The following is a 122,463-nucleotide window of genomic DNA, read 5'->3' as shown; positions in this document are numbered from 1 at the left end:
TTTTCGCGACCCACGGCTTGCCGGACATCCTGGTCAGCGACAATGGCCTGTGTTTTACCAGCCATGAATTCCAGGAGTTTATGTCGGGCAATGGGATCAAGCATGTCCGGACAGCGTCGTTCAAGCCGGCCTCCAATGGCCAGGCGGAACGGGCTGTCCAAGTCATAAAGCAGGGCATGCTACGCATCCAAGGACCCTCCCTTCAGTACCGCCTATCGCGCCTCCTGCTGGCCTACAGGTCCCGGCCGCACTCGCTCACGGGAGTCCCGCCAGCGGAACTCCTCATGAATAGCACGCTCATGACGCGGCTGTCCCTTATTCACCCAGCCCTGGTAGACATTGTTGAGGGCAAGTGCCAGTCCCAAACCGAGCTCCATGATAGAGGCTCAAGGGGGAGATGTATAGAAATAGATGACCCGGTATTTGTTCTAAACCATGCTTTGGGAGCCAAATGGCTTGAGGACACTGTAATTGGCAAGGAAGGAAACAGGATCATGGTGGTCAGACTAAACAATGGGCAGATATGCCGCAAACACTTGGACCAAGTAAAGACAAGGTTCAGTGCAGACACGGAGGAACCGGAAGAAGAGCATTATGAGATAGCACCCCCATCACTGCCAGCGTACGAGCAACAAAGACAGCCCTCAGCATGCACAGGCCATGCGGCCAGCCCGGACAGGCTGGAATCACCTCAAGTGACAGAGACGCGTGCTGAGGCTCAGCCACCAGAGCCACAACTGCGATGCTCCACGAGAGAGCACCGACCACCCGATAGACTTAACCTCTGAAACTAAAAGACTTAAGTGGGGAGGTGATGTCATGTATTTCACCATCTTGCAATGACTATAAGTATGTAACTGTAACTCATGCATACTGTACCTGCACCCTTGTAATGCACACCCTGACCACAGGGAGTGAGCTCCTCACCTGGCCTTTCCGGTATAAAAGGGGAGGTCCCACCCAGGATCAGGACTCTTCAGTCCTGGAAATAATGTGAAGGTCACAGAGTGACCGTGTCTGATACATCCATGCCTCGTGTGAGTTTGTAACAAGTGCAGAGACACAACAAGATTCTAGTAACTTCGCCACAACAGATGTTCGACCAATAGTTCTCCTGCAAGAAAGAGGGAAATGTGTTAGTGAGAGTGTTGTGAGGTGTTTGGAGAATTTGGCTGTAATGGTGGAAAAGCTGACCGTGTGTGTGTGTGAGATGTGAGTTGTGGGTAAGTAGCCGCCTGAGGAAAAGAGTGTTTGAAGACCATACCCTCAAAACTGTCACCAAGCTCATGGTCAACAGGGCTGTAGGAATACCTACTCTCCTGTATGGCTCAGAGACATGGACCATGTACAGTAGACACCTCAAGTCGCTGGAGAAATATCACAAACGATGTCTCCACAAGATCCTACAAATCCCCTGGGAGGACAGACGCACCAACATTAGCGTCCTCGTCCAGGCCAACATTCCCAGCATTGAATCACTGACCACACTTGATCAACTCTGCTGGGCAGGCCACATAGTTCGCATGCCAGACACGAGACTCCCAAAGCAAGCGCTCTACTCAGAACTGCTACATGGGCAGAGGAAATGTTACAAGGACACCCTCAAAGCCTCCCTGATAAAGTGCGACATCCCTACTGACCTGGGAGTCCCTGGCCAAAGACCGCCCGAAGTGGAGTAAGTGCATCTGGGAGGGCGTTGAGCTCCTCGAGTATCGTCACTGAGAGCATACAGAAATCAAGCGCAGACAGCGGAAGGAGCGTGCGGCAAACCAGGCTCCCCGCCTACCCTTTCCTTCAACCACTGTCTGTCCCACCTGTGACAGAGACTGTGGTTCTCGTATTGGACTGTTCAGCCACCTAAGAACTCATGCTAAGAGTGGAAGCAAGTCTTCCTTGATTCAGAGGGACTGCCTATGATGATTATGGGGGGTGTAAGTGAAGTTTGAAATAGTGTGAGTGTGTGAGGAAGAGGAGAAGGATGTTTAGTGAAGTGTGGTGCAGTGATTGTAGCACAGTGCAGGGTAGTGGGGGAGGGGAGTGTAGTGAGTGCTGAGAAAGTAAGGCCAATAAAGGCCAAGATACCAGTGGCCTTCCTGATCACTTGCTGTACCTGCACACTAACCTTTTGTGTTTCATGCACAAGTACCCCCAGGTCCCGCCGAACTTGGCAATTTTTCTCCATTTAAATAATAACTTGCTCTTTGATTTTTTTCTGCCAAACTGCATAACCTCACACTTTCCAACATTCTACTCCATCTGCCAAATTTTTGCCCACTCACTTAGCCTGTCTTTGTCCTTTTGCAGATTTTTTGTGTCCTCCTTACACATTGCTTTTCCTCCCATCCTTGTATCATCAGCAAACTTGGCTACGTTACACTCGGTCCTTTCTTCCAAGTCATTAAAATAGATTTTAAATAGCTGGGGTCCCAGCACTGATCCCTGCAGCATCCCACTAGTTACTGATTGCCAACCTGAGAATGAACCATTTATCTCGACTCTCTGTTTTCTGTTCGTTAGCCAATCCTCTATCCATGCTGATATACTACCCCCAACCCCGTGAAGTTTTATTTTGTGCAGTAACCTTTTATGTGGCACCTTGTCAAATGCCATCTGAAAGTCCAAATACACCACATCCACTGGTTCCCCTTTATCCACCCTGTCCGCTGGGAAATTCTGGACTGGCTTCAAACGCAGAAACCAAATCATTGGTAATAATCTCGAGAATTAATGAATAACCAGTGGGACTGGTCTTTTGGTCTTTGGAGACAGGCCCAGAGAGAGCAGAGTTCCTCAATGATAATCTTTGCACTGTCCACACAAACCCAATCACAGGGAACTGGACAGCAGCTCGGTAAAGGAAATGGACCACTCCATCCGTACACAAGAATCCCCCATTCCCCATGTATCGTGACGGCATTCTCACACCTCAAAACAGGGTGGGGGCTCCCTCACAGTTGCTGATGATATCACCGGTTGGGTACGCCCCACGAGGTGGGAAATAGCATCAGGAAAGCTCCAGACACGGCTGGATGATGTGGGGAATGGGCAGCGCAGAAAATGACAATGCCTGCTTTACCCCAAAAGCAGCGTGAGAGGAAGAGGGTGTGAGGCTGGGCCAGAGGAAGAGGATGTGAGACTGGGCCAGAGGAAGAGGGTGTGAGGCTGGGCCAGAGGAAGAGGATGTGAGGCTGGGCCAGAGGAAGAGGATGTGAGACTGGGCCAGAGGAAGAGGATATGAGACTGGGCCAGAGGAAGAGGATGTGAGGCTGGGCCAGAGGAAGAGGATGTGAGACTGGGCCAGAGGAAGAGGATATGAGGCTGGGTGAGAGGAAGAGGATGTGAGGCTGGGCCAGAGGAAGAGGATGTAACGCTGGGCCAGAGGAAGAGGATGTGAGGCTGGGTGAGAGGAAGAGGATGTGAGGCTGGGCCAGAGGAAGAGGATGTGAGGCTGGGCCAGAGGAAGAGGATGTGAGGCTGGATGAGAGGAAGAGGATGTGAGGCTGGGCCAGAGGAAGAGGATGTGAGGCTGGGCCAGAGGAAGAGGATGTGAGGCTGGGCCAGAGGAAGAGGATGTGAGGCTGGGCCAGAGAAAGAGGATGTGAGGCTGGGCCAGAGGAAGAGGATGTGAGGCTGGGCCAGAGGAAGAGGATGTGAGGCTGGGCCAGAGGAAGAGGCTGTGAGGCTGGGCCAGAGGAAGAGGATGTGAGGCTGGGCCAGAGGAAGAGGCTGTGAGGAATGGCTGGTGTCAGACACCAATCCAGATCTGCCGACAGCAGACCTCGGCAACACTTTCCGGGCGGATGTGGCTGGGACACGCCACATGGACGGCATCACCACCAGGGCATCAGCTAATAGTGAGCCTTCTGTAGACAGGAGCCAGGAGTCAGCCACGGGACTTTGCTCACACTGTACAAAGCCTCCATCCACCCTCTCCTCCAATATGACCCTCTGGCCCGGTACACAGCGAGCGAGAGAGACACAAACTGATGAGCCAGCAATAAGGGCAGTGTGCTGCCTCTCACACTTTAGCTGCTTAAGCTGTCTGCACAACATCTGTGGCCACCAAACAATGGAAGGAAGGCTTCGGAGACTGCGGCAGAGATACCTGCACAAGGCAAGGACTAACCTGTCACTGTAACTGCAGATAGAGGAGGGAGGTCAGAACTCGCCCCCCACCCCTGTACAATTACAACACTGCACTGTCCATGGGCCTGCAGTAAGTGGCAGATCTTAGCAACCTTCAATCACAGAAAAGATTGTGTCTCAGGAGCCAACTGAATGTTATTGAAACCCAGTCACTGGTCAGAACTGACCGTCACAAACTCCAGCATTTCTGATCTCCAAAGGATGCTAAAAGGGTAATAAACCCATGCCCATCCTTAGCGAGCGCCGACTGTCATTAGTGGGAATCATTTCAATAGTTAGCAGCCCCAGTCTGCACCTGGTTTGTGCTCAGTGTCTCCGCAGAACAGCAAAGGCAATATCAGCACGTGCAGAGTGAGGGATTGAACCTGCATCCAGCTGTGGGTCCCACACCCAGTGTGAAGGGTGAACACATCCCAAACTGATCCAATGTAGAGTCCATACAGGGGAGAGATTAAAAGGAACTTTCACTGCATTAGCTGCAGCTTGATTCAACTCAATGTCGGAGAAACGAATGGGTTGTGTGTGATCCCACTCTGTAAACACCCCTCATCTCCCATCTATAGATTACACACATGCCTCCAAATGAGGAACGCACACCAGGTCCTGAGACTGCCAGAGAACCAGGCCAAAGCCTTCAGTGGGAGTGTGGCGGAAGGGAAGCAAAATAGGCTGGAAACCGGACACAGCAGGTTAGAGCCTGCACTGGGAGTTCCTGATAGGCCATGTAAAGGGTGGAGCCTCCCACTGCCCCTTACAGGGCCTGTGATGTAGAGGGGAAGGGGCAAGGGAGGTCCTGGCATCCTGAACCTCACAGAACGGTTGGGCATCTGTGGAAGCTGATCCAGCGAGAAGGGAGATGTTACCATGCTCCTGATCGATGGGAGTGAGGGAGGGTCCAACCGGGGTCATTGCTCGAACCCCTGAAGTGGAGGTTTGTGAAGTAACTTTGAGAAGGTCCAAGTCTGGAGGTTTCTAGGGGAGGCCCCAGTAACATCTCCCCAGCTCAGTTCCCCGTGTCAGTGTGGCACACAGGCACCTCCTGAGATCCACACCATGGGTGGGTTCGAGGGTTTGACTGGCAGCGGCTGACGGCCCGTGGTGAAGGAGAACCGGGGGAAGGGGGTCCGGGGGGAAGGGGTTCCGGGGGGAAGGGGGTCCGGGGGGGAAGGGGGTCCGGGGGGAAGGGGACCCAGGGGGGAACAGGGTCCGGGGGGAAGGGGACTCGGGGGAGGGAAGGGGTTCCGGAGGGAAGGGGGTCTGGGGGGGAAGGGGACCTGAGGGTGAATGGGGTCTAGGGGGAAGGGGGGCCTGGTGGGAAGGGGGTCCTGGGGGGAAGGGGACCCGAGGGGGGGTTGAGAAGGGAGCCTGGGAAGAAGGGGCCCAGGGGTGAAGGATGACTGGGGGGAAAGGGGCCCGGGGGGAGAGGGTGGAAAGGAGCCCGGGTTGGAGGGGGCCCGGAGGGGAGGGGGCCTGAGGGGGAGGGGGCCCGGGGTGGAAGTGGGCCCGGTGGAGAAGGGGGCTCGGGCAGGAAGGATGCCTGGGGGGGAAGGGGCAATGTGCCCGATACTCAGTCCGCCCACAGTTCCACCATTCCCCTGCCCGGGGGACGGCTGCTGGGAGAGAAGGGCTATCCATTCTCCATCCGGCTCATGACTCCCCTTCACAACCCCACCCCTCGTGCCCAGCATGCCTATAATGAGAGCCATACTACCACCAGGAACATCAGTGAGCAGACCATCGGCTTATTGAAGCAACAGTCTCGCTGCCTTGACCGTTTGGGAGGAGCCCTCCAGCACTTGCCAGACCAGGTGTCCCATTTCATGGTGGTTTGCTGCATTCTCCACAACTTGGCCAGCATGAGGGCGCAGCCCTTGCAACAGGGAGTGGGATCACCTCAGGAGGAGGATGAAGCAGAGGAGGGTGAGAATGAGGACGATGATGAGGAGGAAGTTGATGAGGAGGAGAAGGAACAGGAGGGAGGGAGGAGGCAGCGAGACAATCGGCCTTCTGGACAGGAGTCCGTGACCGGCACATCAGACACTGATTCACATGAATGAACCCCAGATCCCCGTAGCTCACCAGTTCCCCAGCCTGTCTCCTGAGGTATCACAGCATCCTCCTCCGCACAAAGGTGAAATGAGAGAGACTACAAAATATTCCAAACAACATCAATCAATTTATCTATAACCTTATCACACAGATCACATGAATTCTAATAACTAATGACCCTTGTGCCTGCCATAGTCGAAGCTCTCATTGTGTGCAAGGTGTGAGATATGGGTGTGAGTGTTGCTAGGCACAGATTGTTGGTGAGTGAGTGCTGGGGGTGTGGTGCATTGAGCAATGTGTGAAGCTTGTGGTACAGATGGTGGTATGTAACATTTGTTGAAGCCTTCACTCACCCTGACCAGTTGTTGTTGTAGTGCCGAGCCTGCTGCGGTTTCAGATTCCGGTTCCCCTGCTGGGAATTGTTCACTCCCTGCTGAGTTAGCTGTGATCTGCTGGTTTCTGCTGGTCCCCATCCTGCTTTGGATTCCGTCCCACTGCTGCCCAATGCCCTTTGTTCAGCGGCTTTCTGCCTTTCCTTCTCCGGGATTTATTCCCTTCCTTTCAGTTCTCTCGCCCCTTCGTGCTTTATCTTGGAGCTCGCTGCTGTGGGCATCAATGCTAAAGTCTGACAGTGCTGCACTGCACAGTTTCTGGCAGTGTCGGCCTGTCTAATGCAGGACTATCCAGTGGGGAATATAGTAACTCGTTGGCTGTAAAGCACTTTGGGACATCCGGAGGTGGGGAAAGGTGCTATATAAATGCAAGTTCTTTCTTTCACTGTACACAGTGATGCTGGCACACAGGCCAAATTGTGGTCATTCCCAGCCTTCAATCCCATTCACCCATCACCACTGAGACATTGGGACAGGCGACCAAACGCTTGGTCAAAGAGGGAGGTTTTAAGCACCATTTCAAATGTAACTCTGGCTGGTGGGGTTTCTCAGGCCTCAGGTAACCCACCAGCTAAAGTGAGGCTTGGACTGCTGGATCCAGGAGGTAAGTGTAAAGGCAATAGTCCCTGCCTCACCCACCCACTGCCATCGGAAACCTTCCCCGATTCCTCCGATTTCCCCCCCCACCACGAGGCCTCCGATTTCACCCCCCGAGGTCTCTGATTTCCCCCCTCCCTCGCTCTCCACATTTCCCTTATAATGTATGTTCACTTGTAAATAAAGGCCTTGTCAGCCATGACCGTATTGTGGATGATCAAATTGACATCATGTCATTGACGGAGACATGGTTGAGGGGTGATGAGACCTTTCCCCTCAGTGAAGTTTCCCCACCTGACTATACGTACCACCATATTCCACGGTCACACCGCCACGGTGGTGATGTAGCCCTTATATCTAAATCACACCTCGGTCTGTCTCCCTACTCCTCCGGCAACTTCTCCTCCTTTGAGCAACTCACCTTGTTCCACCTCTCACGTCTCTCTTTTAAAATCCTTATTCTGTACCGTCCACCCAAATACCACACCAATTTTCTCAATGTGATATCTTCTCTGCTCTCCTCCCTCTGCCTCTGCACCGAGCGACTTCTCATCCTCAGTGATTCCAACCTCCATCTCAACTCATCTTGCTCCCTCTCCTCTGAGTTCACTGTCCTCCTTTCCTCCCTTAATCTCTCCCTTCATGTCAACTCCCCCACCCATATACACGACCACCCCCTCGATCTTATCATCTCACGTGACCTCGCTATCCCCTCCGTAACCATCACCGATGAGGGAAACTCCGACCATTTCCTCATCTCACTCTCGACCCATTTTCCCCTTCCCGCTCTTAAACCCACTTCTTTCTGTATCCACTCCTGGGAAAAACTCTCCCTCAAGTCTCTTACCGCTGCACTTTCTAATTCCCAACTACCTGGCCTTTGGCGTACTATTCTCCAAGACATCTCTGCAGATACTGACTTACTGAATCACACCCTCTCCACCACCGTTGATGCCCTTGTCCCATTACAATCATTACACTCTCTCACCCAAGTCATTCCCCCTGCTATACCCGTCATCTCCACTCCCTTAAATCCAAGGGACGCAGACTTGAACGTCTTTGGCAAACAACTGGTCTATTCATTTATCACCAGATTTGGCAGATCATATAAAGCACCATCGGGTCCTGCTCTCCATCACTAAAACCACCCACTATTCTAACATCATCCAGGCGGCAAAAATAACACCAGTCTTCTCTTCACCACTAACCATCTCCTCAAACCACCCTCCCCTGCCTCCTCCTCCCTCACCTCCAACAATAAATGTGAGGAGCTCAGGACTTCTTTGTTAAAAGGTCAACAACATCCATTCACCTGTTTCTGCTTTCAATTCCCTCCCTCCCCCGGCCCACCGGACCGCACTCCCTCTCCCGTCCCCCGGCGCATTGGACCTCACTTCCTGTTCCCTCCCCCGGCGCATTGGACCTCACTTCCTGTCCCCTCACTGGCCAACGGGACCTCATTTCCTCTCCCCTCCCCCGGCCAACCGGACCTCACTTCCTCTCCCCTCCTCCGGCCCACCGGACCTCACTTCCTCTCCCCTCTCCCAGCCCTAACCCTAAATTTGCATATTTCTGTCCTATCTCCCCTCTTGCCCTCTCACAGGACATCTTGTCAATGAGACCGACCTCCTGCTCTCTCAACCCTATTCCTACTAAATCGCTGACTACCCAACGTTCCTTCCTGGCTCCCATGTTAGCGGATATTGTTCACGGTTCTCTCTCCTCCGGTATTGTCCTCCTTTCCTTCAAATCTGCCGTCATCACCCCTTTTCTCAAAAAACAACCCTTGACCCCTCCATGCCTGTAAACTATCACCCCATCTCCAACCTCCCTTTCCTCTCCAAAGTTCCTGAACGTGTTGCCACCTCCCAAATCCGTGATCATCTTTCCCAGAACTCCTTGTTTGAATCCCTCCAATCAGGTTTCCGCCCCTGCCACAGTACTGAAACTGCTCTTACCTCGCTCACACATCACATCCTCATTGACTGCGACAAAAGTAATCTTTCCCTCGTCTGCAGCTTTGACACAAAATTCTGCTCCAACACCTCTCCACCATCGTCCAGCTGGATGGGACGGCACTCGCCTGGTTTCATTCCGATCTTTCCAGCCGTAACCATAGAAACAAGTGCAATGGCTTCTCTTCCCGATCCCACACTGTCACCTCTGGTGTCCCCCAAGGTTCTATCCTTGGCCCCTCCTATTTCTCATCTACATGCTGCCCCTCAGTGACATCATCCGGCAACACAAGCTGAGTTTTCACATGTACGCTGATGATACCCAGCTCTACCCCTCCTCCACCTCTCTCACCCCTCCACCGTCTCTATACTATCGGACTGCTTGTCCGACATCCAGCACTGGATGAGTAGAAATTTCCTCCAATTTAATATGGGGAAGACTGAAGCCACTGCCTTTGGTTCACGTCACAAACTCCATTCCACTGATGCGACCTCTCTCCCCGACAGCTGTCTCAGGCTGACCAAATCTGATCGCAACCTCGGTCTCACGTTTGATGATGAATTGAGCTTCCTACCTCATATCCGTTCTAACACTGACTGCCCATTTCCACCTTCGTAATATCGCCCGCCTCCGCCCTTAACTCAACTTATCTGCTGCTGAAACCCTCATCCATTCCTTTATCACCTCTACACTTGACTATTCCAATGCACTCCTGGCCGGCCTCCCTCTTTCTATCCTCCATAAACTTGAGGTCTTCCAAAACTCTGCTGGCCGTGTGTGAACTCGCACCGAGGCCCACTCACCCATCTCCCCTGTGCTCGCTGACCGATATTGGCTCCCAGTTAAGTAGTGCCTCGATTTTAATATTCTCATCTTGTTTTCAAATCCCTCCTTGTCCTCGCCCCTCATTATCTCTGTAATCTCCTCCAGCCCTATAATCCCCCAGACCGCTGTGCTCCACCTATTCTGGCCTTTTGAACATCCCGATTTGAAATACTCCGCCATTGGTGGTGGTGTCACCAGCTGCCTGGGTCCTAAGCTCTGGAATTCCCTCCCTAAATATCTCCTCCTCTCCACTTCATTCCTCCTTTAAGGCTCTCCTTAAAACCCACCTCCTCAACAAAGCTTTTGGTCATCTGCCCTAACATCTCCTTATATGGCTCGCTGCTAAATTTTGTTTTCTTTGTTAACAATCCTGTGAAACGTCTTGGCAAGTTTTATTACATTAAAGGCGCTATATAAATATTTGTTGTTGTTGTTGTTGTTGATGCTCCGTCCCCGATCACTCCCCCCACACTTCCTATTTCCGGCCCCGTTCCTTTCCCCAATACTCCGCCCCGATCCTTTCACCCCCCGTCCTGCCCCGATATTCCGGCTCCAATCCTTCCACTCCCCCCGGAAACTCCGGCCCCAATACTTTCACCCCCCCCCGCCCCAACACCCTTCCAGCCCCTGACCAGACCCCATTCCCCACCCGATCCCTCCCTCCATCCTCTCTGCGGCCTAGTGCCCCAGGCCTACCCGCCCACAGCCTCTCCATCTGTCTGGCTGCCGGTGGAAAGCAGAGTTTTGAAATACAAACCAGGCCCTGCAGTTAAATGAGGCAGGGCCTGTGAGAAATCCCTTCTCCCGGGTTTCCCCATCACTTTCTAGCCCCTCCTCCTCCATATTAAAATTCCGGCCGAAGAGAAAACCCAGGAATGTCACTGCGTTTCCTCTGACCTCTTGGAAATGTTGGACATTGCCTCAACAGTAATAAGATACTTGGGTTTGGACTTCTCGTCAATCACGGTATCATTGAGGACACCAATTTACCGCAGTGTTTGTCTGTCTGTTGAGAAGCTCCGATTGCAGCGTTTCCCAAACCCTCTACAGCGAGTCACTGGACAATCGGGGACTCATCAATCAGGCCTCGAAACCAACTTTCCACAAACGTATCGTCAGCAACAAGTCCCACACTACTGAATGATTTAAAAGCTCCCCAAAGTAGGCAGCTTTGTTCCTCGCTTCTCCTGGATATATTTATTTGTTTTATCTCCCAGAGTTGTTCCAGCCTGTCCTCCCACCTTCCCCGAACGATTAACTTCATCCACCATCCCTTATTATTGATTGAAATATTAAAATAAACTCGTGGGTGTGTGAGTGAGAATCTATGTCAGCCATTAAACAACCCACCCGGGGATTGGGTAAACCCACAGCGGTACTGCCCCAGGACTATTACACAGGTCTTCCACCACCAAACAACACGTTAGCAGGTATAACAAACCCAACACATTCACGGCCCAGATACTGGGGACAAAGACACAGCTCCTCATAGAATCATAGAAAGTTACTGCACAGCAGGAGGTCATTTGGCCCATTGTGGTCTGTGCCATATCTGGGAGTTCAGGTCTCCAGGCAGGGTAAATGGAGCCTAATAGCACTTTCCAGCTCTTGGTCCGTAGCCTTTAGGTTACAGCACTTCAAGTGCACATCCCAGCACTTTTTAAATATGATGCGTGTTTCTGCCTCTACCTCAGGCAGTGAGGCCCAGACTCCCACCACCCTCTGGTTGAAAACCTTCTCCTCAATTCCCCTCTAATCCTTCTGCCAATGACTTTAAATCTATGCCCCCCTGGATATTGACCTCTCTGCTAAGGGAAATTGGTCCTTCCTTTTCACTCCTGGTCCTTCCTATTCACGATGGTGATGATTGGGACGCCTTTGTGGAGAGGCTCGAACATTTCTTCACAGCAAACGACCTGGCAGGAGACGTCCCGGCCATACTGGCTGATAAGCGCAGAGCTATCTTGCTAACCAATCGTGGGCCCACCGTCTATGGCCTCGTCAGGGACTTGCTGGCACCAGCGAAGACAACGACCAAGTCGTACAAGGAGCTCATAACCCTGATCCAGGAGCAACTCAAGCCCAAGGAGAGCATCCTCACAGCCAGACACGGTTCTATACCCACCGACTGCCTGAAGCCCAGGAAATCACCAAGTACGCCGCAGACCTCAGGAGGCTGGCGGCACCGCGCGAGTCCGGCAACCTCCTCACCGAAGCGCTACGGGACAGCTACTGTCGGCAGATACCACAGTCACACTGCAGAAGGCCATCTCTGTGAGCCAGGCATATTCACCTCGACCTGCGGCTCTAGGCAGATGACTCACCTTCAGGACTCAAACCCAGCAGATACTGTGCACAGAGCACCATTTAGAGGCTGGACTGTAGAGCGCGAACCCTTTCAGGGAAGAGAGAACAGGCCTCCGAGTCCCTTAACTCAGAGTGCGCCGAGGGGGGCTAATCAAGTAGCACCATGTTGGCGTTGCGGAGGGAATCACAGGACTCACCAGTGCCGCTTTAAAGTCTATGTATGCAAAGGCGGCAGCACAAAGGGCCACCTTCAGCGAATTTGTCAGAGAAACATGATTCACTGTGTCAATGAAGAGTCTGTAGATGGCCAGGAATCCAGCGCGGATTATGAATCGATAGGCAGAGAGACAGCGCAGCCCCACGGAGAGGTACATCGCATGTTCACCTGTACCACCGAGTGTTCCCGCTGAAGATGGAAGTCGAGATAAATGGTGTTCCTGTCTTCATGGAAGTGGACACGGGGGCGAGCCAGTTAGTGATGAAGCCTTTGAGAGGCTGAACGACCCAAGTTGGTCCCAGTTCAGGCAAAGTTGCGCACCTACACTGATGAAATCATCCCAGTCATTGGTAGTGTAGATGTAAAGGTACTCCATTATGGCGCGGTGCACAAGTTACCCCTGTGGATTGTTGCAGGTGATGGACTAATGCTGCTCGGCAGAAGGTGGATGGAGAAGATCCATTGGAAATGGGAAGACTTCATCCCTCCAGCGATCGATGTCCTATGCGCTCAGAAGCAAAGCAAGCCCTCACCTGAAGGTGGACCTGGCACCAGAGAGCAGACCAGCACGGCACCCGAGGCACAGACCGCTCAGCACGACTGCATGGAGATGATCCAGCTGAGGTGACCTGAACGCACCTTCCAGGCTCCATGGCAGGACTCCGGAGGAAAAGAATTGAATCCAGAGGTGACTTCCCAGCTTCGGAGACAGAACCCGGGGAGAAGAGGATCACTGCAGTCGACATCGTGGATGGAGGAAGATGGCGCCCAAACCACGAGGTGAAGCACTGAAGAAAAAGATGGCCGCGGTCAGACCACGAGGTGCAGCGCTGATGGAGCAACATGTGGCACCAAACGGAGAAGCGGATTGGGGTAAAGAAAGCAAGGCTCTCTGAAAGGAGGCCTGCAACCCACTGCAATTAAAGGGACAGTTCCACACACTCAAGCAATGTAATAGTAACTGTCAGTCAGAGACAAAATGTGTAACTGATCATGTAAAATGTGTAACTGATAATCTGAATTGTGCACATGCAACCAGCGAGGAAAAGTCGCGCGATTGCGATCGGAACCACAGAGTGTCCATCATAAGTAATGAAAAGTTGTGCAATGCAGGATTTCACCTGCACGCAGCCAATGCAGCGGACAGACACCCATCGGGAGCACACAGGTCCAGCAAGCTACCCAATGCTGTAGCCTGCGTCCCGGGGACCAGAGTCATGCACTATGGAGTGTGGCCACAAACAGCCGACACACACGAGCTGCAGAGCAAGTGACCTCAGCAGGGCAATGGCACCGGTATCGATACCCTGCCCCTGATCGGCTCCATCTCTCCGGCACCCGATGGCACCAACTGCCACGAGCCGGAAGGAGCAGACTGTAGCAAGGCGCAGTCCCCAGACCCCATCGCCACCAAGGCCTACCCGTAAACGAAGGGTCACCCACCACAGTTTCCCCAAAGGGGACCGGGACCAGCCAGGATCCCAAACCAAACAACGCCCAGGCCAGTGAGTCAGCAGTCCTTTGTGCACTGCTCGGCAACAGCTCCTCAGGAAGCAGCAGCGACCCTGGGCGCAAGGAGAGGACAGGGAGGTCACAGGCATCTGTGAACCGGCCCGACGCTAGGGACCACGGCAACAGTCCCGAGAGCAGGCTAGGCGAGCCAACCGGGTTCCCACTCCCAGCACTGGGCACTGAGTCACCACCAGACTGCAGGGACTCAATCCAACAGCCCTGGAACTAGTTTGTCCTCACGCACCGGTCACTGCATCAATAAGGCATCTCACCAGTCTAACGTACTTGTCTCACAACCAAACCACAAATGGAATGCAAAACCCAGTTTCCTGAACTTGAATGTATATGAATGCTGTGAGCCTCCGACATAATCTATATGTGGGGGTGGGGGAGGGGAGGGGGGAGAATGGAGTGGTCAGGGACACACGCAAACAGCAACCACCAGCACTCTACTGCACCAACCACTCACCCAAGATTGAAACGACCTGCCAAGGGTCAACCAGATTGAGCCCACATCGAGCTAAACCCAGAGCGCAATTAATGCAGAGGCAATTTGCACTAAAGGCTCAGGGGAGAGTGATGTCATGTAGGCTACATGGATACTGTTAGTACTATCACAAGGTGTGCCACCAGAGGGCACAACAGTGGGAGACTTGTAGGTTACCTGTACAGGTGTGCCTGGCCTAGTATAAAAGGCAGGCCACCAGGTGTGATCCTCATTCTGGAGTTAGCTAATAAAGGACTAAGGTCACTAGAGTTCAAGTACAACACACTGCCTCATGGAGTCATTACTAGAGCATCTAAGGACACAACATTCTCTACCCCGGTGTGGTTCAGGGCGAGGAACACTCGGGGACTGTGTTAAAGTGAATAAACCAGAGACTGAAACTCTGCTCAATGGGAGATGTTTATAGCTGCAGTTCCTGGGGCAGCCACTGGGTGGAGCACCATTCTGGGCCCACTCACTGATGTGGAACACCAGCTTCAGTCCGTGGAAGCCTTTTTATGGCGGACCCCTCGACACCTTCTCACAGACCCCCAGGGGGCCGCTCACCCCCGGTGGGGAACCCCTGCTCTAACACACGAGATTTCACGTCTGCCTTATATACTTTCAATGTCAATAGATTTCAATGTCTCCCCGCACCAAGCAGCCTCCTAAACACTCTCCCACATTCCCAGATAGGCAGACACAGTCAGCCCAGGTTCCCAGGCCCTGACCCAGAACATAAGATAACCTCAGTAGACGGAATGTCTCCTGCCCTCGGTGTACACGGATAGTTACACACACTGCCGACAAGAACAACTTTCAATCTAAAGGCCTAGTCTACTGAAAAGCCTGTGAAAAGTATTTTTCTCTCACTATGTGACCCTGAGATGACCTTCTGACCCCGTATCCACTCCATCACCAAAACCGACTACTTCCCCCTCCGTAACATCACCGTCTCCACCCTGCCTCAGCTCATCTGCTGCTGAAACCCTCATCCATCCCTTTGTTATCTCTAGACTTCAATATTCCAACACTTTCCTGCCCGGCCTCCCACCTTCGACCCTCCGTAAATTTGTGTTCATCCACAACTCTGCTACCCGTGTCCTAACTCGCACCAAGTCCCGTTCACCCATCATCATAGGCAATCCCTCGGAATCGAGGAAGATTTGCTTTCACTCTAAAAATGAGTCCTCAAGTGGCTGAACAGTCCAATACGAGAACCACAGTCCCTGTCACAGGTGGGACAGATGGTCGTTGTAAGGGGGTGATCTCTATGAGGGGGTCACGTTCCCTTCTGACCAACTTGAGTGGTTTGAATCGCTCCCACTCCTCTGGGTTCTAGACTCTGGATTTATTTCGGGGGGTGTGACAAAAGTGCAAAGGACACTGGTTTGGTGCAAACTAACTTTGTTTTTATTACAGTCAAGGAAATACAGGCTTATTATTCGAGTAAGAGAATACAAGGCCAAACTTACAATCACTCTAATAAAGGACAATACAAGGAAAGGTACAAGCTCAAAATTATATACACTCTAATAAAGAACCATACACTACACATTCAAAGGGGGTTACAGTAAAATTACACCTCCCACCTCCCAATACCTAATTCTAGCTAGGTTGGACTCCAGGGCAGGCATGGACTATACTTACCAATCCTTTTGACAGTTAACGGTAGATCGCGATTTCGGGGTTCGCTGGATTCGGTAGGGTCTGCTTGTCATACCCCGAATGTCGGAGAAGACTTCTTGCTGCGCAATCCTCAGTTGGGTTGAGTCCGCTGATGCGGTAAGATGTGTTTTGGATCTATGGGGTATGTACCTGGTTTTCTTCGTTAGAAATAGGTTTCTACAGTCTTTTAGGTAATGTTTTACCCGTTGGTAGGTCAGGATTAGATTGTAGAGTGGAAACTTTCCGATTCTTCACTTTTTCCCGTTAGAGTTTTGTTCGAGTTTGGTTGATCGCGGTGGTTTTTCGTTGATACCACGTTGACTGTGATCGGTTGCTGCCGCGATGGGGATGTTCTTCCTTCCTTCAGGACTTCAGGACTTCGAGGCTGGAGAAGTTAGTTTACAACTGTCGCATTGGTCTCTCTCCTTGTCTTGATGACAACAACTTGGTCTCGGTTGTATAGCGAAGTGTGTCATCTGAGGTAGTAGCAGCCTAGTAGCTACCTAGCAACCTAACCTCTGTTGAAAACAGGGGCCAGTTATACGAGTCCAGTGGTTCTAATCTAGGCGCCAAATCAGTTCAAAATCCTTTGTAATAATTTGGCGGGCTTGGTTCTTCTTTGTAATATTTTGGCAGGCTCGTTAAAAGTTGATATGTTTTGGGTGAGTTGATGTTTAAAAACTGTTTCCTGATGGAAATATTAGTTTGGTAATTGCAATGTCCTTTTGTGCTTAGTCCTTTGCATACAGGCTTTATGATGTATATGCTGAAATGGTTTTCCAGACCCATGTGGATGGGTAGCTATCTCTGGGTGACTTTGTGATGTTAATGTCTCTTGTGGAGAAGGATTCTCGAATACTCATTCCTCCAGACAGGTTAACTTAGTCCTCACACCCAGGTAGCCTCACTTAATCAGACTGTCTCCTGCTAGTTCCTTAGGCCTGCCCACAGCCTTGAGATTGTCTTTTAAAATCCAAAATTCTATTAAAGTTCGTAGTTTAAGAGTTCCAAACTTTTCAGTAGATAGTCTCAAATTAAATTTCCTTTCAAATGAGCCCAAACACTGGGGGAGTGGGTGGGGGGCGGCAGGGGGGTGGTTCTGGTGAATTTTGCACCTCCTTCATCGTTGAGGAAAAGGGTGGGTGGGACTGGTTTTCCGCATGCTCTTTCCACTGCCTGCACTTGGTTTCGACATACTCTCGGCAACAAGACTCGAGGTGCTCAGCGTCCTCCTGGATACACTTCCTCCACTTAGGGAGGTCTATGGCCAGGGACTCCCAGGTGTTAGTGGGGATGTTGCACTTTATCAGGGAGGCTTTGAGGGTGTCCTTGTAACATTTCCTCTGCCCACCTTTGGCTCATTTGCCGTGAAGGAGTTCCGAGTAGAGCACTTGCTTTGGGAGTCTTGTTTCTAGCATGCAGACAGTGTGGCCTGCCCAGCGGAGTTGATCAAGTGTGGTCAGTGCTTCAATGCTGGGGATGTTGGCCTGGTCAAGAATGCTAACGTTGGTGCGTATGTCCACCCAGGGGATTTGTAGAGACATCGTTGGTAGTATTTATTTCTCCAGCGACTTGAGGTGTCTACTGTACCTGATCCATGTCTCTGAGCCATACAGGAGGGCGGGTATTACTAAGGTCCTGTAGACCATGAGCTTGATGGCAAATTTGAGGGACTGGTCTTCAAACACTCTTTTCCTCTGGTGGCTGAAGGCTGCACTGGTGCACTGGAGGTGGTGTTGAATCTCGTTGTCAATGCTTGCTCTGTTGAAAAGAGGCTCCCGAGGTATGGGATATGGTCCATGTTGTCCAGGGCTGCGCCATGGATCTTGATGACTGATGTTTAATGTAAGGCCCATGCTTTCCTAAAGCTCAGTAAATATGTTGACTATGACTTGGAGTTCAGCCTCTATATGTGCGCAGACGTCGTCCACGTACTGTAGCTCGATGACAGAGGTTGGGGTTGTCTTGGACCTGACCTGGAGACGACGAAGGTTGAACAGGTTTTGACTGGTTCTGTAGTTTAGTTCCACTCCAGCGGGGAGTTTGTTGACTGTGAGATGGAACATGGCAGCGAGGAAGATTGAGAAGAGGGTTGGGGCGATGACACAGCCCTGTTTGACCCCGGTCCGGACGTGGATTGGGTCTGTAATGACTCTGTTGGTAAGGATCACAGCCTGCATGTCGTCGTGGAGCAGGCGGAGGATGGTGATGAACTTTTGGGGGCATCCGAAACGGAGGAGGACGCTCCATAGACCTTCGCGGTTGACAGTGTGAAAGGCATTTGTAAGGTCGAAGAAGGCCATGTATAAGGGCTGGTGCTGTTCCTTGCATTTTTCCTGCAGCAGTCGTGCTGTAAAAATCATGTCCATGGTGCCCCGTAGGGGACGAAAACCGCACTGTGACTCTGGGAGGAGCTCCTCAGCCACAGAGAGAAGACGGTTGTAGGAGGACTCTAGCGACAACTTTCCCAGTGGCTGATAACAGGGAGATTCCTCTGTAGTTGCTGCAGTCGGACTTGTCCCCTTTTTTAAAGATGGTCACGATCACTGCATCTCTGAGATCTCCCAGCATGCTCTCCTCCCTCCAGGTGAGAGAGATGAAGTCATGTATTCGCGCCAACAGTGCCTCTCCACCATACTTCAGTGCCTCAGCCGGGATTTCATCCGCTCCCATAGCCTTGTTGTTCTTAAGTTGTCTTATGGCTTTTTCTACCTCGTGCAGTGCTGGGGTTTTACTGAGGTGGTGGCAGGTAGAATGCTGCGGGTTGGAGTCAAGAACACTCGAGTCAAAGGCAGAATCTCTTTTGAGGAGATCTTCGAAATGCTCCTTCCAGCGGGCCCTGACTGCCTCAGTGTTTCCCTTGATGAGTGTTTCCCCATCCTTGGGCAGCAATGGGGCGGGGCCTTGGGTGTTTAGACCATAGGTGACCTTGACTGCGATGAAGAATCCTCGCACATCATGAACCTCAGCCTTAAGTGGTCTGTAATGCTGCCTTGCTGCTCCCGAGTTGGATTGTTGTTTAAGGCTCAGAAATGCCGTGCACTTGCGATCTATTAGCTCTTGGATCTCCTGGTCATTCTCATCAAACCAGTCCTGGTGTTTCCTGGTTGAGTGACCGAGCGTCTCTTCACAGGCACTGGTTATGGAGGCCTGGAGGGCAGACCAAGCGCTGTGGGCATTCTGCGTCTCAGTGTCATCAAGGCACGCCAGGTTAGCTGTGAGGTGCTGACTGTATAGGGCTCTCTTAGCTGGGTCTTTAAGCACCCCAGCATTGACTTTTTTACGGCACTGATTCTGCTGCCCCCTCTGCATTGGGGCTATGTAAATGTCGATGATGGATCGGATTAGGCGATGGTCCGTCCAGCAGTCGTCAGCTCCTGTCATGGCGCGGGTGATGCGCACATCCTTGCGATCCCTGGTTTAGACGATGACATAGTCGAGCAGGTGCCAGTGTTTGGAGTGAGGGTGTTGCCACAATGCCTTGTATTTATTCCTCTGGTGGAACAAGCTGTTGGTGATGACAAGTTCAGGAGTAGTGTACCGCTGGAGTTGGCTTTCCCTCTGCCAATCACGTCTCCCCAGAGGGCTGTGTCCTTGCCAACCCTGGCGTTGAAGTTACCGAGGAGGATCAGTTTGTTGTCCGCAGGGACGCGGGGCAGGGTTTTTCTAGGTTGGAGTAAAAGCCCTCTTTGGTCTCATCTATCGCATTGAGTGTTGGGGCATACGCACTGATGACAGTGGCACATTGATTCTGGGATAGGGTGAGTCAGATGTCATGCGACGTTCGTTAACCCCGCAGGGGGAGTCTTTGCGGTGGTCGACCAGCTCATTTTTGATGGCAAGACCGATTCCATGGAGGCGGCGTTCTTCCTCTGGTTTCCCTTTTCAGAAGAAGGTATAACCTCCACCTTGTTCCTTGAGCTGGCCTTCCCCTGCCTGCCGGGTCTCGCTTAGGGCGGCGATGTCGATATAAAAGCGTCTAAGTTCCTGGGCTACTATAGTGGTGCGGCGTTCCGGCCTGTCGCTGTTGGAGTTGTCCATGAGGATCCTGACGTTCCAGGTCCCAAACTTCATGTTAAAGGAGTGGAAGATGCCTGTGCGTGAGTTCTGTTAACGTGGGATGGCCGTTGCACACCAGCTACCACACGGGCTTAGCTGGACCCCCTTGGTCCAGTGGCAAGGGGGTCCAAGACCAGGCACTGCTGGATGGGCCTCGTCGCCTTCGGCGAGATGTTGGCCTCAAGCTCGGCGCCGAGTAGCGCTCTTGAAAGTAGGTGGTCCGAGGTTTGGTTGGGGGAAGGCATTGGGAGGGTCAGTGGCCCACTGGAGTTCAGAGTGGAAGGTCAGGGTTAATATATTAATGTGCATTAACTCCTTTACTGCCAGGAACAAGTTCCAGTGCCTACTGAAGGAGGAGGGGAGGCCAACCGGCGTTGTAGGAGAGGAGGCCCCGTCGCCACTGAGGAGGAGGTCACCTGTGGGGAAGGAGAGATCCAGCCATCGTCGAGGAGGCCCAGATGCCATCATCGAGGAGGAGAGGCCCATCTGCTGCCGCTGGGGGGGGTGGGGGGGGGGCTATCGCCGCTGGAGGTGGAGTACCGATCGCCTGGCTGGAGGCCCACCAGGCTCGCTGGGCATCGTTGGGGATCGAGGATGGGGTGAGGTTGGTGAGTCGATGCCGAGGAAGAGGCCGCCGAAAGGGGGAAGAGATCCAGGACCAGGTCGCCATCACAGGATGGCCGCCGGGCTGGCAGCTTCCTAGGGAGCTCTCCGGCCAAACAACTCCCATCTTCTGCCATCCCCCTCCCGCTGTCTAAGCTTCCCCTAGCCCTAATAGATCCTAATAGGGGGCGCATTCACTGAAGTCCTTACTTTAAACCTAACCCCGTGAATCCCACAAGTTCGAGCCTACCTCAGGCTTCCCACCACACTACCCATTGGCGATGACGACCGGACTGCCAGAGATCACCAGGCTTCCTGTGGTTCCCCCATCACCCCTGTGCTCACTGACCTGCCCATATCCTAACTCGCACCAAGTCCCGTTCCCCCATCACCCCTGTGCTCACTGACCTGCCCGTATCCTAACTCGCACCAAGTCCCGTTCCCCCATCACCCCTGTGCTCACTGACCTGCCCGTATCCTAACTCGCACCAAGTCCCGTTCACCCATCACCCCTGAGCTCACTGACCTGCCCATATCCTAACTCGCACCAAGTCCCGTTCCCCCATCACCCCTGTGCTCACTGACCTGCCCGTATCCTAACTTGCACCAAGTCCTGTTCACCCATCACCCCTGTGCTCACTGACCTGCCCGTATCCTAACTTGCACCAAGTCCTGTTCACCCATCACCCCTGTGCTCACTGATCTGCCCAATGTAGAATTTACCAATATCTCGCAAAGATTCCAGGTACCTTTCCCCTACAGAGGAGAAGAATCCCTTTCTGGGCTTTTAAAATGAGTTTAAAGGGGCAGACGAAGCCTGCGGGGGATAAAAGGGGATGCATTCATGGAGACCGCCCCCCCCCCCCCCAGTGTTTGGACTCATAGGAAAGGGAATTCAAAATGGACCTAAATTACAGAAGCTTGAGATCCCCTAAACATCTATGGGAAGGAGCATATCAATTTTCAGATTCTACAACATTTTGGCTGCGAAAAAGAGTTACCAAATACAGGAGGTGGGGCCAAATTTGTGCATTAAGGACCCCAGGCTATTCACCCTCTAAGAGATAATCGAATTACCCAATCAAGTACAATGGAAATCATGGTCAAGAAACTGGACAATCCTAAAACAATGCAAAACCAGTGATAGCACATTCTCACACCCTAATCGAGTTACTGCTGACAAAGGAGACATTTGAAAATCAATGGACAGAACAGTTTAAACAGAGCCCAAGAGATTTGATGGGAGATAATGGAGCCTTTTTTTGGGATATATCTTTTCCCCAGTTTTACAAGGAAAGACTAACAAAACATAGAAACTAGCAGAACACAGGAGAGAAGCAGAACACAAATGAGCAGAACACAGAACGGAGCAGAACACAGAACGGAGCAGAACACAGACTCGAACAGAACACAAACAGACACAAGCAGCCGGAGTGTGAAATGGAGTCGTGAAGAAACTTACAAGAAATCGTCAAGGAGCGACTGAGCACGAGGCCCACGAAATGGAAGGTTGTCAGCAATCAAATTGACAAACCCGGGCTACCACAATCAGCGAAACGTCCAATTAAAACCAACTCAGCAAAAACCGAAGAATCGACATTTATTTCCACTCTACAATCTACTTCTGAACGGCCAACGGGTGAGAAATTACCTAAAAGGACTAACTAAAACCAAAGAAAGTGGGTACTTACCCCATACATCCAAAACACAACTTACCGCATCAACGGACGCACCCCAACCGAAGACTACGCAGTCCGAAGTCCTCTCCTCCGTCCGGGGTATGGCTGGCCTAGAAGGCCAAGTGCAGCGAACCCCGAAACCGTGATTCACCGGCAACTGTCTAAAGGGATTGGTGAGCATGGCCCCTGAACCCTCAGAGTTATAACTTAGTTAGTGAGGGGAATTGGGAGGGGGGAGGCTGGGATAACTTGTGTAAATGTATCTGCATTCTCCTCTTTACCCCATTTAGAGTTTAAGCTGTATTTTTTTCCCCACAGGCTGTAATTTGACATTTTATTCAATGTGTTGTACTCCTCAGTGTGTATTGGTCTGTGTGTGTTATTAAAGGTGTGCCTTTTACTTCTTTTTAAACACAATAAAGCCATACCTGCTTCCTACCTTGAAACCGATTGTCTGTCCAAGTCTGTTACAGTCCCTTCATAATTCCAGTGTCTAGAACCAAGGGTGTGGGAGCGATTCGGAACCGCTCATATAAGGTCAGAAGGGAAAGCTGACCCCCTGCAAACCACCCCTTACATAATGGCGACCCAGATGGGACACTGGTACAAGGGACGTGATAAGAGAGAGACTGGTTTCAGGAAATGAAGCAAAATGGAAGAGGGGATTTCCTCGTATGTGTTTAAGAGGGTAAATGTGGCTAAGGAGTGGGCACTCGATCTATTGTCTGCTGAGTGTCCAGAAGATGCTGCAGCTCAATGGACCGAGAGCAAGGACCATAAAAGGTCGATAGAGAAGGCCATTTGGCTAATTTGCCTTCAGCAACAGATCCGGCTTCTCGATGAGGAGAATGAGAAATTAAAGGGAGTATTGAGACAGGCAGAAGAGAGGTCCAGCGCAAGGGCCACAGTCGGGGAAAGGCTGTGGACAGAGGTGGGACAGTTAAAGGAAAGTAGAGAGCTCACTAAAGAAAGGTACAAAACCCAACTGGACCTTTTACAGTGTCAGATTATTGAAGCCAAGAATAGCGAACGGGCATTGCGGGAAGAGAATTCCTGCCTCACCAAGCAAGTTAAAGAGTACGGGGAGAGCGTGAGAAACATTCAGGTAGCCTATAAGGTAGCCAGTACCAGGGAAATTGAGGCAGGAGACCACGGCCCATGCCAGCAGCAGATCCAAAGCTTGAACCTTGCTCTATCCCGGGCTAAAGGCATGGTGTGCCTGATAAACCCGGGTTTAGCCCAGGAACACCTGGTTGGACAAGGAGAAACCCCTCAGTCACCGCCTGCAGCTCCCAGGAATGGCCCAGGGCAGCAGGGGTGTCAGCCAGAGTGCGGGGCAGGCAAGGATTGCGAACTACCAACACCGGCAGCCCCGAGTTTTAACTCGGCTTGGCAGCAGGGGGAAGAGGGTGAGCCAATAAAAGAAGGGCCGGAACCAGGGCCGGCAGCAGAAGTTTGGCCCGCCTGATGCCAATGGGGCAGTAGGACCCCTAGAAAGCAACTTCGTAGTCCCTCACGACACCCAAAAACTGAGGACTATGTAGGCCACCTAAGTAAGCTCACCCAACAGGGGGAATCCCTCGGTACACTTCCTGGAAGTGGAACACACAGGGGATATTAACGGGTGCGATGATTCAGAGCAGGCTAAGCTGTTGCTCTTCTCGCTAGACACCAAGCTGTGCCATTCCCTCTCTGCAGACAGCAGAAAGGGGCGAAACACGTATGCTACGGTTAAGGAGGAGGTTCTAGAGGTCATGGGTATGAACGACGGGAGTCCTTTCTCCCGAGTGGAGAAAACAGTGCAGCTCTATGGGGAGACTCCACAGGCTTTCGTCGACAGGTTGTGGCCGGTCTACGAAAGGGCCTGCAGTGTGGTTCTTGACCGGGCCCACCTGATCCCTAACGAGCTGGCTCACTGGCTCCGCAGGCTGGTGACAAACAGCTTACCTGGAGTAAAGGCAAAAGCCGAGGTCTGGTTCGATCCAAGAGATCCCAGAACCACCGAGGAGACAGTGGTCAGACAGTTGACACTGGCTTACCGGAACGGTAGAGGGACAGAGGAGCCCTCCTCTAAAGTGAGGGTCCATGAGATTAAACCCAGCCAAGGCAAGAGAGAGTGGCATCAGGAAGGTGGGAACCCTCCCCACAAAGGGGGCGAGTGTTTTGGGTGTGGGAAAAATGGGCACTGGAGGAAGGACTGTAGGAACCCATGGAAAGAGACTAAGGGAAAGGCCACTCCAGCCCCAGCCCGTAAGGCCGGGGCAGGAACACCCGACTCATATGAGACATTCGTAGCCGCCCTTCAGACGCTCATAAACGGACAGGGAGCAGTAGCTATCGCAACCGGTGCAGTAGCCGGTACGGTAAAACCCTCTGCTCCAACCCACCCAGATGCATGGCTAGAGCCAGCGCAGCCTGTGTACCTGTGTTCCCTAGAGTACGATGCCTGGAAGAGACCGTGCGTTACGATGGAGGTGGAAAAAGTGAAAGGGACCTACCTGCTAGATACTGGTGCTTCCAGCACCCTTGTATATGCAGATAACCCAGCTACCTCACCTCTATCGAACGGGGTCCCGTACAGTCTAGTGGGGTTCACAGGCAATGAGCAAACTGGTTCATTCTCCATCCCGCTCACCATTCAGTTAGGGACACTCAAAACCAAATGGAAGTGTGTCCTGATGAAATGGGAGCAGAAGGAAAAAGGGATCCTGGGGGCTGATTTTATCATTAGCCACCAGATCCTAGTGGATCTCAGGAACCACTGTCTATGGGGAGCCATAGTGACTGACAGGGAAGGTGAGGTGGCAGTGATCCCAGAAAAAGGGGCCAAGGGAACATTGTGTACCGTGAAGCCAAAGGAGGGTTATGACTTGGAATTACTGGTCAGTAACACCCCAGTGGAGTACCAGGCATATGTACGGGCACACCTTGCAGCATTCGCCACCCACAAACATGACTGTGGTAGGGTAACGGGGGTGGAAGTTAGTATAGTAGGGGACCCCATGACCCGACCACAAAAGCAATATAACTTCCCCAGGGACGCAGAGGCAGACCTGACAACGGCGCTGGGATCAATGGTAGAGCAAGGGGTGTTAAGACCGATAACTACCCATGTGAACTCTCCACTGTGGCCGGTTAAGAAACCGGACAACTCATGGAGGGCCACCGTGGACTATCAAGTACTAAATAAGAATATCCCTGCCTGTGCACCCACTGTAGCAGCCGTAGCGGATCTCATAGGGAGTATTCCAGCATCCGCGACCACTTTCACAGTGCTGGACATTTCAAATGGGTTCTGGTCCATTCCTTTAAAACGGGAGGACCAGTACAAGTTCGCCTTTACCCTTTCAGGGCCAACAATACATGTGGAACTGTCTTCCCCAAGGCTGCCACAATAATCCCAGCATTTTTCACCAATGTTTGGCGAACTGTTTAAAGGGCTTTAGCAGACCCCAGCAGTTGGTGCAGTATGTGGATGACCTGCTCCTGTTCACCGATCAGGGGGAGGAGCATGGCCCACTGCTGGCTGAGCTGCTGGAGCTGCTAAAAGAAGAAGGGTTTAAAGTAAACCCCAAGAAGGCACAGATCGGTCAGAAGGAAGTCAAATTCCTGGGGCTGACTGTGCGCGCTGAGGGAAGGGCCATAGACAAGGCTAGAAGGGAGGCAGTACAGGAGTTACCAGCCCCCAACACAGTGACAGAGGTAAGATCCTTTCTAGGGCTCACCGGGTACTGCAGAGACTTCATTGAGGATTATGCAGCCACCGCAGCCCCTCTGCTCAGGCTCCTACACAAGAGTGTAGAGTGGGACTGGGATGAGGGTTGCGAGGCAGCATTTAATCAGCTCAAGAAGGACTTGCAGACCGCGCCAGCCTTGGGAGCGATAGATGTAGGAAAGGAGTTTTTCCTGGAGGTGGCAGCCAGCGGGGACAGTTTGAGCTCAGTGCTGCTTCAAGAGCGGCACGGCCAGCTGAGACCGGTGGTTTACTCCTCCAGGATCCTCACAGATGTGGAGAAGGGGGACTCCAACTGTGAGAGACACCTCCTAGCCACACATTGGACAGTGAAAAGATCCTTGATCTTCACGGGAGGGTCTCCTCTAACACTCCTAACCCACCACACACCTACTCAGATGCTCCTAGATGGGAGGATTAATGACGGGACGGTGAGCAGTGCCCGCATTGCTCGCTGGACCCTGCTCCTCTCCCAGATGGACCTCAGAGTTGAAGGCCCCCGCACGCCAAGGCTCGCAGCCAACCTAATCTATCCAGGGAAAGCCCACAGGTGCTCCATAGAAGGGGTATGGGAGGTGAACATTGGCCTTCGGGCTGGGTTACACCCTACAGGCCGGGACATCTACGTGAACGGGTCCAGCACGGTATCTGCTGGCGAACGACTCACTGGGTGCGGAGTCTATGACCCAAGGGCAGGTATTGCCCTGGCAATCAAGCTCCCCAGCACCATGAGCGCCCAGCATGCTGAATTGTCCGCCGTAATGTACGTGGTGACCCACCCCGAGGAATTCCCTTATCCGTACACGATTTGCTCGGACAGTATGTTCACCTGCAATTCATGTACGGAGTACCTGGCTATCTGGTCCCGTCGCAGATACACGTCCGCTGACGGGAGACCCCTGGCAATCAAGCCCCTGCTGGAGAAAATCATGACAGCAGTGGGGGAAGAAGGAAAGGTCTACATACATAAGGTGAAGGCCCATTCAAAAACAGAACCCCGTGCAGAGGGAAACCAACAGGCTGACAAACTGGCTAAAGGAGGTGCCTGAACGGGAAAGTTCTGGGACCCCTATGACACCGGCCGCATAGCAGCGGTCAAGAATAAGAACAGGGCAGCAGAGAGTACAGGGATAGCTTTGGCCCCGGACTTAAAAACAGTTCAGCTACAGGACCCAGTCCTGAAAGCTGTCCTGAATGCACTAGCTAGAGGAGAGAGAGTAGAAGGTCCGTACGGCACAGCAGCCATTACCGTTCAGGAAGGCATGCTGTTTAAAGTGGGACAATGGGTCGTGCCACAGCAGCACCAGAGGGAATTCCTAAAACTGGCCCATGAGGGTCCAGGAGCGGGACACCCGGGCCTGATACCACCTGGCAACGGGTGGAACAGGCAGGATGGTGGCCGGGACTCAGGGAGGACGTCCGCGAGTTCTGTGCGAACTGCCTGGTGTGTGCTGCGAACAACCCTGACCCCCAGAAAAGGAAGGTGTCCCTAGGACACGTCAGGAGGATAGAGGGACCATGGCAGTCAGTCCAGATTGACGACATCGGGCCCCTACCCACCGCCCAGGGAGGCTACAAATACTGCCTAGTCCTGGTGGACGTGTTCTCAAAATGGGTTGAAGTCTTCCCCTGCCGAACAGCCACCGCACTAGGGACAGCTAAGATTCTAGTGAGGGAAGTGTTCTCCCGGTGGGGACTCCCACAGTATGGACCAGGGAGCCATTTCACCGGGCAGGTAATGCAGGCAACCCTTAAGGTGCTCGGCATTGAGGGGAAATGGCACGTTGCCCACAATCCACAATCATCTGGTATTGTGGAGCATTTAAACCGCACCATTAAAGAAAGGCAGCGGAAGGAAACGGGAGACTCACCCCAAAAGTTGGTTGAGGTCTTACCGTTGGTCCTAATGGGGATCCGAGCCAGCCAGTCAATGTAGAATTTACCAATATCTCGCAAAGATTCCAGGCACCTTTCCCCTACAGAGGAGAAGAATCCCTTTCTGGGCTTTTAAAATGAGTTTAAAGGGGCAGACGAAGCCTGCGGGGGATAAAAGGGGATGCATTCATGGAGACCGCCCCCCCCCACCAGTGTTTGGACTCATAGGAAAGGGAATTCAAAATGGACCTAAATTACAGAAGCTTGAGATCCCCTAAACATCTATGGGAAGGAGCATATCAATTTTAAGATTCTACAACATTTTGGCTGTGAAAAAGAGTTACCAAATACAGGAGGTGGGGCCAAATTCGTGTATTAAGGATCCCAGACTGTCTGGGGGAACTATTCACCCCCTAAGAGATAATAGAATTACCCAATCAAGCACAATGGAAATCATGGTCAGAAAAACTGGACAATCCTAAAACAATGCAAACCCAGTGATAGCACATTCTCACACCCTAATCGAGTTATTGCTGACAAAGGAGGCATTTGAAAATCAATGGACAGACAGTTTAAACAGAGCCCAAGAGATTTGATGGGAGATAACGGAGCTTTGTTTGGGGATATATCTATCCCCCAGTTTTACAAGGAAAGATGAGCAGAACACAGGAAAACTAGCAGAACTCAAAGCTAGCAGAACAGAGAGACTGGAACTCGCACAGAGTTGAAAGGAACACAGACAGATACAAGCAGCCTGCTTGCTCTACAGTGAAGAAATGGAATAGTGAAGGAAACTACCAGAACTCATCAGGAACCGACCGAGCATGAGGCCCACGAAACGGAAGGTTTTCAGCAACCAAATTGACAACCCGGGCCACCACAACCAGCGAAACGACCAACCAAAACCAACTCAGCAAAAACCGAAGAATCGACCTTTACTTCCACTCTACAATCTACCTCTGAATGACCCAACGGGTGAGAAATTACCAAAAGGGACTAGCTAAAACTATTCCGAACCAAAGAAAATGGGTACTTACCCCAAACATCCAAAACGCAACTTACCGCATCAACGGACGCACCCCAACCGAAGACTACGCAGTCCGAAGTCCTCTCCTCCGTCCGGGGTACGGCTTGCCTAGAAGGCCAAGTGCAGCGAACCCCGAAACCGTGATTCACCGGCAACTGTCTAAAGGGATTGGTGAGCATAGCCCCTGAACCCTCAGAGCTATAACTTAGTTAGTTCGGGGAATTGGGAGCGGGGAGGCTGGGATAACTTGTGTAAGTGTATCTGCATTCTCCTCTTTACCCCATTTAGAGTTTAAGCTGTATTCTTTTCCTCACAGGCTGTAATTTGACATTTTATTCAATGTGTTGTACCCCTCAGTGTGTATTGGTCTGTGTGTGTTATTAAAGGTGTGCCTTTTACTTCTTTTTAAACACAATAAAGCCATAGCTGCTTCCTACCTTGAAACCGATTGTCTGTCCAAGTCTGTCACAGTCCCTTCATAATCCCAGTGTCTAGAACCAAGGGTGTGGGAGCGATTCCTAACCGTTCATATAAGGTCAGAAGCGAAAGCTGATCCCCTGCAAACCACCCCTTACATCAAAGAGCAACGGGTATTCCCCATACGAGCTCATGACTGGCCGGATCATGCGGACCCCCACCCATGTCCTAGCCCCGGTGCTCACAGAAGGTCAGCTCAGAGAGGTGAACCAGGACCGGTTTGTCAGGAACCTGTTTGAACACCTCAAACAGATTCACGGCAGGCTGCTAGTAACATGGGCAGACAGCATCAGGGGAACCGATTGCTGCTAGAACCCAGCAAACACCACGAATGGGAGATAGGGAACCAAGTCATGGTGAGGAACTATGCTCGGGTCGGGGTTTTTGAAGCATTATATATGGGGCCATACAGCATTGTGGACAAGGCAAGCCCGATGGTCTATGCCATAAAGCTGCCCCGCCGTACTAAGTGGTTCCACATCAACCAGTGCAAGCTGTACAACCCAGGGTCAGCCAAGCACAGAGGGCAGCCGGGAGGGGTGAACCGTCCTCAGGACAGGGACCCTCCGTTGGTCGCCCCCGACGGTGGAGGGCCCACAGGGAATGTGGCAGGCTCAGAAACCGTGCCTATAGGGGTGGTAAATTACAATACTGGAGGGGCTATCCCACGCATCGTTTGGGATTTGGACGCACCCCCAGTAACCCAAGCCCTGAGAAGGACCCTCCATACACAATGGCCAAAGATACCGTGGTCACCGGCATCTGAGCCTCAGCGATTCTACCCTAGGACAGCCCGACAGGAAAGGCCGAAGGTCAGAAGTACAGAGGCCGCTCAGAGTAGGGACCACCAGCCAGCCGCCTCCAGCGGTGAGGGTCTCACAGGAGCAGTAGCAACGAGCTGTCCCAGAGACAAGGGTCTCCAGCTCACCGGCTGCGGGGAAACCCTAGCATCCAGGCGACTATCAGGCCGCACAAGGCATGGGCCTGACAGGGACTAACCAGGCCACCCGGAGATGGGTAGCAGTTGTACATAGCTCTAATTTTAGTTTAAGGCAGCTGACTGCACCATTTTACATTTTAAGGTTTAGTTTAGAATTGAGGGTAATGTTGCAGTAATGTTTAGGTGATTATTTTGAGTTTGTCTTGTGTGTCAGCCAGCCTGAGAGCAGTTCTCAAGGGCAGGATCCAGACATTATTGGGTGATGGACAAACCTCAGGAGACCAATTGATGTTGTTTAATTTTAATCTAGGTTTTTTTCCTTCTGTAATGTGGTTGTACGTTGCCTATATGCTGGTGAAGAAAATGTAACTGAAATGAAATGTAACTGTGCTGAAATGCAATTGTAGTGATTGAACCCCCTCCAAGCTGGGAGGGTATAAATGTAAAAAGTTTGTACCTGTAAAGGGAAAAGTGCGCATCTATGGTGATGTTGCATAAGTGTAATGCATTTTGAGTATTAGTTTAGCTAATTTACGGGGAAGGTTATCTCTTGGGAGTCAGGAACTTTGCTCACCTCGAAGAATGATACCATAAGTGATTTGGTATCACAGGGGGGAATGTAGAATTTACCAATATCTCGCAAAGATTCCAGGTACCTTTCCCCTGCAGAGGAGAAGAATCCCTTTCTGGGCTTTTAAAATGAGTTTAAAGGGGCAGACGAAGCCTGCGGGGGATAAAAGGGAATGCATTCATGGAGACCCCACCCCCCCTCCAGTGTTTGGACTCATAGGAAAGGGAATTCAAAATGGACCTAAATTACAGAAGCCTGAGATCCCCTAAACATCTATGGGAAGGAGCATATCAATTTTAAGATTCTACAACATTTTGGCTGTGAAAAAGAATTACCAAATACAGGAGGTGGGGCCAAATTTGTGCATTAAGGACCCCAGGCTATTCACCCTCTAAGAGATAATCGAATTACCCAATCAAGCACAATGGAAATCATGGTCAAGAAACTGGACAATCCTAAAACAATGCAAAACCAGTGATAGCACATTCTCACACCCTAATCAAGTTACTGCTGACAAAGGAGACATTTGAAAATCAATGGACAGAATAGTTTAAACAGAGCCCAAGAGATTTGATGGGAGATAACAGAGCCTTTTTTTGAAATATATATATCCCCCAGTTTTACAAGGAATGACTAGCAGAACACAGAAACTAGCAGAACACAGGAGAGAAGCAGAACACAAATGAGCAGAATACAGAACGGAGCAGAACACAGACTCAAACAGAACAGAGACTTGAAAGGAACACAGACAGACACAAGCAGCCGGAATGAAGAAATGGAGTCGTGAAGGAACTTACAAGAAATCATCAAGGACCGACTGAGCACGAGGGCCACGAAATGGAAGGTTGTCAGCAACCAAATTGACAAACCCGGGCCACCACAACCAGCGAAACGTCCAACTAAAACCAACTCAGCAAAAACCGAAGAATCGACATTTATTTCCACTCTACAATCTACTTCTGAACGGCCAACGGGTGAGAAATTACCTGAAGGGACTAACTAAAACCAAAGAAAGTGGGTAATTATCCCATACATCCGAAACACAACTTACCGCATCAACGGACGCACCCCAACTGAAGACTACGCAGTCCGAAGTCCTCTCCTCCGTCCAGGGTACGGCTTGCCTAGAAGGCCAAGTGCAGCGAACCCCGAAACCGTGATTCACCGGCAACTGTCTAAAGGGATTGTTGAGCATAGCCCCTGAACCCGCAGAGCTATAACTTAGTTAGTTAGGGGAATTGGGAGGGGGGAGGCTGGGATATCTTGTGTAAATGTATCTGCATTCTCCTCTTTACCCCATTTAGAGTTTAAGCTGTATTCTTTTCCCCACAGGCTGTAATTTGACATTTTATTCAATGTGTTGTACCCCTCAGTGTGTATTGGTCTGTGTGTGTTGTTAAAGGTGTGCATTTTACTTCTTTCTAAACACAATAAAGCCATACCTGCTTCCTACCTTGAAACTGATTGTCTGTCCAAGTCTGTCACAGTCCCTTCATAATTCCAGTGTCTAGAACCAAGGGTGTGGGAGCGATTCGGAACCGCTCATATAAGGTCAGAAGGAAAAGCTGACCCCCTGCAAACCACCCCTTGCACCGTATCCTAAATCGCACCAAGTCCCGTTCCCCCATCACCCCTGTGCTCACTGATCTGCCCGTATCCGAACTCACACCAAGTCCCGTTCCCCTATCACCCCTGTGCTAACTCACCTACATTGTCTCCAATGTTCCCCTTAAGTTGTGCTCACTGAGCAGCTCTCTGAAGATCCCACGAATCACGGCCCGCCGGCGTTTAATGGACACACCGTATAATGGCGGTATTCTGAATGGACCGTTAAAGGGGCAGTGCAGACCCCCCAAAAATTACCGGGAACACTGATTGGCTCCCAGTCCCGCAACACCTCAATTTTCAAATTCTCATCCTTGTGTTGAAGTCCCTCCATGATCTCGCCCCTCCCGATCTCTGTAACCTCCTCCAGACTGAAAACCCTTCGAGATCTCTGCGTCCCTCTAACTCTGGCCTCCTGTACATCCCCGATTAACATCGCACTACCATTGGTGGCTGTGCCTTCAGCAGCCTAGGCCCTAAGCTCCAAAATTCCCTAAAGCTCTCCGCTTCTCTACCACTCGCTCCTCCTTTTAATACGCTCCTTAAAACCCACCTCTTTGACCAAGCTTTTGTTCACCTGTTCGAATGTCTCGTTCTGTGGCTCGATGTTAAATGTTGTCTGATAACGCTCCCTGTGAAGCTCCTTGGGATGTTTTACTGTGTTAAAGGTGCTATATAAATGCAGTTGTTGTAGATCCCAGCCTGTCTGGTTATTTTGCCTCAGTCCCGATAGAGGTTTACCCACCGGGGGATGGGTTATAAACAAACAGCCTGAGATCGGGCCATGAACAGAGCAGAAACAGTCCATTGACACAGCTCCACAGCTCAGGGTTTCTGTAGAAGATGTAAAATGTCTACAGTTGCGGGGCTGAAGTAATTTGCTGTTTTGTGGTTTGTGCACAGTATTTGGGTTTAAGATTAATCTCACTGTCGCAATGCCTGAACACAGATTCCAGCCTTTATTTTACCAAGAAGACACAAAACCCGGACCGGAGATATCTGTGCCCAGGGTTTGGAATGGGGTGCAGAACACAACAAATCAGTCCTTCGTTCCTCGAAACACGAGGCTCTTTGTCCGTTTGCATTCTCTCGTGTTCTCCTTTTTTATTGGGTGTTCAGGAAAGGAAAGAGAAACCGAGAGGTGACCTGATCGAGCTCTTTAAATGATGACGGGGTTCGATAGGGTTGAGGGTTGTTAACTACAGAAATAATCTATAAATAGAATAAAGTATAGAATATAAGTTTTTATTTTCTGTACAATGGTGTCACTTACTATCTCTCAAACTGAATCTCTAACACTACATCGGCAAAACACTTGATGCAGTAATTGTCCCATTAAAGGTATTTTCACACTGATACTCTAACAGCTCATTCCATATTCAGGTGCTGAATCCACACACTCAATGGGAGTCCATGGATATTTCACGGAGCCACTGTGCATCCTGACTGCACGGTGCCTGTGGGAGGAATGTATCACTAAACCCGGCTTCCTACACTGGGAGCAGAGCAGGTTGATGGACCGAGGCAGCTTCTCTGGTTCCAGTTTGTGCTGAGAGACTCTTCGAGAACAGGCCCCAAGGTAACCTGTTACTGCCCCAGTTCCCCAGACCAAGGGGAACATCACTCGTTCTGATGGGCAGATGTCCCCATGTTGGTTGTGGGAGGGTTAACCAGAGCGGGATGGGGGATACATCTTCCTGCAACTAGTAGCAAGAGTTGTCCTAATTTGTTCAGTGTGGGGGAGGGGGCCCTTTCTCTCCGGTGGGCAGGTCTGGCATGTGGTTTACCATTTCCTTTCCTGTCTCCTTAGCTTGGAACATAAGAAAATAAGAACATAAAAAATAAGAGCAGGAGTAGGCCATCTGGCTCCTCGAGCCTGCTCCGCCATTCAATAAGATCATGGCTGCTCTGATCTTGGTCTCAACTCCACTTCACTGTCCACTCCCCATAATCTTTGACTCCCTTATTGTTCAAAAATCTGTATATATTCAATGACCCAGCCTCCACAGCTCTCTGGGATAGAGAATTCCAAAGATTTACGAGCATCTGAGAGAAGAAATTCCATCTCCGTTATAAATGGGCGGCCCCTTATTCTGAAACAATGCCCCCTAATTCTAGATTCTCCCACGAGGGGAAACATCCTCTCTGCATCTGCCTTGTCGAGCCCCCTCAGTATCTTATATTTCAATAAGAACACCTCCCATTCCTCTAAACTCCAATGAGTACAGGTCTGATCTGTTCAACCTATCTTCATAAGACAACCCCTTTATCTCAGGAATCAACCTCGTGAAGCTTCTCTGAATTTCCTCCAATGCAAGTACATCCCTCCTTAAATAAGGAGACCAAAACTGTACGCAGTACTCCAGGTGTGGTCTCACCAATGCCATGTACAGTTGTAGCAGGACTTCCGTACTTTAATAACCCATCCCCCTTGCAATAAAGGTCAACATTCCATTTTCTGTACCTGCATGCTAACATTGTCTTTCATGTACAAAGACCCTCAGATTCCTTTGTCATCTCTCTCCATTTAAATAATAATTTGCTTTTTTATTTTTCCTGCCAAAGTGGATAACCTCACATTTTCCCACATTATACTCCATCTGCCAAACTTTTGCCCACTCACTGAGCCTATTGCCATCCCTTTGCAGACTCTTTGTGTCCTCTTCACAACTTGCGTTCCCACCTATCTTTGTATCGTCATCAGATTTGGCTACATTAGACTCATTCAGTACATTACATTCATCCAAGTCATTATTATAGATTGTAAACAGCGGAGGCCCCAACATTGGAAATATTGACCACTTTTGTTCTACTCAGAGTTTACTCATTAAGGCATCAGAAGGTTTAAGTCCAGAGACTTGAGTACATCATCTATGTTGACACTCCAGTGCATTACTGAGGGAGCGCTGCCCTGTTGGAGTTGTCATCTTTTCAATGAGACGTTAAACCGAGGCTCCGTTTGTCCTCTCAGGTGGATGCAAACGATGCCACGGCACTATTTGAAGAAGAGCAGGAGAATTGTCCCCAGTGTCCCAGCCAATATTTATCCCTCAACCAACATCATTAAAGCAGATTATCTGGTCATGATCACATTTCCGTTTGTGGGATCTTGCTGTGTAAAGATTGCCTTATGCATTCCCTACGTTACAGCAGATTACACTTCAAAAGCACATCATTGAGTGTGAAGCACTTTGGGACGGCCTGAGGCTGTGAAAGGTTCTGTATAAATACAAGTTCTTTCTGACTCCCAGGAACAGGTAGTGGCGGAGCCTGGACACCAGGTGGTGCTGTTCCAGGACCCTGATTCAGCGCAGGAATTCACCTCATTACATCCTTCTTGCTTTCTATTTCAGTGTGTTTCAGTTCATCATTTCCCTTCCACAGTTCAGCACGATTACATCAAAGAGATCATTTCAGGAGCTTCACTGACAAACCCAAACAGAGCAAAACATGAGTGTGGGTCAGAGATAGCGTAACATTGTGGCCCTGATTCCCCAACCAGTGCTTGCTTGCAGCCTCCAGCAAGAAAGGACTTGCATTTATATCGGCGGCTGTGACAGGAGGGGAGGGTTGTTCAGATGGCAGTTCATCAGAAGATTGTCCATCCATTTTAAGCTCAGAAGTGCCGACACAACTGTTCTGTATTGATGTGTGTATTGTCCTGGTACCTTAAATGTATAATAAGCACAATGGTACACCACAGAGGGCGCTGTGGTGGGAGACCTGAAAGTACCTGCAAAAGGCAGTATAAAAGGCTGACCACCACACCTGAGAGTCACTCTGGAGCTGTTCAATAAAGGATGACAGTCACAGCAGTTGGATTAACACCAGACCGTGTGGAGTCAGTGATTTGTGTGCTACATACACCACATTGGCGACAAGGAAGTGGATGAATTCCACGCAACCATGGCTACTCTGGGCTCACTAAAGGATTTTACCGTGGGCAATGATTGGGAGGCCTTTACGGAAAGGCTCGAGTACTACTTCACAGCAAACGATCTGACGGAGGATACAAACGCACTGAGAGAGAAGCGTAAGGCGATATTGCTCTCCAGTTGTGGCGATGAGGTTTACTGTCTCGTCAGGGATTTGCTGGCACCCGGGAGCGCCAGGGACAAGTCATACGAGGAGCTGACTGAACTCATTCGTGACCAGTTGAAACCGAAGGAGAGCATCCTCACGGCCAGATACAAATTTTACCATCACTGCAGACCTGAGGGCCAGGATATCACCAAATATGCTGCGGACCTCAGGAGACTCGTGGCGCCGTGTGATTTTGGCGCACACCTTGATGAGGCATTATAGGACGTTTTCGTTATGGGGATTGGCCATGAGGGCCTCCTTCACAAGCTGCTGGCCATGGAACCCACAATCACCCTGACAAAGGCCATCACCATCAGCCGGGCACATATGACCTCGACTTGCAGCACCAAGCAAATAATCCACACAGTCTCGAACCCAGCAGGCACTGTCCACAGGATAGCGCCCACCACGGACAAAACTGCAGAACGTGGTTCTGCCCGGGGCAGAGAGCATGGACCTCGGGATCCTGGAACTTAGAGTCCGCCGAGGGGGGCCAATCAAGCAGCACCATGCTGGCGCTGCGGAGGAAGCCATGGGGCTCACCGGTGCAGGTTTGCGGAGTATACGTGCAATACCTGCCACGTTAAAGGCCACCTTCAGCGTATGTGTAAAAGAAATCTGACTTATCATGTGGCTGAGGAGATGGGGGATGATCCACTGTTCAGTGAGGAGCAGGCAGAAGAAGATGAGGTTTTGGGACTGTACACGTGCACCGATGATTCGCCCTCAGTGGTAATGGAAGTAAAAATCAATGGAGTCCCAGTGAGTATGGAAGTGGACACGGGCTCGGGTCCGTCGTTGATGAGTCGGAGAACTTTTGATAAACTGTGGATTAACCCAGCTGCACGACCCAAGCTGGTCCCGGTCACAGCGAAGCTGCGTACCTACACCAGGGAACTAATACCTGTTCTTGGCAGAGCGATGGTGCAGGTATCCCACGGGGGCGAGACGCACGGTTTACCTTTGTGGTCGTTGCAGGTGATGGGGACAGTCCGTGGGAGCTGGGAAGACTTCACCACACCACAGGCTGCTGCACCCCGGGGTGCTGCCATGCCCCGGGTCCCCAGAGAGCAGCGAGCTGGAGCTGCAGCCTCAATCCACCCACAGGCAAGCCCCAGGCCCGGACCTCACACAGAGATCCTGCAGCCTTAGCCCCCACAGGCAAGCAGTCCTGCAGAGGCGGGCCTAATGGGGTTGGGGGGAGGGGTGGGGTGAGCCGGCGGGGCGCTGCGGGCGGGGTGCGAGGGATCCAGGATGGCCGGCGGATCGGAGGGGCCCATGCAGAGGGAGAGTCGGGCGGCGGCCGCAGAGGAGGCCGCTACGGAGGCCGTGGGGGAGGCGGCAAGTGCGGCGGCTGGAGAGGCCACGATGGCCACAGGGGAGGCGGCTACGGTGGCCGCTGGAGAAGCGACGACGATGGCCACAGAGGAGGCGGCAAGTCAGGTGGCAGCGGAGGGGAGCGGAGGCTGTGGCGGCGGAGGGCATCCGGAGCAGCAGAGCGCAAGATGGCGGCGTCCTCGAGTCCAGAGCAGCAGAGCATCAAAGATGGCAGCGCCCAAGGAGAAGCCTCGTGGAATTCAGCTGCATCAAAGATAGCGCCTTAAAAAGGAAATGCACCCGGGAGTCTTAAAAGGGCCGTACCATGTGGTGGTCCCCACAAAGTGACTTCTGTAAGGCAAGAGCGAGTCTAAAATGATCTATGTTAACGTGAGATGATGAATTTACAATAAGAATTAATATTTTAATGCTGAATGGTCACTGTGTTTGTGTAAAATAATGGATATGAAGTACAATTAATGATAAGAGCTAATAAGGAAATCAGGGATCCGTTACCAGTTAATAACTATTTAATGTAACTGCTCAGTGTACCCGCAACCCGTTGACGCAACATCTGTACCAGAAAACATGTACCATACAAACGCACTGTCTATGCGTACCTGCCTTCCTTCCGTTGGACAAACAAGGTCGAGATCCTCGGCAACGGTTTCAGGACTGGGGGGGAAGTGAGATGTTATGTGTCGATGTGTGTATCGTCCTGCCTCCTGGGGGGGAAGTGAGATGTTATGTGTCGATGTGTGTATCGTCCTGCCTCCTGGGGGGGAAGTGAGATGTTATGTGTCGATGTGTGTATCGTCCTGCCTCCTGGGGGGGAAGTGAGATGTTATGTGTCGATGTGTGTATCGTCCTGCCTCCTGGGGGGGAAGTGAGATGTTATGTATCGATGTGTGTATCGTCCTGCCTCCTGGGGGGGAAGTGAGATGTTATGTGTCGATGTGTGCATCGTCCTGGTACCTTAAATGTATAATAAGCGCAATGGTACACCACAGAGGGCGCTGTGGTGGGAGACCTGAGACAGTATAAAAGGCTGACCACCACACCCGAGAGTCACTCTGGGGCTGTTCAATAAAGGACCAAGGTCACAGCAGTTAGATTAACACCAGAACGTGTGGAGTCAGTGATTTGTGTGCTACATACACCACAACAACAACCTAGAAGACCAGGAAAAGCTGACCAGCAACTTCAAAAAAACTGGCAGAGGCTCAAAAGGCTGAGAACTCGGGAACGCCCCTAATTACAGCCCCTGACATGTGAAAACAAGTAGTTATGTGAATATCCACTGCTCTTCGACTAGTGCCGTGGGATCTTTTACATCCACCTGGGAGGGCAGACGGGGCCTCGGTTTAATGTCGCATCCGAAAGATGGGAGAGAGAGAGCGAGAGCAGGCTGGAGCTCAGCTGTGGTGCACCCCACGGTCCAATATCCTGCCAGTCCTCGATGTCCAGGCTGACATGTCAATGCTGGCCATGGGAGGGGGAGGTACTGGGGCAACCACTACCTGTTGGGCTGTAACTGGACTTTGGGTTATTGCCTTCTGAGGGGGAAGAGGGGGAAATGAACCATTAAAGATTGAGAGGGGGAAGGGAAAAGGAGAGAGAGGAAAGATTATAATAAACATGCAGCTTAAAAATACCCTCAGTCCACAAAGCCCACCCCCTGCCCAATGAAACTTGTGTCCCCGGTTTATTGTGGATCAGGTGTGACCTGAATCCATCCACAGGCAGGAGAGCCTTTCTGATCTCCCAAAAACCAGAGCAATATCTGCTCACAGTGAGACTGGAAACCCACTGGGGCTCCAGATTTCACAATCACTCACTCTCAGGATGTTCAGATTTCAGGATTTTATCCTCCTGTAACTTCCACCGTGTTTTTTGAAGGTTATAAAGAAATTAAAATCGAAGTGAAAACCAAAAGGAAACAAAGTTCCTTCTCTGAGTGAAAGCTGCAATGTTCCGGTAACGGTGCAACTTCACTCACTGAGTAGAAAGATTTTAAAACAGCCTTTCTTTGCAAACCATGTTAAACACGGCCTAGTGAGCACAGACATTGCCCAGTTTAGCAACAGACCAGCAAAGTTACAGCTTCAATTGCTGATCTGTGCTGAGCTGGCCGTTTACAGCCTGTACAGAGAGAGGTTGGGGAACAATTAGCTTCAGCACTGCTGGGCTAAGGGGTTTAAATAAACCCAACCCGGACAGGGGCTCCCCTCTCCTGATGGTTATCCGGCCACTCCTGCTGGGAAGATCACCTGTCTGGATAGTGTAAAACAAACATGCCCGACAATTGGACGGCCAGTTATTGCCTCACAGGGTGTTAGCCCTGTACTTGAGGCAACATTCCCAGGGATAGACATTCAATTCAGGGGCACCTCTAAACCTTCCCCACTCTTCACACAACGTTTCCAGCATTGTTTGGACGGTGCGATTCCCTCTCCCTACCTGACCCAGTGTCTGTGGGTGATACGGAATGGGACACTTTGGGTCTTTCTCCAGTATTGTGCACATTTCTTTCATCACCTGCCCCACAAATGCTGCACCGTTGTCGCTGTCTATCAGCTGTGGCATACCCCGCCTCGACAGAACTTGTTCAACAAATCTCTCCGCAGTCACTAACGCAGTGCAGCGATGGGTAGCAACAGCTTCGAGACATTTAGTGACAGAATCAACAATAACCGGCAGGTATTTATTTGCTCTTACAGTCTGAGGCAGTGCGATTGTGCAGCCAACCTGCAACCGTTCCCAAAGTCCCGTAGGCCAGGGCTTCTCAACCTTTTTATCTCTCCCGTGTTATAAACATTCCACCGACCCCCTGTAACACAACACACGCATTGTTCTGTATAAACATGAGTTATACATTAAAACAAAGAGTCGGCACAGACCCGATGGGCCGAATGGCCTCCTTCTGTGCTCGATGATTCTGTGAAAGGTGATCCATCACTTTGGTACATTAGAACATAAGAACATAAGAATTAGGAACAGGAGTAGGCCATCTAGCCCCTCGAGCCTGCTCCGCCACTCAACAAGATCATGGCTGATCTGGCCGTGGACTCAGCTCCACTTACCCGCCCTCTCCCCGTAACCCTTAGTTCCCTTATTGGTTAAAAATCTATCTATCTGTGACTTGAATACATTCAATGAGCTAGCCTCAACTGCTTCCTTGGGCAGAGAATTCCACAGATTCACAACCCTCTGGGAGAAGAAATTCCTTCTCAACTTGGTTTTAAATTGGCTCCCCCGTATTTTGAGACTGTGCCCCCGAGTTCTAGTCTCCCCGACCAGTGGAAACAACCTCTCTGCCTCTATCTTGTCTATCCCTTTCATTATTTTAAATGTTTCTATAAGATCACCCCTCATCCTTCTGAACTCCAACGTGTAAAGACCCAGTCTACTCAATCTATCATCATAAGGTAATCCCCTCATCTCCGGAATCAGCCTAGTGAATCGTCTCTGTACCCCCTCCAAAGCTAGTATATCCTTCCTTAAGTAAGGTGACCAAAACTGCATGCAGTACTCCAGGTGCGGCCTCACCAATATCCTGTACAGTTGCAGAAGGACCTCCCTGCTTTTGTACTCCATTCCTCTCGCAATGAAGGCTAACATTCCATTCGCCTTCCTGATTACCTGCTGCACCTGCAAACTAACTTTTAGGATTCATGCACAAAGACCCCCAGGTCTCTCTGCACTGCAGCATGTTGTAATTTCTCCCCATTCAAATAATATTCCCTTTTACTGTTTTTTTCCCCAAGGTGGATGACCTCACACTTTCCAACATTGTATTCCATCTGCCAAACCTTAGCCCATTCGCTTAACCTATCTAATCTCTTTGCAGCCTCTCTGTGTCCTCTACACAACCCGCTTTCCCACTAATCTTTGTGTCATCTGCAAATTTTGTTACACTACACTCTGTCCCCTCTTCCAGGTCATCTATGTATATTGTAAACAGTTGTGGTCCCAGCACCGATACCTGTGGCACACACTAACCATCGATTTCCAACCCGAAAAGGACCCATTTATCCCGACTCTCTGCTTTCTGTTAGCCAGCCAATTCTCTATCCATGCTAATACATTTCCTCTGACTCCACATACCTTTATCTTCTGCAGTAATCTTTTGTGTGGCACCTTATCGAATACCTTTTGAAAATCTAAATACACCACATCCATCGGTACACCTCTATCCACCATGCTCGTTATATCCTTAAAGAATTCCAGTAAACATAGAAACATAGAAAATAGGTGCAGGAGCAGGCCATTCAGCCCTTCTAGCCTGCACCGCCATTCAATGAGTTCATGGCTGAACATGAAACTTCAGTACCCCATTCTCGCTTTCTCGCCATACCCCTTGATCCCCCTAGTAGTAAGGACTACATCGAACTCCTTTTTGAATATATTTATTGAATTGGCCTCAACAACTTTCTGTGGTAGAGAATTCCACAGGTTCACCACTCTCTGGGTGAAGAAGTTTCTCCTCATCTCGGTCCTAAATGGCTTACCCCTTATCCTTAGACTGTGACCCCTGGTTCTGGACTTCCCCAACATTAGGAACATTCTTCCTGCATCTAACCTGTCTAAACCCATCAGAATTTTAAACCTTTCTATGAGGTCCCCTCTCATTCTTCTGAACTCCAGTGAATACAAGCCCAGTTGATCCAGTCTTTCTTGATAGGTTAAATGACTGTGCTGCAGATCAATTAATCCTCCCCAATGTCATCCTGGGAATCAGTCTGGTGAACCTTCGCTGCACTCCCTCAATAGCAAGAATGTCCTTCCTCAGGTTAGGAGACCAAAACTGTACACAATACTCCAGGTGTGGCCTCACCAAGGCCCTGTACAACTGTAGCAACACCTCCCTGCCCCTGTACTCAAATTCCCTCGCTATGAAGGCCAACATGCCTTCATAGCGAGGGGATTTGAGTACAGGGGCAAATTAGTTAAACATGATTTCCCCTTCATGAATCCATGCTGTGTCTGCTTGATTGCACTATTCCTATCTAGATGTCCCACTATTTCTTCCTTAATGATAGTTTCAAGCATTTTCCCCACTACAGATGTTAAACTAATCGGCCTATCGTTACCTGCCTTTCTGAGTACAAATGGTATCATCCTTCAAACAGTTCCCCTGGAAGAAAGACTCCCTCTATATTCCATGGAACAATATCATCAATCCATTTAGAAAGAGCAGGTATATGATTCTGGTACAAATGCACAGAAACCCCACCCCAGCCCCAGATATATCAATAACTTGAAACACCACCAGAATATTGGCATTAATAGATCTAAAAAACTGACTTCATTTTCAGAAAGAGTTTATTTCCAAATAATATATAATTTATGCAAAGATTCAGTGAGTTGAGACATGTTCTCTCTGTTAGGTGGTCCCTCGTATTGAGCATGACTTGCTTCCACACCAAAAAGGGATGAGTTCACAGGTGTTTCAATGAAGGACCTAATATACCAGGCCCTGAACGACATGTTGAAGGGTGGAAGATCCTGTGCTTGGATTTTTTTAACGTGTGGTGGCCGTTGCACACCAGCCACCACACGGGCTTGACAGAGCTAGGTCTTGATCCAGTGGCAAGAATTAACCAAGGCGACTGGAGATCAGCTCTGCTGCACGGATGTAGTGTGCGCACATATCGCAGTGTGGGCTGGCCCGTGCAGCCCCTGGGCCCTTGCCTCTTCTCGGCCCTGAACTCACGCCTCTCCTGGGCCCCGATCAGATCGCTCTGCAATCTCTCGCCACTCCTTCGCCCCGACCCTGCTGTACCTGCCCCTGCTCCAATACCGACCTGGTTTATGGTGATGTCCAATCCAGTCACCCTCCTCACTGCCGTCGCCCTCCTGCACCAGCTCGCACTGCTCCCTGAAGTGGTACGCCACCACGCTAGTTCCAGGGCCACTCGTCTTTTGTGGCCCCGACCTGCCGCTGGTGTTCTCACACAGGTCGGGGCTGCCACGCTGTGAGGCATTTTAAGCTCAGGATGTAGACATTGGGGAGGATTAATTGATCTGCAGCACAGTCATTTAACCTCATTTATCATCTGCATGGTTTCAAATTCTTAAAATTCACAAGTTTTACTGACAAATCTGTTCGAAGCCAAAGGTCGTGTTAACATGTTTGGCAGGATTCAGTTTATTTACTGAAAATATGGCAAGCAAGCAACTAATGTCTTTAATAAACTCACTCGTCTTTGTAAACTTAACTGCAGCAGAGTTATTGAGATAAACCGGGCCCATTATGTGTATCAGTAATCTGCAGTTTTAAAATGGAGGATAACTACTGTACGACTATCAGATCTTCTTTCCCAATTCGATCAATATTTAAATCTCCAGGCTTTGCAGCCGTCTCACAATGATCAATTGGGATTCCGCTTCTCGTGTCTGAAAACTTGCTGAACCACCAAACGGGAAGCTGCAGAAAAAGGATTAACCATTCAAGGAGTCAGTTTGTGGCTTTAAAGCAAAAAATTATAGTTTAATGTTTTCAGCCTGTCGCTTATGTAACCAGGAATCAATGGTCATAATATCAGGAAATGTGATGCCATTATTTCAGATGGAACGTATTGTTACATCGGCTGCATCTCCAGGCAGATCAAACAGATCGCACTCCAATGTCTGTCAAACTGTCCCCATGAAATCAATCCCCGACACTGCAATCCTATTTAAAGCCAGGCAGCCTGCTACCACATTACACGGGCTGACTGGCAAATCATCCCAAGGGCACTGGGCTCGTGTGTGAAATTAAAATTAAATGAGTTGCAAAAAGACCCACAGAAACCATTGTTGCAACACGTGTCAGAGTTATCAGCTCGGTGATTCCCTTTGCACCGCTCGGACACATTCCGGAATGAATCATTTTATTCAATAAGCCGGTTACAAGAGCGACATTCCCTGCTCCCCGAAATCTGTGTCCCAGATTCACAGGATGCTGAAAGGAAAGGCACGGCTGGAGCAGCAACCTGGAGTCCTTCACCCACCTGGGCCGCAGGCTGCCTCTGCACAAACCCACCTCTTCATCTCTTCCTTATACACACACTGAAATCTGTCTGAGACCTCCGTCCTTCACAGGGGGCGGGGTCAATCCTTCAAACTCTGCATCTGTCCACAGAAAGATCATCGGTTCCAGGGACCCAGGCCATTGGCAGTAATACACCTGGTGATCATCCAATAGAAAGCAGCAGAAAGTTAACGTCAATCATTTTAGAATCATTCTGAAGATTTGGTGGACCCCTTGAAAGCTTCTCGCAGACCCCCGGGTGAGAAAGCTGAACCACACATCCCAGAGATCAGACACCTTGGCTTCTGGAGAACAAAAAACTGCTCGAGACAGAACCTTACCCCTACACAGGGTGCTATCACTGCCTGATGATAGGGTCCCCTAGCCTTACCCCTACACAGGGTGCTATCACTGCCTGATGATAGGGTCCCCTAGCCTTACCCCTACACAGGGTCCCTGATGATAGGGTCCCCTAGCCTTACCCCTACACAGGGTCCCTGATGATAGGGTCCCCTAGCCTTACCCCTACACAGGGTCCCTGATGATAGGGTCCCCTAGCCTTACCCCTACACAGGGTCCCTGATGATAGGGTCCCCTAGCCTTACCCCTACACAGGGTGCTATCACTGCCTGATGATAGGGTCCCCTAGCCTTACCTCTACACAGGGTGCTATCACTGCCTGATGATAGGGTCCTCTAGCCTTACCTCTACACAGGGTGCTATCACTGCCTGATGATAGGGTCCCCTAGCCTTACCCCTACACAGGGTGCTATCACTGCCTGATGATAGGGTCCTCTAGCCTTACCTCTACACAGGGTGATATCACTGCCTGATGATAGGGTCCCCTAGCCTTACCTCTACACAGGGTGCTGTCCCTGCCTGATGATAGGGTCCCCTAGCCTTTCCTCTAATCATTATTGCATCACTATTGACATTCCTAGTTCTGTGAAACAATTCTGTTGGGAGAAACAATATTTAGTTTGTTCATCTCATGTTAGAAAGAGTCAGGTTTTCTTGGACTTGTACCCACAATTCAGATTAAACCCCATTTAGTAAATCATTGATCATTTATTGAAGAGAGGTCCAAAACCCCTCATTTTATTAACTCTGAGTGAGTTTGTGGAGCCCAGCTCCAGATTGTTGCCATAGAGACGGCGGGAGATCCTGGGATTCCTGTTAATTCACTTTTACCCTGACCACAGGCACTCACAGGATCAAAGGATGCTGTCAGTTTGCTAACGGCTGTCACATCCCAGCACAACCAAGATGCCTTGGACTGAAATAGTCTTCTTCGCTCCGAAACTTAGCACAGCTCCAGTCACATTAATTACTCAACATTAACCCCTTATCCACCTTAAATCACTGTCCCTGGCAAGCTGAGAAATTCAAAAAGGGCAATGTTTTTTAATGTGATCTCATGTCCGGAACAGGAGATTTTGCACATAATTTACAATAACCAGAATTTCACCATGGCCACAAAAAAATTCTGGTTTTCACAATTTGATCGGTTAGTTAACTGCAATATCTTAAAGTCAACACAACACAGCACAGCAAATCCCGAGTAAATTACAACATCTTTCTTTGTGTTCTTTCTTCAGGTCTCTCTCCAAATGACTGCAAGAAATACTGAACATAACTGAAGAAAAAGTAACTGTCCACAGAAGGGGTTAACGGGGCGGAGCTTCCCACTGAAACTGTTCATCACACACACAGGCTTTTTATATAAACACTCCACGGAAAGCGACAGGAACCGGCAGCCTTTTGCTTGAACCATTTTCTCCTCACAACAATTTTACTTTCTGACACTCTGAAGTTTTAACCTCTGTCTTCATTCTAACTTTCGACAAAGGGAGGGTGAACTGACGCAGAATACAGGGGGATAGTGGCATCAGGGCACCAGTCGACAGTCCCAGATTACTGCATCTGTCCCTGCTGGTTCCAAGCCCAAAACCATCCCACATTCCAACCTCTGCCTACACCTACAATCATAGAATGGTTACAGCACAGAAGGAGGCCATTCGGCCCATCCAGCCTGTGCGGCTCTCTGCGAAGCACTTCAGTTAGTCCCACTCCCCCACCCTTTCCCCGTATCCCTGCAAACTGTTCCCTTCAGGTACTTATCCAATTCCCTTCTGAAAGCCACGATTGAGTCTGCCTCCAGCACCTTTTCAGACAGTGCATTCCAGATCCTAACCATTCACTGCGTCAAAACAGGATTTACCACAGTGTTGAGCATGGGAAGGTTATAAATAACCCATGGACCATTAGACCCCTTTTGTATCCGACCCCTCATCAAAGGGACTCAAAGCCATTTAAATGCGTCTCTGTATACGACCGCTTCCAACACAAATTGTGATGCTTGAAGAGCGAGGATACGTTTCTCTGAAGTCTCATCTAGTTCAGAGTGTGATAATGGCCATGGCAGAATAATTTACTGTCACGCGGCAGTGTTAAATGTCAGAGAAATACAGGTCGCCATCCTAAAATCTCTGTCCCAAATATGCCCCTTGATCTGAGATGCCAACTGTTGGGGAATGGATCTTCTTATATATAAATTAATCAGATATTCCACGTGGTAATAGGGTTCAAAGGCATTTATTGACTTTCGCAGGAATTAAGCATAAAATGATAATTATTACCAATAATTAGACATCTACAATGATAACTATTATTCCCAATAATCACCCATATACAATAACTATTATTACCAATAATTACCCATATACAAAAACTATTATTACCAATAATCAGACATATACAATGATAACTATTATGAACAATAATCACCTTTTTGCTTGAGACGCTTGCGATACAAGACCGGAGAATTCACCGGGTCACAGGTTTCGAGCTCAAGGGGATCAGCTGGCCAAGCGTTGTCGAATTCTGAAGTATCTATTCTAACTGCCCTCTTTTTATCCCTTTCTTTCACTCGCTATTTGAGGATCCACATGTATCACCTCATCCAATTAACTGGTGTAACTCCAGTTTTATCAAGAATAGCTCCCCATAACTTGACTCACTCCCGAATTTTCCAGATCTATGGCAGGTGCCTTTTCAAGGCTGGAGCTAACAGAGTTTTGTGGCCTCTCCTTATCAGTGAAAACTCTGTGGACTGGAATCCCTTTTACTGACTGAACATTTCTGACAGAAACTCCCTTAAACCTCAAGTTAATATGAAGAATTTAACTGTGATTAATGCAGTCGTGCCTGTCATTAGTATAATTCATTACTGATATTAATGCAGTCGTGCCTATCACTATTACAATTCACTACTGAGATGAATGCAGTTGTGCCTATCAGTATTAAAATTACAATTCACTACTGAGATTAATGCAGTCGTGCCTATCGCTACTACAATTCACTACTGAGATTAATGCAGTCATGCCTATCACTATTACAACTCACTACTGAGATTAATGCAGTCGTGCCTATCGCTACTACAATTCACTACTGAGATTAATGCAGTCGTGCCTATCACTATTACAATTCACCACTGAGATTAATGCAGTCGTGCCTATCACTATTACAATTCACTACTGAGATTAATACAGTAGTGCCTATCACTATTACAATTCACTACTGATATTAATGCAGTCATGCATATCACTATTACAATTCACTACTGAGATTAATGCAGTCGTGCCTTTCACTATTACAATTCACTACTGAGATTAATGCAGTCGTGCCTATCACCACTACAATTCACGACTGAGATTAATGCAGCCGTGCCTATCACTATTACAATTCACGACTGAGATTAATGCAGCCGTGCCTATCACTATTACAATTCACGACTGATATTAATGCAGTCGTGCCTATCACTATTACAATTCACTACTGAGATTAATGCAGTCGTGCCTATCACTATTACAATTCACTACTGATATTAATGCAGTCGTGCCTTTCACTATTACAATTCACTACTGAGATTAATGCAGTCGTGCCTATCACCACTACAATTCACGACTGAGATTAATGCAGCCGTGCCTATCACTATTACAATTCACGACTGAGATTAATGCAGCCGTGCCTATCACTATTACAATTCACGACTGATATTAATGCAGTCGTGCCTATCACTATTACAATTCACTACTGAGATTAATGCAGTCGTGCCTATCACTATTACAATTCACTACTGATATTAATGCAGTCGTGCCTATCACTATTACAATTCACTACTGAGATTAATGCAGTCATGCCTATCACCACTACAATTCACTACTGATATTAATGCAGTCGTGCCTATCACTATTACAATTCACTACTGAGATTAATGCAGTCATGCCTATCACTATTACAATTCACTACTGAGATTTGTGCAGTCATGCCTATCACTATTACAATTCACTACTGAGATTAATGCAGTCATGCCTATCACTATTACAATTCACTACTGAGATTAATGCAGTCATGCCTATCACTATTACAATTCACTACTGATATTAATGCAGTTGTGCCTATCACTATTACAATTCACTACTGAGATTAATGCAGTCATGCCTATCACTATTACAATTCACTACTGATATTAATGCAGTTGTGCCTATCACTATTACAATTCACTACTGATATTAATGCAGTCGTGCCTATCACTATTACAATTCATTACTGAGATTAATGCAGTCATGCCTATCACTACTACAATTACAATTCACTACTGAGATTAATGCAGTCGTGCTTGTCACTAATACGATTCACTACTGAGATTAATACAGTGAGCGGAAGGAGCAGCATGGCGGCCTGGCCCAGCAGTCTGTGCGGCCCCCAGCCTGCGAGCACCATTGGAACAGGCCGGGGAGCAGAAGGAGCAGGTGGCGGCGTACCACTCCAGGGAGCAGCATGTGCTGGAGCAGGAGAGCAACGGCAGTGAAAAGGGACGTCATCAAGGTCCAGGTCGGTGATTGGAGTGCGGGCAGGTACAGCAGGAGCGGTGAGGTCGGGGCGAAGAAGCAGCGAGAGATTGTAGAGGGACGTGATCGGGGCCCAGGAGAGGCGTGAGTTCGGGGCCCAGGAGAGGCGAGAGACCAGGAGCAGCACGGGCCAACTCACACTGCAATATGTGTGCACACTAGGTCCATGCAGCAGAGCTGGTCTCCAGCCGTCTTGGTTAATCCTTGCTACTAGACCAAGACCTAGTTTTGTCAAGCCCGTGTGATGCCTGGTGTGCACCGGTCACCACACGTGAAAAAAATCCAAGCACAGGCATCTTCCACCCTTCAAGATGTAATTCGGGACCTGGAATTTAGGTCCATCATTGAAACACCTGTGAACTTTTTGACGTGGAAGCAAGTCATCCTCGATTCGAGGGACTGCCTGTGATGATGACGATGATGTGCCTGTCACTACTACAATTCACTACTGAGATTAAAACCACTACAATTATACAATTAAAGTAGTAAAATTCTACAATGGAAGTGGACAATCAATTGTAATTCGAAGAATTCTTGCAAACTGACCAAAAGCAGCTGTTTTTAGTGTTCGACAGACCCTTACAGAGAAAAGCACAAAGACCCCACGGGTCCTTAAAAACAGCTGGGCACCGAGCTCCTGACATCATTAGACTGAGGAGACCCGACATGACATCATCAGAGGTGGAGATTCAGACATGACAGGGTCAGAGTGGGAGACCCAGACATGACATCATCACAGGGGCATACCGGGAAATGTCATCATTGAGGGGCAGGCCTGTATGTGACATCAACAGAGGGCAGACCCAGAAATGACATCATCAGAGCCCCAGACCAGGAAGTGACATCATCAGGGGGACCAGGAAATGATATAATCAGAGGGACATACCTGGACATTACATCATCAGAGGGAACCAAGAAATGTCACCATTCGAGACTCCAACCCGGAAATGATCCATTTAAGAGGTCCATCCAAAACCAGAAATGACATCATCCAATTCGCGAACCGGGTGACATCACCGAGTCTCCGATATCAGGATTAATTTAATAGTTTTAGGGATTTGTTTCCACAATAAAATGCTGGAAACACGGGTTCAGTAAATGTGGTTTGAAATGTGTGTAAATGTGTCAGTGAGTCAGTAACCTCGTGAAATGACACAGTCCCAGCCTCGTAGTCCAACTGAACTCGGATCCTGCTCGTAGAATGGATCCGTTGGAGGCGAGTGTCCTGGGAATTGTGCTGGGCCCAGAGATAAATAACATCAAAAATACCACCATAATATAAACACCAGGATTTACTGCTGCCCCAAAGGAAAGACCCTCCCCCCTCCCTCTCTACACTCCCACACACAATCCCTAATCCCCAGTCATTCCCATCAGTCTCCACATCCCAGGAATGGGATCCTGAGGAGAAGCTCTGGGAGCAGAGGACTTGGGGATGGTCTTTAAACCTCTCTGGGTGAGGTGGGTAGGGCTGTTCCTGTCCAGTCCAAGTTACTGATCTCAGATCATCAGACAGAACCAAGTCCCAGTTTGCTGTCTTTGGATCCAGGCCCATCGGTGACCTTTGCCCTAGAGAGGAGAGAAGAGATTGGTCAGACAGGGTTATTCCACTCAGATCAATGATTGACAGCTGCAGGGTTCGAGTGTCAGTATTTCCCACACAATGTCAGCACCATATTACCTGTGAGACTGGTTTCTTCCCATGTTAAATCAATGACCTTCGATCAGTATCCCTGTTCACTAGCAGTGTGTGGGTCCCAGTGCTGTACTCTCAGGGCTAACACTGCAGTCAGACACACAGTCGCAGTTAGTTCAATCACACAAGCCCTGGCACTGTACACACGTTCTCCCAGACACAATGCAGGGATTCACCAGCACACAACACATCCCACATCCTCACAGTTACAACCCCACAATATCAGCACTGGCTGTAATGTGTGGGGGAGGACTTACAGTCGATGGCCCCTGTATTTGGTGGAAGCTGGCCCTGTAAACAACGCACCCGGTGCTTGGGAATTGTGACACAGCGAGGTCCCGCCTCCTTCATATTACTCGATGGGGGGGGGGGTTATATATTCCATACTTATATATTCCTGCATTACAACAGTGACTATCCTTTAAAAATAGGACTTCATTGTCTGTAAAGCACTTTGGGACGTCCTGAGGTTGTGAAAGGCGCTATATAAATGCAAGTCGTCCTTTTTTTTTAACTTACCTCTTTAATACTACTGACAGCCCTGTGAGGAACGGTGTCCCTTTAAGAGATACTCTGATTAACATAGAAACATAGAAAATAGGTGCAGGAGTAGGCCATTTGGCCCTTCGAGCCTGCACCGCCATTCAATGAGTTCATGGCTGAACGTGCAACTTCAGTACCCCATTTCTGCTTTCTCGCCATACCCCTTGATCCCCCTAGTACTAAGGACTACATCTAACTCCTTTTTGATTATATTTAGTGAATTGGCCTCAACAACTTTCTGTGGTGGAGAATTCCACAGGTTCACCACTCTCTGGGTGAAGAAGTTTCTCCGCATCTTGGTCCTAAATGGCTTACCCCTTATCCTTAGACTGTGACCCCTGGTTCTGGACTTCCCCATATTAAACATAAGAACATAAGAATTAGGAGCAGGAGTAGGCCATATGGGCCTTCGCGCCTTCAATAAGATCATGGCTAATCGTCGATCTCAACTGCACTTTCCCGCCCAGTCCCCATTAATATGTCCTTACTATACAGTATAAATGCACACGAAGCCCATACTTGAGAGAAGATCACTCTGTGACCAGTTACCTTTATTACCAAGACCTCAAGAGACAGACGGTGGGTGGAGTTTCCCCTTTTATACCGGAAAGTCCAGGTTAGGAGTGTCTCCCACAAGTTCGTCCCCTGTGGTCAATGTTCTCAAGGTGAACAACTTAGGTCAGCTTATACATGGGTTACAATGACAGTTGAATACATGACATCCATATCCCTTGATTCCACTTGAATCTATCTCAGCCTTGAATATACTCAATGATTCAGCATCCACAGCCCTTTAGGGTAGAGAATTCCAAAGATTCACAACCCTCGGAGTGAAGAAATTCCTCATCATCTCAGATTTAAATGGCTGACCCCTTATCCTGAGACTTTGCCCCCTAGTTCTAGACTCTCCAGCCAGGGGAAACAACCTCTCAGCATCTACCCAATCAATTCCCCCGCTGAATCCTATAGGCCCGAAATTCAACAACTTACATCCCATTAATGCCCACTACCGCCCAATTACCAGCTAGAAATAGAAGTTTCGTCTAAAAAAACACATTTACCACCCAGATACCGCCCGGTGTTAAATTCCAGTTATTACCGCGTCGCGGTATTTGATACAATCCGCCCATATATTACCGCCCAAAATGGAAGTTTCATCATGAAGATCCGTTTACCACCGAACCTTAATCCCGTCCTGAAAAAGCAGGTCTAGTGGGCGTATGGACACAGATCTGACAGGTTTGTTTGATATTACACAGATCTGTATCGTTCTCCATAGTTTGATATATTTTTTAATGGAATGTAGTATTTTCTAATGTTAGGCAATCATACAAATGGTTTAATAAAGCCTTATTTACTCCTTTAGTCTCTCTCACTCACTAGTCTCACGCATTTTAGTCTCTCTCACCCCTCCCAGTCTCTCTCTCCCCCCCACCTGCTACAGTCTCTCCTCCCCACAGTCTCCCCACCTCTCCAAGCTCTCCTCCCCCGCAGTCTCACTCACCCCCCAGTCTCTCTCAGCCCCCAGTGTCTCTACCTCCTCACAGCGATCTCTTCACCCCCGACAGCGATCTCTTTCCCGCCCCCGCCGCCACAGTGATCTCTCTCCCCCCCCCCACAGCGATCTCCCCCCACCCAGCGATCTCTCCCCGCCACAGCGATCTCTCCCCCCCAACAGCGATCTCCCTCCGCACAGTGATCTGCCCCCACCACAGCGCTCTCTCCCCTCCCCCCACAGTCATCTCTCCCCCCTCACCCACAGCGCTCTCTCGTCTCCCCCCACAGTGATCTCTCCCCCCTCCCCCACAGTGATCTCTCCCCCCTCCCCCACAGTGATCTCTCCCCCCTCCCCCACAGTGATCTCTCCCCCCTCCGCCACAGTGATCTCTCCTCCCTCCCCCACAGTGATCTCTCCCCCCTCCCCCACAGTGATCTCTCCCCCCTCCCCCACAGTGATCTCTCCCCCCTCCCCCACAGTGATCTCTCCCCCCTCCCCCACAGTGATCTCTCCCCCCTCCCCCACAGTGATCTCTCCCCCCTCCGCCACAGTGATCTCTCCTCCCCCACAGCGATCTCTCCCCCCCGACAGCGATCTCTGCCCCCCACAGCGATCTCCCCCCACCCAGCGATCTCTCCCCCCCGACAGTGATCTCTCCCCCCCACAGCGATCTCCCCCCACCCAGCGATCTCTCCCCCCCGACAGTGATCTCTCCCCCCCACAGCGATCTCCCCCCACCCAGCGATCTCTCCCCCCCGACAGTGATCTCTCTCCCCCCACAGCGCTCTCTCCCCTCCCCCCACAGTGATCTCTCCCCTCCCCCCACAGTCATCTCTCTCCCCCCCACAGCGCTCTCTCCCCTCCCCCCACAGTGATCTCTCCCCTCCCCCCACAGTGATCTCTCTCCCCCCCACAGCGCTCTCTCGCCTCCCCCCACAGTGATCTCTCCCCTCCCCCCACAGTGATCTCTCTCCCCCCCACAGCGCTCTCTCCCCTCCCCCCACAGTGATCTCTCCCCTCCCCCCACAGTGATCTCTCTCCCCCCACAGCGCTCTCTCCCCTCCCACCACAGCGATCTCTCCCCCCTCCCCCACAGCAATCTCTCCCCCTCCCCCACAGCGATCTCTCCCCCCTCCCCCACAGCGCTCCCTCCCCTCCCCCCACAGTGATCTTCTCGCCCCACACAGTGATCTCTCTCCCCCACACAGCGCTCTCTCCCCTCCCACCACAGCGATCTCTCCCCTCCCCCGCAGCGATCTCTCCCCCCTCCCCCACAGTGTCTCTCCTCTCCCCCCACAGCGATCTCTCCCCCTCCCCCACAGTGATCTCTCCCCCCAACAGTGATCTCTCCCCCCTCCCCCACAGTGATCTCTCCCCCCTCCCCCACAGTGATTTCCCCCCCCACAGCGATCTCTCCCCTCCCCCCCACAGTGATCTCCCCCCCGCCCCCCAGTGATCTCTCCCCCCCCACAGCGATCTCTCCCCCCTCCCCCACAGCGCTCCCTCCCCTCCCCCCACAGTGATCTTCTCGCCCCACACAGTGATCTCTCTCCCCCACACAGCGCTCTCTCCCCTCCCACCACAGCGATCTCTCCCCTCCCCCGCAGCGATCTCTCCCCCCTCCCCCACAGTGCTCTCTCCTCTCCCCCCACAGTGATCTCTCCCCCCACACAATGATCTCTCTCCCACACACAGCGCTCTCTCCCCTCCCACCACAGCGATCTCTCCCCTCCCCCGCAGCGATCTCTCCCCCCTCCCCCACAGTGCTCTCTCCTCTCCCCCCACAGTGATCTCTCCCCCCACACAATGATCTCTCTCCCACACACAGCGCTCTCTCCCCTCCCACCACAGCGATCTCTCCCCTCCCCCGCAGCGATCTCTCCCCCCTCCCCCACAGTGCTCTCTCCTCTCCCCCCACAGCGATCTCTCCCCCTCCCCCACAGTGATCTCTCCCCCCAACAGTGATCTCTCCCCCCTCCCCCACAGTGATCTCTCCCCCCTCCGCCACAGTGATTTCCCCCCCCACAGCGATCTCTCCCCTCCCCCCCACAGTGATCTCCCCCCCGCCCCCCAGTGATCTCTCCCCCCCACAGTGATCTCTCCCCCCACCACAGTGATCTCCCCCCCCGCCCTCCAGTGATCTCCCCCCCCCCACAGTGATCTCTCCCCCCCTCACAGTGATCTCCCCACCCCCCCAGTGATCTCCCCTTCCACCACAGTGATCTCTCCCCCCCCCACAGCGATCTCTCTCCCCCCACAGCGATCTCTCTCCCCACCTCACAGTGATCTCTCCCCCACCACACAGTGATCTCTCCCCCCCCCGCCACAGCGATCTCTCTCTCCCCCACAGCGATCTCTCTCCCCTCCCCCACAGCGATCTCTCTCTCCCCCACAGCGATCTCTCCCCCGTCCCCCACAGCTATCTCTCCCCCCTCCCCCACAGTGATCTCTCCCCCCTCCCCCACAGTGCTCTCTCCCCTCCCCCCCCACAGTGATCTCTCCCCCCCACAGTGATCCCCCCCACAGTGATCCCCCCCACAGTGATCTCTCCCCCACCACACAGCGATCTCTCTCCCCACCTCACAGTGATCTCTCCCCCACCACACAGCGATCTCTCTCCCCCACAGCGATCTCTCTCCCCCCCACAGCGATCTCTCCCCCCTCCCCCACAGTGATCTCTCCCCCCTCCCCCACAGTGCTCTCTCCCCTCCGCCCCACAGCGATCTCTCTCCCCCCCACAGTGATCCCCCCCCCCAGTGATCTCCCCCAACCCCCCAGTGATCTCTCCCCCCCACAGTGATCTCTCCCCTCACAGTGATCTCCCCCCACCCCCCAGTGATCTCCCCTTCCCCCACAGTGATCTCTCCCCCCCACAGTGATCTCTCCCCCGCACAGTGATCTCACCCCCCCACAGTGATCTCTCCCCCCCCACACAGTGATCTCCCCCCCCGCCACAGCGATCTCTCCCCCCCCCACTGTGATCTCCCCCCCGCCCCCCAGTGATCTCTCCCCCCCACAGTGATCTCTCCCCCCCGCCCCATAGCGATCTCTCCCCCGCCCCCCAGTGATCTCCCTGATACGTCCTTACTACACAGTATAAATGCACACGAGGCCCATGCTTGAGAGAAGGTCAGTCTGTGACCTGTCCTTTATTCCTTAGCACTCAAGTGATGAAGGTGGGTGGAGCTTCCCCTTTTATACCTGTAGGTCCAGGTTAGGAGTGTCTCCCAACTAGTGGTCAGTGTTCTCATGGTGTACAACTTAGGTCAGTTTATACATGGGTTACAATGCTGGTTGAATACATGACATCACCTTCCCCCCAAATTGGGATCACAGGTTGAGTCTCTCTGGTAGTTTACGCTCCCTTGTAGAGCGCCTGAGTTGGGGCTCCAGTTGTTGGGCGCTGGCCTGAGTGTCTGCTGTTTGCAGTGCCTCAGGCCTGTCCGGACTGCCCACAGTGACTGGGCTCTCCTCCCTTTGGTTCCGGTGTTCGGTCTCCTGTGGTGGAGTGTACTCTATATCATGTTCTTCCTCTGCTTCTTCTATGGGGTTGCTGAACCTCCTTTTTGTTTGATCCACATGTTTGCGGCAGATTTGTCCATTGGTAAGTTTAACTACCAGAATCCTATTTCCCTCTTTGGCAACCACAGTGCCTGCGAGCCATTTGGGCCCTGCAGCGTAGTTGAGGACAAAAACAGGATCATTTACATCAATACATCGCGCCCTCGCATTCCTGTCATGGTAGTCATATTGTGACTGGCGCATGCTATCGACAATTTCTTTCATGGTGGGGTGTATAAGGGATAATCGGGTTTTGAGCGTCCTTTTCATTAGTAGCTCTGCGGCTGGAACCCCTGTGAGCGAGTGTGGTCGGGATCTGTAGGCCAACAGGAGGCGTGATAAGCGGGTTTGTACGGAACCCCCTTGGATTCTGAGCATCCCCTGTTTGATTATCTGCACTGCTCGTTCTGCCTGGCCGTTTGAGGCCGGCTTGAACGGTGCCGTTCTAACATGGTTAATTCCATTGCCTGCCATGAAGTCCTGGAATTCAGTGCTTGTGAAGCACGGGCCATTGTCGCTGACCAAGATGTCCGGTAGACCGTGGGCGGCAAACATTGCCCGTAGACTTTCTACCGTGGCAGAGGATGTGCTTAAATTTAAAATGTCACACTCGATCCATTTGGAGTAGGCGTCTACTACAACCAAAAACATTTTCCCCATGAAAGGACCTGCGTAGTCCATATGGATGCGTGACCAAGGCTTGGCGGGGCCATGGCCAGGGGCTAAGGGGGGCTTCCCTGGGCGCATGGCCCAGCTGGGCACACGTGTTGCACCTGCGAACACGAAGTTCCAGATCTGTGTCTATCCCTGGCCACCAAACGTGTGACCTGGCAATTGCCTTCATCGTGACAATGCCCGGGTGCCCATTGTGGAGTTCTCTGATGAACACCTCTCTGCCCATCTGGGATATGACTACGCGGTTTCCCCACAGTAGGCAATCGGCCTGAATCGAGAGTCCATCCCTGCGCCTGTGAAATGGTTTAAATTCCTCAGGGCATGCCCTGTACGTGGCTGCCCAGTCCCCATTCAGGACACATTTCTTGACTAGAGACAATAGCAGGTTTCTATTTGTCCAGACTTTAATCTGACAGGCTGTCACGGGTGAGCCTTCGCTTCCGAAAGCTTCAACAGCCATGACCATCTCAGCACCATGCTCGGTCGCCCGCTCAGTGGTGGCTAGTGGGAGCCTGCTGAGTGCATCGGCGCAGTTTTCGGTGCCCGGTCTGTGCCGAATTGTGCAGTCATAGGCAGCTAACGTGAATGCCCACCTCTGTATGCGGGCCGATGCGTTTGCATTTATGGCCTTGTTGTCGGCCAAAAGGGACGTTAGGGGTTTGTGATCTGTCTCCAGCTCAAATTTCCTGCCAATCAGGTACTGGTGCATTTTCTTTACCGCATATACACATGCGAACGCCTCCTTTTCTACCATCCCGTAGCCCCTTTCTGCCTGGGACAGACTCCTGGAGGCATAAGCTACCGGCTGTAACTGACCCTTGGCATTGACATGCTGCAGCACACACCCGACACCATAGGACGACGCATCGCACGTTAACACAAGTTTCTTACATGGGTCATATAGCGTTAACAGATTGTTGGAACATAACAAATTGCGTGCTCTATTAAAAGCCCTTTCCTGGCTGTCCCCCCAAACCCATTCACGACCTTTGCGTAGGAGCACGTGTAGCGGCTCTAGCAGCGTGCTCAATTTGGGAAGAAAGTTACCAAAATAGTTCAGGAGCCACAGGAACGAACGCAGCTCCGTCGTGTTACGGGGTCTGGGTGCTCTCTGGATCGCTTCCATCTTGGATGCAGTCGGGCTGATCCCATCTGCTGCTACCCTCATCCCCAGGAATTCTACCTCTGGAGCTTGGAAGACGCACTTCGCCTTTTTCAGTCGCAGACCTACCCGGTTCAGTCTGCGTAGCACCTCCTCCAGGTTGTGGAGGTGTTCTTCAGTATCGTAACCCGTAATGAGGATGTCATCCTGAAAAACCACCGTCCCTGGAATCGACTTGAGGAGGCTTTCCATATTTCGTTGGAAGATCGCGGCGGCCGAGCGAATCCCGAACGGACATCTGTTGTACTCAAACAACCCCTTGTGTGTCGTGATGGTGGTCAGCTTCTTCGACTCACTCGCCAGCTCCTGGGTCATGTGAGCTGAGGTCAGGTCCAATTTTGAAAAAAGTTTGCCACCGGATAGCGTCGCAAAGAGGTCCTCCGCTCTTGGTAGCGGGTACTGGTCTTGGAGTGATACCCGATTGATGGTGGCCTTGTAATCACCACATATCCTGACCGACCCATCCGCCTTGAGCACCGGAACAATCGGGCTCGCCCAGTCACTGAATTCGACTGGCAAGATGATGCCTTCCCTCAACAGGCGGTCCAATTCGCCTTCTATCTTTTCCTGCATCACGTACGGCACCGCTCTGGCCTTGTGGTGTACTGGTCTGGCGTCCGGGTTTTTGTTAATCACTACCTTGGCCCCCATGAAATTGCCAATGCCGGGATGAAATAATGAGTCAAATTTGTCCAGGATCTGTGAGCATGATACTCGCTCCACAGAGGAAATTGCATTGACATCGCCCCATTTCCAGTTCATGACAGCAAGCCAACTCCTCCCCAGTAGTGCGGGACCGTCCCCTGGGACAATCCAGAGTGGCAACCTGTTCTCCGAATCTTTGTGGGTCACGACTACCGTGGTGCTGCCTAGCACCGAAATGATCTGCTTTGTGTAAGTCCGTAGCTGTGCGTCAATCGGCGATAATTTTGGCCTACTGGCCTTGGATGCCCACAACTTTTCGAACTGTTTGATACCCATCAGGGACTGGCTGGCACCCGTGTCTAACTCCATTGATACCGGGATGCCATTGAGGAGCACTTTCATCATTATCGGTGGCGTCCTGGTGTATGAACTGTATACGTGCTCCACATGAACTCGCTGAACTTCAGCTTCCAGCGATTTCCCCCCGTGTCCATTTCTGCAATTTCTGCAGGTATTTTGCTCATCTCTGCAAACTCCGGCTGAATGTATGCCTCCACGCCTCCAGCATGAGTTGCGGTTTGAAACAAAAGGTCCCTTGCCAGTCGATCGTCCCTGACTGCCCCTGTTATTGTCCTTGAGTGCACCATTAACAGGTGTTGATGGCCCCATTACTGGCCGCATTGTCCCTTGCAATGGCGTGAATCACTGTTCAGCTTGCCATTATCTCTGTCGAACTCCCCCTCTGGGTTCGACTACATGTTGGGGCATGCCTGACTGCCCTTGTCTGCCTGGAGAACTGTGTGCTGCTTTAACAATGTTGAATCTCTGTCCCAACCATTCCTTAACACAGTACCTCTTGTCTGTTCTGCTAGTGGCCATGCTCGCGTGGTTTAAATCCCAGTTTCTTGTCGCCATTTGATACGTCCTTACTACACAGTATAAATGCACACGAGGCCCATGCTTGAGAGAAGGTCAGTCTGTGACCTGTCCTTTATTCCTTAGCACTCAAGTGATGAAGGTGGATGGAGCTTCCCCTTTTATACCTGAAGGTCCAGGTTAGGAGTGTCTCCCACCTAGTGGTCAGTGTTCTCACGGTGTACAACTTAGGTCAGTTTATACATGGGTTACAATGCTGGTTGAATACATGACACTCCCCTTCCCCCACAGTGATCTCTCCCCCCCACAGTGATCTCTCCCCCCTGCACAGTGATCTCTCCCCCCCACAGTGATCTCTCCCCTCTGACAGTGATCTCTCCCCCCCTCACAGTGATCTCTCCCCCCATCCCCCCACAGTGATCTCTCTCCCCCCCACAGTGATCCCTCCCCCCCCACAGTAATCTCTCTCCCCCCACAGTGATCTCTCTCCCCCCCACAGTGATCCCTCCCCCCCACAGTGATCTCTCTCCCCCTACAGTGATCTCTCCCCCCCACAGCGATCTCTTCCCCCCCACAGCGATCTCCCCCCCCTCTCTCCCCACAGCGATCTCTCCCCCTCCTCCCCCACAGCGATCTCTCCCCCCCTCTGTCTCCCCACAGCGATCTCTCCCCCCCCCACAGTGATCTCTCCCTCCCCCTCCCCACAGTGATCTCTCTCCCCCGCCCCACAGCGATCTTGCTCCCCGCCACAGCCATCTCCCCCCATCCCCCTCTCCCCACAGCAATCTCTCCCCCCTCCCCCACAGCAGTCTCTGGATCTCATCGGTGCCTCTCAAGGGGGCGGAGCTTGACAGTCGCCTGCACATGCGCACTACTTGGGAGCTGAAGATTCCCGAGTCGATAGCCTCCTCCGCCAGCTGCACTCCGTTCCCGCTATCGCCAAGAAAAGCAGGATGAAACTCCCACCCACCCGGCCTCAACGGATGGTAAAAAAGTAAGCACCGCCCGGGGATTGCCGAAAAACGGGAGGGACTTGGGTTTCACCAAATTTGGACCCTATATGTTTTAATGAGATCACCTCTCATTGTTCTAAATACCAGAGAGTATCGGCCCAATCTACTCAATCTCTCCTCATAGGACAACCCTCTCATCCCAGGGATCAATCTGGTGAACCTCCGTTACACCGCCTCTCAGGCATAGAAACATAGAAACAGAGAAAATAGGTGCAGGAGTAGGCCATTCGGCCCTTCGAGCCTGCACCACCATTCAATAAGATCATGGTTGATCATTCACCTTAGTACCCCTTTCCTGCTTTCTCTCCATACCCCTCGATCCCTTTAGCCGTAAGGCCCATATCTAACTCCCTCTTGAATATATCCAATGAACTGGCATCAACAACTCTCTGCAGCAGGGAATTCCACAGGTTAACATCTCTCTGAGTGAAGAAGTTTCTCCTCATGTCAGTCCTCAATGGCCTACCACTAATCCTAAGACTGTGACCCCTGGTTCTGGACTTCCCCAACATCGGGAACATTCTTCCCGCATCTAACCTGTCCCATAGAATCTTATACGTTTCTATGAGATCCCCTCGCATCCTTCTAAACTCCAGTGTATAAGGGCCCAGTTGATCCAGTCTCTCCTCATACGTCAGTCCAGCCATCCCTGGAATCAGCCTGGTGAACCTTCGCTGCACTCCCTCAATAGCAAGAACATCCTTCCTCAGATTAGGAGACCAATACTGAACACAATATTTCAGGTGAGGCCTCACCAGGGCCCTGTACAATTGCAGTAAGACCTCCCTGCTCCTATACTCAAATCCCCTAGCTATGAAGGTCAACATGCCATTTGCCTTCTTCACCGCCTGTTGTACCTGCAGGTCAACTTTCAATGACTGATGAACCATGACACCCAGGTCTCGTTGCACCTCCCCTTTTCCTAATCTTCCGCCATTCAGATAATATTCTGCCTTCGTGTTATTGCCTCCAAAGTGGATAACATCACATTTATCCACATTATACTGCATCTGCCATGCATTTGCCCACTCACCTAACCTGTCCAAATCACCCTGCAGCCTTTTAGCATCCTCCTCACAGCTCACACCGCCACCCAGTTTAGTGTCATCTGCAAACTTGGAGATATTACATTCAATTCCTTCATCCAAATCATTAATGTATATTGTAAAGAGCTGGGGTCCCAGCACTGAGCCCTGCGGCACTCCACTAGTCACTGCCTCCCATTCCGAAAAGGACCCGGTTATCCCGACTCTCTGCTTCCTGTCTGCAAACTAATTCTCTATCCACGCCAGTACATTACCCCCAATACAATGTGCTTTGATTTTGCACACCAATCTCTTATGTGGGACCTTGTCAAAGGCCTTTTGAAAGTCCAAATACACCACTTCCACTGGTTCTCCCTTGTCCACTCTACTCGTTACATCCTCAAAAAATTCCAGAAGATTTGTCAAGCATGATTTCCCTTTCATAAATCCATGCTGACTTGGACCAATCCTGTCACTGCTTTACAAATGCGCTGCTATTTCGTCTTTAATAATTAATTCGAACATTTTCCCCACTGCTGATATCAGGCTAACCGGTCTATAATTACCCGTTTTCTATTTCCCTCCTTTTTTAAAAAGTGGTGTTGCATTAGCTACCCTCCAGTCCATAGGAACTGATCCCGAGTTGCTAGATTGTTGGAAAATGATCACCAATGCATCCAGTATTTCTAGGGCCACTTGCTTAAGTACTCTGGGATGCAGACAATCAATCCCATCAATTTCCCCATCACAATTTCCTGCCTAATAAGGATATCCTTCAGTTCCTCCTTCTCTCTAGACTCTCGGTCCCCTCGTACATCTGGAAGGTTATTTGTGTCTTCCTTCGTGAAGACAGAACCAAAGTATTTGTTCAATTGGTCTGCCATTTCTTTGTTTCCCATTATAAATTCACCTGCAAGGGACCTATGTTTGTCTTCACTAATCTTTTTCTCTTTACATAAGTATAGAAGCTTTTGCAGTCAGTTTTTATGTTCCCGGCAAACTTCCTATCGTACTCTATTTTCCCCCTCCTAATTAAACCCTTTGTCCTTCTTTGCTGAATTCTAAATTTCTCCCAGTCCTCAGGTTTGCTGCTTTTTTTGGCCAATTTATATGCCTCTTCCTTGGATCTAACACTATCCTTAATTTCCCTTGTTAGCCACGGTTGAGCCACCTTCCCTGTTTTATTTTTACTCCAGACAGGGATGTACAATTGTTGAAGTTCATCCATGTGATCTATAAATGTTTGCCATTGTCTATCCACCTTCAACCCTTTAAGTATCATTTGCAAGTCTATTCTAGCCAATTCACGCCTCATGCTGTCGCAGTTACCTTTCCTTAAGTTCAGGGCCCTAGTTTCTGAATTAACTGTCACTCTCCATCTTAATAAAGAATTCTATCATATTATGGTCACTCTTCCCCAAGGGGCCTCGCACAACAAGATTGCTAATTAGTTCCTTCTCATTACACATCATCCAGTCCAGGATGGCCAGCTCTCTAGTTGGTTCCTCGACATATTGGTCAAGAAAACCATCGCTAATACATTCCAGGAAATCTTCCTCCACCGCATTGCTACCAGTTTGGTTAGCCCAATCTATATGTAAATTAAAGTTGCCCATGATAACTGCTGTACCTTTATTGCACACATCCCTTATTTCTTGTTTGATGCTGTCCCCAACCTCACTACTACTGTTTGGTGGTCTGTACACAACTCCCAACAGTGTTTTCTGCCCTTTGATATTCCGTAGCTCCACCCATACCGATTCCACATCATCCAAGCTAATGTCCTTCCTTACTATTGCATTAATTTCCTCTTTAACCAGTATTGCCACCCTGCCTCCTTTTCCTTTCTGTCTATCCTTCCTAAATGTTGAATACCCCTGGATGTTGAGTTCCCAGCCTTGGTCATCCTGGAGCCAATTACATCACATCCATTAACTGCTACCTGTGCAGTTAATTCGTCCACCTTATTCTGAATACTCCTCGCATTGAGGCACAGAGCCTTCAGGATGTCTTTTTAACACACTTTGCCCTTTTAAAATTTTGCTGTAATGTGGACCTTTTTATTTTTTGCCTTGGGTTTCTCTGCCTCCACTTTTACTATTCTCCTTTCTATCTTTTGCCTCTGTCTCCCATTTATTTCCCTCTGCCTCCCTGCATAGGTTCCCGTTCGCCTGCCATATTAGTTTAACTCCTCCCCAACAGCACTAGCAAACACTCCCCCTAGGACATTGGTTCTGGTCCTGCCCAGGTGCAGACCGTCCGGTTGTATGTCCTTTCTCAGACAAGGAGACCACAACTATGCACAGTACTCCAGGTGTGGTCTCACCAAATCCCTGTACAATTGTAATAAGACTTCCTTATTCTTGTACTCCAACCCACTTGCAATAAAGGCCAACGTGCCATTTGCCTTCCCAATTGCTTGCTGTACCTGTATGCTAACTTTCTGTGTTTCCTGAACAAAGACACCTAAATCTCTCTGAACACCGACATTTAATAGTTTCTCAGCATTAAAAAAGTATTCTGTTTTTCTATAACTCCTACCAAAGTGAATAATCTCACATTTCCTCACATTATACTCCATCTGCCACGATATTGCCCACTCACTTAACCTGTCTGTATCCCTTTACAGGCTCTTTGTTTCCTCCTCACAGCTTATTTTCCCACCTACCTTTGTATTGTCACTAAATTCAGATACATTGCACTTAGTCCTTTCATCTAAGTCATTAATATAGATTGTAAATAGCTGAGGCCCAAGCACTGATCCTTGCGGCACCCCACTAGTTACAGACTGTCAACTTGAAAATGACCCGTTTATCCCATTCTCTTTTTTGTGCATTAACCAATCCTCTATCCATGCAAATATATTGCCCCCAATCCCATGAGTCCTTATCTTGCATTGTAAACTTTTATGTGGCACTTTATTGAATGCGTTTTGGAAATCCAAATATACTACATCCTCTGGTTCCCCTTTATCCACCCTGCTAGTTACATCCTCAGAAAACTCTAATAAATTTATTTACGGCAATTTCCCTTTCATAAAACCACCTAATCATACTATAATTTTCTAAGTGCCCCATTACCACTTCATTAATAATGGATTCCAGCATTTTCCCGACGACTGATGTCAGACTGACTGGCTTGTAATTCCTTGTTTTCTCTCTCCCTCCTTTCTTGAATAGAGGAGTTATATTTGTACCTTCCAATCTGCTGGGACCGTTCTAGATCACAACCAATGCATCCACTATCTTTGCAGCCACCTCTTTTAGAACCCTTGGATATGGGCCATCAGTCCAGGGGATTTGTCTCTTTTAGTTCGATTAGTTTCTCAAGTACTTTTTCTCTACTGACATTAATTACTTTAAGTTCCTCACTCTTATTAGTCCCTTGGTTCCCCACTATTTGTGGTATGATTGGCATTGTGTAACTCCGCCCCTACCTGGCCCATGGTGGGTGAAACTCTGGCCCATTACAGTGAGGAATGTTTAAAGCAGGTGTCACTGGGGACTGAGGATTAATCTCAGGCTCCTGATCCACAGACACAGGGAGCTGATATTAAAGTTCGGGATATTCCCAGCTGTCTGAACACAACTAACCCCACCTGCTCTCAGTCCCTTATATTGGAGAAAAGCTACACCATCATACTGATGATTCCCAATATGTCTAAGTGGTACTTTTCCCATCCATTCAGCCTCTCCTGGATAAGTTGCGATATATTGGGCAGGTTCAGGGTGAGCGCTGGAACATCTGGGTCTGTGACTCTCTGAGTCTCCGTCACTCTGGAATGAAAGAGGAGAGAATGTTTTTATTAGTGGGGACATTTCAGATCAGAAACCCAAAGGGGATCGAGTGATCAATGCAACAAGCTGCCCCGCTTCTAATGCTCGTACTGACACCCCGCAGCAACCCATCCTGAAAATGGCAGAATCCCGGGATTTGCCGTCTCCCTACATTCACACTGATCTCCACACGTGCAGTGGGATCCTGGTTTGCTGACACTTCAGCTCAGTTTGTGATTTTCAAAGCCGTCTGTGTTCAGTCCAGTTTCTCTGTACTGGAGCCTCATCTTTCCATTATTGATCATTATTATTATCCCGAGGGTCTCCAGTCTGTGCCCCGCTCTCTGCAGGAACACACTCACTACAATCATGTGAAGTGAGGAGAGGAGAAGGAACAGCCTCCCAGGGACCTGGGGTTGGTGGTATTCCCTCACAGATGTCTCGATTTTAACCCCGCGCTCCCCGACGGGTGGGACAGGGTAGGGGGTTAAAACATCGGGATCGAGTAACCCATCCCAATAATTGATAATCAAGGGGCTATTGGGAGAGGGGAGCTAAAAGCAATCACTATCACTAGAGAAAAAGTACTCGGCAAAATAATGGGACTAAAGGTGGACAGGCCCCCTAGACCTGATGGCCTGCATCCTCGGGTCTTGACAGAAGTGGCTGCAGAGATAGTGGCTGCATTGAATATAATCTACCAAAATTCCCTGGATTCTGGAGAGGTACAATGGACGAGAAAAATGTAAATGTAACGCCCTTATTTAAAAAAGGAGGGAGACAGAAAACAGGCAACTACAGACCAGTTAGCCTAACATCTGTCATTGGGAAAATGCTGGAGTCCATTATCAAGGAAGTAGTAGCAGGACATTTAGAAAGTTAGAATACAGTCAAGCAGAGTCAGCATGGTTTTCTGAAAGGGAAATCATGTTTGAGAAATTTGCTGGAATTTGTTGAGGACGTGACGAGCAGGGTGGGTAAAGGGAAAGCAGTAGATGTGGTGTATTTGAATTTCTGGAAGACATTTGATCAGGTACCACATGAAAGGTTACTTCACAAGAGCCCATGGAGTTGGGGTAATCTATTAGCATGGATAGATATTGGCTAACTAACAGAAAAAAAGGAGTCGCGATAAATGGGTCATTTTAAGGCTGGCAAATTGTAACTGGTGGGGTGCCACAGGGATCAGTGCTGGGGCCTCAACTATTTACAATCTATATTAATGACTTGGATGAAAGGACAGAGTGTAATGTAGTCAAATTTGCTGATGATACAAAGATAGGTGGGAAAGCATATGGTATGGGGGACATAAAGAATCTGCATAGAGATATACATAGGCGAAGTGAGTGGGCAAAATTTGGCAGATGGAGTATGATGTGGGAAAATGTGAGGTTATCCACTTTGGTAGAAGTAAAAAAGCAAATTATTATTTAAATGGGAAGAGATTACAAAATGCTGAGAGACCGAGGGGTCCTTGTACATGAAACACAAAATGTTAGCATGTAGATACAGCAAGTAAATAGGAAGGCAAATGGAACATTGACCTTTATTGCAAGGGAGATGAAGTATAAAAGTAGGGAAGTCCTGCGACAACTGTACAGGGTGTTGGTGAGACCACACCTGGAGTACAGCGTACAGTTTTGGTCTCCTTATTTAAGGAGGGATATTCTTGCTTTGGAGGTCGTTCAGAGAAGGTTCACGAGTTAGATTCCTGAGATGAGAGGGTAGTCTTATGAAGAAAGGTTGAGCAGGTTGGGTCTATACTTATTGGAGTTTAGAAGAATGAGAGGGGATCTTACTGAAACATCTAAGATTCTGAGGGGGCTTGACAGGGTATATACGGAGAGGATGTTTCCCCTCATGAGGGAATCTAGAACTAGGGGGCATAGTTTCAGAATAAGGGGTCTCAAATTTAAACCGGAAATTAGGAGGAATTTCGTCTCCCAGAGGGTTGTGAATCTTTAGAAATCTCTACCTCAGAGAGCTGTGGAGGCTGGGTCACTGAATATATTTAAGGTGGAGATAAACAGGTTTTTGAAAGAGAAAGGAGGCAAGGGTTATGGGGAATGGGTAGAGAAGTAGAGTTGAGTCCAAGGTCAGATCAGCAATTAACTTATTGAATGGCGGAGCAGGCTCGAGGGGCCCAATGGCTTACTCCTGCTCCTAGTTCTTATGTTTTCATGACCCCAGCCCGACCCCATTCCCAGCTATTCCAATTTTAACAAACACAAATCAGGCCATCGACGAGGCTCCTGCGAAGGGCAGGCGGGGCCTAATGAACAATGGAAAGTGTGAGCCTGAGGATATAATGGGGGCGGTGGGTGAAATGTGAGTGTGGGTCAGGGGGAGGCCTGTGCTGTCGGCTCCCCGGCAGCAGATCCGAGACGGGAGGAGCCGACTGGCCAAGGTAAGTGCTAAAGATCTGCTCCTTTTAGCTTGTGGGCCCAGAGGAGCAGGAGAGCCCCAGGCCTCACAAGGAAGCCTTTGGCCTCCCTCAGCTGCACCCGCCCTGGGGCCTCTCCCACCACCCCGGAGCCTCTGCTTCCCTCTGTACTGAGTGACGGGGAACGCCCCCACGGGTGTATCCCCAGCTGCGGCCTCCTGCCGCTTGTTTCGCTCCGTCCACCTGCCAGGTCGTCAATTACCGACAGGGTCTCCACGTCCCTGACCTTCCCAGGTTAATGGTATCCCCCGCACCCTCCCTACCTCCCCGGTAATATCGGGGTCAGAGTGTCCAGGGACACTGACATAACTGGGACATCTCAGCACCCACTCATTTCTCTGTTCGTGGATAGAATGAGCCAATCACAACACATTTTACTGTCACCCTGACACTGGGACCTGACCCTCTCCTCATTCTCCATGGACTGGTTGATAGAACAAGCCAATCACACAGCACTTACTGACCCAATGGAATAAAGCTGTCACTGACACACATGGAGCCTTTAGGAAGCCTCGGTTAGATACAGGTTACTGCATTTTTCTCTCTCTCTCACTTCCTGTCTAACAGCTTCCTGAGAAGCTCGACACACCGATGGAACAGCCCATGTCACTGCCATTTCCCACAGGCTGCCTGAGCCAAGAACCCCTCAGGCCCCAGTTACACATCACTCAATATTCCCACCATTTGAAAGCTCCTTATCTGGGAAGGTTTCCAAGCCGTGATTCTACTTTCACTCTTCTCCCAGATACAGGTGAAGGTTCCCTATCAGCAGCAGGTACTGTGTGACGGAGAGGGACTTACCTGGAAAGGAGCTGCTTCGAGTTCTGTGAATAAAGAGAGGAGATCAAATCAGTCAACGAACAAACCAACATCCAACGGAAACAAACGGTGAATTTGGGATTGAGAGTAAAGAGTTCAGTGTGTAACAGTAGGTGGGGCCAGTCACAGGTTTCATGTATCCCACATACTGTATATAACTGTATCTTACCATGCTATACATGACTGTAACTGGATATGACCTGTAACAATAAGCATACCTTACCACCAGGGGTGCACTTGCAGGAAACACTCCATACCTGTCCGACTGAGGTATATAAAGGGAGGTCTCAGGCAAGTGCGGCACTGGAGAGCTGGAATTAAAGGTGCAGGTCCTGAGTGACCTTGACTTCAGCATGTGTCTCGTGTAAGTCAGTACGTTAGCGTCAGGACTTAACAGTGGCGACGAGTTACGGGATCCCAGAATCCACAGAATGGCTACCAACAGCTCAGATGAGAAATACAATGCTGGAGACAATTGGGATGACTTTATAGAAAGGCTCCAGCAAAGCTTTGTGACCAAAGACTGGCTGGGCGACGATAAGGCAGACAAGAGAAGAGCCCATCTCTTGACCAGCTGTGGCTCGAAAACATACACTTTAATGAAAGACCTGCTGGCACCCAAGAAACCAGCAAGCAAGTCGTTTGAGGAGTTGAGCACGCTGGTGAGAGACCACCTGAAGCCAGCGAGCAGCCTACACATGGCCAAACACAGGTTCTACAACTACAGACGCTGTGTGGGCCAAAGCTTACCCGACTTCATGGCGGAACTTCGGAGGCTGGCTAGTTCATGTGAGTTCCCCGATGAACTAAGGAGAGAAGTACTGAGAGAATTTTTTATTGAAGTAATAGGCCACGCAGGCCTATTCCGAAAGCTTATAGAGACTAAGAACTTGACTTTAGTGGCAGCAGCACTGGTCGTACAGACGTTCTTGGCAGATGAAGAAGAAACGAGGCTGATCTATACTTTGGGTACGACAACCAACGAGGCATCGAAACAAGGGGTTCACATTGTGAAACAAACAGCTACCCCTACACACAGACAAAGGCAGGAGAGCAGGCCTCCAACAGCAGACAGTGGCGCCAGAAGCCATCGAAATCAAATGCCACATGAACGGCCGATCACACCTCATCAACCCACAATGTGAGCAATCAACAACAGATTGAGAGAAGCTCAAGGGAGATCAGCCAGACACAGCTCATCCTTCGGAAACAATGGAAACGGTCTGTGTTGGAGATGTGGGGGAAGGCACTCAACCAGGGTGTGTCGATTTCAGCATGCCATTTGCGGAAACTGCAACTATACAGGGCATCTGGCTCGCATGTGCAGAAAAACAGCAGCTCGGCTGGTATACAAATTGGAAGGGTCAGAAAGCGGACCAGAACAGTGCACGTGACGCCGAGGTACAGAGGGTTAACACGATCAATGTCCACTGTTCTTACACCAAGACGCCTCCAATTATGATGAGGGTTCTACTCAACGGGATACCCGTCAACATGGAACTGGATATGGGGGCCAGTCAATCCCTCATGAGCGTTCAACAATTTGAACAGCTGTGGCCGCACAAAAGCAACAGACCAAAACTCACAAAGACCAATACCAAACTAAGGACCTATACTAAAGAAATCGTCCCAGTCCTTGGCAGCGCCATGCTCTCAGTCACACACAAAGGGATGGTGCCCCGACTTTCCCTGTGGATTGTCTCCGGGGATCTCCCAGCCCTGTTGGGGAGAAGCTGGCTAGTAGAACTTAATTGGAAATGGGATGATGTTCACGCCATGTCATCAGAGGAACGGACCTCCTGCTCAACAGTTCTAAGCCGTTTTGAACATCTCTTTCAGCCAGGTGTGGGCACCTTCAAAGGGGCTAAAGTTAGAATCTACATCACACAGAATGCCAGACCGGTCCATCACAAGGCTAGAGCTGTGCCTTATGTGATGAGGGAAAAGATTGAAAATGAACTGGACCGGCTTCTGCGGGAAGGCATAATTTCTCCCGTGGAATTCAGCGACTGGGCAAGTCCCATCGTCCCCGTCATGAAGCCTGATGGATCCGTGCGAATCTGTGCGGATTACAAGTCTACCATAAACAGAGTCTCCCTACAGGACCAATACCCGCTGCCCAGAGCGGAGGACCTATTTGCCACGTTGGCTGGAGGAAAACTTTTCTCAAAACTTGACCTCACATCTGCGTATATGACGCAAGAACTGACCGAAGAGTCTAAGCTACTCACCACCATCAACACACATCGAGGCCTTTTTGTGTACAATCGATGCCCATTCGCATCAGGTCGGCAGCTGCTATATTCCAGCGCAACATGGAGAGTCTGCTCAAGTCCATCCCGGGGACGGTCGTGTTTCAAGATGACATACTCATCATGGGCAGGAACACCGACTCTCACCTCCGCAATCTTGAGGAAGTACGAAGTCGATTGGATCAGGTAGGCCGAAGTGTTAAGAAATCCAAGTGTCTGTTTCTCATGCCTGAGGTTGAATTTTTGGGCAGAAGGATTGCCGCTGATGGAATCCGCCCAACCGAATCCAAAACCGAAGCGATTTGCCTGGCACCCAGGCCCCGGAATGTTTCGGAACTGCACGCCTTTCTCGGGCTACTCAATCACTTTGGGAACTTTATGCAGAACTTGAGCATGCTGCTGGAGCCTCTCCACGTGCTACTCAGAAAGGGGTGTGATTGGTTTTGGGGGGACGCCCAAGAACGCGCCTTCAATGAGGCACGCAACATTCTATATTCCAAGAGTGTTTTAGCCTTTTTTGACCCAGGTAAAAAGTTAGTCCTTACGTGTAATGCGGGGTCGGGTGCATTTTACAGCACGTCAATGATGCGGGTAAATTGTAGCCCGTTGCTGATGCCTCCAGGTCACTTTCGCGGGCGGAGCGTGGGTACGTTATGGTTGAGAAGGAGGCGCTCGCATGCATATACGGTGTCAAAAAAATGCATCAATACCTTTTCGGGGCCAAGTTTGTGTTAGAAACTGACCACAAACCCCTCATGTCCCTACTATCCGAGTGCAAGGAAATCAACGCCAACGCCTCGGCACGCATTCAGCGATGGGCACGTATGCTGGCGGCTTATGACTACACGATAAGGCATAGACCAGGCACAGATAACTGTGCCGACGCGCTTAGCAGGCTACCCCTGGCAACCACAGAAGGGTCTGATGAACAGGACTGTGAGATGGTCATGACAATCAATGCCTTTGAATCCACAGGTTCGCCCATGACGGCTCGCCAAATCAGCGCCTGGATGACCAGCGACCCCACGTTATCTCTAGTTAAAAGATGCGTTTTAATCGGTGACTGGGCAGAGGCTCGCGATGCCTGCCCCGAGGAAGTCAAACCCTTCCATAGGCGCATGCATGAACTCTCACTACAGGCAGACTGCCTGATATGGGGCAGCCGAGTAGTTATGCCCTTACGAAGCAGGGAGGCGTTTGTCTGGGAGCTCCATCGCGAGCACCCGGGGATCGTCCTTATGAAGGCCATAGCCAGATCCCACGGCTGGTGGCCTGGCATTGACGTGGACTTGGAGATCTGCGTCTGTCGGTGCACCATTTGTGCCCAACTCAGTAATGCCCCCAGTGAGGCCCCCCTAAGCCCCTGGCCCTGGCCCACCAAACCGTGGTCGCGGGTGCATGTAGACTATGCGGGCCCATTCATGGGCAAAATGTTCCTCGTAGTCGTTGATGCATTTTCAAAATGGATCGAGTGCATCATTTTGAACTCGAGCACCACCTCCACCACTATGGAGAGCCTTAGAACCATGTTTGCAACGCACCGCATTTCTGACATGTTGGTCAGTGATAATGGTCCGTGCTTCAACAGCACAGAATTTCACGATTTTATAGTTGACCACGGTATAAATCATGTTAAGACGGCACCTTTCAAGCCGGCCTCCAATGGCCAGGTGGAGCGAGCAGTGCAGATCATTAAACAAGGCATGCTCAGAATCCAAGGTCCCACGCTGCAGAACCGCCTGTCGCGACTGCTGCTGGCATACAGATCTCGTCCGCATTCGTTGACTGGGGTTCCCGCTGCGCAACTATTGATGAAACGAACCTTAAAGACCAGGCTCTCGTTAATCCTCCCAGACATGCATGAAATTGTTGAGGCTAAGCGTCAAAAGCTAACTGAGTACCATGACCGAAATTCGAGGGGGAGGTGGAATGAGATAGGGGATAAAGTGTTTGTGCTGAACTATGGCCGGGGTCCCAAATGGCTTGCAGGGACAGTAACAGACAAAGAGGGAAACAGGCTACTGGTTGGACAAATGGATAATGGCCAAACCTGCTGGAGGCATGCAGACTAAGTAAAAAGTAGATTCACTGATAACACTGAAGAGCCAGAGGCAGACTACAATGTGGAACTCACATCACACCTGGTGGACAGACAGGTGGAACAACCTGAGGAAAGGGCAGTCGCAACAGACAGCCCAGGCGAGATACCAGCAATCACACCGAACGAAAAACAGGCACCAAGGCAAACAACTGAACCACAACTAAGACGCTCCATGCGAGAGCGCAGACCACCTGAGAGACTGAATCTATAAAGGCAATTAGACCTTTGGGGAGGGTGATGTCATGTACCTCACATTACTGTATATAACTGTATCTTACCATGCTATACATGACTTAACTGGATATGACCTGTAACGATAAGCATACCTTACCACCAGGGGTGCACTTGCAGGAGACACTCCATACCTGTCCCACTGAGGTATATAAAGGGAGGTCTCAGGCAAGTGCGGCACTGGATAGCTGGAATTAAAGGTGCAGGTCCTGAGTGACCTTGACTTCAGCATGTGTCTCGTGTAAGTCTGTACATTAGAGTCAGGACTTTACAACAGGAATGGGGAATAATCTCACATTTCACTGCACTCCATCCTGGGGCAGCACCAACACTCCGAGGGCAGGGCTGAGAGGGCACCGACACTCCGAGGGCAGGGCTGAGGGGGCACCAACACTCCGAGGGCAGGGCTGAGGGGGCATCGACACCCCGAGGGTAGGGCTGAGGGGGCACCAACACTCAGAGGGCAGGGCTGAGGGGGCAGCGACACTCCGAAGGCAGGGCTGAGGGGGCACCGATACTCCAAGGGCCGGGCTGAAGGGGCACCAACACTCAGAGGGCAGGGCTGAGGGGGCACCAACACTCAGAGGGCAGGGCTGAGGGGACACCAATACTCAGAGGGCAGGGCTGAGGGGGCACCAACACTCCGAGGGCAGGGCTGAGGGGGCATCGACACTTCGAGGGTAGAGCTGAGGGGGCACCGACCGAGGGCAGGGCTGAGGGAACACCAACACTCAGAAGGATGGGCTGAGGGAGCACCAACACTCAGAGGGCAGGGCTGAGGAGGCACCGACACTCTGAGGGCAGGGCTGAGGGGACACCAACACTCAGAGGGCAGGGCTGAGTGGACACCAACACTCCGAGGGCAGAGCTGAGGGGACACCAACACTCCGAGGGCAGGGCTGAGGGGGCAGCACCAATGCTGGGCCCCACCAACAATCTTCAAACAATTCAGCCCTCACACCAGCCTCACAGAAAGGCCCCATTCCCCAGCCATGGCCCTGTTTATATTGAAGATGTACCTGAATAAAGGAGAGAGGGTCCCTCTGTAGCAGACTCTGGGTTTCTCCATCTATTAATGTAATCTGTTCCATCCTCTTGTTTAATGCTTCAGAACAGTTTCTAATCTGTGCGAGAGCTCGGAGCCCCTCCTCATCGATCAGTTTCAGTGCATATTCTTCATCTTCTTCCAGCTGTCTCCTCCATTCAGAGAAGCTCTTCGATAGCTTTCCTTTCAGCTCCTTGATTCGTGTCTGAAACCCAAACCAACTCTCATTACAAACGGCCCTTCCACACAGTGTTACCCTGAGCACACGGCACTTTCCAGGGACGGGACAGTTTGTTTAGATCACCACTCGATCGCCCGTTAAAGATAGACAAGCAGTGGGGGTGTCTACTGGCAGTGGGGGTGTCTACTGGCAGTGGGGGTGTCTACTGGGAGAGGAAACAGAGTTTAACCAGTGTTGCCTTGAGGTTAAATGTAAGAGCATTTTTTGTTTTTTACTCCTTCATAGCATGTGGGTGTCGCTGGCAAGGTCAGCATTTATTGCCCATCCCTAATTGCCCTTGAGAAGATGCTGGTGACCGCTTCTTGAACCGCTGCAGTCTGTGTGGTGAAGGTACAGCCACAGTGTTATTAGGGAGGGAGTTCCAACGATGATGAAGGAACGGCGACATATTTCCAAATCAGGATGATGTGTGACTTGGAGGGGAACTTGCAGGTGATGGTGCTCCCATGCGCTTGCTGCCCTTGTCCTACTAGGTGGTCACGGTCAGGGTTTGGGAGGTGCTGCTGAAGAAGCCTTGGTGAGTTCTTGCAGTGCATCTTGTAGATGGCACACACTGCAGCCATGGTGCATCAATGATGGAGGGAGTTAATGTTTGAGATGGTGGATGGGGTTCAGATTAAGCAGGCTGCTTTGTCCTCGATGGTGTCGAGCTTCTTGAGTGTTGTTGGAGCAGCACTCATCCAAGCAAGTGGAGAGTATTCCATCACACTCCTGACTTATGCCTTGTAGATGGTGGAAAGGCTTTGGGGAGTCTGGAGGTGAGACACTTCCCACAGAATACCCAGCCTCTGACCCGCTCTTGCTGCCACAGTATTTATGTGGCTGGTCCAGTTAAGGTTCTGGTCAATGGTAACCCCCAGGATGTTGATGGTGGGAGACTCAGTGATGGTAATCTTGTTGAATATCAAGGAGCAGTGGTTAGACTCTCGCTTGTTGGAGATAGTCATTGCCTGACACTTGTGTGGTGCGAATGTTACTTGCCACTTATCAGCCCAAGCCTGAATGTTGTTCCGGTTTTGCTGCATGCGGGCATGAACTGCTCGAATATCTGAGGAATTGCGAATGGCCCTGAACACTGTGCAATCATCAGCGAACATAATTGAGGTATTTAAAATGATGGACGGATTATTGGACTCACTCATTGGGTGAGGTACTGGAGATGGATCGGGATGGTAGGACGAGCGGGCCTGTGTATAAAATCCATAGGCACAGGTACCTAAGTGATGCAATAATACTCCCTGGGAGGGGCAGGTAGAGTTAAGCAGTTCCCCTCACATCAAACACACGGGAACTCCGTGTAATCAGTGACTCAGCCCCAGCACAACCAGCCCGGTTTGGAAGCCTGTTTCTGATGTGTTCATTGACTCAGCGGGGAGACAAACCCTTTCTAAATCCAGCTCCACTTTTCCCGACCTTTATTTCAGCTTCTGATCTCCCCAAATCTCGCTGTTTGCTGGAACAATTCTGCTGGACTCCCCGAAGCTTCTCGGTTTCTCTCTCCAATTCTTCCTGTAAAGGCAATTGGAAAGTGTTTAAAGTCACAACCTGCTTTTATATTGAGATTTTAATGTCGTAAAACATCCTAAAGTGCTTCACAGGAGCGTAATCAGACAAAAATTGACACCAAGCCAAAGGAGGAGACTTTCGGACAGGTGACAAAATGTTGTTGAGGTAGGTTTTGATGATTGTCTTAACGGAGAGGTGGAGAGGTGAAATCCCACAGCTTCAGGCATAGAATGGGGTGTTGTCAAACTCTTTGCTTCTGAGGCCCCTCCCATATTATAAAAATTCCCCACCACCACCCATAACACAACACAAGTGTTTTCTCTGTGTAAAGATGCGTTGGTGGAAACTGAGTCCAATCTGGGAATTGTCCAAGTGCTGTATGTTTCTTATATCTTTAAATCGCAATAATATCAGTTTCAAATTATTCACAATAATCAAAGTGGCTCAGCAACTTTCATTGTGGCATCTTCGAGGTAATAACAAATTACTGTCATAATATTAACCCCGAATATTCCTAATTAATCTGCTCACAGAATAAAATTAGTGTGGAGACTGACCCAGAATCGGCGTCCTAAGCCCAGCAACAGCTAAAAACCCATGTAGTTGCAGAGACCGATTGGCCGGCCAGATCCCAGTGATCCTGTAACTAGTGATCAAAACCTAGGTGTCAATCCAGGGCTCTGTGCAATAACCTGGCAGAAACTGAAGAGTTTACCTTTCAGAATGGATTGGACAGATTAATCAGCATCCTGCTGCAGATTTAGAATCACAATACAAGTGTTGCAGCTCAGTGAGAAGTCCTTGCATTACCACATATTCTGGGGCCGGTAATGACATGCGATTTCAGTCTGAGACTGAAAGTGGAGCAGACAGGCGCACACAGAATGATCAACACAAGTGGACCAAAGGTACAAACACAATCGCAAATGCTAAGCTGGCCACAGGGAGAAATTGATATGGAAGAAGATTGATCTGACATTAAAAGCCTCAGGGGTGAGTCAAAAATAAACCATCGCGAAGAGAGCGATTGGATGAATAGCATTTAGCTGTCTGTCTATCAATTTAACAAACACACACACATGTATATTATTGTGTCTATAAGCACTCTAGTAATGACTCCACGAGGCAAGGTATTGTACTTGAACTGTGGTGACCTTAGTCCATTTATTACAGCTCTTGAGTGAGGATACAGCATGGTGAGCTCCCTTTTATACCTGGTTACCTGTTGTGTACAGGGGACCCCGAGGTCTCCACCAGTTGCACCCTCTGGTGGTACAAGCACAGTGTATACAGTGTGAAGGTACATCCAGTAGTCTTATGTAACTGTACATTGAATGTACAGGGAATATACTTACGTTATACATGCTCAACATCACTCTCCCCTAAGCCTTGTGCCACTGGCCTTTGCAGTATGTGCTCGGGCCTTAGACTTGAGTGCCCAAAACCCTTGCACCTTGTCTAAGCTTTGGCATGGCTCTCTCCCTGTTGACCCCCAAGTCCTTATTGCCACAACATTGGGAAATGGTCAGCAGTGGGCGGTTTGAGGTTGCAGTGGGGGTTGAGCGGGTTCTGGGTATGATCCATGTGTGTCCTTGGCTACATATATCCATTCCCCCCCCCCCCGCCCATACATAGACCACGTGTGTGGCTCAACACCTGCATGTACATACACGCACAGAAAAAAAGGAACAAAAAAAAGGCATGGGATTAATTACATCATTGTTTGGGTTCTGCAGTAGTGGAACAAGTATATTTTACAGGTAAGGTACATACGTGGTATCACAGTCTTGCCCCTGGGTTGTGTGGGTGCAGGTGGGTGAGGATGCTAGTTTCACAGTGACCGGACTGTGCCCAGGTTGTCTGATGGTGGTGCTGCGCGCCCTGCCAGCTGGGTGGGCTCCGATCGCTCACCTGGCTGAGTCTCGGGGCCTTTGCCGTTGCCTAGTGGTGGGCAGAGCCACAGGTGTGTGGCCTCCCTGTCCTCCGTTGAGGGCTGCTGTGTCTTTTTGCTGCCCTTCAGCGATAGTGGGAGCCTGGTCATCGCAGGTCCCGTTGGGAAAGCTGGAGGGTGCTAGCCTCTTGCTCCCGGTACTGGCCCCTGGTGGCCAGAGAGGTAGGGCCGATCAGGGGCAGGGTGCCAGTAATGGTGCCTTTGCCATCTTCTGATCGCTGGCCCTGCAGCTGGTATGCTCCCTCTGTGTGTGGCCACGCTCCCTGGGACATCACATTGGTCCCGGAGGTGCAGGCTACATGGTCGGGTTGCCCACTGGACCTGGGTGCTTCCGACGTGAGGTTGCCCTTGGTTTTGTCGGCACGCTTGTAAATCCCGGCATCGCACATCATCACTTCATTTACTCTCGCAATACATTGGTTCCGACCACAATCGCCCGACTTATCATGGTTAGTTACATTTACAAACTTGAATTTGTCAATTACATCTCTTACATATGTGTCACCGGCATCGCTGTATGAAGAGTGGAACTGTCCCTTTAATTGTGATGGGTTGCCAGTCTCCTTTAAGAGGGCCTTGCAATCTTTACCTCAATCCGGTTTGCTGCTCGGCATCACGTGTTGCTCCATCAACGCTGCCCCTCGTGGTCTAGCCGCCGCCATCTTTACTTCAGATGATCCTTTTCTCCCCAGGTTCTGCCATGGAAGCAGGAAAATTGCTTTCTGCGCCGATTTTCTATCTCCGGAGTCCTGCCACTGGAGCCTGGAAGGTGAGGTTGGGTCGTTGTGGCTGGATCATCTCGCTGTTAGGTTGAGCGGTCTGGGTCGTCTCCATGCAGTCGGGTTGAGTGGCTGGTTTTTCAGGTGCTGTGCTGATCCAACTTCGGGGCCGCGGAGGACGTCGATCGTTGGAGGTTGGAGGTTTTCCCAGCTCCAACGGATCTTTTTCATCCATATTCTTCCTAACAGCGTTGGACCATCACGAGCAATGATCCACAAAGGTCACTTGTGTATTGTGCCGTCATGGGACACCTGGACATCCACGCTGCCAACGACTGGGATGGTGTCGTTTGTATAGGTGATCTTCACTTGGATCGGGATCATTTTAGGGCGTTCGACTGGATTGTCCCAGAGTTTCTCAAAGGCCGCCTGATTCATCAGTGACTAGCTCGCCCCTGTGTCCACCTCCATCGTGACTGGAACACCGTTGATTTCGACTTCCATTTTCAACAGGGAACTCTCGGTGGTGCAGGTAAACACTCCATACACCTCATCTTGGGGCTGAGCTGCCTCATGGACTCTCTCTTCATCGTCGCTGGAGTCCAGATGATCAGCCAACTTTTCATCGACTCGGTGAGTACGATTTCTCTTGCACATTCGCTAGAGGTGGCCCTTCGTGTTACAGCCTTTGCATGTATAGTCTTTATAGCAGCACTGGTGGGCCCTGTGGTTTCCTCCACAGTGCCAGCATGGGGTTAGCCGATTGGCCCCATGTGGCGGACTCAGGGTTGCGGGACTCGGGGTTCTGTTCTCTCTTCCTTGAGAGAAACTGCTTGCAGCAACCCTGCCTCTAAAAGGCGCCAGTTGGTTAACAGTACTTGCCGGGTTAGAGTCCTGGGGGTGAGACATCCGCTTGGAATCACAGGCCGAGATCATGAACGCCTGGCTCATGTTAATTGCCTTCTGCAGGGTGACCGTGGTGTCCGCAGAGAGCAGCTTGTGGAGAAAGCCCTCGTGGCCCATTCCAAGAACGAAGATGTCCCACAGTGCTTCGGTGAGGTGCTCGCCAAAATCACACGGTGCAGCCAATCGTCTGAGGTCTGCAGCATAGTTTGCGATTTCTTGGCCTTCAGGCTGCCGGTGGGTGTAGAACCGGTGTCTGGCTGTGAGGATGTTCTTTTTAATTTTGAGTTGTTCCTGTATCATCGTTACTGATACATTCACAATAAAGGATGAAACTGAGTACTGTGTACAATAAGCAAGCGTGACCTTAGCTGCTTGAATAAGACTCCACAGTGCAGGTAGCTTGTGGGTAGCCTGCTTATATACTGTACTCCCAAGGGATGTTGGGACACCTTGGGACTCCAACAGGTAGGCCCTCTGGTGGTATGTAATACAGGTTACAAGGGGTTAAATACATAACATCACTCCCCGTGAAGTCAATAGTACACTTATTTACAAGGTGAGCCGATCTGGGGCATTACGCTCCCTTGTCGATCGTCTCGGTACAAATGCGGGTGTGGGTGAGTTGGTTAGTTCTTCACTGGGCTGCTGGGGATGGTGAGTTCGGCTTCGTGGTCAACCATGATGTCAGTTCCACTTGTGTGTGTGTTGGAGGGTCAAAGTTGGTGGTGTTTTCATCGGGTTGTTTGTAGCTGTTGGTGAACCACAATTTGATTTGGTCCAAATGTTTTCTGTACGCTAGTCCATTGGCCAATTTGACCTGAAACACCCTACTCCCCTCTTTGGTTATGACCGTGCCAGCGAGCCATTTGGGACCATGTCCATAATTGAGTACAAACACAAGATCATTGACCTTAAAATCGCGTGACAAAATTTGGCGGTCATGGTACACACTTTGTTGATGCCGCTTGCCCTCGACGTGATCATGGAGATCAGGGTGGTCAAGAGAGAGCCTTGTTTTTAGCGGCCTTTTCATGAGCAGCTCGCCTGGGGGAACCCCGGTGAGTGAGTGGGGTCTGGTGCGGTAGCTGAGCAGCACTCGGGACAGCCGGGTCTGCAGGGAGCTTTCCGACACACGTTTCAGGCTTTGCTTGATGGTCTGAACTGCAGGTTCAGCCTGGCTGTTGGATGCGGGCTTGAACGGGGCAGATGTGACATGCTTGATCCCATTGCGGGTCATGAATTCCTTGAATTCAGCACTGGTGAAACACGGCCCATTGTTGCTGACTAGGACATCAGGCAGGCCGTGCATGGCAAATATGGCTCATAGGCTTTCAATAGTGGCCATGGACGTGCTTACAGACATTATTGCACATTCAATCCATTTTGAGTAAGCGTCCAGGACAACCAAAAACATTTTGGCTAGAAATGGGCCCGCATCGTCCACGTGGATCCTTGACCACAGTTTGGATGGCCACGACCACAAACTTAGCAGTGCCTCTCTGGGTGCATTAGTCAGCTGAGAGCAAGTGTTGCATTGGCGCACACATGACTCTAAATCTGAGTCGATGCCAGGCCACCATACATGGGATCTGGCTATGGCTTTCATCATTACAATGCCTGGGTGGGTGCTGTGCAGTTCACATATGAACGTATCTCTGCCTTTCTTGGGCAAGACCTCGCAATTGCCCCACAACAGACAATCCGCCTGCAGGGACATTTCATCTTTGAGCCTGTGGAATGGCTTAATCACCTTCTGCATCTCCGCCGGGACACAGTTTTTTTACCAAGGACAGTAAAGGATCCTGGCTGGTCCAGATCCTGATCTGGCAGGCCGTAATGGGGGACTTTTTGTTTTCGAATGCATCCACTACCATGAGCAAGTCCACTGGCTGTGCCATTTCCACCCCGGTGGTGGGCAATGGCAGCCGACTGAGAGAATCTGCGCAGTTCTCTGTGCCCGGTCTGTGGCGGATTACATAGTTGTATGCCGACAGTGTGAGCGCCCATCTTTGGATGCGGGCAGAGGCATTGGTGTTAATCCCTTTGCTCTCAGAGAACAGCGATGTGAGCGGCTTATGTTCAGTTTCAAGCTCAAACTTGAGGCCAAATAAGTACTGGTGCATTTTCTTTATCCCGTAAACGCATGCCAGAGCCTCTTTTTCAATCATGCTGTAGGCCTTTCGACTTTGGACAAACTCCTGGACGCATAAGCGACTGGTTGTAAAATCCCCGCTTCATTAGCCTGTTGTCACACACACCCGACCCCGTATGACGACGCATCGCAAGCTAGCACTAATCTTTTACAAGGGTTATACAGGACAAGCAGTTTGTTTGAACACAACAGATTTCTGGCTTTCTTGAAGGCAGCCTCTTGTGAAGTCCCCCATACCCAGTCGTCTCCCATGCGCAGCATGTAGGGGTTCTAGCAGGGTGCTTAACCCAGGTAGGAAATTACTGAAATAGTTAAGGAGTCCCAGGAATGACCGTAGCTCCGTCACGTTCTGTGGTCTCGGCGCGTTCTTGATGGCCTCCGTCTTGGCATCGGTGGGTCTGATGCTGTCTGCTGCGATGCTTCTTCCCAAGAACTTGACCTCCTGCACCAGGAAAGCACACTTCGAGCGTTTCAACCTGAGCCCCACGTGATCCAACCGACTAAGGACCTCTTCCAGATTCTTCAAATGGTGTCCCGACCTGTAACCAGTATGTCATCCTGGAAAACCACAGTGCGAGGAACTGACTTTAGCAGGCTCTCCATGTTTCGTTGGAAGATTGCCGCGGCCGACCGAATCCCGCACGGGCATCTGTTATAGATGAACAGACCTTTGTGCATGTTGATGCAGATGAAGCCTTTCGAAGACTCCTCCAGCTCTTACGTCATGTAGGTCGAGGTCAGGTCCAGTTTGGTGAACGTCTTCCCTCCAGCCAGGGTCGCAAATAGGTCGTCTGCCTTGGGTAGCGGGTACTGGTCCTGTAGTGAAAAATGGTTAATTGTTACTTTATAGTCCCCACAAATTCTGACCGTGCCGTCCTCTTTAAGTACCGGGACAAACGGACTAGCCCACTTGTTGAATTCCACCGGCGCGATGATGCCTTCTCGCTGCAGCCTGTCCAGCTCAATTTCCACTTTCTCACGCATCATATACGGTACCGCCTGTGCCTTGTGGTGGATGGGTCGTGTACCGGGAACCAAATGGATCTGAACTTTTGCCTCCGAGAAGCTTCCAATGCCAGGCTCAAACAACGCTGGAAATCTGCTCAGAACCTGGGAACATGAGGCGTCGTCGACAGACGAAAGCGCTTGGATGTCGTCCCAGTTCCAGCGGATTTTACCCAGCCAGCTTCTGCCAAATATTGTGGGGTCATTGCCTGGCACAATCCACAGCGGGAGTTCGTGTACTGCTCCATCATAGAGGACTTTGACATCTCCTTGGTGTAAGTCCTTAGTTTGGTGTGAATGGGCCTGAGCTTGGGCCTGTGTGCCTTTTTGCCCCACAGCCTGTCGAAGGCCTTTTTACTCATTATGGACTGACTCGCACCCATGTCCAGTTCCATCAATACTGGAATTCCTTTCAGTTCAACTTTCAACATTATTGGTGGACATTTTGTGGTGAATGTGTGCACCCCGTACACTTCTGCTTCCTCAGTACGAGACTCCAATTTCCCTGTATGGGTTTCCAATTCAGCCTGATCCACAGTGGATCAATCTTCCTCTGCAACGTGGTGGTTTGCAGGGCTTGCAGGGTTTGCAGCTTCCCTGCACATTCGCTGGAGGTGTCCCATTGTTCTGCAACCGTTGCACGCATAGTGCTTGAAGCGGTATTGATGGGGCCGATGATCACCTGCACAGTGCCAACAAGGTGTTAACTGCCTTGCATTAACGATTGATGGCGAACTCTGGGTCATCTGAGGTTGGGCAGCAGCAGCCGGCGTGTACCTTCTGCCATGTATATTCCTGCTTGAAAACGACGTTACTTTTTGCACAGTACTCTGCGAAATCTGTTTGTTGTCGCTGGTGGACATAAATGCCTGGACTATCGTTATGGCTTTACTTAGATTCGGAGTTTCAACAGTCAACAGTTTGCGAAGGATTGCCTCATGGCCAATGCCCAGTACAAAAAGACTCTAAGCATTTGTTCTATGAATCCCTCAAATTCGCAATGTCCTGCAAGGTGCCTTAGTTCGGCGACATGGCTCTCCAACCGTTGACGTGTCGAACCGATATCTCGCCATCAAAACACTTTCCTTAGGATTTAGGTGCTCCCAGACCAGCGTACCCAATTCTTCATAGGATTTAGTTATTGGTTTTGCCGGAGCTAGGAGATTCTTCATGAGGCCATAGGTTGTTGCCCCACAGACAGTTAGGAGAATCGCCCTTCCTTTGGCAGCGTTCTCGTCTCATTCCAGCTTGTTGGCACAAAGTATTGGTCGAGTCTCTCTATGAAGGCCTCCCAATCATCCCCTTCTGAGAAGTTCTCCAGGATACCAACTGTTCTTTGCATTTTTACGTGGTTGTTCGTTTCCTTGTCACCAATTGATACGTTCACAATAAAGGATGAAACTGAGTACTGTCTACAATGAGCAAGTGTGATCTTAGCTCCTTTAATAAGACTCCAGAGTGCAGGTACCTCATCGGTGGCCTGCTTATATACTGTGCTCCCAAGGGGGAAATTGTTGCTCCTATATTTAATATCAGCATGTTGATGCTTTCTGACAAATTCATGCCTCTTTTTATTTCATTTTGCATTTACCGATTCTGATCCCACTGCCAGGTCCTTTCAGGGCTGGATGTTGAGCAAGCAGCGTGATCAATCAGAGGCAGTGGAGGGGTTGAGAGAGGCTTTGGTGAGGTAGAGCTGGGTGTCTCACCGTATATGTGGAACCTGACGTTGTGATTTTTGGATGATGTCGCCAAGGGACATCATGTAGATGAGAAATAGGAAGGGGACAAGTGAAGATCCATGGGGGACTCCAGAGGTAATGGTGCGGGAGTGGGAAGAGAAGCCATTGTAGCAGATCCTTTGGCTATGACTGGATCGGTAAGGTTGAAATCAGGTGAGGGCAGTCCCACTCAGCTGGACAACAGAGGATAGGCATTGGAGGAGGATGGTGTGACACCGTGTCAAAGGCTGCAGAGAGGTGGAGAAGGATGAGGAGGGATAGTGCACCAGGGTCATCATCACAGAGGATGTCATTTGGAACTTTTTAGTCGGGCTGTTTAAGAGCTGTGACAGAGGCGGAAACCAGATGGGAGAGGGTCAAACATGGAGTTACTGGAATGATGGGCACGGATTTGGGAGGCGACAACACGTACAACAACTTTGGCGAGGAAAGGGATGCTATGATGGGACGGTAGTTTGCAAGGGCCGAGGGGGTCAAGGTGAGATTTTTTTGAGGAGGGAGTGATGACAGCAGATTTGAAAGGGAGTGAACAGTCCCTGAGGAGAGAGAACCATTCACAATATCAGTGAGCGGGAGGGGGGGTTGGTGGGGCGGGGGCAGCAAGGGAGGGTGGGTATCCTGCCTGCCATCTCTCTCGCACGTCAATCTCTCCCTCACCATAGCTCCCCCCACGGCAATCTCTCTCCTCCTCAATCTCTCCCTCATCATCTTTCTCCCTCCTCAATCTCTCCTTCACCATCTCTCTCCCCAACAATCTCTCTCCTCCCTCAATTTCTCCCACCACCAATCTCTCTCCCAGCAATCTCTCACCCCCAACAATCTATGTCCCCCTCAGTCCCTCTCCCAGCAATCTGTCCCCATCAATCTCTCCCCCAGTAATCTCGCCCTCCCGCCACAATCTCTCCACCGTGCTCTGATCACCGTTTTCCACCCCCTCTCCCTCCAACCCACAGAGCCCTGATTTTTGATTGACCAGGACCGCCCCCAGCATTCCCCAGCTCCTGCCTTGTCCCGCAGGATTTCCTGCCTGCCAGAGCTCATCTTCACAATATGGTTGACTGCCGGATGGTAAACAGAGTGAAATAATTCCCAATAAGGTCCTGCCATTAAATTTGGCTAGACATCAGCATTCCAGGTAACTTCTAGGTTTCTGTATTTAATATCAGGAATTGTGTCACTCACCTTAATTGCAGCTTGTGCCTGATCCAGACTCAGCAGTGTATGCGATTTATGTTTCCCTGTTATTATACAGGAACCACACACACACTCTGCATCATCTTTACAGAAGAACTCAAGGACTTTCTTATGGTCAGGACACTGTCTGTCTGTAAGGTCAGTCACAGGCTCGATTAGGGTGTGTCCATTTAAAGCCTTGTTCAGCAGATGTCGTTTTATGTGAATGGAACAAAAGGAAGAAAAACAAATAAGACACGTCTTCACAGCTGGGGATTGATTGTCAATGCAGTAATCGCACATGACATGGGCTGAATCAGCAGAAAGCTGTGACTTGTCGTATTTTTCCACGATATTACACAGCGTGAAGTTTCTCTCCAGACTGGGCTTGGGGTTAAATTTCCGACGACATTGAGGACACTCAAACCCTCCTGGGCCTGCTGTCTGGGTCCAAACTCCCTCAATACATTTCATACAGAAACTGTGCAGACAGGGTAATGCCACAGGATTCTGGTACACGTGGAGACACACAGCACAGGTTAATTCAGCCTCTAAAGCTCCGAGCTCCATTGCTACAGCTCCTGAAGCAAATTCACACAGTGCCGGAGAGAGTGAGGAACCAGAGCAGGAAGTGAAGTTCTTATAAATACTCAGTGCAGTAAATGACAATGTTAGTTTCACTTTGATGACTCACTTTGGCTGAAGACCAACACTTCAGGCCTGCAGTCACAGTTCACAACAATAATCAGAAAAATAAGATTGTAGTTCTACAATCTGGAGGCAGAATACAGCAAGCTGGGCTCAGTAAACACAGACCCAAAACTGATCAACTCAGACCAGACCCAAAATAGACTAACAAGCAAATTAAAACCAGTATAAAAAGGAAAAATAAACGTTACAAACCCTGCAGAGAGGAAGGGGGAGGAGTTCTCCGGGTGGAATAGAAAAATATACAAAAAGGTTAAAGGTTCATCAGAGGGGCAAAAAGAGATGGAAAAAGCAAAACAGCAGAGGCTCCAAGTCTCAATAAACTCAACACCAAACATGTCCAACCAACGCAGAGATGTAGCAACAAAGACAGAATAATGTTTGACCATTAATCCAAAACAGGAGAATCAAGTCAGAGGAAATCAGAATCAAACGACAGGGCTCTGGTCAGTCCTACCTCGAGTACTGTGTCCAGTTCTGCTCAGACCCATCCTGAATACTGTGTCCACTTCTGGTCAGTCCCACCTCGAGTACTGTGTCCAGTTCTGGTCAGTCCCACCTCGAGTACTGTGTAGGATTGCAAAATTCATGGAAACCTCTCAGTGTTTGGACTCATTGAAAAGGAAATTCAATTTGGGACTATCAAACAGAAAGTTTGGGATCCTAAAATGCTTATGGAAGAAATCTACGTATTTTAACCAAGTTTGTGATTTTTAAAAGGTGAATGTTGGGTCTGCAAGAGAAGGGGTGGGGTCAATCTCCAAAAGACCAGTTTGGACATTGGAGCTAATCAAATTGTCTGGGAACTGTTTACCACCGAAATCTGCCCCGAGAAGACATTTACATTTGAACAATCGACCACGGAAGAAACATTATCCACCCCACCCAGAGGACCCAAATGTCACATACATATTCCAAAACCTTTTCAACAGGCATAGAAATATCTGGCTCAGGCCAGACTTCTGGAAGCAACAAAAAGCAGTGCTATCACAATGGACAAGAGCTCATCAACTCAGAAAAGTCTATCAATGCCAGATGAAAACTTAATCAAGTTTCAGTTAGCTGGGCAGCAAAACTGAAACAAAAGAAACGTTAGATTTGGTGCGAAGATTAAACAGGCTCTCCGAGTATAATTAAGGGCCTATCGTACCAAGAGAGCGATCTCCATTCTGACCATCACAGAAATAACTTTTCTGACCAAGCACTTCGGAACAACAAGATCGAGAGCACACGGCAAGAAAACGCAGGAAGAAACATCGCGACATCGGAGAAAAGAACTCGCCCCAACTGGCTTCAATACGCAGCAGAGGTCTTCTGCCATGTCTGGAGTATGGTAAGGCAAACCGGCTATAACCAAAGAACCCCGAAACCGTGAAACAGCCCTAACGGTCAAAGGAAGGATCTGGTGAGCATTATCCCTGCTGCCCAAGAATCTAACTTAGCTAGAGAGTAAGTGGGAGGTGGGAGGTATTTCTGTTGTGTTTATTACCTGTAACAAAGTATTCCCCTTTGTTTAGAACCTTTTGCAACATTTTACAGTTTTACTGGAGTATATTTGTATTATTTGATTTCTTGAATAAAATCCATACCTTCTTTGTATAAAACAGTTGTCTGCTGCACTTTATCACACCCTGATTAATAAAACCAGGGAGTGGGAGCGACTCGCAACCGCTCTGGTCAGGGAAGGCAAACTGACCCCGCACACCACCCCCTATAACTGTGTCCAGTTCTGGTCAGACCACCTCGAGCAGTGTGTCCAGTTCAGGTCAGTCCCACCTCGAGTAATGTGTCCAGTTCTGGTTAGTCCCAACTTGAGTACTGTGTCCAGTTCTGGTCAGACCCACCTCGAGTACTGTGTCCAGTTCTGGTCAGTCCCACCTCAAGTACTGTGTCCAGTTCTGGTCAGTCCACCTCGAGTACTGTGTCCAGTTCTGGTCAGTCCCACCTCGAGTAATGTGTCCAGTTCTGGTCAGTCCCAACTTGAGTACTGTGTCCAGTTCTGGTCAGTCCCACCTTGAGTACTGTGTCCAGTTCTGGTCAGACCCACCTCGAGTACTGTGTCCAGTTCTGGTCAGTCCCACCTCAAGTACTGTGTCCAGTTCTGGTCAGTCCCACCTCAAGTACTGTGTCCAGTTCTGGTCAGTCCCACCTCGAGTACTGTGTCCAATTCTCAACAGAATCCAATCTCCCTTTCCAAACTGGGCTTTACTCATGAACTCATTGAATGGCGCTGCAGGCCCGAAGGGCCGAATGGCCACCTCCTGCACCTATTTTCGATATTTTCTATGTTATTGATCTTAGCCAAAAATCCCTTGTATTGTCCTTAGATGCTCCAGTAATGACTCCATGAGGCAATGTGTTATACTTGAACTGTAGTGACCTTAGTCCTTTATTAGTTAACTCCAGAGCGAGGATCACACCTGGTGGCCTGCCTTTTATACTAGGCCAGGCACACCTGTACAGGTAACCTACAAGTCTCCCACTGCTGTGCCCTCTGGTGGCACACCTCGTGATAGTCCAACAGTAGCCATGTAGGATACAAGACATCACTCCCCCCTGAGCCTTCAGTGCAAATCGCCTCTGCATTGACTGTGCTCTGGGCATAGCTCTACGTGGGCTCTGTCTGGTTGACCCTTGGTGGGTCACTTCAATCTTGGGTGAGTAGTTGGTGCAGTAGCATGCTGGTGGTTGCTGTTTGTGTGTGTGTGTCCCTGACCACTCCATTCTACCTCCCCTCCCCGATCCCCACCCCCACCCCACCCCCCCGCATCGATTATGATGGGGTCTCCTAGCCTTCATGTACATTCAAGTTCAGGAAAGTGAGTTTTGCATTTTTCTTTTGTGGTTCTGTGGTTCGACAAGTACGTTAGGTGCCTTGTTGATGCAGTGACCAGTGCGTGAGGACAAGCTAGTTCCAGAGCGGCTGGGTTGTGTCCCTGCAGTCTAGTTGTGACTCAGTGCCCAGTGCTGGGAGTGGGAACCTGGTTGGCTCGCCTAGCCTGCTCTCGGGGCTGTTGCCGTGGTCCCTAGCGTCGGGCCGGTTCACAGATGCCTGTGACCTCCCTGTCCTTTCTCTGCGCCCCGGGTCGCTGCTGCTCCCTGAGAAACTGTCATCGAGCAGTGCACAGGGAACTGCTGACTTGCTGGCCTGAGTGTCGTTTAGTTTGGGATCCTGGCTGGTGCCTGTTTCCGTTGGGGAAACAGTGGCGGGGGCCCCACATCTATGGGTATGGCCTTGGTGGCGATGGGGTCTGGGGACTGTGCATTGGTACAGTCTGCTCCTTCAGGCTCGTGGAAGTTGGTGCCATCGGGTGCCTGAGAGGTGGAGCTGACCAGGGGCATGGTATCCTGTGGACGCTGCAGCCAAATGGACTTAGAGTAAGGACCTTAAGCGCACTGTGGAGAAAGCAATATGGTTAGTCTGCCTACACCGACAGGTCCAGCAATTGGACAAGAAAGTCGAGTCGCTGGAGGCAGGCCTCAGGGAGTCCGAGGGACACTCGAGTGCCAGAGCTATCATGGGGGAGAGATTATTTGAGGAGTTAGGCAAGCAAAACAAGGGAAACTGCGGTTAGTGGAAACACATAGAAACTGCCAGGATTACCTTCAGTGCCAGGTCACCGAAGCAAAGGGTCAAGAGCTGGTGTTGCGGGAGGAAAACACCCCCCTCACCAGGATAATTAAAGAGCAGGAGGAGAAGGTAAGGGATGTACAGGCCACTTATAAGGTAGCAAGCAGCAGAGGGTTCGAGACTGGTAACCACGGTCCCTGCCAAAAGCAAATTGAGAGACTGAACCTTGCTCTTTCAAAGGCCAAAGGCATGTTCTGCCTAATAAACCCGAGTACGCCTCGGGCAGACCTGGAAAAGCAGGGGGGAACCGTTCGACCAGTACCTGTGGCTCCGGGGCTTAGCCCAGTCAGGCAGCAGGAGGGGAGAACGGAGAGGGACATTCACCCAGTACCTGTGGCCCCGGGGCTTAGCCCGGTCAGGCAGCAGGAGGGGAGAACGGAGAGAGACATTCACCCAGTACCTGTGGCCCCGGGGCTTAGCCCGGTCAGGCAGCAGGAGGGGAGAACGGAGAGAGACATTCACCCAGTACCTGTGGCCCCGGGGCTTAGCCCGGTCAGGCAGCAGGAGGGGAGAACGGAGAGGGACATTCACCCAGTACCTGTGGCCCCGGGGCTTAGCCCAGTCAGGCAGCAGGAGGGGAGAACGGAGAGGGACATTCACCCAGTACCTGTGGCCCCGGGGCTTAGCCCGGTCAGGCAGCAGGAGGGGAGAACGGAGAGGGACATTCACCCAGTACCTGTGGCCCTGGGGCTTAGCCCGGTCAGGCAGCAGGAGGGGAGAACGGAGAGGGACATTCACCCAGTACCTGTGGCCCCGGGGCTTAGCCCAGTCAGGCAGCAGGAGGGGAGAACAGAGAGGGACATTCACCCAGTACCTGTGGCCCTGGGGCTTAGCCCAGTCAGGCAGCAGGAGGGGAGAACGGAGAGGGACATTCACCCAGTACCTGTGGCCCCGGGGCTTAGCCCGGTCAGGCATCAGGAGGGGAGAACGGAGAGGGACATTCACCCAGTACCTGTGGCCCCGGGGCTTAGCCCAGTCAGGCAGCAGGAGGGGAGAACGGAGAGGGACATTCACCCAGTACCTGTGGCCCTGGGGCTTAGCCCGGTCAGGCAGCAGGAGGGGAGAACGGAGAGGGACATTCACCCAGTACCTGTGGCCCCGGGGCTTAGCCCAGTCAGGCAGCAGGAGGGGAGAACGGAGAGGGACATTCACCCAGTGCCTGTGGCCCCGGGGCTTAGCCCAGTCAGGCAGCAGGAGGGGAGAACGGAGAGGGACATTCACCCAGTACCTGTGGCCCCGGGGCTTAGCCCAGTCAGGCAGCAGGAGGGGAGAACGGAGAGGGACATTCACCCAGTACCTGTGGCCCTGGGGCTTAGCCCGGTCAGGCAGCAGGAGGGGAGAACGGAGAGGGACATTCACCCAGTACCTGTGGCCCCGGGGCTTAGCCCAGTCAGGCAGCAGGAGGGGAGAACAGAGAGGGACATTCACCCAGTACCTGTGGCCCTGGGGCTTAGCCCAGTCAGGCAGCAGGAGGGGAGAACGGAGAGGGACATTCACCCAGTACCTGTGGCCCCGGGGCTTAGCCCAGTCAGGCAGCAGGAGGGGAGAACGGAGAGGGACATTCACCCAGTACCTGTGGCCCTGGGGCTTAGCCCGGTCAGGCAGCAGGAGGGGAGAACGGAGAGGGACATTCACCCAGTACCTGTGGCCCCGGGGCTTAGCCCGGTCAGGCAGCAGGAGGGGAGAACGGAGAGGGACATTCACCCAGTACCTGTGGCCCCGGGGCTTAGCCCAGTCAGGCAGCAGGAGGGGAGAACGGAGAGGGACATTCACCCAGTGCCTGTGGCCCCGGGGCTTAGACCAGTCAGGCAGCAGGAGGGGAGAACGGAGAGGGACATTCACCCAGTACCTGTGGCCCCGGGGCTTAGCCCAGTCAGGCAGCAGGAGGGGAGAACGGAGAGGGACATTCACCCAGTACCTGTGGCCCCGGGGCTTAGCCCAGTCAGGCAGCAGGAGGGGAGAACGGAGAGGGACATTCACCCAGTACCTGTGGCCCTGGGGCTTAGCCCAGTCAGGCAGCAGGAGGGGAGAACGGAGAGAGACATTCACCCAGTACCTGTGGCCCTGGGGCTTAGCCCAGTCAGGCAGCAGGAGAGGAGAACGGAGAGGGACATTCACCCAGTACCTGTGGCCCTGGGGCTTAGCCCGGTCAGGCAGCAGGAGGGAAGAACGGAGAGGGACATTCACCCAGTACCTGTGGCCCCGGGGCTTAGCCCAGTCAGGCAGCAGGAGGGTGAACAGTTTGTGGGGCAGACGGGGAAAGTGCACCACCACCTGTGGCGTCGGGTTGTGACTCGGCTTGGCAACAGGGAGAGGTGGGAGTGACACCAGTACAACAAGGGCCGGGACCAGGGCCGATGTGCCCGGTACAGCAGCAGAAGTACGGTGCGCCCACTCTCGGTGGGGCAGCAGGGCCCGTCTAAAGTAACTTCGTGATCCCCCACAGCACCCAGCAGCTTTGAACCATGGTAGCCCACCTGGACAAGCTCACCCATAAAGGGGACCCTTCGGTTCACTTTCTGGAAATAGACCAAGCGGCAGGCATTAAAGAGTGCGACGACTCCAAAACGGCAAAAATGCTCCTATTCTCCCTCGACAGTAGATTGTACCAGTCTCTCTCCACAAACACCAATAGGGGGCAAAGTACATCTGCAGCCATGCAGGAAGAAATCCTGGAGGCTATGGGCCTCAACGATGGTAGTCCCTTCTCCCGAGTGGAGTTGACAATGCAACAGACAGGGGAAACCCCACACCCTTTCCCGGGATGAGAGGGCCCACTGGTTTCGGAGCCTGGTGCCAAACAGCTTGCCACGGGTGAAGGCCAAAGCCAAGCTGTGATTTGATCCTAGGGATCCCAACGCCACCGAGGAGTCAGTGATTAGGCAACTAACCCTGGCTTTTAGGAGCGGCCGAGGGACGGAGGAGAACCCACCCAAGGGGAGGGTACATGAGTTAAGGCCCCACCAAGCAAAGGGGGAATGGCACCAGGAAGGGGGTATCTCTTCCGACACCAAACATAACTGCTTTGGGTGTGGGAAAAGTGGGCATTGGAGAAAGGATTGTAGGAACCCTTGGAAGGATAACGTAGCTAAGGAACCCCCAGCAGCTGCACAAAAAGCCGGACCCGGACCCGGAGTGCAGAACTCTCCCTCCTACTTCGAGGAGTTCTTGGCCGCGCTCCGGTCCATATTGGGCGGTCCAGGGAAAGTAGCTACAGCCATGGGGAGGGAAACCCCATCTGCCCTGTCAAATCCCAACCCATGACTAGAAACGGCACTGCCTGTGTACCTGTGACCCCTTGAATACAATGCATAGAAGGGACCGTGCGTTAAGATGGAGGGGGAGAAGGTGACAGAGACCTATCTGCTCGATACTGGAGCCTCAAGCACCATTGTATACGCAGATAACCCAGTCGCCTCCGCTCTATCTAACGGGGTCCCGTACAGTCTGGTGGGTTTCACAGGGAACGAACAGGCTGGGTCGTTCTCCATCACACTACCATTGGGAACAGTGAACTGTTCTACAGACAGGGACCCCCAGCCAGCAGCCTTCGGTGGTGAGGGACTCATGGGAGAGGTAGTGGTGGACCAGCCACCAACTGAGAGTCCCCAGCCTGCAGCCTCAGGCTGCGCGGAACCCACAGGGAACGACATGGACCCAGCAGCTACACAGAATGGGGTCATGTGCTGTAGTACTGGAGGGGCCGTTCCCCCGATCATCTGGGACTTCGGGAAACCCCCAGTTCTCCGGGTCCTGCGGTACAGACCACCTTACATCCAGCCATACAAGCTGCCCAGAGGCTGCAAAAGGAAGGAACAGAACAGGATTTAGCCTGGCCACCCGGAGACGGGTGGCGAATGTACATAGTGTTACTGTACGATTTTAAGGGTGTTTTAAATATTTTTGGGAGTTATGTTTAGATTTTAGAAATTTTAAAATTTTAAAGTTTAATTTGGATTGTAGAACTGGATCATGTTTGCCAAGCCAGAGAACTGTTTTTCTCAAGGGCAAGGCTATCTATTTTGTGTTCCGATTGGGAAGGAACCGGATGATGAGAGGGGCCTTGCTCCTGCTCGCCCAAATGGGGGCGACTACGGGTCAGAGGTGACATCATGGAATACCAGGGGGTACACTATGCAGTAGCTTCAGTCATCTTAAACCTTACAGAAGTACCCTTACCTGCATGGTGCTCGAAGGAAACGGAGCAGCTATACCAGGCCCTACTCTGAGAAATGGTCAAGAAATATTCCAAGTTAGATTTTGGCAACGTAGACAAAGCAGATTTATACACCCTACACGCTGGGAACACGACGGGCACAGGGAGACAATCCCAAGAGTGTTATAACTGTGGGAATTTGGGACACTGGAGCCGGAATTGTAGGCTCCCGAAAGGAGGGAAGACAGGTTACGAGGGTGCTGAGGCAAAACAGAGCCACAGGAAGGCAGCCGATGACCCAATACAAATTTTAGTGGCTGCATTACAGCATGGGCACAGGTGGGGAAATGCTGGACTAAAAATCTCTGATGTTTCAGTGTGAATGGTAAAATTAAAAGCATGTGGATGGTTTGTAACTTGTCTTTAAGTGTGTGTGTGTCTGTAAAGTTTTTTCAACCGGCATTGGTTAGTTTTAAATTGGTTTGAATTAATGTGGAATTGAGGTTAATTAACCTGGAAAACCAAACTTTCATTATGGCCATGGTGGAATTTTGGTTGGTTTAAATTGTGTGAAAAACCTCTAGTTCCGGACATATATTTGGTATTTTTAAAATAAAAATGTTCTGACCAATTCAAGAATGTGACCAGTGGAGAAAAGGCTGTGTGCATGAAGGAGAGAACCAGTGTAATGTGTAAGCTATTAGTATGCGTGGTACCACGCAGTAATATGCGTGTTTGTCGAACTTTAAAAAAAGGTAACACTCTGTACAAGCAGAAAGCAACACTTTGTCAAGAGTGAAATAATTATTCCAAGCATTTCTAAAATGTTGATGTTATATTTTAAGTTACATTTTGAGTGGATGTTTTCCCTCAGTGACAGTAAGAGAAAATAGCTGGATAAATTAACCCATTGGCCAGACAGAAAAGCCACAATGGATGTTCTTTTCTTTTTCTTTCAAGCAGGCAATTACCGGAGAGGTGTAATTGATTGATAGGGAAATGACCTCAAGGTGTAGCTGAACTGGATGGGGCAGTGGTGTGTGAATTCCAGTCATTTAGATCACAAAGGCTGTGTCATGTATTCAATTATCATTGTAACCCATGTATAAGCTGACCTAAGTTGTACACCTTGAGAACATCGACCACAAGGGGGTGAACTTGTGGGAGACACTCCTAACCTGGACGTTCAGTTTTAAAAGGGGAAGCTCCACCCACCTTCATCACTTGAGGACTTGGTAATAAAGGTAACTGATCTCAGAGTGACCTACTCTCAAGTATGGGCCTCGTGTGCATTTATACTGTGTAGTAAGGACATATCATTGGCAACGAGAAACTGGGATTTAAACCACACGAGCATGGCCACTAGCAGCACAGAAGAGAGGTACTGTGTTGGTGATGATTGGGACGACTTTATTGAGAGACGACAGCAAAGTTTTGTCACTAAGCAATGGTTGGGACAGGATTCGGCCGACAAACGTAGGGCTCATCTCCTGACGGTTTGTGGATCCAGAAGGTACTCCCTGATGAAGGACCTACTAGTGTCAGAGAAGCCGGCGGACAAGACGTTTGAAGAGCTCAGTAAGTTGATCGGGGAACACCTTAAACCGCCGAGCAGCATGCACATGGCGAGACACCGGTTTTACACGCACCGGTGGCAAGAAGGACAAAGCGTTCCAGACTTCATGGCAGATCTCCGGCAACTGGCGAGCCTATGTAAGTTCCCAGATGCATGCAGAGCAGAGATGTTGCGAGACTTTTTTATTGAGGGCATCGGGCACGCTGGGGTTTTCAGGAAACTGATTGAGACCAAAGACTTGACCTTGGAAGCGGCGGCTCTGATAGCCCAGACATTTATCTCAGGGGAGGAAGAGACCAGAATGATGTATGCCGAAAATCTTGGCTCAAATGCGGCAAACGACCAGGGAGTCAACATTGTTAACACGGCACACAGTTCTCTAGGCAGACAAGGGCAATCGGACATGCCCCAGCATGTAGTCGAACCCAAAGGGGGAATTCAACAGAGACAATGGCTAGCTGAACGGTGATTCATGCCATCGCAATAGACAATGTGGCCAGTAATGGGGCCATCAACACCTGTTAATGGTGCGCTTAAGGACAGTTACAGAGACAGTCAGAGACGATCGATGGGTAATGGACCTTTTGTTTCCAACCACAGGGCCTCCAGCTCATGCTGGAGATGTGGAGGCAAGCACCCAGCCAGAACCTGCAGGTATCAGCAATATACTTGCAGAAGCTGCAACATCAGCAGTTACGTGGTGTGTATGTGCAGGAAGCCTGCAGCCAGGTTGATGTACGAGGAGGACGGGCCCGATGTAAGCCCTTCGAGGCCAAATGAATACTGTGCGAAATCGCTGGAAGCTGAAGTTCAGCGAGTTCATGTGGAGCACACATACAGTTCATATACCGATAATGATGAAAGTGACCTCAATGGCATCCCAGTATCAATGGAGCTAGACATGGGGGCCAGCCAGTCCCTGATGAGTATCAAACAGTTCGAAAGGTTGTGGGTGTCCAAGGCCAGGAGGCCAAAATTATCGCCGATTGACACACAGCTACGGACATATACAAAGGAGATCGATCCGGTGCTAGGCAGCACCACGGTAGTCGTGACACACAAAGATTCGGAGAACAGATTGCCACTCTGGATTGTCCCGGGGGACGGTCCCGCACTACTGGGAGGAGTTGGCTTGTTGTCATGAACTGGAAATGGGGCGATGTCAATGCAATTTCTTCTGTGGAGCGAGTATCATGCTCACAGGTCCTGGACAAATTTGACTCATTATTTCAACCCGGCATCGGCACTTTCATGGGGGCCAAGGTAGTGATACACATAAACCCGGACGCCAGGCCAGTACGTTACAAGGCCAGAGCGGTGCCGTACATGATGCGGGAAAAGATAGAATGCGAATTGGACCGCCTGCTGAGGGAAGGCATCATCTCGTCAGTCGAATTCAGTGACTGGGCGAGCCCGATCTGCCGGTGCTCAAGGTGGATGGGTCGGTCAGGATATGTGGTGATTACAAGGCCACCATCAATCGGGTATCACTCCAAGACCAGTACCCGCTACCAAGAGCGGAGGACCTCTTTGCGATGCTATCCGGTGGCAAACTTTTTTCAAAATTGGACCTGACCTCAGCTTACATGTCCCAGGAGCTGGCGAGTGAGTCGAAGAAGCTGACCACCATCACGACACACAAGGGGTTGTTTGAGTTTCACAGATGTCCGTTCGGGATTCGTTCGGCCGCTGCGATCTTTCAGCGAAATATGGAAAGCCTCCTCAAGTCAATTCCAAGTACGGTGGTTTTTCAACACGACATCCTCATCACGGGTCGAAGATACTGAAGAACACCTCCATAACCTGGAGGAGGTGCTATGCAGACTGGACCGGGTAGGGCTGCGACTGAAAAAGGCGAAGTGTGTCTTCTTAGCTCCAGAGGTAGAATTCCTGGGGAGCAAGGTAGCAGCAAATGGGATCAGACCCACTACGTCCAAAATGGAAGCGATCCAGAGAGCACCCAGACCCCGTAACATGACGGAGCTGTGTTCGTTCCTGCGGCTCCTGAACTATTTTGGCAACTTTCTTTCCAAATTGAGCACGCTGTTAGAGCCGCTACACGTGCTCCTACGCAAAGGTCGTGATTGTTTTCTGGGGGGACAGCCAGGAAAGGGCTTTTGATAGAGCCCGTAATTTGTGATGCTCCAACAAACTGTTAACGTTATATGACCCGTGTAAGAAACTTGTTTTAACGTGCGATGCGTCATCCTATGGGGTCGGGTGTGTGTTGCAGCATGTCAATGCCAATGGTCAGTTACAGCCGGTAGTTTATGCCTCCAGAAGTCTGTCCCAGGCAGAAAGGGGCTATGGGATGGCAGAAAAGGAAGCACTAGCATGTGTATATGCAGTAAAAAAAAATGCACCGGTACCTGTTTGGCAGGAAATTTGGAGATCTGGAGACAGATCACAAACCCCTAACATCCCTCTTGGCCGACAACAAGGCCATAAATGCGAATTCATCAGCCCGCATACAGAGGTGGGCACTCACGTTAGCCGCCTATGGCTACACAATTCGGCACAGACCGGGCACTGAAAACTGCGCCGATGCACTCAGCAGGCTCCCACCAGCCACCACTGAGGGGGCAACCGAGCATGCTGCTGAGATGGTCATGGCTGTTGAAGCTTTCGAAAGCGAAGGCTCACCTGTGACAGCCCGTCAGGTTAAAGTCTGGACAAATAAAGACCCGCTACTGTCTTTAGTTAAGAAATGTGTCCTGACTGGGGACTGGGCAGCCACGTATGGGGCATACCCTGAGAAATTTAAATCATTTCACAGGCGCAAGGATGAACTCTCGATTCAGGCCGATTGCCTACTGTGGGGAAACCGAGTAGTCATGCCCCAGAAGGGCAGAGAGGTGTTTATCAGAGAACTTCACAATGAGCACCCGGGCACTGTCATGATGAAGGCAATTGCCAGGTCACACGTTTGGTGGCCAGGGATAGATGCAGACCTGGAACTTTGTGTTCGCAGGTGCAACACGTGTGCTCAGCTGGGCAACGCGCCCAGAGAAGCCCCCCCTTAGCCCCTGGTCCTGGCCTGCCAAGCCATGGTCACACATCCATGTGGACTACGTAGTTCCTTTCATGGGAAAAATGTTTTTGGTTGTAGTAGACGCCTACTCCAAATGGATTGAGTGTACCATTTTAGATTCAAGCACATCCTCTGCCATGGTAGAAAATCTACGGACAATGTTCGCCGCCCACGGTCTACCGGATGTCTTGGTCAGCGACAGTGGCCCGTGCTTCACTAGCACTGAATTTCAGGACTTCATGGCAGGCAATGGAATCAACCATGTCAGAACGGCACCGTTCACGCCTGCCTCAAACGGCCAGGCAGAACGAGCAGTGTAGTTAATCAAACAGGGGATGCTCAGAATCTAAGGGGGTTCCCTACAAAGCCGCTTATCATGCCTCCTTTTGGCCAATAGATCCCGACCACACTCACTCACAGGGGTTCCACCCGCAGAGCTGCTAATGAAAAGGACGCTCAAAACCAGGTTATCCCTTATACACCCCACTATGAAAGAAATTGTTGAGAGTAGGCATCAGTCACAATGTGACTACCATGACAGGATTGCGAGGGCGTAATGTATTGATGTCAATCACCCTATTTTTGTCCTTAATTACGCTGCAGGGCCCAAATGGTTTGTGATTGCCAAAGAGGGGAATAGGGTTTTGGTCGTTAAACTTACCAATGGACAAATCTGCCACAAACACGTGGATTAAACAAAAAGGAGGTTCAGAAACCCCATAGAAGAAGCAGAGGAAGAACACGACATAGAGATTACTCCACCACAGGTGACCGAACACCAGAACCAAGTGGAGGAGAGCCCAGTCACAGTGACACCGTAAACAGCAGACACTCAAGCCAGCACCCAACAACCGGAGCCCCAACTCAGGCGCTCTACAAGGGAGCGTAAACCACCAGAGAGACTTAACCTGTGATCCCAATAAGACTTTGCGGGGGAAGTGATGTCATGTATTCAACTATCAGTGTAGCCCATGTATAAGCTGACCTAAGTTGTACACCTTGAGAACATTGACCACAAGGGGGTGAACTTGTGGGAGACACTCCTAACCTGGATTTTCAGGCATAAAAGAGGAAGCTCCACTCACCTTCATCACTTGAGGCCTGGGTAAGAAAGGTAACTGGTCACAGAGTGACCTTCTCTCAAGTATGGGCCTCATGTGCAATTATACTGTGTAGTAAGGACGTATCAGGCTGGACATTTAACTTAGCTAAATTGATTTAAAGATGAAAAATTGTGAATAACTGGAGAAGGACCTGTGATACAAGATTGTGTTGAGAAAGGTGGTGGAAGGAGAAACAAGGGATCCATGTCATGTTTTGTCTGTCTTGTCTGTGTGGGTTTGAGGCCTAATGTCTGTGTGATCCCAAATCCCCCGAACACCATCAACGCCACAGAGCTCATCTCATACACCAGGAAGCCCCTGCCCAGAGCCCCGATGGTACAGACAGCTGTAGATAGGTGTCCCATCACCACCAAGGGTCCGGGGAATGGGTTGGTGTTAATCTCCACTGACAAAGTTTTGTTTCAGAACGTGCACTACTCCGTGGCATCCGTGATCCTGAACCTGACTGAAGTCCACCTGCCTGTGTGGTGCCCGAAGAAGACGGAGAAGCTTTATGAAGCTCTGTTAAAAATGATGTTTCAGGAATCATAAGGACTGGACTATGGAAATGCAGATAAAGAACAGCTTTGTGATCTGAATATTGGGAATAGTGTGGGGTCCAGGAGGCAGAGAATAGGGACCTGGAACGATACAGCCACAGTGTTCAGTACGGAACGGATATTGTTAATAGCATGGATGATGTACAACTCCAGATGAAGGATGCCGGTAATGGGCGGGTCACCCCAGCCAGGGTTGAGAATATCGGGGTCATTCGCGGAGGAGTGCATGTTTGTTTTAAAGCAGTCCCGCCGTATGTCATAAAGTGGGAGCATGCTATGACAGGCATTGACCTCTCCGGATGCCAGAGCCAGGGTGCACATGTAATACTGTGTCCCAGCACTTGAATGGTTTTGCTCGATCAGAATGTGGGTTTGCTTCTGCAGGCGTGGGTCCTATCAATTGCACCATGGAAGTGATGGCACAAGACCATGTTCCTCCACAGGTAGCATGTACAGGAGGCGGGACATATTGTGTCACCACAAGTGCGCCCCACTACTAGCATGGACAGCACATCTGGTGTCCGGTGAGTGACAGTAGTTTCTGTTTTAAACCCGAGGCAGAAGTTGAAGTGGCCCAGGAACGGATTGTCCCCATTCCTGACCCCTCTACTGTTCACCTCACTGTAAGTGACAACATAACAAACCTGCAAGACCATATTGCATATTTCGGATATAAAATCCCCCCTCTACCCAAACATCTTACCGCCCTACTGAAAGCTGTAGAAGTATCACAGAAACATTTCTATACTTTCGAACAAAAAACAATTGAGAAAGGGTGCGAGATTTCGGAAATCACAGTTCCACCCTGGTGGGATATTTTCAGAAATACAGAGGTCCCTGCCGGGATCAGAATAGCTTCCCATGTTTTAGCTGTTTGCCAACTCGCAACTATTCTTTATCTATGGTGTACTACCTGCAGGGTGAGAGGCAGAGGTTGTCGGTCCCGGCACTAGAGGGCGCTGGACGAGCCTGAGCTGAACTTAAGGGTTGTATCAGGGAAGAAAACACAAAATATGATAGGACACTGCAGAAAATTCGCAGTCACCCAGTGAGGTGCGGTTTAGATTCCACCTGCTATAAAAAAAAACGCAGAGGTCAAGTATTAAAAGGTTTTTACTGTGTGTGTTTTACTGTGTATTTTTGTGAAACTGGAGTAATGGAGGGGCGTTGGACCCCCTCTATACTGTAATGTAACTTATGACTGAATTTACCTGTAAACAGTAATACATTTCAAAGGGGAATGTACGTTTGGGTTTAGCTAAGTAAATTACAGGGGAAGGTTGACCCTCGGGAATCAGGAATTTTGCTCACCTAGCTAACACTCTAGCATGTAGAGTATCACAGAGGGGACTGTAGGATTGCAAAATTCATGGACACCCCTCAGTGTTTAGACTCATTGAAAAGGAATTTCAATTTGGGACTATCAAACAGAAAGTTTGGGATCATAAAATGCTTATGGAAGAAATCTACGCGTTTTAACAAAGTTTGGGATTTTTAAAAGGTGAATGTTGGGTCTGCAAGAAAAGGGGTGGGGTCAATCTCTAAAAGGCCAGTTTGGAGCTAATCAAATTGTCTCGGTACTGTTTACCCCCGAAACCTGCCCCGAGAAGACATTTACATTTGAACAATCGACCACAGAAGAAACATTATCCACCCCACCCAGAGGACCCAAATGTCACATACATATTCCAACACCTTTTCAACAGGCATAGAAATATCTGGCTCAGGCCAGACTTCTGGAAGCAACAAAAAGCAGTGCTATCACAATGGACAAGAGCTCATCAACTCAGAAAAGTCTATCAATGCCAGATGAAAACTTAATCAAGTTTCAGTTAGCTGGGCAACAAAACTGAAACAAAAGAAATGTTAGATTTGGTGCGAAGATTAAACAGGCTCTCCGAGTATAATTAAGGGCCTATCATACCAAGAGAGCTATCTCTATTCTGACCATCACAGAAATAACTTTTCTGACCAAGCACTTCGGAACAACAAGATCGAGAGCACACGGCAAGAAAACGCAGGAAGAAACATCGCGACATCGGAGAAAAGAACTCGCCCCAATTGGCTTCAATACGCAGCAGAGATCTTCTGCCACGTCCGGGGTATGGCAAGGCAAACCGGCTATAACCAAAGAACCCCGAAACAGCGAAACAGCCCTAACGGTCAAAGGAAGGATCTGGTGAGCATTATCCCTGCTGCCCGAGAATCTAACTTAGCTAGAAAGTAAGTGGGAGGTGGGAAATATTTCTGTTGTGTTTATTACCTGTAACAAAGTATTCCCCTTTGTTTAGAACCTTTTGTAAGATTTTACAGTTTTACTGGAGTGTATTTGTGTTATTTGCTTTCTTGAATAAAATCCATACCTTCTTTGTATAAAACAGTTGTCTGCTGCACTTTATCACACCCTGATTAATAAAACCAGGGAGTGGGAGCGACTCGCAACCGCTCTGGTCAGGGAAGGCAAACTGACCCCGCACACGACCCCCTATAACTGTGTCCAGTTCTGGTCAGACCACCTCGAGTACTGTGTCCAGTTCAGGTCAGTCCCACCTCGAGTAATGTGTCCAGTTCTGGTCAGACCCACCTCGAGTACTGTGTCCAGTTCTGGTCAGACCCACCTCGAGTACTGTGTCCAGTTCTGGTCAGTCCCACCTCGAGTACTGTGTCCAGTTCTGGTCAGTCCCACCTCGAGTGCTGTGTCCAGTTCAGGTCAGTCCCACTTCGAGTACTGTGTCCAGTTCAGGTCAGTCCCACTTCGAGTACTGTGTCCAGTTCAGGTCAGTCCCACCTCGAGTACTGTGTCCAGTTCAGGTCAGTCCCACCTCGAGTATTGTGTCCAGTTCAGGTCAGTCCCACCTCGAGTCCTGTGTCCAATTCTGGTCAGTCCCACCTCGAGTCCTGTGTCCAGTTCAGGTCAGTCCCACCTCGAGTGCTGTGTCCAGTTCTGGACAGTCCCACCTCCAGTACTGTGTCCAGTTCTGGTCAGTCCCACTTCGAGTACTGTGTCCAGATCTGGTCAGTCCCACCTTAAGTACTGTGTCCAGTTCTGGTCAGTCCCACCTCGAGTCCTGTGTCTAGTTCCGGTCAGTCCCACCTCGAGCACTGTGTGAAGTTCTCAACAGAATCCAATCTCCCTTTCCAAACAGGGCTTCATTGATCTTAGCCAAAAATCCCATGTAGTGTCCTTAGATGCTCTAGTAATGACTCCATGAGGCAATGTGTTATACTTGAACTGTAGTGACCTTAGTCCTTTATTAGTTAACTCCAAGAGTGAGGATCAAACCTGGTGGCCTGCCTTTTATACTAGGCCAGGCACACCTGTACAGGTAACCTATGAGTCTCCCACTGCTGTGCCCTCTGGTGGCACACCTCGTGATAGTCCAACAGTAGCCATGTAGGATACAAGACATCACTCCCCTCTGAGCCTTCAGTGCAAATCGCCTCTGCATTGACTGTGCTCTGGGCTGAGCTCTATGTGGGCTCTGTCTGGTTGACCCTTGGTGGGTCACTTCAATCTTGGGTGAGTAGTTGGTGCAGTAGCATGCTGGTGGTTGCTGTTTGTGTGTGTGTGTTCCTGACCACTCCATTCTCCCCCCCCCTCCCCGCTCCCCACCCCCACCCCACCCCCCCACATCGATTATGATGGGGTCTCCGAGCCTTCATGTACATTCAAGTTCAGGAAAATGAGTTTTGCATTTTTCTTTTGTGGTTCTGTGGTTCGACAAGTACGTTAGGTGCCTTGTTGATGCAGTGACCAGTGCGTGAGGACAAGCTAGTTCCAGAGCGGCTGGGTTGTGTCCCTGCAGTCTGGTGGTGACTCAGTGCCCAGTGCTGGGAGTGGGAACCCGGTTGGCTCGCCTAGCCTGCTCTCGGGGCTGTTGCCGTGGTCCCTAGCATCGGGCCGGTTCACAGATGCCTGTGACCTCCCTGTCCTTTCTCTGCGCCCCGGGTCGCTGCTGCTCCCTGAGAAACTGTCATCGAGCAGTGCACAGGGAACTGCTGACTTGCTGGCCTGAGCGTCGTTTTGTTTGGGATCCTGGCTGGTGCCTGTTTCCGTTGGGGAAACAGTGGCGGGGGCCCCACATCTATGGGTATGGCCTTGGTGGCGATGGGGTCTGGGGACTGCGCATTGGTACAGTCTGCTCCTTCAGGCTCGTGGAAGTTGGTGCCATCGGGTGCCTGAGAGGTAGAGCTGACCAGGGGCATGGTATCCTGTGGACGCTGCAGCCAAATGGACTGAGAGTAAGGACCATAAGCGCTCTGTGGAGAAAGCAATATGGTTAGTCTGCCTACACCGACAGGTCCAGCAATTGAACAAGAAAGTCGAGTCGCTGTCATAGGGGAGAGATTATATGAGGAGTTAGGCAAGCAAAAACAAGGGAAACTACGGTTAGTGGAAACACATAAAAGCCGCCAGGATTACCTTCAGTGCCAGGTCACCGAAGCGAAGGGTCAAGAACTGGTGTTGCGGGAGGAAAACACCCGTCTCACCAGGATAATTAAAGAGCAGGAGGAGAAGGTAAGGGATGTACAGGCCACTTATAAGGTAGCAAGCAGCAGAGGGTTCGAGACTAGAGACCACGGTCCCTGCCAAAAGCAAATTGAGAGACTGAACCTTGCTCTTTCAAAGGCCAAAGGCATGTTCTGCCTAATAAACCTGAGTACGCCTCGGGCAGACCTGGAAAAGCAGGGGGGAACCGTTCGACCAGTACCTGTGGCCCCGGGGCTTAGCCCAGTCAGGCAGCAGGAGGGGAGAACGGAGAGGGACATTCACCCAGTACCTGTGGCCCCGGGGCTTAGCCCGGTCAGGCAGCAGGAGGGGAGAACGGAGAGGGACATTCACCCAGTACCTGTGGCCCCGGGGCTTAGCCCGGTCAGGCAGCAGGAGGGGAGAACGGAGAGGGACATTCACCCAGTACCTGTGGCCCCGGGGCTTAGCCCGGTCAGGCAGCAGGAGTGGAGAACGGAGAGGGACATTCACCCAGTACCTGTGGCCCCGGGGCTTAGCCCGGTCAGGCAGCAGGAGAGGAGAACGGAGAGGGACATTCACCCAGTACCTGTGGCCCTGGGGCTTAGCCCAGTCAGGCAGCAGGAGGGGAGAACGGAGAGGGACATTCACCCAGTACCTGTGGCCCCGGGGCTTAGCCCAGTCAGGCAGCAGGAGGGGAGAACGGAGAGGGACATTCACCCAGTACCTGTGGCCCCGGGGCTTAGCCCAGTCAGGCAGCAGGAGGGGAGAACGGAGAGGGACATTCACCCAGTACCTGTGGCCCCGGGGCTTAGCCCGGTCAGGCAGCAGGAGGGGAGAACGGAGAGGGACATTCACCCAGTACCTGTGGCCCCGGGGCTTAGCCCAGTCAGGCAGCAGGAGGGTGAACAGTTTGTGGGGCAGACGGGGACAGTGCACCACCACCTGTGGCGTCGGGTTGTGACTCGGCTTGGCAGCAGGGAGAGGTGGGAGTGACACCAGTACAACAAGGGCCGGGACCAGGGCCGATGTGCCCGGTACAGCAGCAGAAGTACGGTGCGCCCACTCTCGGTGGGGCAGCAGGGCCCCTCGAAAGTAACTTTGTGATCCCCCACAGCACCCAGCAGCTTCAAACCATGGTAGCCCACCTGGACAAGCTAACCCATAAAGGGGACCCTTCGGTTCACTTTCTGGAAATAGACCAAGCGGCAGGCATCAAAGAGTGCGACGACTCCAAAACGGCAAAAATGCTCCTATTCTCCCTCGACAGTAGATTGTACCAGTCTCTCTCCACAAACACCAATAGGGGGCAAAGTACATCTGCAGCCATGCAGGAAGAAATCCTGGAGGCTATGGGCCTCAACGATGGTAGTCCCTTATCCCGAGTGGAGTTGACAATGCAACAGGCAGGGGAAACCCCACACGCTTTCCCGGGATGAGAGGGCCCACTGGTTTCGGAGCCTGGTGCCAAACAGCTTGCCTCGGGTGAAGGCCAAAGCCGAGCTGTGATTTGATCCTAGGGATCCCAACGCCACCGAGGAGTCAGTGATTAGGCAACTAACCCTGGCTTTTAGGAGCGGCCGAGGGACGGAGGAGAACCCACCCAAGGGGAGGGTACATGAGTTAAGGCCCCACCAAGCAAAGGGGGAATGGCACCAGGAAGGGGGTATCTCTTCCGACACCAAACATAACTGCTTTGGGTGTGGGAAAAGTGGGCATTGGAGAAAGGATTGTAGGAACCCTTGGAAGGATAACGTAGCTAAGGAACCCCCAGCAGCTGCACAAAAAGCCGGACCCGGACCCGGAGTGCAGAACTCTCCCTCCTACTTCGAGGAGTTCTTGGCCGCGCTCCGGTCCATATTGGGCGGTCCAGGGAAAGTAGCTACAGCCATGGGGAGGGAAACCCCATCTGCCCTGTCAAATCCCAACCCATGACTAGAAACGGCACTGCCTGTGTACCTGTGTCCCCTTGAATACAATGCATAGAAGGGACCGTGCGTTAAGATGGAGGGGGAGAAGGTGACAGAGACCTATCTGCTCGATACTGGAGCCTCAAGCACCATTGTATACGCAGATAACCCAGTCGCCTCCGCTCTATCTAACGGGGTCCCGTACAGTCTGGTGGGTTTCACAGGGAACGAACAGGCTGGGTCGTTCTCCATCACACTACCATTGGGAACAGTGAACCGTTCTACAGACAGGGACCCCCAGCCAGCAGCCTTCGGTGGTGAGGGACTCACGGGAGAGGTAGTGGTGGACCAGCCACCAACTGAGAGTCCCCAGCCTGCAGCCTCAGGCTGCGCGGAACCCACAGGGAACGACATGGACCCAGCAGCTACACAGAATGGGGTCATGTGCTGTAGTACTGGAGGGGCCGTTCCCCCGATCATCTGGGACTTCGGGAAACCCCCAGTTCTCCGGGTCCTGTGGTACAGACCACCTTACATCCAGCCATACAAGCTGCCCAGAGGCTGCAAAAGGAAGGAACAGAACAGGATTTAGCCTGGCCATCCGGAGACGGGTGGCGAATGTACATAGTGTTACTGTACGATTTTAAGGGTGTTTTAAATATTTTTGGGAGTTATGTTTAGATTTTAGAAATTTTAAAATTTTAAAGTTTAATTTGGATTGTAGAACTGGATCATGTTTGCCAAGCCAGAGAACTGTTTTTCTCAAGTGCAAGGCTATCTATTTTGTGTCCCGATTGGGAAGGAACCGGATGATGAGAGGGGCCTTGCTCCTGCTCGCCCAAATGGGGGCGACTACGGGTCAGAGGTGACATCATGGAATACCAGGGGGTACACTATGCAGTAGCTTCAGTCATCTTAAACCTTACAGAAGTACCCTTACCTGCATGGTGCTCGAAGGAAACGGAGCAGCTATACCAGGCCCTACTCTGAGAAATGGTCAAGAAATGTTCCGAGTTAGATTTTGGCAACGTAGACAAAGCAGATTTATACACCCTACACGCTGGGAACACGACGGGCACAGGGAGACAATCCCAAGAGTGTTATAACTGTGGGAATTTGGGACACTGGAGCCGGAATTGTAGGCTCCCGAAAGGAGGGAAGACAGGTTACGAGGGTGCTGAGGCAAAACAGAGCCACAGGAAGGCAGCCGATGACCCAGTACAAATTTTAGTGGCTGCATTACAGCATGGGCACAGGTGGGGAAATGCTGGACTAAAAATCTCTGATGTTTCAGTGTGAATGGTAAAATTAAAAGCATGTGGATGGTTTGTAACTTGTCTTTAAGTGTGTGTGTGTCTGTAAAGTTTTTTCAACCGGCATTGGTTAGTTTTAAATTGGTTTGAATTAATGTGGAATTGAGGTTAATTAACCTGGAAAACCAAACTTTCATTATGGCCATGGTGGAATTTTGGTTGGTTTAAATTGTGTGAAAAACCTCTAGTTCCGGACATATATTTGGTATTTTTAAAATAAAAATGTTCTGACCAATTCAAGAATGTGACCAGTGGAGAAAAGGCTGTGTGCATGAAGGAGAGAACCAGTGTAATGTGTAAGCTATTAGTATGCGTGGTACCATGCAGTAATATGCGTGTTTGTCGAACTTTAAAAAAAGGTAACACTCTGTACAAGCAGAAAGCAACACTTTGTCAAGAGTGAAATAATTATTCCGAGCATTTCTAAAATGTTGATGTTATATTTTAAGTTACATTTTGAGTGGATGTTTTCCCTCAGTGACAGTAAGAGAAAATAGCTGGATAAATTAACCCATTGGCCAGACAGAAAAGCCACAATGGATGTTCTTTTCTTTTTCTTTCAAGCAGGCAATTACCGGAGAGGTGTAATTGATTGATAGGGAAATGACCTCAAGGTGTAGCTGAACTGGATGGGGCAGTGCTGTGTGAATTCCAGCCATTTAGATCACAAAGGCTGTGTCATGTATTCAATTATCATTGTAACCCATGTATAAGCTGACCTAAGTTGTACACCTTGAGAACATCGACCACAAGGGGGTGAACTTGTGGGAGACACTCCTAACCTGGACTTTCAGGTATAAAAGGGGAAGCTCCACCCACCTTCATCACTTGAGGTCTTGGTAATAAAGGTAACTGATCTCAGAGTGACCTACTCTCAAGTATGGGCCTCGTGTGCATTTATACTGTATAGTAAGGACATATCATTGGCGACGAGAAACTGGGATTTAAACCACGCGAGCATGGCCACTAGCAGCACAGAAGAGAGGTACTGTGTTGGTGATGATTGGGACGACTTTATTGAGAGACGACAGCAAAGTTTTGTCACTAAGCAATGGTTGGGACAGGATTCGGCCGACAAATGTAGGGCTCATCTCCTGACGGTTTGTGGATCCAGAAGGTACTCCCTGATGAAGGACCTACTAGTGTCAGAGAAGCCGGCGGACAAGACGTTCGAAGAGCTCAGTAAGTTGATCGGGGAACACCTTAAACCGGCGAGCAGCATGCACATGGCGAGACACCGGTTTTACACGCACCGGCGGCGAGAATGACAAAGCGTTCCAGACTTCGTGGCAGATCTCCGGCGAATGGCGAGCCTATGTAAGTTCCCAGATGCATGCAGAGCAGAGATGTTGCGAGACTTTTTTATTGAGGGCATCGGGCACGCTGGGGTTTTCAGGAAACTGATTGAGACCAAAGACTTGACCTTGGAAGCGGCGGCTCTGATAGCCCAGACATTTATCTCAGGGGAGGAAGAGACCAGAATGATGTATGCCGAAAATCTTGGCTCAAATGCGGCAAACGACCAGGGAGTCAACATTGTTAACACGGCACACAGTTCTCTAGGCAGACAAGGGCAATCGGACATGCCCCAGCATGTAGTCGAACCCAAAGAGGGAATTCAACAGAGACAATGGCTAGCTGAACGGTGATTCATGCCATCGCAATAGACAATGTGGCCAGTAATGGGGCCATCAACACCTGTTAATGGTGCGCTTAAGGACAGTTACAGAGACAGTCAGAGACGATCGATGGGTAATGGACCTTTTGTTTCCAACCACAGGGCCTCCAGCTCATGCTGGAGATGTGGATGCAAGCACCCAGCCAGAACCTGCAGGTATCAGCAATATACTTGCAGAAACTGCAACATCAGCAGTTACGTGGTGTGTATGTGCAGGAAGCCTGCAGCCAGGTTGATGTACGAGGAGGACGGGCCCGATGTAAGCCCTTCGAGGCCAAATGAATACTGTGCGAAATCGCTGGAAGCTGAAGTTCAGCGAGTTCATGTGGAGCACACATACAGTTCATATACCAGGACGCCACCGATAATGATGAAAGTGACCTCAATGGCATCCCAGTATCAATGGAGCTAGACATGGGGGCCAGCCAGTCCCTGATGAGTATCAAACAGTTCGAAAGGTTGTGGGTGTCCAAGGCCAGGAGGCCAAAATTATCGCCGATTGACACACAGCTACGGACATATACAAAGGAGATCGATCCGGTGCTAGGCAGCACCACGGTAGTCGTGACACACAAAGATTCGGAGAACAGGTTGCCACTCTGGATTGTCCCGGGGGACGGTCCCGCACTACTGGGAGGAGTTGGCTTGTTGTCATGAACTGGAAATGGGGCGATGTCAATGCAATTTCTTCTGTGGAGCGAGTATCATGCTCACAGGTCCTGGACAAATTTGACTCATTATTTCAACCTGGCATCGGCACTTTCATGGGGGCCAAGGTAGTGATACACATAAACCCGGACGCCAGGCCAGTACGTTACAAGGCCAGAGCGGTGCCGTACATGATGCGGGAAAAGATAGAATGCGAATTGGACCGCCTGCTGAGGGAAGGCATCATCTCGTCAGTCGAATTCAGTGACTGGGCGAGCCCGATCTGCCGGTGCTCAAGGTGGATGGGTCGGTCAGGATATGTGGTGATTACAAGGCCACCATCAATCGGGTATCACTCCAAGACCAGTACCCGCTACCAAGAGCGGAGGACCTCTTTGCGATGCTATCCGGTGGCAAACGTTTTTCAAAATTGGACCTGACCTCAGCTTACATGTCCCAGGAGCTGGCGAGTGAGTCGAAGAAGCTGACCACCATCACGACACACAAGGGGTTGTTTGAGTTTCACAGATGTCCGTTCGGGATTCGTTCGGCCGCTGCGATCTTTCAGCGAAATATGGAAAGCCTCCTCAAGTCAATTCCAAGTACGGTGGTTTTTCAACACGACATCCTCATCACGGGTCGAAGATACTGAAGAACACCTCCACAACCTGGAGGAGGTGCTACACAGACTGGACCGGGTAGGGCTGCGACTGAAAAAGGCGAAGTGTGTCTTCTTAGCTCCAGAGGTAGAATTCCTGGGGAGCAGGGTAGCAGCAAATGGGATCAGACCCACTACGTCCAAAACGGAAGCGATCCAGAGAGCACCCAGACCCCGTAACATGACGGAGCTGTGTTCGTTCCTGCGGCTCCTGAACTATTTTGGCAACTTTCTTTCCAAATTGAGCACGCTGTTAGAGCCGCTACACGTGCTCCTACGCAAAGGTCGTGATTGTTTTCTGGGGGGACAGCCAGGAAAGGGCTTTTGATAGAGCCCGTAATTTGTGATGCTCCAACAAACTGTTAACGTTATATGACCCGTGTAAGAAACTTGTTTTAACGTGCGATGCGTCATCCTATGGGGTCGGGTGTGTGTTGCAGCATGTCAATGCCAATGGTCAGTTACAGCCGGTAGCTTATGCCTCCAGAAGTCTGTCCCAGGCAGAAAGGGGCTATGGGATGGCAGAAAAGGAAGCACTAGCATGTGTATATGCAGTAAAAAAAAATGCACCAGTACCTGTTTGGCAGGAAATTTGGAGATCTGGAGACAGATCACAAACCCCTAACATCCCTCTTGGCCGACAACAAGGCCATAAATGCGAATTCATCAGCCCGCATACAGAGGTGGGCACTCACGTTAGCCGCCTATGACTACACAATTCGGCACAGACCGGGCACTGAAAACTGCGCCGATGCACTCAGCAGGCTCCCACCAGCCACCACTGAGGGGGCAACCGAGCATGCTGCTGAGATGGTCATGGCTGTTGAAGCTTTCGAAAGCGAAGGCTCACCTGTGACAGCCCGTCAGGTTAAAGTCTGGACAAATAAAGACCCGCTACTGTCTTTAGTTAAGAAATGTGTCCTGACTGGGGACTGGGCAGCCACGTATTGGGCATACCCTGAGAAATTTAAACCATTTTACAGGCGCAAGGATGAACTCTCGATTCAGGCCGATTGCCTACTGTGGGGAAACCGAGTAGTCATGCCCCAGAAGGGCAGAGAGGTGTTTATCAGAGAACTTCACAATGAGCACCCGGGCACTGTCATGATGAAGGCAATTGCCAGGTCACACGTTTGGTGGCCAGGGATAGATGCAGACCTGGAACTTTGTGTTCGTAGGTGCAACACGTGTGCTCAGCTGGGCAACGCGCCCAGAGAAGCCCCCCCTTAGCCCCTGGTCCTGGCCTGCCAAGCCATGGTCACACATCCATGTGGACTACGTAGGTCCTTTCATGGGAAAAATGTTTTTGGTTGTAGTAGATGCCTACTCCAAATGGATTGAGTGTACCATTTTAGATTCAAGCACATCCTCTGCCATGGTAGAAAATCTACGGACAATGTTCGCCGCCCACGGTCTACCGGATGTCTTGGTCAGCGACAGTGGCCCGTGCTTCACTAGCACTGAATTTCAGGACTTCATGGCAGGCAATGGAATCAACCATGTCAGAACGGCACCGTTCACGCCTGCCTCAAACGGCCAGGCAGAACGAGCAGTGCAGATAATCAAACAGGGGATGCTCAGAATCTAAGGGGGTTCCCTACAAAGCCGCTTATCATGCCTCCTTTTGGCCAATAGATCCCGACCACACTCACTCACAGGGGTTCCACCCGCAGAGCTGCTAATGAAAAGGACGCTCAAAACCAGGTTATCCCTTATACACCCCACTATGAAAGAAATTGTTGAGAGTAGGCATCAATCACAATGTGACTACCATGACAGGAATGCGAGGGCGTAATGTATTGATGTCAATCACCCTGTTTTTGTCCTTAATTACGCTGCAGGGCCCAAATGGTTTGCAGGCACTGTGATTGCCAAAGAGGGGAATAGGGTTTTGGTCGTTAAACTTACCAATGGACAAATCTGCCACAAACACGTGGATCAAACAAAAAGGAGGTTCAGAAACCCCATAGAAGAAGCAGAGGAAGAACACGACGTAGAGATTACTCCACCACAGGTGACCGAACACCAGAACCAAGTGGAGGAGAGCCCAGTCACTGTGACACCGTAAACAGCAGACACTCAAGCCAGCGCCCAACAACCGGAGCCCCAATTCAGGCGCTCTACAAGGGAGCGTAAACCACCAGAGAGACTTAACCTGTGATCCCAATAAGACTTTGCGGGGGAAGTGATGTCATGTATTCAACTATCAGTGTAGCCCATGTATAAGCTGACCTAAGTTGTACACCTTGAGAACATTGACCACAAGGGGGTGAACTTGTGGGAGACACTCCTAACCTGGATTTTCAGGCATAAAAGGGGAAGCTCCACCCACCTTCATCACTTGAGGCCTGGGTAAGAAAGGTAACTGGTCACAGAGTGATCTTCTCTCAAGTATGGGCCTCATGTGCAATTATACTGTGTAGTAAGGACGTATCAGGCTGGACATTTAAGTTAGCTAAATTGATTTAAAGATGAAAAAATGTGAATAACTGGAGAAGGACCTGTGATACAAGATTGTGTTGAGAAAGGTGGTGGAAGGAGAAACAAGGGATCCATGTCATGTTTTGTCTGTCTTGTCTGTGTGGGTTTGAGGCCTAATGTCTGTGTGATCCCAAATCCCCCGAACACCATCAACGCCACAGAGCTCATCTCATACACCAGGAAGCCCCTGCCCAGAGCCCCGATGGTACAGACAGCTGTAGATAGGTGTCCCATCACCACCAAGGGTCTGGAGAATGGGTTGGTGTTAATCTCCACTGACAAAGTTTTGTTTCAGAACGTGCACTACTCCGTGGCATCCGTGATCCTGAACCTGACTGAAGTCCACCTGCCTGTGTGGTGCCCGAAGAAGACGGAGAAGCTTTATGAAGCTCTGTTAAAAATGATGTTTCAGGAATCATAAGGACTGGACTATGGAAATGCAGATAAAGAACAGCTTTGTGATCTGACTATTGGGAATAGTGTGGGGTCCAGGAGGCAGAGAATAGGGATCTGGAACGATACAGCCACAGTGTTCAGTACGGAACGGGTATTGTTAATAGCATGGATGATGTACAACTCCAGATGAAGGATGCCTTAGCTAGAGAGTAAGTGGGAGGTGGGAAATATTTCTGTTGTGTTTATTACCTGTAACAAAGTATTCCCCTTTGTTTAGAACCTTTTGTAAGATTTACTGGAGTGTATTTGTGTTATTTGCTTTCTTGAATAAAATCCATACCTTCTTTGTATAAAACAGTTGTCTGCTGCACTTTATCACACCCTGATTAATAAAACCAGGGAGTGGGAGCGACTCGCAACCGCTCTGGTCAGGGAAGGCAAACTGACCCCGCACACGACCCCCTATAACTGTGTCCAGTTCTGGTCAGACCACCTCGAGTACTGTGTCCAGTTCAGGTCAGTCCCACCTCGAGTAATGTGTCCAGTTCAGGTCAGTCCCACCTCGAGTAATGTGTCCAGTTCTGGTTAGTCCCAACTTGAGTACTGTGTCCAGTCCAGGTCAGTCCCACCTCGAGTACTGTGTCCAGTTCTGGTCAGTCCCACCTCGAGTACTGTGTCCAGTTCAGGTCAGTCCCACCTCGAGTACTGTGTCCAGTTCTGGTCAGTTCCACTTCGAGTACTGTGTCCAGATCTGGTCAGTCCCACCTTAAGTACTGTGTCCAGTTCTGGTCAGTCCCACCTCGAGTCCTGTGTCTAGTTCCGGTCAGTCCCACCTCGAGCACTGTGTGAAGTTCTCAACAGAATCCAATCTCCCTTTCCAAACAGGGCTTCATTGATCTTAGCCAAAAATCCCATGTAGTGTCCTTAGATGCTCCAGTAATGACTCCACGAGGCAATGTGTTATACTTGAACTGTAGTGACCTTAGTTCTTTATTAGTTAACTCCAAGAGTGAGGATCAAACCTGGTGGCCTGCCTTTTATACTAGGCCAGGCACACCTGTACAGGTAATCTATGAGTCTCCCACTGCTGTGCCCTCTGGTGGCACACCTCGTGATAGTCCAACAGTAGCCATGTAGGATACAAGACATCACTCCCCTCTGAGCCTTCAGTGCAAATCGCCTCTGCATTGACTGTGCTCTGGGCTGAGCTCTATGTGGGCTCTGTCTGGTTGACCCTTGGTGGGTCACTTCAATCTTGGGTGAGTAGTTGGTGCAGTAGCATGCTGGTGGTTGCTGTTTGTGTGTGTGTGTTCCTGACCACTCCATTCTCCCCCCCCCTCCCCGCTCCCCACCCCCACCCCACCCCCCCACATCGATTATGATGGGGTCTCCTAGCCTTCATCTACATTCAAGTTCAGGAAAGTGAGTTTTGCATTTTTCTTTTGTGGTTCTGTGGTTCGACAAGTACGTTAGGTGCCTTGTTGATGCAGTGACCAGTGCGTGAGGACAAGCTAGTTCCAGAGCGGCTGGGTTGTGTCCCTGCAGTCTGGTGGTGACTCAGTGCCCAGTGCTGGGAGTGGGAACCCGGTTGGCTCACCTAGCCTGCTCTCGGGGCTGTTGCCGTGGTCCCTAGCGTCGGGCCGGTTCACAGATGCCTGTGACCTCCCTGTCCTTTCTCTGCGCCCCGGGTCGCTGCTGCTCCCTGAGAAACTGTCATCGAGCAGTGCACAGGGAACTGCTGACTTGCTGGCCTGAGCGTCGTTTTGTTTGGGATCCTGGCTGGTGCCTGTTTCCGTTGGGGAAACAGTGGCGGGGGCCCCACATCTATGGGTATGGCCTTGGTGGCGATGGGGTCTGGGGACTGTGCATTGGTACAGTCTGCTCCTTCAGGCTCGTGGAAGTTGGTGCCATCGGGTGCCTGAGAGGTGGAGCTGACCAGGGGCATGGTATCCTGTGGACGCTGCAGCCAAATGGACTGAGAGTAAGGACCATAAGCGCTCTGTGGAGAAAGCAATATGGTTAGTCTGCCTACACCGACAGGTCCAGCAATTGGACAAGAAAGTCGAGTCGCTGTCATGGGGGAGAGATTATTTGAGGAGTTAGGCAAGCAAAAACAAGGGAAACTACGGTTAGTGGAAACACATAAAAGCCGCCAGGATTACCTTCAGTGCCAGGTCACCGAAGCGATGGGTCAAGAACTGGTGTTGCGGGAGGAAAACACCCGTCTCACCAGGATAATTAAAGAGCAGGAGGAGAAGGTATGGGATGTACAGGCCACTTATAAAGTAGCAAGCAGCAGAGGGTTCGAGACTAGAGACCACGGTCCCTGCCAAAAGCAAATTGAGAGACTGAACCTTGCTCTTTCAAAGGCCAAAGGCATGTTGTGCCTAATAAACCTGAGTACGCCTCGGGCAGACCTGGAAAAGCAGGGTGGAACCGTTCGACCAGTACCTGTGGCCCCGGGGCTTAGCCCAGTCAGGCAGCAGGAGGGGAGAACGGAGAGGGACATTCACCCAGTACCTGTGGCCCCGGGGCTTAGCCCAGTCAGGCAGCAGGAGAGGAGAACGTAGAGGGACATTCACCCAGTACCTGTGGCCCTGGGGCTTAGCCCAGTCAGGCAGCAGGAGGGGAGAACGGAGAGGGACATTCACCCAGTACCTGTGGCCCCGGGGCTTAGCCCAGTCAGGCAGCAGGAGGGAAGAACGGAGAGGGACATTCACCCAGTACCTGTGGCCCTGGGGCTTAGCCCAGTCAGGCAGCAGGAGGGGAGAATGGAGAGGGACATTCACCCAGTACCTGTGGCCCTGGGGCTTAGCCCAGTCAGGCAGCAGGAGGGGAGAACTGAGAGGGACATTCACCCAGTACCTGTGGCCCCGGGGCTTAGCCCAGTCAGGCAGCAGGAGGGGAGAACGGAGAGGGACATTCACCCAGTACCTGTGGCCCCGGGGCTTAGCCCAGTCAGGCAGCAGGAGGGGAGAACGGAGAGGGACATTCACCCAGTACCTGTGGCCCCGGGGCTTAGCCCGGTCAGGCAGCAGGAGGGGAGAACGGAGAGGGACATTCACCCAGTACCTGTGGCCCCGGGGCTTAGCCCGGTCAGGCAGCAGGAGGGGAGAACGGAGAGGGACATTCACCCAGTACCTGTGGCCCCGGGGCTTAGCCCAGTCAGGCAGCAGGAGGGGAGAACGGAGAGGGACATTCACCCAGTACCTGTGGCCCCGGGGCTTAGCCCAGTCAGGCAGCAGGAGGGTGAACAGTTTGTGGGGTAGATGGGGACAGTGCACCACCACCTGTGGCGTCGGGTTGTGACTCGGCTTGGCAGCAGGGAGAGGTGGGAGTGACACCAGTACAACAAGGGCCGGGACCAGGGCCGATGTGCCCGGTACAGCAGCAGAAGTACGGTGCGCCCACTCTCGGTGGGGCAGCAGGGCCCGTCGAAAGTAACTTCGTGATCCCCCACAGCACCCAGCAGCTTCGAACCATGGTAGCCCACCTGGACAAGCTCACCCATAAAGGGGACCCTTCGGTTCACTTTATGGAAATAGACCAAGCGGCAGGCATCAAAGAGTGCGACAACTCCAAAACGGCAAAAATGCTCCTATTCTCCCTCGACAGTAGATTGTACCAGTTTCTCTCCACAAACACCAATAGGGGGCAAAGTACATCTGCGGCCATCCAGGAAGAAATCCTGGAGGCTATGGGCCTCAACGATGGTCGTCCCTTCTCCGAATGGAGAAGACAATGCAACAGGCAGGGGAAACCCCACAAGCTTTCTCAGACAGGCTGTGGCCTGTCTACAAGAGTGCCTGCAGTGGGACACTCAACCATGATCACTTGACCTGGGATGAGAGGGCCCACTGGTTCCGGAGCCTGGTGGCAAACAGCTTGCCATGAGTAAAGGCCAAAGCCGAGCTGTGATTCGATCCTAGGGATCCCAACGCCACCGAGGAGTCAGTGATTAGGCAACTAACCCTGGCTTTTAGGAGCGGCCGAGGGACGGAGGAGAACCCACCCAAGGGGAGGGTACATGAGTTAAGGCCCCACCAAGCAAAGGGGGAATGGCACCAGGAAGGGAGTATCTCTTCCAACACCAAACATATCTGCTTTGGGTGAGGGAAAAATGGGCAGTGGAGAAAGGATTGTAGGTACCCTTGGAAGGATAATGTTGGGGGAACAGTGGCGGGTGACCCTCCATCTATGAGTGTGGCCTTGGTGGCGATGTGTTCTGGGGACTGCGCCTTGCTACAGTCTGCTCCTTCCGGCTCGTGGCAGTTGGTGCCATTGGGTGCCGGAGAGATGGAGCCGATCAGGGGCAGGGTATCGATACCGGTGCCATTGCCCTGCTGAGGTCACTTGCTCTGCAGCTCGTGTGTGTCGGCTGTTTGTGGCCACACTCCATGGTGCATGACTCTGGTCCCCGGGACACAGGCTACAGCATCGGGTAGCTCGCTGGACCTGTGTGCTCCCGATAGGTGTCTATCCGCTGCATTGGCTGCGTACAGTTGAAACTCTGTATCGCACAACCTTTCGGTACTTCTGCTGGGCACTTTATGGGTCCGAATGCGATCGCGCGACTTTTTCTCGCTGGTTGTATGTGCACAGTTCAGTTCAATTACACATTTTACATAATCAATTAAATTTTTTCCTCTGACTTACAATTACTGTTACATCGCTTCAGTATGTGGAACTGTCCCTTTAGTTGCAGTGGGTTGCAGGCCTCCTTTAAGAGAGCCTTGCTTTTTTTTTACCCCAATCCGCTTCTCCGTTTGGTGCCACATGTTGCTCCATCAGCGCTGCACCCCGTGGTCTGACCGCGGCCATCTTTGTCTTTAGCGCCTTACCTCGTGGTTTGGGCGCCATCTTTGCTCCATCCACAATGTCGACTGCAGTGATCCTCTTCTCCCCAGGTTCTGCCTCTGAAACTGGGAAGTCGCCTTTGGATCCGATTTTCTTCCTCCGGAGTCCTGACACTGGAGCCTGGAAGGTGCGTTCAGGTCGTCTCAGCTGGATCATCTCCCCGCAGTCGTGCTGAGTGGTCCGTGCCTTGGGTGCCGTGCTGGTCTGCTCTCCGGTGCCGGGTCCACCCTGAGGTGAGGGCTTGCTTTGTTTCTGAGCGCATAGGACGTCGATCGGTAGAGGGGTGAAGTCTTCGCATTTCCAATGGATCTTCTCCATCCATCTTTTGCTGAGCAGAGTTGGTCCATCACCTGCAACAATCCACAGGGGTAACTTGTGCACCGCGCCATCATGGAGTACATTTACATTTGCACTACCAACGACTGGAATAATTTCATCGGTGTAGGTGCGCAGCTTTGCCTGAACCGGGACCAGCTCGGGTCGTTCAGCCTGATTGTCCCATAGCCTCTCAAAGGCTCCTTGGTTCATCACTGACTGGCTCACCCCCATGTCCACTTCCATGAAGACTGGAACTCCCTCTATCTCGACTTCCATCTTCAGCGGGGAACACTCGGTGGTGCAGGTAAACATGCTATGTACCTCCCCGTGGGACAGGGTTGCCTCTCTGACTATCGATTCATAATCCATGCTGGATTCATGGCCATCTGCAGACTCTTCATCAACACAGTGAGTCATATTTCTTTTACACATTCGCTGGAGGTGGCCCTTTGTGCTACAGCCTTTGCATACATAGTCTATAAAATGACACTGGTGAGCCCTGTGATTCCCTCCGCAACACCAGCATGGTGCTACTCGATTAGCCCCCTCGGCGGACTCGGGAGCCTGTTCTCTCTTCCCTGAGAGGGTTTGCGCTCTACAGTCCAGCCTCTAAACGGCGCCATTCTGTGCACAGTACCTACTGGGTTTGAGTCCTGAGGGTAAGACATCTGCCTGGAGCCGCAGGTCGAGGTTGTGAATGACTGGCTCACAGAGATGGCCTTCTGCAGTGTGACTGTGGTATCTGCCAACAGTAGCTTATGAAGAAGGCCCTCGTGGCCAATTCCAATTCCTCCTGACCCGCTGCTGAAGTTGTATCACAGAATCATACAGTACACAAAGCCATTCGGCCCATCCTGCCTGTGCCAGCAGCTGTTGACACAATAGAACTTTACAGCTCAGATTGTACCCCTCACGTTTCTGTTCACTACACAATGAGGGATATTATGACCAAGAATCCCCCTCCCTACACCTCGAGTGTCCTTTTACCGTGCAGTCCCACTTCACCGAGTGCCCGATTGTTCTGTCCCGAGCTCCCCAACTTTCCACATGTTAAAGTCTGAGTGTCCGAGCTCTGGCTCTAATTGGGCCGCGAGGCTGCACACCATGGAACCTTGGGGGCGGGAGGCACAAATGTAGTGAAGTCTCTGCTCTCAGTAAATGTCGCTGGTGCTCTCGGATCCAGAGGTTGTGGGTTAAGATTTATCCACCAACAAGGCAGCAGTGCTGAGAACAGCCCTTTCCAGCCCCGGCCCACATCATTCACACATTACAACACAGTCAATGAGAAACACAAGCCCACACAGTGGCTGGGCTTCATGGGCCGGATCGCCAGGGCTGACCATCCACATTCCTGCCATGAAGTAGTAGACTGGTCCCCCTGTGTTAAAGAATGTTTCTGCCAGTTCAATATTACTGACAGCTGCTTGTTTCTTTAGGAACGGCACCAGTCTGATTTCACTCATCATTCCTCCCAAAGACCAGATCTCACCAGCAGCAAAGATGTTGACAGATGAGTTTATCACTGCCTCAAACATCCAATCTCGAGTGAACCGTCTGTCTGTGCTGGGGGCCATTACGTTTGTGCAGCAGCATCTTAAACTACACAGTAATGGTCAGTTTACAGCGTTATGTAAAATTCTCCTCGGGGTTGGTGTGGTTTATGGTGGGTGATTGGAGCTCCGGGTTCCAGTGACCCTGTCAGCACCAGCAAGTGCTCACAGTATGTGTTCACATTAAAGTCAGCTCTTGTGTTGGAAGTTACTTAAGTCCCTCCCCATGGCTCAGTGGGTAAAGTGTAACTGGCCTGATGTGTTGTCGGTGAGTTCCACATGGCCTCTTGTCATTAAACTAGGGCAGGAACAAAGACTCAGTCAGTGTTAAATTTCCATTTATAAATGACTTGGATGAAGGAACAGAGAGCGGTATATCCAGCTTTGCTGACCACACTAAGTTAGGAGACACAGTAAACAGTGGAGATGGGAGCAGAAAGCGGAAGGTTTGTTGAATGGAAGCTCAATGATTAAAGGTGAGCAGAAGGTGCGTGGTCACTGGTGTGGGGAGGACATCAGGGGAGGGCTGAGTCCGGCTCGGCTTCTTGGTATCCTGCAGGGGGAAGTCAGCCTCACGGCAGCCGTGTCTCTTTATCAAAGCCCCGGACCTGA

General features: G+C 50.7%; 1 protein-coding gene across 2 annotated transcripts; it reads right to left on the bottom strand.

The window, feature by feature from the left end:
- Positions 1-51,561: 51,561 nt before the first annotated feature.
- LOC139263088 (E3 ubiquitin/ISG15 ligase TRIM25-like) lies at positions 51,562-87,401 on the bottom strand. Of its 2 annotated transcripts, XM_070878626.1 has the most exons (6): positions 86,819-87,401; positions 77,069-77,164; positions 75,389-75,619; positions 69,768-69,790; positions 66,380-66,523; positions 51,562-51,622 (listed from the first exon to the last, which is right to left on the bottom strand). In XM_070878626.1, exons 1-6 carry the CDS (start codon positions 87,377-87,379, stop codon positions 51,562-51,564), a joined length of 1,116 nt encoding a protein of 371 aa, XP_070734727.1. In that variant the 5' UTR covers positions 87,380-87,401. The 2 variants fall into 2 exon arrangements, with proteins under 2 accessions (XP_070734727.1, XP_070734726.1); XM_070878625.1 differs by lacking the exons at positions 51,562-51,622; positions 69,768-69,790 and having other exon boundaries at positions 65,710-66,523.
- Between the last annotated feature and the right edge of the window lie 35,062 nt (positions 87,402-122,463).

Source organism: Pristiophorus japonicus, chromosome 4 (genome assembly GCF_044704955.1).
Source record: "Pristiophorus japonicus isolate sPriJap1 chromosome 4, sPriJap1.hap1, whole genome shotgun sequence".
NCBI classification, from domain to species: domain Eukaryota; kingdom Metazoa; phylum Chordata; class Chondrichthyes; family Pristiophoridae; genus Pristiophorus; species Pristiophorus japonicus.
Note: the sequence above shows the minus strand (reverse complement) of the source record. Positions and strands in the feature narration are given on the sequence as shown.

Bases quoted from the DNA above. Each gene is read 5' to 3' on its own strand.
- LOC139263088 (XM_070878625.1), bottom strand. From the start codon at position 87,379: ATGGAGCTCGGAGCTTTAGAGGCTGAATTAACCTGTGCTGTGTGTCTC. The intron at 77,165-86,818 runs GTGAGTGACACA...TTGCCTTTACAG, and splicing joins AGGCACAAGCTGCAATTAAG to GAAGAATTGGAGAGAGAAAC. The intron at 75,620-77,068 runs GTCGGGAAAAGT...TTTGGGTTTCAG, and splicing joins GATCAGAAGCTGAAATAAAG to ACACGAATCAAGGAGCTGAA.